Below are 139,547 nucleotides of genomic sequence, written 5' to 3' on the forward strand. Positions count from 1 at the left end.
AGATTGGAAAATTGGCATGACTTGCTAAAGCTGGTCATATGTCCGCTCCTATGACTTAGGAATGCTGTCCTAGGTATGTGCCCAAGAGAAATGAGTGTGTATGTCCATCAAAAGACATGTACACAGAATTATTCTTAATAGCCCCAAATAGAAAACTACCCAAATGCCCATCAACACTGGAATGGATGAAGTGTGGTCTATTCATACAATGGAAGAGAATACAGCAATGAGGATGGACAAAATACTGACTAGGTAACGATGTGGATCCATCTCACAGACATCGTGCTGAACAAAAGAAGCTGGATACAGAAACGTATGAACGCACCTATATGAAGCCCCTAACCAGACAAAACTACCCCCCGTTGTTAGAAGTCAGGAGAGTGGTTACCCCTGGGGTGGGGGGTTGGACCTGAGGGGAGCTTCTGGGATTGTTCGCGTTCTCTTTCTTGACCTGGGTGCTGGTTACATGGGTGTGTCTAGTTTGTAAAAAGTAAATGAGCTTTGTAAACTTACTGTAAATACTTTTCTGTATGTACATTCTAATTCAATGGTTTAAGAAAAGAAGGCGTGGCCAGTGTGGCTGGAGCCCAATCAGGGAGGGGGAAGGTAGTATTGTTGCTGTCAGAAAGGGGGCAAGGGCATGGCTTTTAGCATTTGGTCTAAGTGCAGCCTCTTTTTTGACCGGAATGGAGGTTTCTTGAGAGCCTGAGAGCTTGACGAGGGGCAGAGTTGGGGGATTGGAAGGGCAGTGATGGTAGGGGATGGCACCCACACCAGTAACGCCACCACCATTTCCCAAGCACATACTGTGCCAATCCCTGCTCTAAGTGAACAGACACCTGAACACCTGCCCTCATGGAGTGTACACGGTGGGGGTCAGTGAGGGGACGTGTTCTCTGGGCCATTGGTGAGGTATGGCTGCAACCGGCTGAGGTTTATTACAGGGGGTATTACCCCAATACGCTCAGATACTTAGTGGCTGGGATAACATGCCCCTTTCACTCCCATAGTCCCAGTAACCGCAGGCTGGAGGAAGGAGAGTGCTCCCTTTACACACTAGGATTCTTTGCTTTGGGGCCTATCCTCGAGTTGGGAGGCTGGCCCGAGAAGGAAGCACTCAGGGAGTGACACTGCTCACTTCCAGGAAGGTTCACATGGACACGGCGCCTGCCTCAGTCACATATAAGAAGACTCAGGAGCCAGGGGTAGGGGCATCACCTCTGGTGGTGGGCCCATCAGGGAGACGGCAGAGATGCCAGGGGCAGGAAGGGGAGCCCAGGCAGCCAGACTTACCAGGGATCTAGGAGAGGCTCCCTGGAAAAAAGCAAAGACAGCCAGAGCCAGCAAGTTCCTACTCCATCTGCCAGATCCAGATCCAGATGCAGAGACAGAGACAGAGACAGACAGAACGTGAAAGAGCGCCTGATGCAAGGAGACAGCCTATTCCCAGAGAGAAGTGAGGGGGGTGTGGGGAGCGACTTCTGGCTTGAGACAAGACACAGAGAGACAGAGAGGAGGGGGGCGGAGGACACACATGCACACACACAGAGGTATGCACCTTGAGTTAGAGACCACCCAGATTTGGGGCAGAAGGGAAGAGAGAGGCATCCAGACTCACCAAGACACAGACAGAGACAGAAACCTCAAAGTGAGAGAAACAGAGAAGGAGCGAGGGGGACAAACACCCACCCTCAGCAGTAGAAAAGCCCTGCTCTGACCCACCACCCTCAAACCCTGGTCGCCCTGGCCCCTCTGCCAACATAGGAGGTCCCAGTGTGGCAGCTTCTCCCTGAAGACAGCTGCCATCAATTTCTTCCTACATGCTACACCCCCATCCAGAGGAGCCACCACGCAAGAAGCCCAAGCTGCTCCGCTGGAGAGAGGTGCCGCGTGGAAGACTGAAGGGCCAGACAAGTGAGTGAAGAAGGCTTCTCGGACTCCAAGCCCAGCTGAGCCTTCAGATGATTCCAGCCCCAGCTACCATCTGACTGCAAGCACCCAAGACCCCAAGAAGAACCACCTAGGCAAGCCTAGTCAACCATAGGACCAGGAAAGATAATGCCACATTGCTGTTTTAAGCCACTAGGTTTTAGGGTGTTTGTTCCACAGCAATAATCAGAAGACCCAGAAAAGGCTGAGTGGCCCTTTAAAGGCCTGACACCCCCCGACTCCCACATCTCCCTCACAACAAAAGCAACACCAGCCAGATTTTCAGTCTCTTTAATTAGGTGCTCTGAGGAGAGGGCAGAATGGCAGGCAGGGGGTGGAGAAGGTGGTGCTTCTTGAGCCCCACTAGGCAACCAGTCAGTCCTCATCCTCCGGCAGCTCAATCTTGCTGGGGTCAAAGCAGTTGGATTCCATGAGGGGGAGGCCATTGGCCTCTCGGTATTTCACAAGCCTCTCAGCTTCCCGGCGGGCCCACTCGCGCATCCTGGAGGCAGCAGCGTGGGGGCGGACGTGAGGGTGCCTCACTGGACACCAATCCCCATCTTAATTCCCCATCTCCCAACAGTGCAGGAACACGATTCCTGGCAGAGTCCCCTTCAATCTCTACCCCTGCCTCTGCTCCCACCCACCCCACTCTCTTGGATACCCCATGCACCTGTAGTCGGGCAGATAAGCCACAAAGGTGCTTCCAAGGACCAAGACGATGGAGAAGCCAAAGAAGAAGACAACTCGCATGTTCCAGAGGTCCACAGCAGGGTCCTTGTCATAACCGTGGGAGTCTGGGTTCTGTGGCAAGGAGAAGAAGAGATCAATGAGGGCTTCCTGCTGCTCCACAAAGCCTTACGCTGGCCCTGCATAAGCGGGTCTCCAGTCTCACCACAGACCAATCTCCCCTCCCTCCCTAAATTCTTCTCTTTCTAGTCTTAGGACTTGTCAAGCCCTTCCCACCACAGAGCCTTTGCACTTGCTGTTTCCTCTGCCTGGAAAGCCTTTCCCCCACGGCTGGATCTGTCTCCTTGATCAAAGTCTCAGCTTCATCATCACTTCCTTTAGGAGGTATTCCCACTCTAGTGACCTTGTTTAGTAATCTGAACTATAGGAAACTGCCATTTTTGTAGGTCAAAAATGGTTGAATATAGGGGCCTGCCTGGTGGCGCAGCCATTAAATTAAATTCACACATTCTGCTTCGGTGGCCCCGGGTTCGGTGGTTTGGGTCCTGGGTGTGGACATGGCATCGCTTGGCAAGCCATGCTGTGGCAGACGTCGCACATATAAACTAGAGGAATATGGGCACAGATGTTAGCTCAGGGCCAGTCTTCCCCAGCAAAAAGAGGACGACTGGCAGCAGTTAGCTCAGGGCTAATCTTCCTCAAGAAAAAAAAAGTTGAATATTGGCAATTTCCTATGATTCAACTAATAAAATAATCCCCTACTCCCAAGTCACTCTCCACCCACTTATCCTGCTTAATTTAACTTCCTTTCTAGCATTTATTAGTTTACCAAAGAAGCATTCCCCCAGATCCTCTGTATCACATTAACCTTATATCATCAATTACATATTCTATATTACTGTTTTCAAATATTTCACATTATTTCCTGTGTTCTCCACTATCATGTAAGCTATGAGAGCAAGGGCTTTACCTGATTTCCACACTGTTGAACCCCTAGGGCCCCGAACTGCGCCTAGCATATACAGGCCCTCCATATGCATGTACAGAATGAATGAACAAATGAATGAGCATCCTGTATATCCAAGCTTCTCCGCCTGAGGTTAGTACTAATGAAGTAGCTATGATGTGCCAGGCCTTTCACATCCACAAACTTCACAATATCCCAGCGAGGTGGAAAGTGACAATAATAATTAACGCCTTCCAGGGGCTGGCCCCGTGGCCGAGTGGTTAAGTTCACGCGCTCCGCTGCAGGCGGCCCAGTGTTTCGTTGGTTCGAATCCTGGGCACGGACATGGCACTGCTCATCAAACCACGCTGAGGCAGCATCCCACATGCCACAACTAGAAGGACCCACAACGAAGAATATACAACTATGTACTGGGGGGCTTTGGGGAGAAAAAGGAAAAAAATAAAATGTTTAAAAAAATAAAATAAAATAAAATAATTAACGCCTTCCAATGCTGAGTACTTACTAAGTGCCAGCTGCTGTTCTGAGCATTTTGACTTATTTCATCACATGAGGTGGTGTGATATTTTAGTTTTTAGAAGGTGTCCTAACATTTTCCCCATTTTACAAAGAAACTGAGGCATCAAGGGTTTAAGCTACTTGCCCAAGACACATAGGTGAGTAACTGTCAGTGCCTGTTTTCCAACCTAGGCATTCTAATTTCAGAGGGTCTGCTATCAACACAGCACAGCAGACCTGGTTCCGCCACATATTCAGTTATGTGAGCTTGGGCGAGTCACTTACCATCTTTACGCTTCAGTTTTCTCATCTGTAGAATGGGTATACTAGTAGTACCTACTTCGAAATAGGGTTGTTTTGAGAACTAGGTGAGTTAATGTATGTAAAGTGTTTAGAACACGGGCACTGAGCAAGTGCCATATTATCGTCGTTACACTGTATTGCCTCTAACGTGTTTTGAGCACTGCCCACTTCAAGTTTGACATCTGTCTGCAAAATAAGGCCAATCTCGCCTCTGGCCCTGAACCGAAGATTATCAGGGGACAAAAGAGAAAAAGAAGCTAGGCAAAATTCCCAAGTCTTCGAGAACTTCGCCAGCTGCGCAAACCTCAGCCACCTAAGAACGTCCTCTACGGCGCCCCGTCCGCCGGTCGCCGATTGACCCTTCCCGCGTCCTGTTTCCCCTCCCTCTCACCTTCTCATAGAGGTTTTCGTCCTCGGTATCTGGGTCTTCCTGCCAGCGTGTAGTCGGTTCTGGCCCCCGCTTCCCCACCACAGCGGACGGGGCGATCACAGCCCGGGAGGAGCTGGATTCCCAGCGAACACGGGCAGCCGGGATCCCTCGCGTCGCCGCTGCTGCCAAAAGGCGGCGAGTGCACAAACCTAACAGCCCGGCCGCCATGACAGATTGTTCTGCAGGCTCTCAGGGGCGGGGACGGAAATGCGACTCTGCGCAGCTGCACTTGGCCCGAGCGCGATAATTGTCGCTCCGCCCCCGCCGCGCTAAATATGTCCCGAGTCTGGATTTCGTTTTCGAATGAGTTAGGCGCCAAGCAGCCCTCTTTCCCTCCCTGTCATGGCCTCGTGGGAACAACCATTTTCTTATCTTCTCAGGCAGGCTGTGGACATTACTGACAGAAGTCCGCTCAATTCCTCCCTGGGAAGACAGCGGTGAGATTTGGGCGGATTCAGCTCCCAGCCAATCGCACAGATTTCCCTTGCCCACTGGGGAAAGGGGCGGAGCTTCCGCTTGTCTTTCATCTTCGAAGGAAGCCAAGCTTCTAAAAAGCGGGCCTCGCTGGATTGGCCAATAGCTGCTCCCTTTCTCGACTTGCGGGCGTTCGCACGGGGAGTGGAGAGGTGGCAGACGCTTGCCAATCAGAGCAGGCGAGGGCTGGCCGACAGGGGACGGCGACCAATAGACGAGGCCGGCCAGAGCGCGCTCCCTTAGTAGGTGGATGGTGGTCGGAGCGCCGGCTCCCTTCTTGTCGCCGCCATTTTGTGCTGGGGATCGCGGCCGGCGGGGAGTAGGCGGCAGTGGGTTTCCCGGGGAGGGTAGCGCTCTTGGCGCTTCTCCCCTCCCCGCTCCTTTGCCCTCCTGCCTCCAGCCTTGGACTTGGCTGTTGCCCGGAGCAGCTCCGGCTGAGCTGGGAGAGTTGGAGGAGGTGGCAGCGGGCCGAGGTGATGTCTGGGAGCCCTCCCTTGACAGCCCGGGCCGAGAAGGTGAGCGTCGACGCTGGTCGTGGGGGCGGAGGTAAGGGGCCGGGGGCGGCGGAGTGTCGAGGAGGTGCGAGGGCAAACTGCGGGCCCAGGCCTGGGCTACGCGCGGAACCGAGGGATGCGTGCACTGTCTGAGCCCGGGAGGGGGTGTCTTTTTTTCCCCCCTTTTGAGAGCAGAAGCGCGTGCGCGATCGGGACACAGGAAGGGTGCACGCGGGTTGGGGGAAGGGAGGGACGGATGAGAGTGGGCTACTGTGGCTTACTGTGTCTGCGACATCGAACTTTATCCGTGGGGAAGCGGGTGTCTGCGACTTTGCTGTTTATCCATAGGGGAGGGGGTGTGCTGTCTGCTTTGTGTGACTTTGGTACTTATCTACCCGTGGGAAAGTGTTTTGCGGCTCTGGTCCTTATTCTCGGTGGGAGGGAGAGGGAGAACGTCGGTATGACTCTAGTCTTTATCCTTGGCGCGTGTCTATAACTCTGGTCCTTATCCATAGGGAGGAGTCCTTAACCATAGGGAGTCTTTTGGCGACTGGCCCTAACCCATTTACTGGGTGGAGAGGGAGTGCAAGGAATGTGTATTTGACTTACTGCCTCTTCTTTTTGGCAGTTCGTATCTGTGACTGACGCTCATCCCTTGAAAGGGGGTCTCAGTGTGTGATTTTGGCCCGGATTTATTGTGGGTTCCTGTCTGTGATTTGGGGACGTAGTTATTTCGGCCTCGTGTCTGTGACTTTGGTTCCTATCTGTTGTGGATACCAGTGTGTGACACTGGCCGCTTTGCCAGAGTCTACTGAAGGGTTTGTATCTGGCTTTTCTCCGCTGGGGTTGTGATTCTAACTCTCTCCATCCGGGAGCAGGTAACTCTGGTTCCCTGTGGCTTGAAGATGAGGAAAAAATTTGTGTGTGTATACTGTACATGAAGGAAAGGCGTGGTGGCAATCTAGTGTTGGGCAGGTGCTGTTACGGCCCGGCTGTGCCTGATTCTTTTTCAGAGGGTGGGGCCTGAAGATTCTGGGATACTTCGAGATGACCCCTGGCCGGATCACATGGTTCTTGAGACTTCCTAGTTCTCACAGCAGCCCTGAGGGCTGGGTGAGGTGACTGTCCTTCCATCCCAGCAGAATAGCACAGTGGTTTGGGACAGCTTCCGCAAGGACTCCTTTTTGCCTCTGAATAACTTGAGCTTAGAGCTCTGCGGGGAGAGCCGTCTTGGGACCTGGCTGCACCTAAGAGACAGGGCTCAGGGCTGAGCCAGTTGCCTTGTGAGGGTCAAAGCTGTGTTGGCCAGGAGCCCAGGGAGGCGGCAGCTGTCTCGTTGCCACATTAGCCCCTTCACCGCCTAAGCCTTTTGTGGTCTCCTGTCATCTTTTTTTTTTTTAAGATTTTTATTTTTCCTTTTTCTCCCCAAAGCCCACTGGTACATAGTTGTATATATTAGTTGTGGGTCCTTCTAGTTGTGGCATGTGGGACGCTGCCTCAGCATGGCCTGATGAGCGGTGCCATGTCCGCGCCCAGGATCCAAACCAGAGAAACACTGGGCCGCCGAAGCGGAGCGCTCAAACTTAACCACTCGGCCACGGGGCTGGCCCCTCTCCTGCCGTCTTGTAGGGGACAGCCAGCATCTTGTTGGGAGGATGAAATGGCACCTGAGGGCCCATCGAAGGAGCCTGGTGGGTGCCTGAGACTCCCGTCGTGAAGTCTTGCCTCCATGCCTAACATGCCTGATCTCAGACAAGTCATTTAGCACCGAGAGTGCCCCTGGGCAGGTAGCTTGGGGCTTGAACTTGTCTACCAGTCTCAGATGGCAAAGCCGTGGTCGCCGAATGGGTGGCACCATGAGGTCTGTTCCCTGTCTGCTGAAGGCCTTGCTATTTCTAGGCCACTGAGCTCTGGCCTCACGTTTGTGGGGAAAGGAAGGAGCAGGCCAAGTAGGGGCTGCCTTCCTGCTCTGGTCCACAGGAGCACGAGGAGTTGGAAAGCAACATCCCTGAGCTAAGGGACAGCAGAGAGGCTTGACAATGAGGGTTTCTCAAGGAGGCCCTCTCTGCCCCGACTGCCTTGACCCCTTTCTTTCTTCCGTTCTCCCTAGAGTCCTTGCAGGAGACATCACCCAGGCTGGCAGATCATGGTGGCAGCAGCAGGGGCGGCTGGGAAGTGAAACGGAGCCAGCGGCTGAGGAGGGGTCCCAGCAGTCCCCGCAGGCCCTATCAGGACATGGAGTATGAAAGACGGTGAGTTACCCACTCCCATCACCACCAAGCAGCCTCAGCTTGTCCCCATGTGAGAATCGATCCAGGAGGGTGCTAGGAGGGAGTTTCCAGGCAGAGGTAACAACGCAGCAGATGACTGATTTCTTTTCAGCAGGCATTTGTTTGGCGTCTCTTGTGAACCAGGACCTGTGCTAGGCTCTGGGAGTGCAGTAGGCAATGAGACAGATAAGACTGCAGCCTTGTTACTCAGGGTCTCACAAGGGAGACTACACAGTTTCCAGGTGATTACAAAACAGCTTGACTGGTGGCATGCTCGGTTGTGAGGATGGGAAAGGATCAAGAGAAAGGAAGGAATGGAGGCTAATACCCAGGTTTCCAGTTTGGGTGACCCAAATAGGTGGGTGGTGCCATTCACCAAGGTGTGGACAGCCACTGCAGAAGGACAGGCAGAGGTGGAGGGCAGATGGGTGGTGGGTTGCAAGCGCCTGTGGATCCTCAGGGGAGAGGTGTGGGCTGTAGTTTTGGTTTGAGGGGTAGATGAGAGTGGTGCCTTCAGAGTCAGGAATTTGTCCCAGACAAACGTGGGGCAAGCCGGGTCAGACAGCAGGAGACTTCAGGGATGGGGTGGGCTGAAGTTGGCACGATACTTCTCTCGGAAGGGACGCTCTCGTACAGTTAGTTTTAAACTCGGGTATGAACAAGAAACAGTTGGGACACTTGGTAAAATACAGAGATCCTGAGCCATACCCTTACCACCATCCTACTGGATCACCCCGGTTGATTCCAATGCAGTTGATCTATTGCTGATGTTTTAAGATTGCAAAGGAAGGCAGACCTAACTCGCCCAGAAAGCCTCTATTGAAAGTCAGTAGATTTACAAAAAGGGATGAAATAATTTTTTTACTGTCTTACAAAGGGTTTCTTCTACTGCCACCCCTTTTAAAAAATAGAGAATTATAGTATTTTGTTTTCTGAAAAGTGAGCCCAAATTTGAGATGTGGCCATCATCTAGTGTTATTCAGTCTTGACTTTCTTGAAAAACGTCTTTTGAAAGGCATTCAGTTTTGGGTGGTATTCACTGGAGGTGCTCTGTGGCAGTTTCTGAGTTTGAGTAGGTGACATACTTGCTTCAGGCTTTATTTAGCAAATAAAGCTACTGGCTTTCTTTTGGCTTTTAAAGGACCTCAAGTGCAGAAATTTGACTTAACCTTACTTTTCCAGTTCAAGGTAGGTGTCTGTCATAGGTCGGTACAAGGCCTTCTCTTGCCATATTTATTTTTTCCTTTTTATTCCCAATTCCCATAGCTGTAGGCAGCTGCTCTGTCATGTTTGAAATGTATCCTTCTAAAATATGTAGTGTTGTTTTGAGTGTCTGTGTCTTCAGTTTACACAAATGGCAGAGTGCTATAGTCTTCATTCTGTTTCCTAAACTTTGTATTACTCAGCGCTGCATTTTTAAGATCTGTCTATATTGCCGTGTGTATATTAGTGCTTTGCTTCTAATTGGCCCCAAAGACACCGTGGGGTGTGCCTACTGCCTTTTACTTAATGATTCCCCCACGGTTGGATACCTGTTCTTAATTTTGATGTGCTAAAATTCATCACTTTTTTGTCTTATGATCTGTGCTTTCAGAATCTTCTCCATTCCTACCTCTGGATCACAAAGATTGTTTTCACTCTATAGTTTTACCTTTTGCATTGAGGTCTTTAAATCCATCTAGAGTCTGCTTTTGAATATGGTGTAAGGTGGGTTCTGGTTTTATTTTCCTCCATATAGTAGGCAGTTTTCCCAGTACCACCTCCTAAATAGTCCATTCTTTCTTTGTTGACTTGTGGTACCTCATCTCATTTCAAGTTCCCTCTTGTACATGAATCTGTCTTGAGTGATCTGATTTGTTTCCTTGGTCCGTTTGCTCATTCTTATGCCAGAATCTTACTGTTTTTATTATTGTGGCTTTATAGAGTGTCTTAATAGCGCCCACTTTCCTCTTATTTTTCAAAGTCAGTTTAGCCATTTGTGGAGCTTCATATAAAAAGTGTATCAAGTCCCTCAAAAACATTCCAGAGTTTTGATTGAGAGTGCATTGAATTTATATATTAATTTGGGGAGAATTGTCATCTTTGTAAGTAACCATCTCATTCAAGACCTCTAAACTAACTAACTTAAATTTCATTTGAGAGACATAAAAATCTGAATAACTGAAAATACAGGTCTTGCATATTGTTCATTAAAGTAATTCCTAAGTATTTCAGTAGTTTTCATTGACAGCTTATTTTCTTTAATGTCAGTGATGCTGGGTGCACAAATTTAAGATTCATTTTGGCAGGTTGTAGCAGAAAATCCAAAGAATAGTAGCTGAAACAATATAGTTTATTTTCTTTCCCATAAAGGACATCTGCAGATAGGTAGTCAGTCCAGGCCTGATAGGCAGCCCCGTCTGCTTAGCCATCAAGTATGACGTGTGCTGTAGGCTTTTAGAATGTAGCCTTTAATAAATCAAGGAAATTCTCTGATCTTAGTTTGCTAAGATTGCTCAGAAATGAGTATTGAACTTCATAATTACATGCATTTTTCCTCCTTTTATCCACTAATTTCATAAATTGCATTAAATTACATCCTTGGCATTCTTAAGATATACCCTCCTCGATCATGGTATGTATGTGTATAACGTATTTTGAAAAAATTTCAGATTTACAGAAAAGTTACAAGTACAATGAACTCCCATATATTCTCTACCAAGAGCCACTAATTGTAAATATTTTGCCACATTTGCTTTATCTACCTACGTGCGTGCCCCTCCTTCCCTCAGTCCCCCTCCCCTCCCTTCCTCCCTCCTCCTCCCCGCTCCTTCCACCTCTCCCTTTCCTTCTCCCTGTGTCCTTTCCTCTCCCCCTTCCTCTCCCCCTTCCTCTCCCCCTTCTTCCCCTCCCCCTGCCCCTTCCCCCTCTGTATACATAACATTTTTTGTGTGTGAATCATTTGAGTTAGTGGCAGACATGACCCTTAAGTACTATAGCATGTGTGTCCTAAGAACAAGGACTTTCTCTTCCATAACCGTGGTACACTTACTAATATCAGGAAATTTAACATTGATACAATACTTTTGTCTTATATAAAATCCATATTCAGATGTCATCAGTTATCCCAATAATGTCCTTTATAGCTATTTTTCTGTAATCCAGGATCCAATCCAAGATCGTGTGTTGCATTGAGCTATTTTGTATTTTTAGTCTCCTTTAGTCTAGAACAGTTATTCGGTCTTTCTGTGTCTTTTATGACCTTGATATGTTTTAAGAGTACAGGTCAGTTGCTTTGTAGGTGTTTCTCAATTGGGGTTTCTCTAATGTTTACTCATGAATTTTTGGCTGAAAATTTATTTTAGTAATGTTATATATATTTTTAAAACACGTTGATTAGATGATTAGATATTGTATTATTTAGGATATTTGCATCTGTGTTCATTAGTGAGGTGGCCCTCTTAGTGTCCTTTTCTAGTATTTATCTGGCATTGAATCAAGGTAGCCTCATGACATGAATTGGGCAGCTTTTGGTGTTTCTCTCTTTATTGGAGAAAGTTGGATAGGAGTGATCTGTCCCTTGGAAGCTCGGTAAAACTCACCTTTAAAAGGGCCTGGGTTTTTTATTATCACTTTGTCTACTGCTTCTGCCAATTTTGGCATTTTATGTTTTCCAGAAATCTCATTTTGTGGAGGTCCTCATATATGATACTTCTGTCCAGCTTCCTAGAAATGTATTATAAACGGGGTCTGCCTTTGGAAAGTGTTTAGTCAAAGTGCTCTGTGGCCACTGGACCTGAATCATTCCCTCCTGAGTTTAGACAGCAAGAGTTCCATAGCCAAATGTATTTGGTTTAGATGTGAATGTCAGAGTTCAGGATTTCATTGGACCATTGATTCAAACCTGTTCAGTTCTTAAATTCGGATGACTAGAGTTCAAATAGTGAGGGATACCTATAGTAAATAAACATGAAAAAACTTGTTTGTATCATAAACCTTAAAAATACTCATACCACTCATACCAGCCACTTCTTGTCAAGGCATTTATCATAAAGAAACAGGTTGGGTTCCAAGCTGAGCTCACGAGGACAGGGACTTCATTTTGTTCACAGCGGTGTCCCCAGCACCTAGAATGATGCCCGACACATAGCAAATGTTACATTAATATTTGCTGAATGAAGAAATGAATGAACAAACAACTATGAAACATTGGAAACCAACCCAAATGTCTGGAAACATTTATTTTCCCCATTAATTATCTTTTAGCTTTATGGTGTTTTTCCAATATTTTATTATGAAGTTTCAAGCATATAGCAAAGTTAAAAGAATTTTATAGTAAACACCTCTGTACTGTACCCATCCACTGAATTCTGCCGTTAACATTTTAGCATACTTACTTTATCACATTTATTTATTTATGGGCTTTTTTTACACTTTAGATATTTTAAAATTTTTATGAAGCCAGATTTATCAGGGGTTTTTTTTGTAATGACTTCTGGGTTTTGTCTTGCTTAGAAAGACCTTCCCCATTTTTGAGGTGATTGATTTTTTTTCTTATGTTTTCTTTCTGATATTTTTATGGTTTCTATTCAGAGATTTAAATTTTTGATCCATCTAGAGTTTACTTGGTGTAAGAAGTGAGGTCAGTAAACAACTTTATTCTCTTAAAGATCAACAAACTTTTTCTGTAAAGGATAGTAAATATTTTTGGCATTGCAGATCATATGGTCTCTGTCACAACTGCTCAGCTGAAAGCAGCCACAGACAATATGGAAATGAATGGGTATAGCTGTGTTAAAGAAAACTTTATTTAGGTGACTAGATTTGGCCCACTGGCTGTAGATTACTGATCCCTGGGCTAGACAGTTATCATCACTAGTATTTATAACTAATCCATTTTCCCCCATTCATTTGAAATGCAACCTTTGGCTTATTCTAAATTTCCCCATGTGTTTGTGTGTACTATGGACTCTATTTGGTTTACTGATCTTTCCATTCGTGTTTTGATTGTTCCACCTTTATAATATGTTTTAATATTCAGTAGGGCTCCTCCCCCCCTCCCATTAGTCTTTTCTTTTTAATAGAATTTTCCTGATTCTTCTAGGTCATTTCTTGTCCTTTGCTGTTATAAACAGTGCTGCATTGAATAATGTCTTGTTTGTATGCAAGTATATCAGTACATTAAATTCCCAGGAGAAGAATGGGGGTCAGAGGATATATAGGTTTTTCGTTTTGCCAGCTCTTGCCAGATTTCCCTGCAGAGGGCTTGTTCCATGGTCACTCCTACCAGCAATGTGAGAGTGACTATTTCCCATACAGCCTTGCCAACAGTTTATCAAACATTTGCACTTTTGCAGATATGTTGAGTTAAAAATGTTCTATCCCAAATCTTCCTTATAGAGGAATTCAAAATAACATACGTAGATACTCCCCACTCCAGGAGGTACAGCTTTGTTCCCTTCCTCTTGAGTGTGGGCTGGTCTTAGTGACTTGCTTCTAAAGAATAGAATGTAGGGGGCTGGCCCCGTGGCCGAGTGGTTAAGTTCGTGCGCTCCGCTCCAGGCGGCCCAGTGTTTCGTTGGTTCGAATCCTGGGCGCGGACATGGCACTGCTCATCAAACCACGCTGAGGCGGCGTCCCACATGCCACAACTAGAAGGACCCACAACGAAGAATATACAACTGTGTACCGGGAGGACTTTGGGGAGAAAAAGGAAAAAAATAAAATCTTTAAAAAAAAAAAAAAGAATAGAATGTAGAAAGGGAAAAGGAGAAACTTTACAGCAGAGAAACCTGGCAGACCCCACCACAACCAGATGATCAAGGTCCACATCACCAGTGATGTCACATTGATATCATGTGTCCCCTGATACAATGCAATCAGAAGGGCAGCTCACCTCTATTGTATTCTTCTCCCAAGAAAACGATAACCTCAACTCTAATCACAAGAACACATCAGACAGATCCAAGTTGAGGTACATTCTACAAAAGATCTGACCAGTGCTCTTCAAAACTGTCAGGGTCATTAAAAAACAAGGCAAGACAGAAACTTACAGGCCACAGGAGACTAAGGGGAACGTGATGACTACATGCAATGTGGTATCCTGGATTTGATCCTGGAACAAAAAAAGCATAGCAGTGGAAAAACTGGTGAAATCCTAATAAAGTCTATAGTTAACTTCTTAGTTTTGACAAATTTACCATGGTTCTCTTAACGTTAGAGGAAACTGGGTGAAGGGTGTACAAGAATTCTGTTGTTTGAACTTTTCCATAAATCTAAAATTATTAAGGAAGTTTTACTTCATCAAGATTAGAAATTTTTGTACATCAAAGGACACTATTCAAGAGAGTGAAAAGACAACCCCCAGAATGGGAGAACGTGTTTGCAAATCATATATCTGATAAGGGATTAACACCCAGAATCTATAAAGAACTCCTACAACAGCAACAGAAAAACCCAATTCAAAATTGGGCAAAATGCAGGTTCAGATCCCGGGTGTGGACCTATGCACCGCTCATCAAGCCATGCTGCAGCGGCATTCCACATGCAAAATAGAGGAGGATTGGCACGGATATTAGCTCAGGGACAGCCTTCCTCAAGCAAAAAGAGATTGGCGTCTGTTGCCAATCTTCCTCACCAAACAAAATGAAAATGGGCAGAAAACTTGAATAGACATTTCTCTAGAGAAGATATACAAATGGCTAATAAGCACATGAAAAGATGCAAAATAACAAGTGTTGGTGAGGATGTGGAGAAATTGGAACCTTTGTGCTTTGCTGGTAGGAATGTAAAATGGTGTAGCCGCTGTGGAACACAGTTTGGCTGTTCCTCAAAAAATTAGATATACAATTACCATATGATCCAGCAATTCCACTCCTGGATATATACCCAAAAGAATTGAAAGCAGGGACTCAAACAGATACTTATACACTGGTGTTCATAGCAGCGTTATTCACAATACCCAGAACAACCAGTAGGTGGAAACAACCCAGGTGTCCATCAACAGATGAATGGATTACCAAAATATGGTATATACCATACATATGTACATACTCAGCCGTAAAAAGGAATGAAATTCTGATACATTCTTCAACATGAATGAACCTTAAAAACATTATGCTAAATGAAATAAGCCAGACATAAAGGGATAAATATTATATGATTCCACTTATATGAGGTACCTAGAACGGGCGAATTCATAGAGACAGAAAGTAGAATAGAGGTTGCAGGGGCAGGGAGGAGTTATTATTTAATGAGTATGGAGTTTCTGTTTGGGAGGATGAAAAGATTTTGGAAATAGATAGTGGTGATGGTTATACAACGTTGTGAATGTATTTTGTGGTGCTGAATTGTACACTTAAACATGGTAAAGGGGCCAGCCCGGTGGCTCAGCCATTAAGTGCACACGTTCCACTTCAGCGGCCCAGAGTTCACCGGTTCAGATCCCGGGTGCAGACATGGCACCGCTTTGCAAGCCATGCTGTGGTAGGCATCCCACATATAAAGTTGAGGAAGATGGGCACAGATGTTAGCTCAGGGCCAGTCTTCCTCAGCAAAAAGAGGAGGATTGGCAGCAGATATTAGCTCAGGGCCAATCTTCCTCAAAAAAAAAAAAAAAAAAAAAGGTTAAAATGGTAAATTTGTTATTTTGCCACAATAAAAATGATTTTAAAAATATACAAAAGTGAATTTTAAATGCTTATTTAAAAGTGGTCTATCCAGTGTAGTTTTCATTTTCATCTTTCATTATGAGTGAGAGAGAACATCTTGTCAAATATAAATCATTTGTATTTCTTTTCTGTGAATTCTCTTCCTCTCCCCATATTTTTTCCCAGTTCATCCTGACTTGGCTTATGGTGGTCTTTGTTTTTTTCAAAGCAGAAGTGTTTTGTTTTTATATAGTCAGATTTAATCATCTTTTCTTCTGTGGCTTCTAGATTTGGGTCATAGTTTTCTCCATTTCAAGATTATCAAGAAATTATCTTGCATTTTCTTCTACTTTGATGGTTTCATTTCTTCCATTTAAATCTTTGACCCATTTCAAATATATCCTGGTTTGTATGTGTGAAGTATAGTCATAAGATCTTGCACATATCTAGTTGTTTAACCTTTTTTTTCCACAATTTTTTTTCCTCCCCAAAGCCCCAGTGCATAGTTGTATATTCTAGTTATAAGTACCTTCTAGTTCTTCTGTGTGAGCCGCCACCACAGCATGGCTACCGGCAGACGAGTGGTTTGGTTCTGTACCCAGGAACCGAACCTGGCCCACTGAAGCAGAGCATGCCAAACTTTCACCAACTAGGGCATCAGGGCTGGCTTGGTATTTAACCTTTTTAATGCGGTTACACTTGGCATCTTCCTGTTTTCTAAACAGTGGGTCTCTGAATACAGGGAGGGTATTTATTTTTGTATATTAATTTTATCCCCAGCACCCTTACTGATTTATTATTTGTAATCATTTTTCAGTTGATTCTCTTAGGCTTTGCAGGCATATTCTCATATCATTTACAAATAATGGTAGTTATACCTTCTGCTTTCCAGCTTTTAACTTGTTTTCTTCCTTCCCTTGTTTAATTGTTTTAGCTAGTATTTTAGAATAACTTAATAATGATTTCAATAATGGACATTCTGGTGTCATTCCTGACCAGCATTGGGATCCTGTTAGAAGTAGTCTACTGTGGTATCTGTTTTTTCTTGTTTTAAGTAACATGTATTGGTTGCTTTTAGAGTACTTTTTGAATTATTATTTTATCAAAAAAATCATTTTTGGTTACCTACTGAGTACTATACACTAAGGTAAGCTTTGGGGATAGGGCAGTGAGCCCTATCCCTCACTCATTCCCCAGAAGTCACCGTCTATTGATTTTTTAAATCATCAAAGAAATGCATGTTAAATCAACTTCGAGATAATTATTTTACAGTTATTGCAACAGGAGTAATTTTAACACAACAGCTGCCAGTGCTAGCAAGGTGACCGTGAAACAGAGGGGCAGGGTGGCACAGTGTGCGATGAAGTGGAGGGAGAGAGGTCGGCAGGGACCTCACCCCACAGGACCCTGGAGACCTTATAGGACCTTGGTGAGCATTTCAGTGTTTCATCTTGAGAATAAGAGGGAGCTGTTGAGGGGAGCAATATGATTGGGCTCGATTGGCTTTGCTTTGTAGAACACTCACTCACATTTGGAGTGTAGAGAATGACTTGGGGAGGCCTGGGTGGAGGTGAGGACACCAGTTAGGACGCCACACTGAGGGCCCGTTAAAGGAAGACAAGCTTGGACTGGAGAGAGGGGGAAGGAAGGAGAGAAGTGGGATCCAGCTCGCCCCGCAGGGTCAGGATCTAGGGATCCCTGTTGGGGAGTGGGGCTGAAGGTCTAGAGGGAGTGAGTGAGAGGGGGTCACTCACCTTTCAGAAAGGACTACCCTCTAATCCCTCCCCATCCTTCTTCCCCCAGAGGTGGTCGTGGAGACAGGACTGGCCGCTATGGAGCCACCGACCGTTCGCAGGATGATGGTGGGGAGAACCGCAGCCGAGACCATGACTACCGGGACATGGACTACCGCTCGTATCCCCGCGAGTACGGCAGCCAGGAGGGCAAGCACGACTATGACGACTCGTCTGAGGAGCAGAGTGCAGAGGTGAGGGCCGGGCCTGGGTGGGCAGGCTCCTGCAGGGCCTCTGTCTGGCTGCAGCACCGTGAGCAGGTACCTCTCAGCTCCCATGCCTTCGGACTGTGCTCCATGGCTTTGCCTCGCCTGGAGGGTCTGTCCCACTCCCCTCTCTGAGGGCTCCTCTCCCCAGTTGGGTCTCCAGACTTCCACATGCTTGACTCTATATTTCGGAGGGCCCCTGGCCACCACCTCTCTCCCTTCTTCCCTGGTGTTCAGTTTGGGTCCATGGTTTACTGCAAGCCCTAGACTGCCTGCTCCCAGACACTTTGGGGCCCTTGAAGAGCCTCTTACATGGGACCCGGCGTCTGGAGTTGGGAGGGCAACTGGGAAACTGGATATCACCAAGCAGAGCAGCTCTAGGAGGCCAGCGGTGAGCATTCCTAGTGGTGGCAGAGCCCCTTGACAGAAGGGAAATACCCCCTTGGGCCTCTTCTTGGAGCTCAGGGGTAGCCAGTTTCATGTTGGGGAGTTAGCCCTAGCCTGAAGGGGGAGGCATGATGCTCACCAGCAGGGACCCTCCATCTGAGGGGAAGAAGCAGCTTTGCCTTGGGGAGCCCCACTTTGAGGGGGCGGTCAGGGCCATGGTCCAAGCAAGCAGATTTCCTATCCCATAGGGTGGGAAACATACTCTTGCAAACCTAGCCCTGGGTGGCTATGCAAAGACCCCTGTGGTGGGCAGCCAAGCTTCCCCAGTGGCAGGTGTGAGCTGTGCCTGGATGTTGGCAGGGCACTAGGTGGGCTCTGGGTGAACCTGTTGAGAAGAATGGGAGTGGAGCACTGAGTTATCTGGCCCCCCTGAGGGTGGAAGGGTGTGGACCCAGGCCCAGCCTGCGTAGTCCTGGAATGATGGGTTGGGCAATCCCCAAGAACCCAACGACCACACTCTGTTAGGAGGGAGCCTAGTGGTGATAGAGGACTGGCCAGGCAGAGGATCAGGGACTGTGGCCCTCACACCTTTGCCAGCCCCTGCTGACTGGCTCTGGCCCAGATCTTAAGCTATTCTTATACCCACAACTTGTTGCAAGGCCCAGGCCCAGGTGATGTGTGGCCTTCTGTGGTACAAGGAACAATTGTGCATGTACTAGCTGACCTGGCGAGGGAGGAGCAGGGACAAACGGAGGGCAGGGTTTAGTGTGCCAACCCCAGACCATCTCTTCCCAAGGAGGTTTAAGCGGTGTCTGGTCACCTGTCTGTAGGAGTTCCTCCTCCACACCAGTACTGCCACTGGCCTTTCCCCACTCCCCAACAAGGCAGCCCCCAAAAGTGTCCCGGGGAGAATTTCAAACCCCAAAAGGGTTGCAGTCCAGGGCCTACCCACCCTGCCTGCCCCGAGCCTTTAGCCGGAGCCCGCCCACCCCTGGCTTTCAGAGCCTGCCTGCCTCAGAGAGCCAGCGGCCAGCCCCTAGGCCCACCCCAGACTGACTGCCCGCCTGGTGTCTCTCATCTCATTCTGTCGGCCAGGATTCCTACGAGGCCTCCCCGGGCTCCGAGACTCAGCGTAGGCGGCGGCGGCGGCACAGGCACAGCCCCACCGGCCCGCCAGGCTTCCCCCGAGACGGCGACTATCGGGACCAGGACTATCGGACCGAGCAAGGGGAGGAGGAGGAGGAGGATGAGGAGGAGGAGGAGGAGGAGAAGGCCAGTAACATCGTCATGCTGAGGATGCTGCCACAGGCAGCCACTGAGGATGACGTACGTGCCCCCCGTGGCCCCGGGCAGGCAGCAGAGCAGGAGGCCAGGCTGGGTCTCCTCCAGGGCCCTCAACTTCTCCCTCACCCCTGACCTCTGTACCTTTCATCCCTTCTCCCCACCGGCTCCTGTACCCCAGCACTGATCCGTCCTCTGGGCAGGCCCCGTCATCTCCTGATCTGGAAGGGAGAAGTGTGGGATAGACTGGCTTGGCCAAGGGGCTGCGGTGGTGGGTGTGGGAGGGAACAGAGCATTCCTCCTGCACATTCCACTGGTCATCCATCCATTCTGCGTATGTTGATTGAGGGCCAGATACTCACTAGGCCCGGTGCCAGGTATTGCTGGTGGCAGAGATGATGCAGGGGCCCTGCAGCCCTGGGAGTAAGGATGGTCCCTGTGGGCTTTTCTGAGTTTTTATTCTCATTCCCCACTGCCTGCCCTCTTTTGTCAGAAGCATCAGATCTCCCTGCTGGCCTGGCCCCAGGGCCTTGAGTTCTTCTCTGACTTCCTTCACTGCTGCTGTCAGCTCCCCACCCTGTTTTCCTTTATGACTTTCCCTTCCATGTTCATCCCTTTTCTCCTGTTTCCTTCTCATACGGACTTCCCTAATGAGCACCAGTGAAACCCCAGAGGGCTGCTAGAATAGTCTTCTCACCAGCCTCCCTGATTCTCCTCCTTCTCCCTGCCCCCCATGAAGTCTCTGCTTAGCAATCCTCTCAAATCTGCTGGCTGCCCATTTTGTCCCAAAGAAAAGCCCACCTGTGTATTTGAGAGCTTCTCAAGTCTGGCCCACTGCCCTGTTCAGGGTTAGTCGGTGGCTGAGTGCTGCTGTTTATTGAGGATTTATCACAGGGTGGGCCACACGCCAGGTCTGATTTAATCCTCACAGCTACCCTGCGGGGAAGGTACTCTTTGTATTTCCACCTGTGGATGAGGAAGCCAGACCCCCAGCAGTGAAGTGGCTTGCCCCAGGTCCCATGGCCAATGAGTGACAGAGAGGAGTTGGGGTCTGAACTTGGGAAGCTGGACCCCAGAACTCAGGTTCTTGCTGTTTCCTGAGCCCTCCCTGGTATTTACAGTCCTGATAAGCTCCTCTGTGCGTCTTTCTTTTCCATCCATGTGTGTGTGCGCACGTGTATGTATGTGAGTGTATTTAATCTTCTTTCTGTTCTTTAACCTGATGAGGAAACTGAGGCCCAGAGGCATTAAGACTGCTGCCCGAGAATGCCTGGCACAGGCTCCCAGTCTTCTGCAAGAGGTGCCACTGGCCTAGAGACCCTGCCTCACCTGGTCCAAATCCCAAATTATCTCTGCAGCTTCCCTCTGGCTTACTTCATCCAGGAAGCTTTCCAAACCCTGTGACCACTCCTTGTCTCCACCCAAAGTTACTGCTCCACTCGGTCTAGGGCACGTGGCTGGGGTTTGACTAGTCCTTCCCAGTTTGATATTTGTGTCATGGGTCTCTTTGGAGCAAGCTGGAGGGCAGAACCTTGGCGAAGGGCCAGAATCACATCCTAGCTTTCCTCACTTTGTGGCCGCACCAAGCGTGTTGTCAGGCCACCCCTGCCCACCGTTCTCGAGCTGCTGGCTCGCTTCCTCTATTGTTCTCTGCCCCTGAGGGTTATCGTGCTGCCATGCTTCACCTTGCCCCATGCCCCTTTCTTCATTTGACTCACTCTGCGAGTCTGGGACGGAAAGCTAAGACTGGGGACTGGGCGTGAGTCTGGGGCTGCGGTCACTCGGGGAAGAGCCCTGAGAGAGGGAGAGGAGATAACGTGTGCACATCACCCATGACCCCTCAAGGTGCTGGAAGCCTCCAGCCAGACTCAGATACCCAGCAGTCCACCTTGTGCTGAGCCCGCCCCAATCTGTATCTCCCCGTACAGATCCGTGGCCAGCTGCAGTCCCACGGCGTCCAAGCACGGGAGGTCCGGCTGATGAGGAACAAATCCTCAGGTGAGCTTTTGTTCCCAGTGCCCTCCCCTTCCACTGGCCAGCCTCAGCCTCCGAGTCTCCCTCCTGCCTCTGCCTTCTCCCTCACCCTCCCTACCCTGCCTTCCTGCCACAGCTGGGAATGGGCAGCTTGGGGGTACCCTCTTTTCTTCTCTCCCCCTCATCCCACTCTCCTCACAGCTCCGGCCAACAGCCTCTTGCACGGGGCTGTCTGGGAGGGGGTGCAGCTCTGAGCAGAGCTGAGTGCTACCCGGGGGCAGGGCCAGGGCCAGGCTCCAGGGAACCTCCTCTTTGGGACTCTGAGTATCTGAGATGGTAACCTCGCCCAGTATATTCCTTTCCCTCTTCTTTCTTCTCCTTCCCCTGGCCCTTGCTCTCCCCCATATTTTTCTGGTAACAGCCTCTGACCAGAAAGGAGGTCTGACATGGCCCCACCCATGTGTCCCAAGAGGGAAGGCAGGGGATGGCTCTTCTCCAAGAGCACATCCCAAGGAGCAGCCAGGATTTCTGGCCTCACTTGTTCCCTCCCTCCCTCTTGTAGGCTGCTTGGAGCTGGCCTGAGGTTAGCAGGGTGGTGGGGGGGAGTTGTCTCTGCAGGACCTCTGGCCCAGGTCCCGAAGGCAGGCACAGTGGGGCCTCACTCTGCCTGGGCTTCTCTCTCCATCTCTCAGTCTCTCTCCTCCCCACACCTCCATCTCTTTCTCTCTCCCTCCCTCCCTCTCTCTCTCTGTCTCTCTCTCTAATTATACCATTCCATTCTCCTGTACATCTTAACAGTTGTTCTTTTGGAGATCAAGCATGCTCCCCGAAGCCCTGCCACGTCTAAGCCCTCCCTGTGTGTGCACCTCCAAAGGAGGAGCTGCTCTCCTACGGCCACAAGCCCTGGATCCCTTTTCCAACCCTAGCCAGGCCTGGGGTCTCTCTTGGTAGCACATAGGTCTTTCTCTGCTTCACCCCAGCCAAACCACACGCTGACAGGATTCTGGTCTTTCTCTCCCCAAGGTGATGTCCCAGGTGCAGCCCCCTCTGTGGCCCTGGGCACTTCTTCCAGGCACCCACTGATTCTTTACTCTGAGGTCTGCCTGGCCAATCCTGGCCCCCGTTCTCCTGCTCATTGGGAGGACCTGGACTGTGGGTGGCTGTAATCTTCCCAGCTTGGCCCTGAGGTGGCTCCCTGGTGAGGCCCACCTCCCCTGCACTGTGGTGAGGCTGAGGTGACATTAGGTCCCTAACTCCTCCTGGTTTCTGATGGGCTGGAGCCCTAGCCTCACCGAGCTGCCTGGCCAAGCTTCTCTTTTGCTCCTTTGATTAAACACATGTTACAGGGCCCCTCCTGGGCGCCCCTGGCCTTGTACTTGGCCCTGCCCTTCGGTTATTTATTCTGGCCTATGTGGAGCCAGCAGTCTGCCCATCTGCCCTCCTTCCTTCTCTGGAGACAGGCTTCTACTTGTACCCTTTCCCTCCCAGCTCCTTCTCTCCGTCTCTGTCACCACAGGCTGGCCAGGCAGGTTTGCCTGAGCCCCATCTCTCTCTCTTCCCAGCTGGTGCGTGTGTATCTCCACCCCCTCCCCCCAGCCCACCTCTCTCCAGCTGTTTTCCTCCCTCCCCCTTCCCTCTTTCCTGCCATCTACCTTGCCTCCCACCCCCTGGTCTTTCTCTCTCTGATTGCTTCTCTCTCTCCCTTTCTTCCTTTCTCCTCTCTCCCCTTCCCTCTCTGCCCCTGGTCCTCTCCCCTCGGGTCCCGCCCCCGGGAACGCCGTGTGTCCAAAGCTGTTGACTAACCCACTGCGTCTGTATCTGAATGCTGTCTCCAGGTCAGAGCCGGGGCTTCGCCTTCGTCGAGTTTAGTCACTTGCAGGACGCTACACGATGGATGGAAGCCAATCAGGTTGCTTTGCCGCACTTGAACCCCCCCCCAAACAAATACTACTTTGTAATCGAGCGCTCCCCATCGCCTGATTCTTATGGACACAGTTCCCTGCCCTGTGGCCCTGTGTCCCACCCCCCCCCCGCCCCCTTTTTCTCCCCCTTCCTGATCCTCACTATCTCCTCTTCCCATCTCTCGCTACCCACTGGGCTTCCCATCAAGAATCCACACTCACCACTGGCCCCTCCCACCGCCAGGCACTAGCTCTGCCCCTCCACCTCTCCCGGCTGAGCTTTTAGAGAAAGGCTGCCAGGGGGGTCTTTCCACCAAGGTTCCCACTCCCTGGGGGACTGCCCTGCTCTGGGGTTAGGCAGAGCCAGGACTTCATTCTCCTCTCAGGCACCACTGGAAATCCAGCCACCGGGAAACTTAGCTGTTGGCACACTAACTAGCAAGTCCCGTTTTGCCAGCTCTCTCCCCGCATGTGAGTTTGGCCCTTTGATTTCCACATGAGAGGCCAGCACTGCTCTGTTGATCTAAAGTACCAGTCAAATGTGATAGTTTCGTTCACTGGGACTCACTTCAGTTGCCCCACCCCTCCCACTGCACCTACCCCCACAGGAGTCACTGCTAGCCCCTGCTCTCCTAGGGGCAGGCCTGCCTTCTCAGCAAGGAGCTGTGCCCTTGGGAAGGGAAGGGAGCCTGCTCCCCCAACCTGGCACAGGCTCCCAACCCAGCAGCTTTGGGACCTTCAGAGACCCAAGGATCTGCTCTGTTGGCCCACCCAGAGCCCAGCTCACTGGTGTGGAACACTGAAGGAAAGCCTCGGGAGGAAGGGGCGGATGTGGTGGAACGGGCTCAGCAGGGGCGGCCCTGGGGCCATCTCTGCCAGTCCGTAGGCTAGTGCCTGGGCCCAGGACCCAGCCAGCCACAGGAAGACAGCCTCACAGCAGGAACTTCCATCTTTTAAATATGGCTCTTTCTTTTTCCCCTTCTCCAGCACTAGCGCGTGTGTGCGCTTTCTCTCTCTTTCTCTCCCCTCCTCACCCTCCCCTCCCCGTCCCCCATCATCCCAAGTGTAGCCTGTGTAGTCCTGGCCCTGGGTGTGGCCTGGCAGTGTCAGGGCCGAATGGGGGGTTTTCCCCACTGTCCGGCAAGCGTTGGTCAGCCGAGCACTGTGTGCCTGGTGGCGTGTGTTCATGTGTGCGTGCCAGGAAAGGCAGCAAACAGCTGCGCCCAAGGGCTGTGGCGCTTTCCCTCCCTCCTTCCCTTCCTTCTTCCCTCGTCCGTTCTCCGACCTCCCTCCGTTCCCTGTCCCTCATCCATCCAGCTGAAGGGCTCGCTCACTCTCTTCTCCTGTGCTGAAACGGTGCGTGGGGCACTGCTGCCTGGGCCTCACTGTGCTCTGCTTTTTCCCGCAGCATTCCCTCAACATCCTGGGCCAGAAGGTGTCCATGCACTACAGCGACCCCAAGCCCAAGATCAATGAGGACTGGCTGTGTAATAAGGTACAGGGGTGGTGGGCAGTGGTTGCCATGGATAGAGACAGCAGCAGCAGTGGTGGCAACGTCTCTGTCTCCCTGGAGTCTCTGAGGTGGCATGGGCATTGAGGAGTGGCTCAGCTCAGGTAGCCACTGTTCCTTGCCACGCCCCCACCACCAGTGTGGACTGAGCTTTCACTCAGCACCAGGCTCTGCCCTCATGAAGCACAATCTTGCCTGAAGTCCCAGTAGACTTTCAACAAATACTTATGTAAATGACTGACTGGTGACAGTGTAGACATAACGTGGTGTGTGAAATGTAGACTTCAGAGCTAAACTGGCTGAAATTAGTCTCTTCCAGATCTGCCTTGATTTTGACCAGGGGACTTAACCTCTCTTTGCCCCACTTTCCCCATCTCCAAAGTGTGAACAGTAATGCCACCTCTCCCCACAGGTGGTTGGGAGGATTAAAATGTGGCGACGAGAGGGTAACCCTTGAGACAACACCTGGCCCAAAGTTAGCACCATTTAATGTCAGCTGTTATCCTGAAGGAAAGTGCAGGACAACCTGAGAGCCTGTGTCAGGTGACCCAACCTTGAAGGCCACTCTGACAAAGCCATGTCCACCTGAGGCTGAGGGTACAAGCTATAGGGTTTGCAGTCATATTCTGTAAGAGGAAGCTGAGGTTCAGAGAGGTGAAACCATAGGTTGGCCTTGAGCTGTGACCTGCTCCTAATCACAGTGGTCATGGCTGCCACCATGGGTTCAGGTCTCCCCTGGGGCCAGCCTCACAAGCAGCCCCGAGGCAGCCTTGTGACTCCATAGCTCCACCTGCCACAGCTGGCTGGCAGTCCTGAGACCTAAGAGGAGGACTGAGAGCTTGTGGAGGCCCCAACCCTCTTCCCAAGAAGGACGCTGCCTAGTAAGGGGCATGGTGCCTGTTTGTTAAAAATAACAATAATGTCAGAAGGCGGGTGTAGAACATCTCTGGGAAGATAGGGACAAAGTGACAGTGGAACTCTATCCCTCCTATGTTTTCAGATGCTCCTTGAAACCAAGGAATTCTCTTCTTTCCCCTCCCTTATCCCCCACGTCTTCTTGCTCACCAGGTCCTATCACTTCCATCACAGAAGTACCCTCCCTTCCCATTCCCACTGCCCAGGCCAGTCTTTCTCCCTCCCTCTCACCTGTAACATTCCTCAAAACCACCTCTGACCACGTCCCTCCTTCTCCACTTAAAACCCCCACAACTCTGAGCTTAAGCATGACGATCCTCCATAATCTAGCATCACCTTCCCTCTCCAGCCTCGGCCTTTGCCTTTCTCCTCATCCTCCTATTCCAGCTAGGAAAATCTCTTGTTCCCTCTGCTAGCAATCGCTTCCCAGCATAAGCAAACCAAACCAAACTTCTGGGCCTCCCAGATCAAACATCCCTGCTGACTGTCCCCACGCGAGTGAGCCGCATCCCTCTTGGTCTGTTCCTCTCCCTGAGCCCCCGTTGGTGCCTGTCCCCACAGACTAACCTGTCCTCTGGGCTGCATCTGCTACCTGCTGTTAGGCTGTGAGGCCAGAGGCCACATCCTAGGCGTGCGGGGCAGAGCTGGCACAGGAGCAGTGCTCAGTACCTGACCGTGGGACAGAGATAGAAATGTGGTGGCAGCTGGGGTCTCTGGAGGCTGGACTATCCGAGGCAAATTTCTCAAGAGCGGCAGGATCTGACCCAGTCCTCAAGATAAAGGAGGGGTGGGAGTCTGGCAAGAGAGGGGCTACTGGCTTTTAGGGGTGGAAATGTTGAAGATTTCTGAACAAGGAAGCAAGTTTTGGGAAGAGGAACCTACTAAAAAGACGTGATTGGGGGGCAGTCCTCGGAGTTAGTACTTCAGAGGAGGCGGCAGTTGTAACAGGTGAGGGAGTTGTTGATTCCTGAGTTGAGGGGGTGGCACTGAGGACAAATTTGAGACTGTGTAAAGGAAAGATTCACAGGACGGAGAATGACAGCCAGAGCCCTAGAGCCCCTTACCACCCCTGACCCTGGAACCTTCCTTCCCGGGGTGTTTCGGGGTTCCCTGGGGGATCTCTGGATCCAAGTTTGGAGGGCGCACTGGAAAGCCCCACCCCCTCTGATGGCCTGGCCTGTGCCTCACAGTGTGGTGTCCAGAACTTCAAACGCCGCGAGAAGTGCTTCAAATGTGGTGTGCCCAAGTCAGGTGAGGCCCTACTACCCCCCTCTCCTTGGGACATTGATCACTATGGGGAGAAGGGTCAGGGGCCAGTGCTCTGGGAGGAGGGTGACCAGCCTTGGAGCCTCCCCTTTTGTCACCAGCCTATCTTTGCCACCCCTGACAGAGGCAGAGCAGAAGCTGCCCCTGGGTGCAAGGCTGGATCAGCAGACGCTGCCACTGGGTGGACGGGAGCTAAGCCAGGGCCTGCTTCCCCTGCCACAGCCCTACCAGGCCCAGGGAGTGCTGGCCTCCCAAGCCCTGTCACAGGGCTCGGAGCCAAGTTCAGAGAACGCCAATGACAGTGAGTCACTTGTTCCTTCCTCCTTCGTCCCTGCCCTAGGGTGTCTGGGCTGGTCTCTCCGAGGCCAGAGAGTTGGTGATGATCAGGACCTAGTCCTTCCAGGGGTCTCCACCTGGTGGGGGGACAAACGTAATACAAGGAGAGTAGGGGAGGAGCATTGCCCCACTCGACTTTGGGGGTGTATTGGGAAGGTTCTCGGCAGGTGAGCAACCAAGCTGGGACTTGGACTGGCAAGCAGAGTTTATCCAGGAGGAAGAGGCAAGAGGAAGCAGCAGGTGCAAAGATGTGGAGGCCAGAGGAGAGGGAGCAATGGGGGACCACCAGAGGGTAGGGCTGGAGCAGAATATCTCCTAATGCTGGGCCCCTTCCTGCAGCCATCATTTTGCGCAACCTGAACCCCCACAGCACCATGGACTCCATCCTGGGGGCCCTGGCACCCTACGCGGTGCTGTCCTCCTCTAATGTGCGCGTCATCAAGGACAAGCAGACCCAACTGAACCGTGGCTTCGCCTTCATCCAGCTCTCCACCATCGTGGTGAGGGCGGCACAGGGGGGGGCCGGGCAGCCAGGGTCCCGGCCCCCAGGGTGGGGAGGAGGGACCCTGACTCTAGCTCCCCTCCGCGGCCCCAAGCCTGGAAATGGGGCAATGGAGCCGGGGGCCTCCCCGGGCCTGACCCTTCTGCCCCTGCCTCCCCTCCTCCCCCAGGAGGCAGCCCAGCTTCTGCAGATCCTGCAGGCTCTGCACCCGCCGCTCACCATCGACGGCAAGACCATCAACGTTGAGTTTGCCAAGGGTTCTAAGAGGTCAGGGCCCCACCTGTGTCCCTTCCCAGCTTGCCCCCCAGCTTGGGGCCTCCCATCTCACTCCCAGTCTCTGACATCCTCCCCAGGGACATGGCCTCCAACGAAGGCAGTCGCATCAATGCTGCCTCTGTGGCCAGCACTGCCATTGCCGCGGCCCAGTGGGCCATCTCACAGGTACTCAAAGACTCCCCATTACCCCAGCATCCCGATACCTGGGCTGCCTCGACCCTCCTGCGCCCGCTCTGCCAACAGGAGGGCCGGCTTGCAGTTTTGGCTCTCTGTGGAACCAAACCCTCTCTCACTGGCTACTGTAGGCTTTGAGGGCCTCGCTGCAGCTCCCTTCCCACTTACCTCCTCCCAGGCTTTCATTTTCAATACTGTTGTGACTGCTTTTCTCTTCTGTTTTGTAATTATTTTGTCATCCTGAATTATTACAACTTCTTTAATAGAAAGGAATTTGTAAATAGCTGAAAGAAAATTGGGAGTTGAGAATAAAGGAGGGGAGGATGATATCTTCTTGGTCTGACGCCCAGCACACGTACCTCACAGCACACACACCGTCAGCCCTTGGAGCATTTGGGCGAGCGTCTTGGTTCCCGGTCTTGTTTTTGCTGCTGCCCTGCTATGCTGTGGGTGGCTCTCGTGTTTCACTTGTCTGAGGGCTGCATGCTTTCTGTCAGCAGACAGACACTAGCATCACCTGTGGACAGATGCTTCTTAGCGCAGGGTCTTCTCCCCCCACACTCCCTCCTCTGCTAATGAGTCCCTCCCACCTGCCCCTTAGGCCTCCCAGGGTGGGGAGGGTGCCTGGGCCACCCCCGAGGAGCCACCGGTCGACTACAGCTACTACCAACAGGATGAGGGCTATGGCAGCACCCAGGGCACAGAGTCCTCCCTCTATGCCCATGGCTACCTCAAGGGCGCCAAGGGCCCCGGTATTACTGGAACCAAAGGGGACCCAGCTGGAACAGGTGAGCCCCAGCATCTTTCCCTGAGTCCATTGTGGGGGCCGGCAGGCATAGGGTCCTGGGCTTTGCCATTCACAGGCTTTCTCCTCCCTCCCTGTCTCTCGTTACAGGTCCTGAGGCCTCCCTGGAGCCTGGGGCAGACTCTGTGTCACTGCAGGCTTTCTCCCGTGCTCAGCCTGGTGCCGCTCCTGGCATCTACCAGCAGTCAGCAGCCGAGGCAAGTGGCAGCCAGGGTGCTGCTGCCAACAGCCAGGTAAGGGAGCTCAAGGGGGATCCTGGGGGGGACAGGTGGAGGGATCCTAGGGGGGCACAGGGAGCAGTGACAGACACTGAGCCCTGTTCCCCTGTTTGGCCCTGTGACCAGTCATACACCATCATGTCACCCGCTGTGCTCAAATCTGAGCTCCAGAGCCCCACCCATCCCAGCTCTGCTCTGCCACCGGCCACCAGCCCCACTGCCCAGGAGTCCTACAGCCAGTACCGTGAGTAGCCACAGCCTGTGGGTGGGGGTTGGGGAGTTCCTTAACAAAGCAGAGATGAGTGTGACCCCCTCTTCTCACCCCTCAGCTGTTCCTGATGTCTCCACCTACCAGTACGATGAGACATCCGGCTACTACTATGACCCCCAGACCGGTCTCTACTATGACCCCAACTCCCAGGTGATAGGGCGGCCCAGGGAATGGGGAGAGAGGGGGGTCCAGCAGTTCCTCTTTTCGAGGTCTTCCCTCATGCCCCCTCCTTCCTACCCCTCCCCCAGTATTACTACAACGCTCAGAGCCAGCAATACCTGTATTGGGATGGGGAAAGACGAACCTATGTTCCTGCCCTGGAGCAGTCAGCCGATGGGCATAAGGAGACGGGGGCACCCTCGAAGGAGGGCAAAGAGAAGAAGGAGAAGCACAAGACCAAGACAGCCCAACAGGTGAAGACTGGAGTCCAGCAGTCACTGGCAGGCTGTTCAGTGTCTCGCAATGAATGCATTTCTGTCATCTGTTATCCTCCACTGCTAAGGGAGGGGGGTTGCAGGGATGAATACGTAGGCAGTAATTGTGCTCAAGAGAGACCAGGCTCCTGGTCCAGCTCTGCCCTTTGCTGCATGACTTTGAGCCAGGGCAGTCTCCTCAGTATGTGGCAAGGCTACCCACCTCCCTGAGGTGGCCAGTGCCATCCAAGGTGAGCCCTGTCAGCTTTCCTGTCCCCTAGTGGGAACCTTCACGCTGCTGGTGGGAGTATGGGCTGGTACAGACATGCCTGAAGCCAGGCTAGCCCTGTGTGTGGAAGCGAACAGGCATGCATACTCCTTTGGGCCCTGAACCCCACTCATGTGCGTCTGTGTCTATATGTGTGTATGTCCCAGAGAACTGCTTACAGGCCCCTCGGGGGGCAGCAGGAAAACAGCTATCGCAGTGTTTAAGAGCAGTGGGCAGTTGGAGGGAACCTCAGTGTCTGTCTGTGGAGGAAGAGTTTTTGACAGTCTGGGTGTAGCACTTAGAAACAAGAACTAAGTGTTCCCTTGGCAACCTGGTAAATTCTAAAAATGGTCTTGTGCCTGGGGGGAAAGCAGAATATGGAATGTGGTGTAGTATCAGGCATGTAAATTAAAATTATGCACAGAGAAAGCCATCATGTGCATTTTAGAATGATGAAGTGAAAATACACAGCGAACATAATAGTGTGAGTGCGTGTCAGCAGGATGGGGGCAAAGCCAGAAGGGGGCTTGATGAGGAGCACTGATGACAGAGAAATGGGAACTGTCACTGCTGCCTCTCACCCTTTGCTTGAGGCTGCAGGGCACGGAGGGGCAGGCTGCTTCAGGGGCAGTGGATGGAGTTGGTGGCCCCAGCAGTTGGAGGGTTCCTGAGAACCTCACCCCAACCCTGGCCCCTAGATTGCCAAGGACATGGAACGCTGGGCCCGCAGCCTCAACAAGCAAAAAGAAAACTTCAAAAACAGCTTCCAGCCCATCAGCTCCCTGCGAGACGATGAAAGGCGAGAGTCCGCCACCGCAGATGCCGGCTACGCCATCCTGGAGAAGAAGGTGTGTTGTGGCCACCCATCCACACCCCCCCAATTCTTGTCATCCCTCCAGTCCCTCCGTGGAGTCCCTGAATTTCTCTGTCTTTCCACCCCAGGGAGCACTAGCTGAGAGACAGCACACCAGCATGGACCTCCCGAAACTGGCCAGTGATGACCGCCCAGTGAGTGCCCAGGGCAGAAAAGGGGGCAGGGGGCTGTGATCTAGCCAAGCCTTACCTCCCGCACTCACCATCATTTCTACAGAGCCCACCCCGGGGCCTGGTGGCAGCCTACAGTGGGGAGAGCGACAGTGAGGAGGAGCAGGAACGTGGGGGTCCTGAGCGAGAGGAGAAGCTCACTGACTGGCAGAAGCTGGCCTGTCTGCTCTGCCGGCGCCAGTTCCCCAGCAAGGAGGCACTCATCCGGCACCAGCAGCTCTCCGGGCTTCACAAGGTGACTGAGGGAGGCTTGGCAGGGAACCCTGGCCCACCGCAGCCCAGCCCAGCCAGCCAGGCACTTCACTCCTCGTCCTGTCCCCCTTGCAGCAAAACCTTGAGATTCACCGGCGAGCCCACCTGTCAGAAAACGAGCTGGAAGCACTTGAGAAGAATGACATGGAGGTGAGGTGTGACCCACTCCCGGGCTCCCATCCCTTGTGTCTCTTGCCAAGTCCCTGTCCCCTCAGGCAGCTGGCACTCAAGTTTCTCAGCTGGGTACAACCTGGCTGCCATCAGCCATCTCACGTCCTGTTCTTGCAAGGTTTCTTCCCACTTCCCCTACACTGACTACTTGCGCCCATGATGGACCTCAGATTGTTAGCCAGATCCAGCTCCCCATAGGGCCCCCTCCCCTGTGCCCATGTTTCCTGTAAATAGTAACCAGCTCCCCCATTCTCACACACACAAACTTTCAGCAAATGAAGTACCGGGACCGTGCAGCTGAACGCAGAGAGAAGTATGGCATCCCTGAGCCGCCAGAGCCCAAGAGGAGGAAGTATGGTGGCATGTCTGCGGCCTCCGTGTGAGTTCCCAGGGCCAGGTGAGGGGGCCCAGGGCTGGCAGGCTGGTCACTCATGCTGTACCACTGCCCCCTGCAGGGACTTTGAGCAGCCCACACGGGATGGGCTGGGCAGTGACAACATTGGCAGTCGCATGCTCCAGGCCATGGGCTGGAAAGAGGGCAGCGGCCTGGGCCGCAAGAAGCAGGGCATTGTGACACCCATTGAAGTGAGTCTCCCATGATCCCTTCCCCATTCTCCAGTCCTCCCCACTTAGCCCTGCCTCGCCCCCATCACCTGGCTTACCTGACAGAGCCTGCCTCCGTTATACAGGCCCAGACACGGGTGCGGGGCTCTGGCTTGGGTGCCCGAGGGAGCTCCTATGGGGTCACCTCCACTGAGTCCTACAAGGAGACACTGCACAAGACAATGGTGACCCGCTTCAACGAGGCCCAGTGAGCAGCTGCGAGAGCTACTTCTATATATGTGGGGTGTCCAGCCCGGGACTGGGGAGGATGAAGTGTTGGGTGATCTGAGCGGAGCCCTGCACCTGTCTACCAGCCCAGTCCCCAGCCAGAGAAGCCCTGACCAAGTCAGACTTTGAGTTGGTGACTTTAGTTGGAGAACTGGGCTGGGATCATGTTCTTCTTTTTGTAATAAAAGCTCAAAAGCCCACAGCTTGCATATCTCTCTCTCATGTTCCCTCATAGTTTGTGGCCCACAGACAGAGGAAAATAAACACAGATGGACAAGGGGCCTCGTCAGGCCTAGGTGGGTAGCAGTGATGGCATTCACAGTGTCTAGTGCATCTAGCTACCACTTTAGTCGGGGGGCGGGGGGAGGCGGTGCAGAATATAGGATTCTGGCCTGTACCCCAGCCCACAAGATCCTGGTCACAGCCCCTCACCATTGTCAGGTCCAGCAGGTCATGTTGCACCACCAGGGCACTATCAGGCTTAAAGTCCCCCTGGGTCAGAGCCAGGACTGGGAACCCCCCATCCGTGGTGTCGCCACCCCACAGCTGCACTTGCTCTACAATCATAAAGCTAAACAGTGCTTGGCCCTCCCTGGGTCTCGGGACCATGCCCGAGGGCATCTCCAAGTGGACAACAATGAGCACTCTGGTGCCAGTAGGCCCTGTCCCCTAAACAGGCTGATGACCCCAGAGGAGTGGAGATAGAGAAGCTCAGCCTGCCAATCCCAGGTCCCAGGGCTGCCCCACCAGGACCACTTGGGTCCACCCTCGTCCCCTTCCTCTCCACAGAGAGTTAGCACAGTGCCCCACCCCTCCAGTCACTGCCAGCCAATCTGCACCCTGTGATTCCCAAGTCTGTGTGTACTGAGCACAGGTGTGAGTGCTGGGGCTGCCCTCTCCAGGGCTGCGAACTGCCCCTCCCCTAAACAGACAGGCATACCTCGCTTCATTGCACTTCAATTTATTATGCTTTGCAGATAATGTGTTTTTTACAAGACCCCCTGCCAGCAAAAAGATTATGATTCATTGAAGGCTCAGATGATGGTTAGCATGTTTTGGCAGTAAAGTGCTTTTTATTTAAGGTATATACATTGGTTTTTTAGACATAATGCTATTGCACACTTAAAGGACTACAGTATAGTATAAACATAACTTTTATATATACTGGGAAACCAAAAAATTTGTGACTCGCTTTGTTATGGTGGTTTGGAACCAAACCCATAATATCTCTGAGGTATGCCTGTACATGCTTGTGAGACAAGAAGGTGGAAGGGAGGTGGCGTAGGAAGAGCAGTTGTCCCAAAGCCCCTCCCCCACTTACTGGTATGCATTGTCACATCACCCTGTACCGGTTGTAGGAGGTGGGGTTAGAAAGAAGGGGGCCTCTAGAGGTGGAATGGTGCCAATCTGGGGTAGGGGTGTTGCCCAGTGAGAGAGGGAGGGGATGCAGGAGAGGGGAGAGGGAGAGGAAATAGGAATAGAAAGAGACCACCTGGAAGAGCCTCAGTGTCAGGATGGGTGGCATTTAGTCTGGAGGCACTCCCATGTTCCCTTCCTTCTTCCCATCCCCCAGAGCACGGCTCCCAGAATCCCACAAGGAACCCTCATACTGGCTGGCAGTAGTAAATGGTACAGCCATTGTGGAAAACTGTTTGGCTGTTTTGTATAAAGCTTACACTTACCCTATAACCCAGCAATTCCATTATTAGATATTTGCCCCAAATAATTGCAAATGTGTCTGCCAAAAGACGCGTTATATGTATACTAATAGCAGCTGTATTCATAACAGCCAAAAACTGGCAACAACCGAAATATTCAAGAGAATGGATAAATTATGGTAGATTTATACAATGGAATACAGCTCAGCAATATAAAGGAACAAAATACTGATACGAACATTAACATGAACGAATCTCACAAACATGTTGAGTGACAAAAGTCAGACAAAAAAGAGTACATACTGTATGATTCCATTTACGTGAAGTTCTCCATCAGGCGGAACACATTTAGTAGTCAGAGTGGGGTGGAGGTGGGGAGGGTGTTATTCACTGGAAAGGGTTGCAAGGTAGCTTTCTGGAATAATGAAAAGGTTCTGTATCCTGGCTGGTCACACGTGTATACTTAACTAAAAATTCAACAAGCTGTATAACTAAAATCGGAGCATTTTATCATATGTAAATTAGACAAGAAATTGGGAAAAGACCACCAGAGCAAACCTCCATAAGAAGGAAGGAAATAAGAGAAGAACAGAAAGAGATGCAATAGGGAGGAAAACAACAGGTTAATAAAACCAAAAGCAGAATCTTTGAAACAAAAATTAAGAGGAAAGACAGACCTCTGGCAAGACTGATCAATTAAAGAAGACAGTAGATGCAAACCAAATACAAAATTAAATTTGTAGTTTAATTTTGTAGTAAATCTGTAGTACAGATGTCACAGAGCTTTTAAAAATAATGAAAGTATATCTGAAAGTCTAAATGAAATGAATACATCCCTAGAAGGATATAAAATGTGGAAACTTCCATGAAGAAACCGCTTACTTGAACAGAGCAAAAAGTAATAAAGAAATTGAAATGGTAGTCAAAAGCTTCCCTCTCCCCACCAAAAAAAGGATCCAGATGGTTTTTATAGGTTTGATCTACCAAACTCCCAAAGAACAGTTAATTGCTTTTTTTTTTTTTTTGAGGAAGATTAGCCCTGAGCTAACTACTGCCAATCTCCCTCTTTTTGCTGAGGAAGACTGGCCCTGAGCTAACATCCATGCCCATCCTCCTCCACGTTGTATGTGGGACGCCTACCACAGCATGTCTATTTTATGAGACTAGCATAATCTCCATCCCCAAAACAGATGAGACAATACAAGAAGAGAAAATTTCAAGCCCATTTCACGTATACCTGAAGATGTAAAAATCCGTAATAAAATCTTAGCTAAATGAAGCCAATAGTATATTTAGCAAATATGTTTTGATCGAATAGAGTTTATCCCAGGAGGGCAAAATTGGGTCAACAACAGAAAAGCGAGTATGTATGTAGTTCTCCACTAACAGACCAAAAGTAAACAATCGTCTCAATCACAGAAAAAGCGTTTGATAAGGTTCAAGAATCTGTGAATCTATACTTATATACTTATAATGGATAAAAGAATAAATAAATGGAGGAGGAAAGAAATATCTTCCTTAGAGTAGAATGTCAGCTAATTACAGAACAGTGATGGAACTATGGGTGCTAAAACTAGTGGTTACACTTTGATGAGAAACAGGATATTTACATAGATTCAAAGTATCTCTCCATGAAATACATTAGTTAATTCCTAAGGGAACAACATTATCTTTCCTGTGGAGAAACCTGGCAGCCCCCATCTTAATGAATGGAACAAAGTGAACATTATCCACATTAAAATCATGAGCCATCTGATAGGATGAAATGAGGAGACAGCATATCCAAGATGCAGAAGCTGAATCTAACCATGAGGAAACATCAGACAACGCCGAACTGAGGGACATTCTACAAAATTCCAGGCTTGTAATCTTCCAAAGGTCATAAAAATCATAAAGGTCAAGGGAAGACTGAAGAACTGTTCCAGAGTGAAGGAGACATGCCATTTGAATGTTCAAATGTCACCTCCTTAATGAGTCCTGCCCTGGCTACCCCATTTAGAATTCCAAACCCTCCCCTGCCACACTCCTATGACCCCTTCTGAGCATTACTTTTCTCCATAACGCTTCTCACCTTCTAATGTACCATGTGTTTTCTTCCTTTCCCATATTGTCTGTCTCCTTCACTAGAATGAAAGCTCCACGAGGGAAGGGACTTTGGTGTGCCTTGCTCACCTGTGTCCTAAATGCCTAGAACTGAGTTTGGCAGGTACCAGACCTTGGAAGCACGAATAAATACACCACAACTGTTCAAATCACTCTCATCCTCAAGACTCCATTTTTTAAAAAGGCTAATATATAAAAAGTTCCTTAAAATCCATAAGAAGTACAATAACCCAATAGATAATGGATAAGGGACACACACAAAATTCCTAGAAAACAGACTGTAAATACCTTTCAAAAAAATTTTTTTTCTTGAGGAAGATTAGCCCTGAGCTAACATCTGCTGCCAGTCCTCCTCTTTTTGCTGAGGAAGCCTGGCCCTGAGCTAACATCCGTGCCCATCTTCCCCTACTTTATACGTGGGACGCCTGCCACAGCATGGCTTGCCAAGCGGTGCCATGTCCGCACCCGGGATCCAAACCAGCAAACTCCAGGCCGCCAAAGCGGAACGTGCAAACTTAACTGCTCCACCACCGGGCTGGCCCCTGTAAATACCTTTAAATCTATGAAAAGATACCCAACCTCACTCCTAATAAGAGAAACGCAAATTATAATTACATGGGATTGGCAAACAACCTAAATTCTGACAATCCACTCAGTGAGGCTGTGAACCAGCAGGCACTCTCATACATGGCTGGAAGCAATGTAAAATGCTACAACTCTCGCCCCAGCCTCCCCCTCTCCCTCTGTTTTTTCTGCTTCCCTATTTCCACAGGCTTTTGCTCAAGCTGTTCCCTCCAACTGGAATGCCCTTCCCTCTCGGGAAAGTCCAAATGCAGCCTCAATTAGTCCCACTGATCCATTTGAAGGCAATCAATTCTTCAGAGAAGAACTCGGCCACACCTATGGCTTCAGTTGTCACCTCCGATGGTCCCCAAATCTGTACCTCCAGCCCAGACCACCCCCTGAATTTCAGACCCGGTCCCCGACTGTTCACTCAACTGACACATACCAGACCTTGGATGTCTAACAGGCATCTCAAATGTAATACATCCCAAACCAAGCTCCTGATCTTGCCCTACACCTGCTCCTCATGAAATACTTCCCATGTCAGTGGATGACAACTCCATCCTTCCAGCTGCTCAGGCTGCTTCCAGTCAGCCAGGACTCCTCTCTATTTTTCATGCCCCATGTCTGATCTCTTGGCAAATCCTGGCCTTTACCTTCAAAATCAATCCAGAGTCCAAGCCCCCTCACCACTTCCATTTTCACCGCCTGAGCCTTATCCTCTCATCATTTCCTGGACTCTTGCAGTGGCCTTCCCACTCGTTTTTCTGCTTCCCCCTTTCCCCTTACAGTTTGTTCTCTCCACACAGAGCAGCTAGATTGTTTATTCTAAAACATAATTTATATAATGTGACTCCCCTGCTTTTACGGCCCCCCACAGATCTTAGAATAAAAACCAAACATTTCAGTCTGACTTACAATGCCCTACTTGACAGCCTCAGATCTCATCTCCCAACGATCTCTTCCTCACTCCCCTCCAGCACAGGCTTCCGTGCTCTTCCTCAAACCTGCCAAGAACTTCCAACCTTAAGACTTTGCAACTGACGTTCCCTCCTCCGTCCGGAATGCTTTCCCTCATGTCCACACATGGCTCGCTTCCTCACTTTTCGCATGCCCCCTCCTCAGAGAGGCATTCCCTGACGACTGTACATGGGGTATCAGGGGAGGTCTCTCTGAGATGAGGCAAAGGATACAGAAGAAGGAAAAGAAAAATCTGAGGGAAGAGTGTCTTGCCTACTGCAAGGACAGTCTCCTTGCTGTGTTCTTTGCTATGCTCCCAGTGCCCTGCACTTAGTAGGCACTCAATAATCTTTTTCAAATGAACAAATTTGGAGGTTGTTGACAGGATATGAGATACAGAATTTGGGATAAGGTGGCAAAGGCATATTTGTGTTAAACACCGTTGCTCAAACATCACCTGCTCAGCAAGACCTTCCTTGACCACACTATCTAAAAGTGCAACCTGTCCCCACAGATTTGCCCTTACCTTGTTCTAGTTTTCTCCATAGCATTTGGCGGTTATCACATATATACAACACATATTTACATATATATTGAATCATATATTCACATATGAATACAGAATGTACACAATGTATTTAATATAAGACATTTATTACATACAGATGTAAATTATTTACATATTGACACTAGCTATCATGTAAACTATATAATATTTATATGTACATTTTATTTTATATAATTTATACTATATAGTCATATGTATCTATTATAATGCATATGTATATGTGAAACTATAATTTTTAGTTATTTGTTGTATTTATGGTCTGCCTCTGTCGCTAGAATGTCAGCTCCGTGAGGGCAAGGAAGAATCCCTAGCACCTGGCCCACAGCTTGAGCTCCATAAATGTCAAATGAATGAACCCCTTTGGCCCTCTAAGCCTCAGCCTTCCCATCTGTAGGATGGGTGTGCTTTTCCATCTGGAGGTAGTCCCATGTTCCGCTCCCTTTTCCCATCCTCCCCGAGCTCAGTTCCCGGAATTCTACAGCCCAGGTTTACATTTTCCCATACCCTGGGCGCTGATGCCCACCACGTGCACCAGGCACAGGCTGGACAGGACTACCACCCCCAGCATGCCTCGCGCGTTTGGGAAGTACCACAACCCGTAGGGGTGTCTGGGACTGACAAGGGCGCCGACGGCGCTGGAGTAGGGGCGGGCGCCCCTCTAGCTAAGCATCTGTGGTACATCCCAAACCGGGGGCCCTCCAAGGCCCCGCGCTTCCGAGCTCCGCGCAAACTCTGGCTCTTCTTGTACGACGGAGGTGGTTTTCTCTTCCGTTGCCCCGTGGCTTCGGCTCATCTCCAGCAGGAAGGCGAGGCTTCCGCCCGGCGCAGGGGGTGAGCTGGAGTACGGTGCCCCCAAACCCCTGGACAGCATTTGAGGGAGGGGGCTCACTTTCGGGGATCCCCAAATAACCATATTTGGAGGCTCTGGGCCTGGGGTGGCATTTAGGGGTGGCTATTTTTGAGGGTGCCCTTAGGAAGTGGCGTTAGGGGACGCTGGGGTGAGAGTTGGGAATCTGTTTTAGGAGATACCTCAGAGGCAGCGTTTATATATCCCTCGGAGGCAGAGTTTATACCCCTAGGAGACAGGGTTTAGGGGGATGTTTGGGGAGACCGTTAGGGTCCGTGTATGAGTACTTTGTCCATGGGGCAGGATTTGGGATGCTCCCTAAGGGGAGAAGCGAAGTTAGAGGTTCCTGAAGTCGAGGCGGAATTTTGAGAGCGCTTGGTTCACATAGGTCCTGGTGACGATAGGAACCTTCAGGACCGACGTGGCAATGTGAAGACATCTGTGGCCTTTGTGACCTCTGGTTAATGACGAGGCCCCCTCGCGCTCCGGCACTCAGAGCGGGGAGACCAGACACGTCTGGGCCCACACGTTTCTAGGGCTGTGGAAGGGACGCCGGAGCCCAATGTGCAAGGCTCGTCCCTAGGGGACAGGGTGCCGCCGGGCCCTCTTTGGCCTCGGCTTTATTCGTTATTCATGAGGAGGTGGGGCTGTTGGGGAAGCCCGTTTTTGCTTCTTTCGCACCTGGTCCGCTGGAAGTGTCGGCTTGTGAATTATTCACGAGGGGGCGGATCAGCATGCTGAAAGGGTGTGCTGAAAGGGCATTCTGCAGTCTGCCAGGCAAACTAGAGCTCACTGATTAATCGCAAAGGTGAGTAGCGCCCCGAGTTTTCTGTGGCTTTTCTAGGGGTGTTGTGCATAATTCATGAGGGGTGTAGCTTTTATGGCTTCATCTGCATGATCCGCTGTTAGCCTTTCCCTATAGGTTCCAGGCTTTAAGCCTTGCGTCTAGCGAGGGGTTGAGGCCTCGTATTGTTCATTCCTTATGGCCCAGTAATCCCAGATTAACAATAAAGGCTCTAGATTCAAATCCCATTGATCCTTGCCAGCTGTGTGATCTTTGGCAAATCCTGCTGTGAGCCTGAAAAATGGGTATGGGCATAATGATGATCAGATTAGTTTACACTCATTTAGCACTTTATTAACCCATTTAATCTGCACAACACTCCTAGGAGGGAGGTTATTATTATCCCATTTTATAGATGAGGAAACTGGGACACGGGGAAGGCTAAGTAATTTGCCTAAGGCTACTCACAGTCGGTGAGTGGCTGAGCCGGGATTCAAACCCAGTCAGTCTAGTTCCAGAGTTTGCAGTCTTAATCAAATGTCATAATGCCCCCCCAAATTTAATGGTACTGCTACTAATGTTAGTCATATGGCAGTATGTGCCAGGTGCTGTTCTAAGTCCTTTCTACATATTTACTCATTTAAACTCCATCACAAGGTAAGTACTAATGTTCTCAACTTATGGCTGGGGAAACAGTGGCCCAGAGAAGTGAAGTGTCTGGCCCCCGGTCACACAGCTAGTCATCCGTGGATAGAAATGATTTTTGTGAGGGGTTAAGAACTCTTTAAGGCGATCACCTTTGAGCTGAGACTTGAAGGAAAAGAAGAAACCCATTTCCTGCTCTGCATTCCTGAGATCAGTGGCACAATGAATGTGAAGGACACACTACAGGAGCCACCACTTAGTGGTGCTAGCAGTCTACCAATGTGATCTATTATTATTTGACAGAAATGTATTGGGTGCTTATGGTGTGCCTTTGGCTTTGGTATACAAGTGTATCTCTGGTGACCTGGTAGTCTATCCTACCTATTTAATGGACATTGGTGGCCTTGGCATTCTGTTTTCCAGTGTCCTTCTAGGAGGGTGTTTCAAGGCATTACTTTTAAAATAATGCCCCAAGTTGGGGGTTTCTCTAGTGGCTGGGTATACCCTCACCCACAACTAATTTTATATTAATGTAAATATATATTTACATATTACCTTTATATTAATATATAATACTTAAAAAATTTAACAGTGCCCTGTGCCAGCACTGCTCTGAGATCATTCCATAATTCACATTCTCTGAGTTTCATAATAACACATTTTGCCTTTATGAGGTAGGTGAGTTCAATTACTACACCCATTTTACAGTTGTGGAAACTGAGTCACCTGCCAAAGGCATGTAGTGAGTCTGGATTTGGTTGGACCAAGGCAGCCTTGATTCATGTGCAGTTAGTCAGGGGTGGGAAAGAGGCCGCTACACTTCCCCTGGGTTTCCCCTGTGGCTCTGCAGCATCGTCTTTCATTTTTCATGAACAGGAAGGCGTGGCCATGTTGCCTTGGCTGGAGTACCATAATCCCTACTTGCTGGGCAGGGCTGCCTTGAGTGTTTCTGTCCATCCAGCCTCATGCATAATTCATATTAACTGGATGGGACCTTGCTTGACCTCTCTGAGTTTCCAGGTTGAGCTGCTGCAGCAGCGTTATTCACCATTCATGAGCCGGGGCAGTGTTTTTTCTCCGTAGTAGCCTTATTTCCCTGCTTACAGGGTGTGAGACGCAGCAATAGGCGGACCTATCCCTTTTGTTCCAGCCCACCGAACCTCATGCATTATTCATAATAAGATGTGGCCTTGGTCTCCGTGGCTTCCGGGCTGCTGCAAGATTATTCATTATTTATGAGCAGTTGGGCGTGGTTTTCATGTTTTAACCTTGGCTTTCTGGTGGCGGGGTGTTAGTCAAGCAACCACCCGGCCTCATGCATAATTCATTGTCAGGAAGTGTGGCCTTGATGGCCTTTCTTGGTTTCCCTGGCAGCAACAGTGTATTCGTTATTCACGGTCCGTGGGGCGTGGCCTTACGTTGTTTTATCTGTTTTCCTCGTTGCTGCCGTAGTAGCCACCAGGTGGAGCTATTCCTCTTTGAATGAGTCACAGACAGGCAGAGACCATTATACATGATTCATGAATGGGCGCGGCCTGCCTGCATCCGGGTTTCTGGGGGTGGGGACCAAGGTTTTGTTCCGGCCTCGGGCTCAGCGGCCGCCATCTTGTGTCGGCGGCGGAGGTGAAGGAGGTGGCAGGGACGAGCGCACCCACTAAGGCCGGGGGAGGAGAAGGCGGCGGAGGCGGCGGCGGCGATTCTAGGCAGCCCAGGCGGCGGGGAGGAGGAGGAGGAGAAGGAGGAGGGTGGCGGCCGGGCTTGGCTTCGGCTCCTAGAGGAGTTGGCGGCGGCGCGACCCGGGGAACCGGCATTGGTAACAAATGGCCCTTCTCAACGCCTTGGCCAGGGCAGGGGTTTCGGGAAGTATTGGAGGGTCCTGGGCTGGCGCTGGGCCAGGCTGATGCCGGAGCGGGCTGTGGTGACTCGGACTAGGGGATCGGCAGCAGGGGGTTGGGGGTAGGGGACGCAGGTCTTGGGGCGGGGCCGACACTTCCCATCTGGGACCAGCTCAGTCCCTCTGAAATCTGACCTTGGGGTCAGACACCCCCCCCCCACCAGGGTCTGCTTTCAGAGACTCAGGTCCAACATCCCTAGTCAGGGACCTGACCTCGTCCTGAACCTTGTGTTGCAGATCAGAACTCCCCCCGAACGCGGTAGAGACTTGCGGGATCCACATTTCTGGTCAAAGCCCCCCACCAGTGTATGCCATTAAAGACCTTTCTCAGAATCTCTCTCCAGCCATCCCTAGTTCCTCAGTATTTGTCCTCGTAGCTTCTAAGAAGGGCCAGACCCCTGGGAGGGTCCATACGGTCTTCATTTCTGAGAGTCTTCTCTAGCATCTTTTTTCACGCGCACTGCACATGCACACACCATCTGCCTTCAGAGCTTCCAAGGGGACTAGACCCTGTGAAGGGCTATTTGGGCCTGGCCTCCTTGTCAGAGACCCCTCTGAGGTCTCCCAGCCCCACCCTGGTCCTAGCATCTTCCATCAGAAATGCCTCTGGGCCCAGCATTTCTATTCAGAGGTACTTCTCAGCATTTACCTTTAGAGACTCCTTTAATTCCTAGAATCTGTCTGTAGAGACTTCCTCTGCTTTAAGGGAATGCCCGCTTTTTCATGGTTCTAGTGTTCTCTTCAGAGACTACCATTTGCAGGCCTCAGCATCTCCTCCATCAGATGCCCCTAACCCCCAGTATCTTCCCTCAGAGCCTCCCAGGGGACCAGACAGCAGGGAGGAACTGTTTGGACACATAATTCTCCATCAGAGATTCCCCGGCCAGTATCTGCCTTTGCAGATTCTGTTGGCTCCTAGCCCCCTCCATCAGAGAGACTGGCCTCTCAAACCCCACCCTTCACTCAGTCTCTGCCTTCAAAACCCAGCCATGGCTCCAGCTCCTCTCACAGATCCCTTAACCTTGCGTCAGGCCTCAGAATCTGCCCTCAGAGCCTTTCAAGGTCCCCAGCATCTTCAGTCAGAGGCTCTCAGCTTCTGTTTTCAGCTTTGTAGGACTCCAGCATCATCGTTAGATGTCCCCTCTCCAAACAGGTCCAGTTGTTCCCCATCAGAGTAGAAAACTCCCTTTTTAGCATCTACTCTCAGATCCTCCATGGGATCCCACATAATGGGTTAGAGAAACCCAACCCCACTTGGGGATCTAGCCAGTATCTGCTTACTCAACTTTTCAGGGCCAGAACTGTCTGGGCTCAGCCTCCCCTTTCCACTCCCTCAGAGCAGGTGCGGTACTTAGCATGTACCAATCAGAGGTCAACACAGGGCCTTTGTGCTCCAATAGAAGTCCCTCCACAAACCCACCTTGGGCCTCAGCATCCACCCTCATAGCCTCCTGGGACTCTGGCATCAGTATCAGAGACACCTCTCCCCCTGCAAGTCCCTATTATTTTTGGTCAAAGATTTCTCTCTGCCACCAACGTCTGCCCCCAGAAACCCTCAGGGCCCCAGCATTCTCCTGATGGAGAACACCCCTTCTCCCCAACCCCAGCATCTTCCTGCAGCCTCCTTGGTCCCCAGAACCCCCCACGCATTCTCTGTGCAGCTTCCATGGGGCCCAGCAACTGCCCTCCCACCTCCTTGCAGCCCCTGGGGGCCTCCAGTGTACTTTCCTGGCCCTTCCCTAAGAAATCCTTTTCCAAAGACCCAGATTTGAGTCTTAACAACTTTGCCCACCCCCCAGGGCTTCTAACATCCCCTTTCCCATCTTCCTCTGAGCCTCCATGGGCTCAGGCAACTGACTCCTGACTGCTCTCTTTTATGTTCCCAGGGACTTCTCGGTTATTCCCTCCCAGGAGGCTTGACAGGCCCCAGCATCCTGTGCCCTAGCTTCTCCATCCTGATAACCTGGCCCTGTGCTGCCCCCCTTTCAAACCTGCTGCAGGACTCCTACCTCAAACCTTCTTCTCTGGTTTGGGTGGTAGAGAATGCTCAGGGTTCAAAATCACCAGTTTGGAGACCCAGGCAAGTTCTGAAACTCTTTAAGCCCCACCCAGTTCAGCTTTGCTGAACAGTTGTTAGTATACGCATCCTAATTGGGGCCTGAGCATATGTTGAAGGAGAAAGGGGATCGATTTTGTGCTGGGAGTGGGAGATCTTTAGCTCCCCTCTGGAGTTTCTGTCCTAGACCCCTTCTGCTTGCCTTGAGACTGGCCTGTTCCAGATCTCTCCAGTTGAAATCCACTTTTGAACGATCAGCCAAAACCTGTTTAGACCCTTGCTGCCAGCACTAGGGGTCCAGAGGTAAAAGGTCCAGATAGAAAAGATCCTTTTGGCCCTGGATCATCTCTGATTTAGGGAGGAGGGAGATGGTGTGTCTCAAACAAGCAAACCACTGACAAGGCAAGGAGATAACTAATGGAGGCCACTGCAGGTGTCAGGGAGGAGCTGATTTACCAACTCAGGTTGCTGGGTTCTGACCACAGACCTTGACTTTTTTAACCTTCCCAGCAGCCCCTTGAGGATAGTCCATTTGTTCCTGCTTTTGGAGAAAACGAGACCCCCAGATCAGACAAGTCAGTAAATGGAAAAATCTGATTTGCCTTTGTCTCCCTACCAACTCACCAAGCCTCCTCCTAACTAGGTTGGTTCTTAGCATTGCCAGCAATTCAGGGGCCCTTGCCAGCTTCCTGCCTCCTGGGTCCTCCTCCCTCACCCCTCATCCCTTAGCCCTGTGAATTGGGTCCTGAGCTGAGTCCTGACTCTATTCTCCCAGGAGGCAGTTGCCAAACGGTCCCGCACCAGCTGCGTGATTCTGGGCAAGTGATTGGAGTTCTCTGAGCCTTTGTTTTCATTTGTGTTGTGGGCATAAGGTTATCTGGTTCGTGGGCATTGTTAGAATTAGACAAAGCCCTTTACCCTGTGATTGACAAGCAGTAAGCTCTTGGTAGACGGTAGGGAGCTCCTGTCATCTTGCTTAGTGCTGGAGTGTGACAGGTGCCAAGATGGAATCTTAGGTACAGTGGGGATTCTCAGTGTGATTGGGTGTCAGAAAAGGCTTGGGGGAGAACAGAGGCTGAGAGGAGCGTTGGGGGCGGGGGGAAATGACTTAGGGTCCTGGAGTCTCCAGCGTCTGGATCTGGTCACCCCAGCCCCAGATTTGACTTCCACAGCAGGCTGTGTTGTTCTGTCTTTGGGACCTGGTGTGTGACCCTCAGCAAGTTAACTTGACCTCGTGAGCTCAGGTTTTCCCATTTGTCTGGCAAGGCGGCTCAGCCCTGCCTTGCGGGGTCAGGACCATTGAGGGGATGAAATGTGATCACACCGGGTGGCAGCCTGGGCTTCGAGCTCAGCAGATCCTGGTCTGGACCCAGCTTGGCCACACTCTGTTTGTGGGAAAACCTCGGTCAAGTCATCAAACGTCCCTGAATGAGTTTTTTTCCTTCAGTGTCAATAGGAGGATGTTTTAGATAGTAGTCCAAACCCTATGGGGGTTCCTTGAGGACAAAGTGAGGCAGGGCTCATAAAGGACAGTCTGATTGTCTGGCACAGAGAGGACTCTTAATAAATATTCATTTCTTATTGTTGTTAACCTGTTCAAGGGACTACACATGCAAACATGTCTTGGGAAGCGCGTGTTTTCTCTCTCCCTGTGACCTCCTTTGTTGGCCTGGGTGTTTTCTCTCCCAGTGCTGGGGGCATGGGGTGGGCTTTGTAAAACTCTCCTCCGTGAGCCCCTCTGTGGACTGGCCTCTTGGCAGGGTATCTCCTGCTGTAATGCCACCCTGACAGATGTCCAAGCCGTGTTTCCCTCCTGCACCCCTGTTGCTGGGGTCAGGGGAGAAGAGAAGCTGCTTGTTCCGTCCCTGCCCTGTTCCAGGCTCTGTGGTCTGTGTTCTGTCTCATCACTTCAACAACCCTGTGAGGTAGATAAGTGGTATTGTCACCCCTATGTTAGGGGTGAGGGAACTGAGCCCATGGGGGTTAAATGATATCTGTCAAGGAGTGGCAGGGTCTGACCTGAATCTCCATCCCTCCTCTGACTTGCCCGCAAGTACGTTCTTGTCATTCCTTTCACCCCACAGGATTGGAATGTCTCTCTCATTATGCTGGGCTGGGGAGAAAGGCGAATAGCCTAGTGGTCAGCAGCATGGATCGCAAGCCAGACAACCTGGGTTCAGATCTTAGCTCTGCCAGCTGTGTGACCCTGGGCAAGTCACCTCAACTCTCTGTTCCTGTCTCCTCTCCTATAAAATGGGGATGCTAGCCTTTAAGTCTTCCCTTCCCCCACAGTTTCCACTAACCAACAGAAACACTTGCCTACGTGCCTCATACTCACCTCTGACCCTCCTTTTTCCCTCCAGATGTCCAGCTCGCCGCTGTCCAAGAAACGTCGCGTGTCCGGGCCTGATCCAAAGCCGGGTTCTAACTGTTCCCCTGCTCACTCCGTGTTGTCCGAAGTGCCCTCGGTGCCAACCAACGTGAGTGTCTTCTTCCTGGAGATTGGCAGGCAGGGTGGCGGGGGTGGTGGGTGGGAAAGTCTTCTGTATCACTGGCTGTCTGTCCACACCCTACTCCTGCAGATCTCCCTGAACCTGTTCTTCCCCTCCATCCCTAGGGAATGGCGAAGAACGGCAGTGAAGCAGACATAGATGAGGGCCTTTACTCCCGGCAGCTGTAAGTAGGGCCGGGGTCGGGCTGAGAGGTGGGAGTGGGGCACTGAGAGGATAGGGTCATGAAGGCCAGGCCCTGACTCGGAACGCCCCCTTAACCTGGCAGGTACGTGTTGGGCCACGAAGCAATGAAGCGGCTCCAGACATCCAGCGTACTGGTATCAGGCCTTCGGGGCCTGGGCGTGGAAATTGCCAAGAACATCATCCTTGGTGGGGTCAAGGCTGTCACCCTACATGACCAGGGCACTGCCCAGTGGGCTGACCTCTCCTCCCAGGTACCTCTTCCTAGCCCCCTTCTCCCCTGCCAATCCACCAGCCCACCTGGGCTCTGAAGCCACTTCACTTCTTCTCCCACTCCCGTTTGCAGTTTTACCTGCGGGAGGAGGACATCGGTAAAAACCGGGCTGAGGTCTCACAGCCCCGCCTTGCTGAGCTCAACAGCTACGTGCCTGTCAGCGCCTATACCGGGCCCCTCGTCGAGGACTTCCTTAGTGGCTTCCAGGTACCTTAGGCACTGCCCAGCCTCCTGCCAAATTCTCTCAGGGCCCATGTCTGAATTGTTCATTTATTTGATATGTGATGGCTTGGCCAGTGCTCCAGTTTCACGCTGGGGATGCAGGCAAAATTTAGACCCTGGACCTGCCTTTTCAGGGGGTAAGATGTGAACAGACAGTGCTGCATAGTGGTTATGAATTCTACTCATATGACCCCAGGCAGGTCACTTAATCTCCTGAGCCTTACTTTTTCCTGTTTGTAGACTTGGGAATGGTAGTAATACCCACTTTGTAGAGTTTTTGTGAGGGCTAAACTCTCAGAATAGCAGCTAGCACCTTATAGGGGCCATCTGGTTGTTTGTTAAACAAAAACTCTGGGCCAGAAAGCGGAGCTGTGGGAGCTGAGGTTCTCCCCTGGGGTGTCCCGGCCAGCCAAGGCACTGCCACTGGACCCTGATGAAGGAGTAGGTGCCCACCCTAGTGGGAGAGGGTGGGCATTCAGGCAGAGAGCAAAGTCCCAAGGATCATGGCTGGGCAGGCATCATCTTGAGAATTGGAAGTAAGTGGGTGTGGTAGGAGTGAGCTCAGACTTTGGCTGGGGACAGAGTTTTACTTCTTCTCTGCCTCCCAAGGCATGGCAGGGTTGTAGGCAGGCAGCAGTGGGTGTTAGCAAATAAATGAGTCAGCTGTTCTCCAAACTCTGTCCTCCCAGCTGCCTCGTTACCTTGCATGTCTGTCTTGGTCTAGGGATTCACATTTCACCCTGCTGAGCGTCACCCTTGCTGAATCTGATACTTTGTATCAGAGTCTATACTTTGTGTTTGTGAAAGAGAGCTGGACCAGCAAAGCCTTAAGGATTCCCTGAGCCCTGGCACCAGCCTTCCTCCATTATTCTCTCCCTTCACCTGAATGCCAGGCCCTCACCCTGAGCCTCCACCTCTCCACAGGTGGTGGTCCTCACCAACACCCCGCTGGAGGACCAGCTGCGGGTGGGTGAGTTCTGTCATAGCCGTGGCATCAAGCTGGTGGTGGCAGACACGAGGGGCCTATTTGGGTGAGTGCCCCCACCATTTTCCCCTTACCCCTGCCAGGCCCTGGCCAAGACCCCTAAGCTCTCACTGTCCTCAGCCCGCCTCGGCCCCCCGGGTTTTGGATTCTGTGTGTTCACCTCTCCCCGTGTGGCATGAGCACCGTCTGATTCCCAGTAGTGATGGGCTGAATTTGCTCAACAAGTATTCGCTGTATCTTGAGGGACACATGGGGTCCCTGTGTGCATGGGACTTGGGCATCAGCCCTGTTGCCTCCCTCTACAGGCAGCTCTTCTGTGACTTTGGAGAGGAAATGATCCTCACAGATTCCAATGGGGAGCAGCCACTCAGTGCTATGGTTTCTATGGTCACCAAGGTGAGGAGACCAGCCTCAGGGGTCCTGGCAGGCACATGGGCAGCAGCAGGCCTTCTTGTCTGCTTCTGATGCCCTGAGCCTGCCTCTGAGGCTCACTCCTCCTTTAACCAGGACAGCCCCGGTGTGGTTACCTGCCTGGATGAGGCTCGACATGGGTTTGAGAGTGGCGACTTTGTCTCCTTTTCAGAAGTACAGGGCATGATTGAACTCAACGGAAGTCAGCCCATGGAGATCAAAGTCCTGGGTGAGCTAGGGCCATGGGTGAATCAGAGGGGAGATAGGAGGTATGTCCCTGGGCTCTGGCCAGGGAATTGAAAGGAGGAGACATGTGCCTGGGTTCTGAAGTGAGGGAAGACACATCCTGGGTGTCTGAGATGAACCAGAGACAGTCCTCTGAGGTCCATCCAGAGCTAGTGGGCATGGGGGAGAGATGCTAGCTCGTGTTCGAGCTGTTTCTAGGAGAATAGGTCCCTGGTGTCTGTGCTGAAGGGGAAGAGGTCTCTGGTGTTAGAACCAAGCAGATCAGAGAATCCATTCATGTCAGAGCTGATTTGGACAGAGAACAGAGACAGTCTTCCAGTGTAGATTGGGTCCAAGGACACAGTGTCTCATGGGCTCTGAACTGGTTCTTGGGCAGAGGGGAGATGGTTTCTGATGTTCAAGTGAAACTTGGGGTGGAGAGGAGATGGCGTCTGATGTCTGAGCTGGGTCAGGCATGGATTTTTCCTTATCTTGCGGGTGTTGTGGGTTTTAGGGAGGATGGGTAGCCTGACAGCTTTCCCATTTCTCCTAGGTCCTTACACCTTTAGCATTTGTGACACCTCCAACTTCTCCGACTACATCCGTGGAGGCATTGTCAGTCAGGTCAAAGTACCTAAGAAGATCAGCTTTGTGAGTGTGGGAGTAGGGGGCTGTGAGGGGTGGTTCTGGGCATCTCCAGGTTCTCCATTCCTCTCTTCTGGTTCTGATATCCTTCCCCCCACAGAAATCATTGCTGGCTTCACTGGCAGAGCCGGACTTTGTGATGACAGATTTCGCCAAGTATTCCCGCCCTGCCCAGCTGCACATTGGCTTCCAGGCCCTACACCAGTTCTGTGCTCAGCACGGTCGGCCCCCTCGGCCTCGCAATGAGGTGAGTGGCTGGGTGAGCTAGCCAGGGCACGTGACCTTGGCACTGAGGCCCACCATGCCTCTGCCTGTCCACCCTGTCTCTCCCTCTCCCTCCTTTCTCCGCCCCCACCCCCCCTTCCCACAGTGGTCTGACAGGTGTGCTCTTGGTTCCTTCTGCCCCGCCAGGAGGATGCAGCAGAGCTGGTGACCCTAGCACAGGCTGTGAATGCTCGAGCCCTGCCAGCAGTGCAGCAGGACAACCTGGATGAAGACCTCATCCGGAAGCTGGCATACGTGGCTGCAGGGGATCTGGCGCCCATAAACGCCTTCATTGGGGGCCTGGCTGCCCAGGAGGTCATGAAGGTCAGCATGGGTGGAGAAGGACAGGGTTGGGAGTAGGCCAGGCACCTCCCTGACTCCATCACTTGCTGTCCATCTGTGTCAGGCCCCAGTTAACCACTGACTACTTCCCCTCTCCTTCCCAATCCCCAGGCCTGCTCTGGGAAGTTCATGCCCATCATGCAGTGGCTATACTTTGATGCCCTGGAGTGTCTCCCTGAGGACAAAGAGGCTCTCACAGAGGACAAGTGCCTGCCGGTATGTGAGTGGAACCCATGAGGAAAGTGTCCTGGGGGCGTTTTGGGCAAGGCCCCTCTCTGACTCTCCTTTCCTTCCTTTGCATTCCTCAGCGCCAGAATCGTTATGATGGGCAGGTGGCTGTATTTGGCTCAGACCTGCAGGAAAAGTTGGGCAAACAGAAATACTTCCTGGTGAGTGATCCCCTTGGACACCTTCTGCCTTCATCTCCCCTGGCCTCTCGCCACTTCTTCTGGGGTCTCCTTCTGCCTCCCAGGAGGGTCTTTTGATTTTTATACTTCTATTGCATGGCTTTCACCATGTTCTTCATCTTGAGGGAAAGCCTGATGTGTGCTGTTTATCTCTCTCTGGTGCGTCTTCCCTCTGATGACTGTAGGTTATTGCTTACAGCCCTGGGACTTCAGGATGTGATACTAGATCCTCTGCCCTTCTCTAGCTGTCTTCAGGGGGAGGGAGAAGTGATAGGTGGCTTCATGCCAACTTGGTGTCACCCTGGCCAGCTTCTGTCTCTTCTTGGCTGCCTCCTAGGTGGGTGCAGGGGCCATTGGCTGTGAACTCCTCAAGAACTTTGCCATGATTGGGCTGGGCTGCAGAGAGGGTGGAGAAATCGTTGTCACAGACATGGACACCATTGAGAAGTCAAATCTGAACCGACAGTTTCTGTTCCGGCCCTGGGACGTCACGGTGAGTAGGGTGTGGGAAGGGGATGGGGCTTTGCCATCTCACTTTCCTCCTGAAGTTTGTTCCCATTCTTTCTGGAAAGGAGGCTTTCCGCCTTTTTCTTTCCTTCAGCTTCTCTGTTAGTTGTTCAACAAACATTTGTTGATTACCTTTCTATTGAATCTATCACTTTTTGTCTCCTTTTTTGTTTTTGTTTTTGTTTTTCCTTGACCTCTTGTTAGTGCTAATTGGGACAGTATGTTGAGGGTTCCCCAAACCACCCCCAAGTTTGATGATTCACCAGGAGGACTCTCAGTCTCAGCATATAGTCGTACTCACGGCTATGATTTCGCAGCAAAAGGATGCAGAGCACAGTCAGCAGAGGGAAAAGGCACATGGGACGGAGTCCAGGGAGACCGGGCCCGAGCTCCCAAGGGCCCTCTCCCAGTGGAGTCACATAGGACGCGCTCAACTCCCCCAGTAGCCAGTAGCAACAACACATGGGAAATGTTGCCAACCAGGGAAGCTTGTTAGAGACTCAGGGCCCAGGGTTTTTACTGAGGGCTGGTCATGTAGGAACCCTCCACTGGGTGTGTCCCCAAATTCCAGAGTCCCAGAAAGAAAGCAGGAGTTTAGCATAAATCACATGGTTTGCATAAGCCGTCTAGGCACCGTGAGCCACCCCTTATCAGGTAAGGAATGGTGAGTACCTTCCTGAAAATCCAGGTTCCTAGACGCCAGCCAAGGGCCAAGCTTACAAGCAGGCCTCTCCTAGGAGAGCACTTTAAGCCTGCTAGGTTCACTCCTCTGCACAGAGGGAAGCTGGGTTATATAGGGATCGAACTGGTAAGCCTTCTGGAGGGGACAGTGTCATTTTTGCCTGCCCAGGAGCTGTTCCCCTTTCATTCATTCATTTATTCACCAGGTAGTTATTGAGGTAGGTACTGTTCTAGGTACTTGGGGTACACCAAGGAAATAAAGATACTAGTAGGGGAGGAGAAACAGTAGACAATAAACACAATACGATAGTGAAGTGAATAGTTAATGTTGATGGTAAGTGTTGTGCAAAAGAAACAAACAAAACGGGGGCAATCAGGCTCACCTGGGAGACTGGTGGCAGTTTTGAAGACAGTGGTTAAGGAAGGGCTCATTTCTGTGGACTTGGAGGGTGTGAGGGAATAGAGCCCCCTCTTCTGGGGAGGAGTGCTCCAGGCCAAGATCCAGGGCTGGGAGGAGATGAGCTGGAGAAAATAGGGCCCAACGCATTTTACCCTCAGTGGAGGTGGGAGCCTGGGGAGGGCTCTGAGCAGACAAGGGCATGACCTGACTTGGGCTTTGAAAGGATCCTGCTTGTCTGTGTGCTAGGATGCTGTTTTGTTTGGGGGAACGTACCCCAGCCCTGGGTGCTGAAAGAACAATAGATGTCGGTTAGGCAAAGGAACAGATGGCTGGCCTGTTGTCTCCAGTCTCTGTGTGTCCACTGCTGCCCTTTCCACTGAGCACCTGCCACGTCCATGACAGCCCTAGCCATGTGGCACTGTCATGGACTGTCTCCTGCTAAACCAGGGAGCCTTCTGAACTCAGGGCCTGGTTCTTCCCAGCATTAGATAAGTCAGCCTTCAGGAGGGCAGCTCTGTAGAGGTTTGAATGCACAAATAACTGAGCTCTGTTCCCCTATCCCCCGCATTGCCCCCCTAGAAGTTGAAGTCTGACACGGCCGCAGCAGCTGTGCGCCAGATGAATCCACACATCCAGGTGACAAGCCACCAGAACCGTGTGGGCCCTGACACGGAGCGTATCTATGATGACGATTTCTTCCAAAACCTGGATGGTGTGGCCAATGCCCTGGACAACGTGGATGCCCGTGAGTTTGGAGGCGGATGAGGAGGTCAAGGGCAAAGTTGTGTGTGCATGCACATGTGTCAGGGGTGCCTATCTTCCCGTCCTCTCCTGATGTTCCATTCCCACACTCATGCTGTCCCCTCCGCTACAGGCATGTACATGGATCGCCGCTGTGTGTACTACCGTAAGCCACTGCTGGAGTCAGGCACACTGGGCACCAAGGGCAACGTGCAGGTGGTGATCCCCTTCCTAACAGAGTCATACAACTCTAGCCAGGACCCACCTGAGAAGTCCATCCCCATCTGCACGCTGAAGAACTTCCCCAACGCCATCGAGCACACCCTGCAGGTGATCAGCTTCACGGGGAGAGGGAAGGAGCAGGCACCCTGCCTCTGGGCCACCAGGCCCCTGGCCTTCAGGTGTGGCAGGCTAAGCCCGAGATATGCTTTTTCTCCAAACCTTCCTCCCTCACTTCCTATCCAGCAGCCTAGACTTTCAGAATGATTCATTCTTTTTTTTTCACTTTCCTCTTCAAAAATTTTCAACATACAGACAAGTGTAAAGAATAGTATGGTGAACACTCACATTGCCACTCCTCAACTAATTTTAACAATTGTTAACGTTCTGCCACATTTTCTCCTTAGATTCACGAATTTTTTTCCTTTGTGCTGAAGTATGTCACGGACATCCCAACACTTCCCTCCCTAATACGTCAGTATACTTCTGCTGTGAAGGAGGGTAACAGGGTCTCTCAATCTTGCCACTGTTGACATTGGGGCTGGATATCTGTTTATCCTTGAGGGGACGTCTTGTGTACTGTAGGATGTTTAGGCAGCATCCCTGGCTTCTACCCACTAGATGCCAATGGCACGCCCCTGCAGTTGTACTAAAAATGTCTCCAGACATTGCCAAATGTCCCCCCTGGGGGCAGAATCGCTCACTCCCAAGTGAGAACTGCCGCTGTCTAATCAAGCACTACTTTTGTGCTGAACAAAATTAACGGTAATTTCTTACCGTCTCTTCTAGTTATTTATTTGTCTCTAATAGTCCATATTCATGTTTCCCCACCTGTAGCTCAAAATGGGTTTGACAACTCGTTTTCTGGGACAATTCTGTCTGTATGGTGCATATACGTACAGAATGCAGAACACTGCACGAATCACCTGGCTGAGTTTTTACAAAGTGAACACACCTTGGTAACAGGCACTGGGGCCACGAACTGGAGCCTAAGGACAAGCTTAGGGTAACCACTGTGCTGTCAGAGTGGTTCTTAGTGCGATCTTTTGGGAGCAAACCATTCAGGATGCTTAGGAGTATGGGGGTGGGAATAAAGCAGTTCGCTCTGTCACTGTCCCTTCTGACCCTGCAGTTCTAGAGTGGATGTGTTTGTATTTGTGCCCCTGCCACAGTCTCACTAGGCCATGTGTGACCTGGGGCTTCGCCTCTCCATGCCTCTGATTCCTCCTCTGAAATGGGGGTGACAGTAGTATCTGCCTCACAGGGCTCCTGTAAGGCATTTAGCATTTGCTGTGTATCTGGGGTTGTTGTAAATAAACTTTAAATACATACATACATAATCATTCCTTCATGCAACACTTTCAGGTAGGTATTATGTTACAGCTTGTGTCTTAGAAAGGAGGATGCAGAGGTAAGTGTTACCACATGTTCCAGAAGTCACAAAACTAGATACTATGTGGCAGAGCTGGGATTTGAACCTAAATCTCTTAACATCTCTACCCTCCAGCCCCCCTCGCCAGTGGCTGCATTTACTGTCCTAGGAATTCTCAGAGGGCAGAGCCTCTGTCTTGTTTGCAGCTGAGTTCCTAGGGCCTCTAGAGGGATCATTTTTGTTTTGGGTCTGAATTTCTTTTTTGTGTGTGGTAAAACATATATAACTGAATTTTTTCTTTTTTATTGAGGCTTAACATGTCTCGAGTAGGATACACAGGTCTTAAGAATAAATTTTTTCACACATTTACTAGTATAACCGCTGCCCAGATCAAGTTCATTGGTTTTTAAATTGAGGTGCCAGGGGTGGGGGAGTAGGGAAGGTTGGGAGCAGTGGTTGGGGGCTTCCCTTTTCCCAAAGCAGCTGTGTTCCCCGTTTAATTTATTCACTGATGGTCTTTTTAATGCCTCCAGAAACCCATTTTGTCAGCCACTGCCCCATGTAATCCATTTGCTCTGTCTGTAGTGGGCTCGGGATGAGTTTGAAGGCCTCTTCAAGCAGCCAGCAGAAAACGTCAACCAGTACCTCACGTAAGTAACCAGATGCTCCCTCACCCCATCCCTTGCCCGCCAGCCAGAGCATGCTTTCCTCACCACTGGAACAGCACCAGGCACACTTGGCACAGGAGTCAGTGAATGCTTGAACCTCCTACCATTGCGGGTCAGGACTAGTTTTCCATAGAGAAAGTGGGGTTGCCCTGGAGCCCACTCCTGGGGCTGCTGTGTGATCCTGCCCCTTTAACCCCTCTAATTCCTGACAGAGACCCCAAGTTTGTGGAGCGGACCCTGCGGCTGGCAGGCACCCAACCCCTGGAGGTGCTGGAGGCCGTGCAGCGCAGCCTGGTGCTGCAGCGGCCACAGACCTGGGCCGACTGTGTGACCTGGGCCTGCCACCACTGGCACACCCAATACTCGAACAACATCCGGCAGCTGCTGCACAACTTTCCTCCCGACCAGGTAACACCCACTTGCCAGGTCCATTTGCTGGAGTGCATTTTCCCGAAACAGCAGCCTGCTGTGGGCTCTGTGTGTGGCTCCTCGCGGTCGTTAGTCCGGCCGTGGCAGGTGCCTTGAGGCATGGGGATCTCAGAAGAGTGATTAAGCCTGACCTGTTCTGTCCATCATTTTTCTTTGAGTGAGAGACTTCTCATTTCTGTTCTCCTTACTTGCGGTGTGGATTGAGTCAGACCTGACTTCCAGAGCTGTAGGGATTATATGGGAGGAATTTTGGAGTTCAGAGCACAGGAATCAGTGTGGGTTCAAATCCCAGCTCCATTTGTACTTGGACAAGTCACATAACTTCTCTGCACCTCAGTTTCCTCATCTGTGAAGTAGAGATAGTAGTAATCTACCTCATGGGGGGTTTTGTGAGGATTTATTGGTGTCTACTTATATTAAGCTAGTACAGTGCCTGGCAATCCATAAGAGTTTGTTAAATGGCTGTGTGTCTCGCACAAAGTGAGTGCCCAGGAATTGTAGTTGTTTTCTTAGCAAGTGCCCTGGTCAGCCTGGTGTCGGAACTTCTGTCCACAGGACCCTACGGTCTGGGTCTTTCATGATTGGCTCCAGCTCCCTGCACGTGCCCAGCCATGATAGTCAGGGCACATGCAGGGCCAAGATGAGGAGTTAGGTTGGTTAGAGAGGCCTCCACTCTCAAGTCCTGCTCCTCAGAAGTCTCTCTACTCCTTTAGCTCACAAGCTCGGGAGCTCCATTCTGGTCTGGGCCCAAACGCTGTCCGCACCCGCTCACCTTTGATGTCAACAATGTAAGTCTCCTCCCTGGGGTCTCCTAGGGTCTGCTGGAGGGTGGGTGGGTGGGAAAGAGGCCGAGACTCCCCAGGTGAGGGCTGATGTGCTCACCCTTCTGGGCCCTGCCTTCTCCCAGCCCCTGCACCTGGACTACGTCATGGCTGCTGCCAACCTGTTTGCCCAGGCCTATGGGCTGATGGGCTCTCGGGACCGAGCTGCTGTGGCCACACTCCTACAGTCTGTGCAGGTCCCCGAGTTCACTCCCAAGTCTGGCGTCAAGATTCACGTCTCTGACCAGGAGCTGCAGAGCGCCAATGCCTCTGTTGGTAAGGGTGTTTGGCCAGTCAGCCAGAAGTCACCACCCCCACTTGTCCCCTGCCCAGTCCAGCCTCCCTACCAGTCCTCTGCCCCAGGCTCTGCTCTGTGACCCCAGGCCTGGAGCTTCCCCACACCTTCCTCTGAGCCTCCCTTCTTCTGAAATGAAGAGGATCGGTTGAGGCAAATTCTCTCCCTCCTTCCCTCTCCTTACCACTCTCTGGTCCTCAGGAGAAATAGCTGTTTGTTCCTCCTGCTCTGTGTGTATTTGCCCTGGAAAGAACAACTTTTCTCTGTTTTTTCTTTGATCTGTTTATCTGGGGAGTGTGAGCTCCACCGGTGGTCTCTCTCCTTTGATATCTGCCCCCTTCTTCCCACCCCTGTGTTCCTTTGTACGCGTCTTCACCCTAGTATTGCCCTCCATATATCTTGCCTCAACTCTCTCTGAACACTCCCTCCCCATCTCCCTCTCCATATCTCCCCCCTCAGCGCTCCATCTCTTTCCCCTAGCTCATGCGGTATATCAGGGCTAAAGGGCCAAATGGTAATTCTTTTAGGCTTTGAGGCCATGTAGTGTCTGCAGCTAATCGCCTCTGCAGGTGAAGCACATAAGCAACCATACACAACATGTAAATGAATAGATGTGGCTATTTTCTGATAAAATTTTACTTTTAAAGTAGGTGGCAGGCTGAATTTAGCTCATGGGGCCATAGTTTGCTGACCCCTGGTCTGGGTATTTATCCACCTATGTTCCTTTCCGCATCTCTCTCCCTCCATAGATAATGTATCTCTAGCTATGTACCTCCCCCTGCATTTACCTTCCATGTCTCTCCCCCATGTCTTCCTCTCCGTATGTCTTCTCCCATGTCCCCTGTCATCTCCCCATCTGCCTTCCCAAATATCTACCCCCTCCTCTTCCTCTCTTTATATTCCTTGCACGTCTCCCTTCATTTCATCCATGTTTCCTCCACTTTTTTCCTCGTGTATGTGTACAGTGTATACAACTGTATGTAACAACGTATCTATAATGTATATAAAATCTTCTCCTACCTGTCTCACCCTTTGTATAGGCCCCATCTTCCTCTTTTCATATATTCTTTCTCTTTCTCCATCTTTTCTCTGTATCCACATCTACATATTTCCTCCCAACTTCCCCTCCTTATATGTCTTTTTCGTCCTTCCTTCTCCCGTGTATGTTCCTCCATGTGTCCTCACCTCTTTCTACATCATTCTCCCCAAGATCTACAGCTCTCCCATCTTGATTTCTCCATCTCCACTTGCTCCTAATGTCTTCGTTTCAGTTCCTTTGTGTCTCTAGAGACATCTCTCTTGCTATACTTTCTGTTGTCTTCAGGTTTGTACTCTGTCGTCCTGCTCTGCCTCTCCCCCTTGCCCCTCCTCTCTCCCAGGATGTCTTTCCTTTTCAAATCCTTTATCTACCTGAATACCTTTTACCCCACCCTGGGCTCCTGCTTCCACCTCAGAACCTAGCCGGGGGTCTCATGGGCTGGTGGTGTCCCTCTCTTCCTGCAGATGACAGCCGTCTAGAGGAGCTCAAGGCCACACTGCCCAGTCCAGAAAAGCTCCGTGGGTTCAAGATGTACCCCATCGACTTTGAGAAGGTGCTGGGTGGGGGCCCTGGGCAGGCAGGGGGGTGGGCTAAGCGTGGACGGGCTGGACAGAACAGGTCCCCGGGGCTCTGGAGGCAGCCCCAGGCCTTTGTGGGGACTAGATCATGGGCCTGCCATGTGGTCCTGAACTAATAGATGTTCCGGCCATGCCTTTGTGATCTGAGAGTGCCCAGCAGGTAATCACAGTGGAGGAAACTTGTGTCCCCAGAGGCCAGGGAGCCTCTTCCTCCTCGGATCCTCTCTTCATTGTCTCCCTACTCTCCCCCTTTGACCCCCTACTCAGGATGATGACAGCAACTTCCATATGGATTTCATTGTGGCTGCATCCAATCTCCGGGCAGAGAACTATGACATTCCCCCTGCAGACCGGCACAAGGTGAGGGGAATCTAGACCTGATGTTCCACCCCTCCCAGGCTGGCGTTCCCCATGTTCCATCCCTTCTGTAGACTCTGAGCCTCTTCCACCTTAACTACCACCTTCCTTGATTCCTTCCTGCCTCACAGAGCAAGCTGATTGCAGGGAAGATAATCCCAGCCATTGCCACGACCACAGCAGCTGTGGTTGGTCTTGTGTGTCTGGAGCTCTACAAGGTGGTGCAGGGGCACCGACAGCTTGACTCCTACAAGAATGGTTTCCTCAACTTGGCCCTGCCCTTCTTTGGCTTCTCTGAACCCCTTGCCGCACCCCGTCACCAGGTGAGGCCTGCATCAGGCGGTGGGTTTGTGGGTAGGGTGCTTTTTCGTGGAGCTGGCTCTAGTTTGCTGCATAGCCTGTTACCAGGTGAGTGTTTCTGTCAATGTGTACCTACTCCTTTTGTGCACCCCTTGTTCGTTTATTCATTCACCATATTTTTCAAGTACATTCTATGTACTAAGCACTGGTCTGATTCTGTCTGTGGAAGCCCTCAGAAAAGATGGGATATTTGAATTGTGCCCTAGGACATTATTAATAACTACACAGTAATAGCAGCCAACATTTATTGGGTGCTTACTATGCTAAGTGCTTTTACTTGCTTCGTTCATTCACTCACTCAAATATTTATTGAGCACCTGCTGTGTGCCAGGTACTCTTATAGGTGCTAAGGTTGTATTTGTGAAATAGATTATATAAATAAAATGATAAATGATTTTGGAACCCAAAAAAGCAGGATAAGGAGGACTTGAGAGTACCAGGTGGCGAGCGGATGGGTTTGGGATTTTAAATGTGGGATGGTCAGGAAAGGCCTTGCTGAAAAGATGCCATTTGAGTCCAGACTTGGAGGAGGTGAGGAGACAGATCGTGCAGGCTTCTGGAGGGGAGGCATTCCAGGCAGAAGGACCAGTCTCCATAAGGGCACTGTTGTAGGAGAGTGCCTGGCATGTTTGAGGAAGTATACATCATTAGAGGAGAGTGAGTGAGAGGATGAGAGGGTAGGAGATGAAGAGAAGAGAATAGGATTTCTATGATGTAGGGCCTTGTTGATCATCTTAAGGGTTTCAGTGCTTACTCAGGGTGAGACAGAAGCTACAAGAGTGAGTTTTGGACAAAAGAGGCTTGCGATCTGACTTAGCCCATCTGCATGAGTGGAGGGGGGAGGCTGATGGAGCTAGCCCCTCAGGTGGCCCCCATCCCACTGGCCTGCTCTTTGTCCCGCAGTACTATAACCAAGAGTGGACGTTGTGGGATCGCTTTGAGGTACAGGGGCTGCAGCCTAATGGTGAAGAGATGACCCTCAAACAGTTCCTTGACTTCTTCAAGGTGAGGCCCCTTCCTCACTCCCACCCCACCTGGGGGCGGAGTGTGCAGGTGACTCGCTGGCCTGTCCACCCCTGTGACACTGCTATCCCCCTTCGCTCCTCTTCCAGACAGAGCATAAATTGGAGATCACCATGCTGTCCCAGGGTGTGTCTATGCTCTACTCCTTCTTCATGCCAGCCGCCAAGCTCAAGGAACGGTTGGACCAGCCGTGAGTTGGGTGGTGGGGAGCCCCAGCTTGCAGCTATCCCACTCCTGTTCACTGCCCTTCACCTCCTCAGCCCCCATCTACCTGCCCTTCCTCTCTCTTGCTTTTTGCCTTCCTGACCCTCTGCTCCCCTGCCTCCAGGATGACAGAGATCGTAAGCCGTGTGTCGAAGCGAAAGCTGGGCCGCCATGTGCGGGCGCTGGTGCTTGAGCTGTGCTGCAACGACGAGAGCGGCGAGGATGTTGAGGTCCCCTATGTACGATACACCATTCGCTGACCCCCACCCACTCCTGTAGACTGGCCCCAGCCCACCCACCTCCAGACCCCTTCCAGCCCAGGGCTCCCATTTGGCCTCTGGCAGTGGCCCAGCTAGCCAAGCCTGGTGTTCCCTCCTCATCCCCTACGTAAATCCCTCTGGCCGCTGCTTTCTACCTTGTTTGGAGCCTGAATCCTAATAAAGAATTATTAACCCAGACGTGGCATGCCCTCCTGGTTCCAGGGAAGGAAGGGACTTCCTGGAGCTTTCTGGTTCTGGTGCTAACCTGAAGGGCTCAGCCTCACCCCGGCTGCCAGGTTCCTAGGCAGAGAAAATGCGGGAATTGCCACCTCTTCCTCCTACCCTCCCTGCTTAGGAAGAACCGGAGGCACAAGTGAGGCCGTAGAGAGCAGGTACCTGGGGCTGTGTAACTTACTTTCTTGGAACTGAATTCAAGTTCCACCTTCTCCAGCTCCAGCTCCTCACTCCCTGCCATATTGATTTTGAGAGGTAGTAAAGAGGAGTGTTTGAGCCAGCCCTTTAACTTCTCTACCCTTGTACCCTCTCTGTGAAGAGGAAAGTTACAGTGACCAGTCAGTCAGGGCTTGGCCAACGTGGTTTATGTTCTTGGAGCAGATCCCTTCCCACCCGGCTTGAGGTACTCAGCCCCCTGGACAAGCCTTTATCATCATGGTTCCCAGTGCCAGGAATGCCTGTGGTGCCCTTAGTTCAACTTCCCTGCTGCAGGGGCGCCTAAACGGCTCTGCCGGACTGAGGAATGCCAGTGCCTGTGCATACTTTGCACTTTTCATGAAAAGTTTGGCTGAGAACATCTGTAGAGGAAAAGCCCCTTTCCCACCCCCACCCTGCCCCTCTCAGGCCTGGTCTGCCTGTCCTGAGGCCTCCTACCTTTAAAGAGCCAGCTGTGGGGGCTGTGGTTGGTGATTGGTTAGAGCAGGCAGTAGCAGGAGGCTCAGCACAGGCCCCACCAGGACTGCAGAGCTGCCCATGCTCTGTCGTTGGTCTTGGCTGAGCGCTCCAGACACTTGAAAGCACCAGTCTGACTGGCCACCTGGTGCCTGAGAATGCCACTCATACCTCTCCCTGCCTCAGCCAGACTCCAGCTTCTCTCTCCTGCTTAGAAACAGACGCCTCGTTCCTTCACTCCAACCTGGGTATTGGGAACAGCACAGCCTGTCCCTGAACCTGGCCTGACACCCATCACCGCCTTTCCCCGCATCTCCTGCCTCCTGGGCCAGCACCAGACCCCAGGCACAGTGTTTGCTCTTGCCCACCTCCCTCTCATGACTTTTTTTCTTGGCCTACTCTGTCTGGGTGACCTCATCGTATCCTTTTGGTTCCCCAGCAGGACATTGGGACTGAAGTGCTTTACCTCTGGCATCTATTTGGTGGTGATGCCAGCTGTCTGGATCAAGTGGAATGGTTTTCCCACCACAGGCACTTTTTCCATTATTGCTGTTCTAGAGTACTCCAAGTGCTCCCACTTCTGGCCACTGTTTCCACCGTTAACAGCATCTGAGGCTTGCACACTATGTTCCTCTGCCCCTTTCTCCAGTGTCCCAGCTCCCTCATGGGTACTCTAGACACCTTGTTCACTGTGTCTTCCCCATTACAGCTCCTGATTCTCCAGACACTTCTGTCCCTTTCTTCACTACCACAGTTTCCGGATCCCCTTGCCACCTTATTCGCACCTGACATCCTTCATCAAGAATCCAAGAAACCTGGTTGCATCTTAGTTCCCTCACACACGCTGCCTTACTTTCTGTCATACTTGTCTACCATTGTAACACCAGCAAGATAGGAGACCAGGGCTCAGGGGGCAGGGGGCTGAGCCCCCTGCATCAGCATGCATAAAGGACAGGGGGGGACAAGGTTGTCTTCTCTTGTCTGCCTGGAGCTATTTGCCATCAGGCATTCAACATTCGTTGAGTGCTTAGTGCGAGGCACTATTCTAGGCATTGGAGACAGCGATGGATAAAAAAGATACCTGTCATTTTGGGGGGCGGGGGCTTATGTTCTGCTAAAGTGAGACCCAGGATAGACAGTAAACACAATAAATTCTGTTAGAAGTTGATCAGTGCTATTTGAAAGGTCTGTGGAACCACATCTGGGGATGTGGAATGATAGGGGTGCAGGTAGGCATTTTAAAATAGAGTAGTCAGGGAAGGCTTCACGAAGAAGGTGACCTTGAAGCAAAGACTTGGAAGAAGTGAGGGGATGACGCATGTGGATATCAGGGGTAAGAGCATTCCAGGCAAAGGGAACAGCAAGTGCAAACTCCCTGAGGCTGGACTATGCCTGCTTTATTCAGGAATAGCTAGGAGACTAGTATGACTGGAGCAGAGTGAGAGGAAGAAGGGTAGGAGATGAGATCAGAGAAATGATGGACCTGATTGTCTAGCCTGCAGTGGACTTTTGTCTTTGTCAAATATTTCTCTTCCCATCATCCTCCGGTAAATCCACACTAGTATGAATCTTACTGAAAACTCTGACCGGTGTGACCAAGGCTGCTATAAAGGTAAGCCCAGAAGAGGCGAGGAAGCTGGCTTTAGACTGGGGTGCAGCGTAAAGATGCCCCAGAAGGCTGCCGCCATTTGAGCTGGGCTTGATGTAGTTTTCCAGGCAGAGAGGGGTCAGGGATTAGGTCTGCCTGGCAGTGTTGACACATAACAGGCACCCAATAAGTAAAATAGAAAACCGCAGGGCCGGGGGAGCCACGGGCGGGGCTCTGGCAGGCAAGAAGAGGTAGCCGAGAGGCTGCAGGAAAACCCAATTCAGGGTGCTTACGCAAACGCTCGCGTGAGGCAGAGACCCCGTTCAACCCAAAGTCCCAAGCATGCGCAGTAATGCACTCGCCCCTTTAAAGGTCCACCTTTCCTCTCTTCTCAGCCTAGGCTCCGCCCCGCGAAACTCGCTGGGGGGAGGTGGGCGGGGTTAAAGGCGGGACGAAACGTGATTGAACGTTCTTTTGACCAATCATGTTGCGGGATAGTCAGCCTATAGTGAGAGAGGAGCCCAGAACAAAAAGAAGGGCCCGCCTCCTCCCAACGAGGAAAACCCGGCAGAGGCGTGGTAGGGGGGGGCAGTGAAATCACGCCTCTTCGGCCCAGCCACGCCCTTTATTCTTGCTCTGCCTCACCCAGGGAACAAATCCGATTGGCTGGGCGACAACCTCAAAGGGCGGAGCCGCACACGTTCACAGCGGGAACCAGCTAGCGGTTGGGGGCGGGAGGCAGCTGGGCGGGGTTAGATTCTGTCCTATCTGAGGTGGTAAAGGCCAATGATTCTCTGGGCCACCTCTCCTAGAAAAGTCATCTTCTCGCGAACCTTTAAAATCCCTGCCTCCCGAGACACCTCAAGAGACTGAGACTGCCTGCCTCATCTGTGTTTTCCTCCTTGCAAAAGTCCCGTTTGCCACCATGGGGATGTACCAAGTGAGACCGAGTAGGGGGAGCAAGTGGTGACTGGCACGCCGGTTACTGGCTGTTGCCCACTTCGGCGCTAGCAAACTTCTAGCAAGATCGAAACTGAGTACTAAATAACCTCTACAATTCCCCCTGGCGCCGTTCCAGGGCCAGCGCCACATTCCCGGGTGTGCGCGCAATGGCCGCGCCCCCTCCCGCTGCGGACGGGTCTTTTGGTACATGCAGTCCGAGGTGAGTCCCCTCCTTCCCACTTCACCCTGTCCAGCGCGTGCGTGCGCATGCGCGGAGCGCGACGCGCGCGGCGGTTGGGCCGTTGGCTGGTCGGCCCTGGGATCCGCCGCGTCTCCGGGAGCAGTCGGCTCTGAGCCGCGAGCCGCCGTGAGCTCTCGCATTCGAGCCGGCGCCAGCGAGCCCGGGGGCATCGCCCGCAGCGGCCAAGCTCATGGCCGGCTGAGCGGGACGCCGCCTCCGCCTCAGCCACCGCCGCCGCCGCCGCCTCCTCCTCCTCAGCCGGCGGCGGCCCGGGCCCAGCAGCCATGGCCGAAGACTACTGGGACGGGCGCCTGCGGCGAACAGGAGGAGAAGGAGGTCGCGCGGCCTCAACCCAGGCCGCCGCCCCAGGCGCCGCCGCGCCGGCCCCGCGGCGCTGAGGTTGCTCGCGCGCCCCCGCCGGTGAGCGCGTCCCCGAGACGTGGGGTGGGGGCTGCCCTTCCTCCTACAGAACCAGCCCAGACCCCGGGCGGTGCCCAGGGGTCTGGGCTGCACCGCTGGCATGTGCCCCCTCCCCCAGCGAATTTCCCAGAATGCACTGGGCCGGGGGGGGGTCATTCGGGGCCTCCCTGACCTTGGCCCCGCCCTGGGCCCGGTCCGGGAGCTAGGGATGGGAAGTACTGTGGGAGCTAATGGGGAGCAGGGTGATCGAAGGACCAGAGGGAGTGGAAATGGGTGGCACAGTGGTAAAAGATTCGAGGTTTGCTAATGGTGGCTTGAGCTCTGGAGGAGTCGGAGCATGTGGTAATAAGTCTTACCGCTGTGTAAGGTTTCAGGCCCAGTGTGTGCTAAGGGGGGTGGCGGGGGCAGTGCACGGCGTTGGAGGGACCCGAGGGAGAGGATGTCAGAGGAGTGCTAAGATATGCAAATAGGGTTATAGCTCTAGAGAGGCCCTGTGTGTGTGAATGGGGGATAAGTGGTAGAGGTACCAGAAGGTGTGCTAATAGGATCAGGGCTCTGAGGCCCCGTGTGTGGTAATGAGAGTCAGGATGGTGTTAATACTGTGTGTTTGTCCATGAGGGACTGCAGTGTGTGAGGGTCCAGAGTGTGTTCGTGAAGGGTGGGATAGTGGAAGAACTGGAGTGTTGAGAATGTGCTAATGGGGGTCATAGCTGTAGAGGGTAGGTGCATTTGGTAATAAAGGTCTGGGTAGCATGAGGCCCAGTATATGCTAATGAGGACAGTGGTGGAAGACCTGAGCCTGTGCTGCTGGGTATCAGAGTTGTGGATATATTGGGGGCTGGGGTGGTGGGAGGGAAGTGTCTTAGCACTGGAAGAGATTCAGTGTATTAAGGATCATGATGGTATGAGATCAGTGAGTGTGTATGTGTCCCCATGAGGACAGAGGATGTGAGATTCTGGAATGCACTAAGAAGGGGCAGGATGATATATGAAGTTCTAGTGACTGCTAATGTGGGATTGGAGCCATAGAGGCGCTTAAATGTATGCCAGTGGGAGGAGAGTCAGAGCACTTTGAGGTCTGGAATATGCTAATGAGCGTCAGAACATTGTGAAGCTGGTGTGTGCTTGTGTCCATGGGGGACTGGGGTGTGTTGAGGTTCCAGGGAGTGCTAATGGAGGGTAGAGCTGTGGAGGGAATCTAGTGTGCAATAAGGAGGGTCAGGACTGGGAAGAGATCCAAGTGTGAACCTTCGGGGGTTATAGCTGTGGAGGAGTTGAAGCAAAGAGAAATGAAAGACAGGGATGTATGAAGGTCTAGGTGTGCTAAGGTGGATTAGAGACATGGAGGGCTGAAGTGTGTACTAACAGGGGTCCTGGCTGAATGAAGACCTGTGTGCGCTAACGAGGGTCAGGCCATCATAGAACAGTGTGTTTATGTGTCCCCGGGAAATAGGGCTGAGTAAGGGTTCAGAGTGTGCTAATGGGAAGGCACTGTGTGAGGCCCAGCATGTGATAATAGGGATCAGGGTGAAGTGAAGGTCCAGCTGTGCTGATGGGAGGTGGTGTTGAGGAAGGCGGGAATAGGATAGTGAGGGGACCAGAATACATGTCATAGCTGTGGAGGGGTCTGAGTGTAGGCAAAAAACAGGTCAGGGATCTGCAAGGTTCACTTTGTGTTAATGGCATTCAGGGTAGTGTGAACGTCCAGTGACTGCTAATGTAGGTCAGTTGTAGAGGGTCCCAAGTGCATGTTAATAGGGGTCAGAATCCTGTAGGAGGAACAGTGTGTTGATGGGGGTGAGTGCTGTGGAGAAGCTAACAGGCAGCTGGGCCTGGGAGGTGTCCAGGAAGAGTGGTAAGAGTTAACTTAGAGGAGCGAGTGTATGCTACCGCAGTTCAGTGCTCTGCTGGGCTTTGCGTGCTGATGGGGGTTAGAGATAAATAGGGAAATTGCAGGTGTTGATAGGAGTTCAAACGCAGAGAGGCCTTCTTGAGGGCCCAGTGTGTACTGAAAGAAGCAGGACACTGTGATATCTAGTGTGTGCTTTATGGGGTCAGGATGGTGTGTTCCTTTGGGAGTTAGTAGAGTGTGATGACTGTGTCCTCAGTGGTCAGTGTGAGGTGGTGAGTGTCCTTGGGTTTGAGAGTATTCTGAGGGGTTATGTGTCCTCGGGGGTCAGGAAGGATGTGTGCCCTTTTTTGAGTGGAGTTGTATATCCAGTCTCTTGCTCCCTCTTTCACTATTCTGAAATCCAAAAAGGTCGGAAAACTGAAATGATATTTAAAAGTTTTACTGCCTATTAATGTTCAAGTGTCTCTGTTCACAGGGGCCACCCAGGGTCCCCCTGGGGGTGGTGAATGATACAGATTTTGTACTCCATCTTCCTAAAAGCCCAAAAAAACTGAACTCTGGAACATGTCCAGCCCTTGGGGTTTCCAGTTAGAGGTCGTGGACCCATGGCTCCTTATGACACCCTCCTCATCCTCCAGCCAGCCCTACTTACAGTGTCCCCCACCCCGATCCCCCATTCCCTGCCACAACAGGCAAAGCAACTGGGCATCCGTGCCATATGGACACAAGACAGTCTTTGGGGGCTGGCCATGTTTCACCTTCCTCAGCCTCAGGTCCAGTGTCCAGCCTCCTGGGTCAGGATTTTGTTGTTCTTGTCACCCTGGGTTCTCTAGATGGACCTCATCCTCTTTACTGAGGTCCTGCTAGGCTGTCCCCCTACTCCTCCTGGGGGTGGTAAGGTCAGGCAGGGAGTGTGGGGACGTCTAGGGTAAGCACCTGATTTCAAGGTAACAGATGAGCTACTTCTCTCCTCGAATCCAGCCCCAGCCTCATCCTCGACCTCCTATCTAGCTCCACTTCCCTTGGGCCCAGGGCCATCTTAGGCCCTGCTGTGAGTCCAGATGGTTCCTGGGCCAGGTCTTTCCCCCTCCTTGCTGGCCCAGAGCCCAGGAGGAAGCAGAAGAAGGCCGGCCTAAGCCTTTTGGTGGCCCCGTTCCCTCTAGCAGCCCCATCTAGGTCATCTTCCTGCTGATGCCAGTGTCCCTGGGCTACCTTGTCTGGGGTTGTTCATGAGTAGCAGGGACTCACCCTGCTCACCCTGGTAGAAGTTAGTCCTAGGCCCTCAGCCCCCTGATTCATTAATTTCTGCCATAAGCACTTTTTGAGCATCTACTCTGTGTCAGTCACTGTTCCAGGTCCTCAGGATATAGCCGTGACCTAAACAGAAATCTACCTTGGCGGAGCTGATCATCTAGTTATGGCGGTGAAGAGACAGACAGTAAAGAATAAAGAAACCAATAAGTAGACGGTGTCATTTCTGAGGAGGTGATGAGAGCTGGGGTATAATTGGCAAGGTCAGGGAGCTCAAGATTGTTGAGATTTTAAATAGGGTTATTTGTGGAGGGTTATCCATAGAAAAGGTGATCTTTGAGCAGTGGGCTGAAGGGGGTGAGGGACTAAGCTATTTTGAAACCTGGGGGAAGGGTATTCCAAGAACCCAGAACAGCCAGTGCAAAGGCCCTGAGGTGGGACTGCTGGGTGTGGTTGCAGAACAGCAACTAGCAATGATTGAAGGGGAGGTGAGGCCAGAGGGGTGATGGGGTGAATAGGGTAAGACCTTGTGGGCCGCATTGAGAACTGGGACATTTATTTGGGGTGATAAGGGAGATGTACATTCTCAAGTAGAGGAGAAATGTGACCTGGCTTGTAAAAATCTGGGTGGGACCCTATGGGTCCCCACCTGACTGAACCTTTCCAGCAGCCTTCAGGACAGCTGGTGTGCACTGAGATCCCCCCACAACCCCACCCAGTGGTTGGGCCTGAGCAAGACCCCCCTCTCCCTGCACCCCTCACCTGGGTAGACCAGTGGAGTAGTCCACTAGTCACCGTGACGATGGTTACTGGGAGAGGGGGGAGAGTCCTTGTGGCTGCAGAGGGAGCCTTCTGCCTTGGCAGTTGGGTGTGATGTGGGGCTGGTGCCAGCGGAACATGCCATTCTGTGGGCATGCCCAGGGCCATGTCAGTGGTCCCGCGGTCCTGGGCGAGCCCCTCGCCCCACCTATGGCTGGATCCATCACTGCCGCTGCACCCAAGAATGCCTGCTGTGGAGCCCTCTGCTCCCACAGTGAGGCTGCCCCTATAGAGGCCAACACTCCACCAGTTGGGCCCTTGACATCAGCCAGCCACCCAAGCCTCAGTACCCAGGTGGGCTACTTAGGAGGAGGGTCCCCAAGGGCTGGCCATAGGACAAGTGTCCTCATCCATGCCAGGTTTCCAGGAATCCTGAGTGGTTCCAGGGCTCCACAGTGGTTGGGTGGGCACTGACACAAGTTCATGTAAATGCCCCTTACTAAGTTGTCATGAGTTTTAGGGGGCCTGTGGTGGTCAGGCAAATGCTAACATGGGACCCATTCCCATCCATACTCCCTGCTCAGGTCGCCATGGATCGGATGAAGAAGATCAAACGGCAGCTGTCAATGACACTCCGAGGGGGCCGAGGTGTAGATAAGACCAATGGTGCCCCTGAACAGATAGGCCTGGATGAGAGTGGTGGTGGTGGCGGCAGTGACCTTGGAGAGGCCCCCACACGTGTCGCTCCTGGGGAACCTCGCTCTGGACGGGGCCCACTCAGCTCTGCACCTGGTGGGTCCACTGACCCCTCCCACCCCCAGACTGGTCTCCAGAAGATGCCTTCCCAGCTCAGTTCCTCTTAGACTTGTGTTATTTTCATCTTCATTTCTCCATTTTCTCCCCCTTCCTTGCTATCTTCTCTCAATACCGTCTCTCTATCTGTCCATCTGTGCCCCTTTCCTTGGCTTTGTGCCCAGGCCTCAGGAGGAGGAAGGGGGCCTTGCCTGCCACAGCAGCCCCAAGCCTCCCTTTGCCCTTCTCCTGTGCTCTGCGATGGCCCTCTCAGGTCTCCTGGCGCCTGCCTGCCCTAGGTCTGCCTTCCCAGGGCCTTTGGCTACCTCTACTGCTGCCTGGCCCCTCGCTCTAGGCCAGCCACAGTCTCAGCTCACCCCTGGAACAGGCTGCTCCACTAGGTGACTTTTGCGCCCCCCCGCTCCCCCCCATTCAACCTGTCCTGACCTGTCTGAACCTCCCTGGGCCTTGCCACCCTCTCCCTGAGGGACTCCAGGCTGCTCCAGGGGCTGTGTGCACACGTGTGTGTGATGAGGGAATGCATTACATGGGGGAGGGGGTGTCCTGGAGCTCCTGACCCTGCCTGGCCTGCCCTCCCCTTGTCCCCACTACCAGAGATTGTACACGAGGACTTGAAGATGGGGTCTGACGGGGAAAGTGACCAGGCTTCAGCCACGTCCTCGGATGAGGTGCAGTCGCCAGTGAGGGTGCGCATGCGCAACCATCCCCCACGCAAGATCTCCACTGAGGTGCTTAACCCCCTGTCTGGATGGCGGCGGGGCTGGAAAAGAGGGTTGGACCTGGCAAGGCGGAGCTCATGGTCCTGTTTCTCTCCCATCTTGCCTGCTAGGACATCAACAAGCGCCTATCACTACCAGCCGACATCCGGCTGCCCGAGGGCTACCTTGAGAAGCTAACCCTCAATAGCCCCATCTTCGACAAGCCCCTCAGCCGCCGCCTCCGCCGTGTCAGCCTGGTTAGCATTTGCTATTCCTGTCCTCTACTCTTCCCCGTGCCCCCCCCCCCAGTCCCCTCCCCTGAGCCTGCTTCAACCGGCCTCCTTTACCCACAGTCTGAGATTGGCTTTGGGAAACTGGAGACCTACATCAAGCTGGACAAGCTGGGCGAGGTGAGGGACAGCTACGAGGCCCGTGGTGGGGACGGGGGTCAGGGGGAACTCCCTAGAACTCAGGAGCCTCAAGCTCCTCTCCTGTTCCTCTTCCTCACACCCCAGGGTACCTATGCCACCGTCTACAAAGGCAAAAGCAAGCTCACAGACAACCTTGTGGCACTCAAAGAGATCAGACTGGAACACGAAGAGGGGGCACCCTGCACCGCCATCCGGGAAGGTACAGACATCCGGGAAGATCTGTCCCAAGCTTCACAGGCTCTCCCCATGGCACACACACATAGACGCCCCATAGTGGGAACTGAGACGGAGGGTTCTGAGACTTCCCTCTTGACACTGAGCTTCATGAAAGTGCCCATCACTCACGTATCTAGGTAATAATCAGAGAAACCAGGAATCCGTTCCTGTTTGGAGAAGAGGCAGATGAACTGGAAAGTGGGGTGCTTGCCTTGGTTCTGAGAGCACCCCTGAAAGTGCTCACCAGTTTATGTGACACGACCATTTCTAGGTAGAATATCACATGGGATGAATTTGAATTGCATGGAAATTGAGTGTGCAAACTCAGTTTCACACGAAGCTGCAGGCTTGTGTACTGAGGGTTGGAGCAAGGCCTTTTTCCAGAAACCAAAAACAAGTTGTGACAATCTAGTGTCACATAAACCTGGGGCTGCAGTCCCAGGTTCTTGCTCTGTACTCTTCTCTGAGCCTTACTTGTCACATCTGGAACATGGGGACGCACCTTCCTGGCATCAAGTGGGTTAGAGCCGGTGGCTGTGAGTCACCACCCCAAACTGCACTGGGAACAAAGGAAACCCTGGGCTCATCCCTGTCTGGTCCTCGTCCGCACCTCTATCCTGAAGGTGGGGCCTTGACTCTTCCCCTGTCCCACCCCCATACTTCCTGCAGTGTCCCTACTCAAGGACCTCAAACATGCCAACATCGTCACGCTACACGACATTATCCACACGGAGAAGTCCCTCACCCTTGTCTTTGAGTACCTGGTAAGGTTGAGTGGCAGTGGGTCCTGGTGGGAGGTGAGGGGATGGCCAGGAACCGTAGGATGTGACCCTCTTTTCTCTACCTGCTCTTCTTTCCTTAGGACAAGGACCTGAAGCAGTACCTGGATGACTGTGGGAACGTCATCAACATGCACAACGTGAAAGTGGGTGTGGGGCAGGAAGCAGGGGCACAAGGGGGCCCCCACTCACCCACTCCACCCCACACATCTCCCAGAAACGGACTTTTCCCGTTTGGCTCTTTTGCTGGGAGCCCTTGGAGGGCATTGGGACCCTGCCCTCTTTTGTGAGACAAGGCTCTGGGCTCAGTGTCTATGTTTGGGAGGGGGAGCAGTGCCTGCTGGGGCTCAGGCTGCTGGATACTCTTTGACCTCTGCCTGCGTTCCTGGGTCCCCAGCTGTTCCTGTTCCAGCTGCTCCGTGGCCTGGCCTACTGCCACCGGCAGAAGGTGCTACACCGAGACCTCAAGCCCCAGAACCTGCTCATCAATGAGAGAGGAGAGCTCAAGTTGGCTGACTTTGGTACCCCTGGTCTCCTTCTTCCTAGTGATCCCCCAGCCTTATTTTCCCACCCTCCTCCTTCCCCATGACCAGCTAGTCTCAGTCCCCTTCAGCCTCTCCAAGGCTTTGCTTAGGACACCTTCAGTCCCAACTGCACTCTTCCCCCAGACTGCCCAGGACTTCCTCAATTCCAGCTGCCCCTTCTTTCCACCTACCAGGCCTGGCCCGGGCCAAGTCAATTCCAACAAAGACCTACTCCAACGAGGTGGTGACACTGTGGTACCGGCCCCCTGACATCCTGCTTGGGTCCACAGACTACTCCACCCAGATTGACATGTGGTAAGGACAGGTGGAAGTGTGGCAGGGGCCATGCGGTAAAGGGGGTGGCTCAGTCACAGCAGCCAACCAGCCAACTGCCTCCCTCTTCACTGTGCCCTCCCTGCCCAGGGGTGTGGGCTGCATCTTCTATGAGATGGCCACGGGCCGGCCCCTCTTCCCGGGCTCCACAGTTGAGGAACAGCTGCACTTCATCTTCCGCATCTTGGGTGAGGAAGCACGAGCTTTAGGAGCTGTGGGGACATGCAGGGAGGTCCTGTGAGATGCTTAGGGTAACTTCTCTTCCCTACCAGGAACCCCAACTGAGGAGACATGGCCAGGCATCCTGTCCAACGAAGAGTTCAAGACATACAACTACCCCAAGTACCGAGCCGAGGCCCTTTTGAGCCATGCACCCCGGTGAGGCTGGTGGGTAGGTGGGTGTTAGGGGCCAGAGAGCCCAAACTCAGTTTAAAGCAGGTCCCTTTGTTCTTGCGGTAGACTTGACAGCGATGGGGCTGACCTCCTCACCAAGTTGCTGCAGGTGAGGCCACCTTCCTGGGCCAGCCTTGGGGGCTGGGGGATTCCAGGTGTAGGGAAACGGGGAGTTCCAGGGGTAGGGTCTGGAGTGGGGAGGATGAGAGGCCTGCTCATTGGAGGTGTCAGTATTCCACAACCCCCACCCAAACCCCCCACTCAGTTTGAAGGTCGCAATCGGATCTCCGCAGAGGACGCCATGAAACATCCATTCTTCCTCAGTCTAGGGGAGCGGATCCACAAACTTCCTGACAGTGAGTGGAACTGGGAATGACTGTGGGGAACAGGACAGCTGCAGACAGCTTGGGCAGGTTGTGTAGGTCTCTGGCTACGCCACCTCTAAGACAGTAAACCCTTGTTCACACATGTGATGTGTTGTGTTCATTGCAAAAAAGTTATTTAGTTTTCAGTTCCTTTTACTTTTCATAGAAATTTTCAAACACATAAAAATAGATGTAACATCAGTTTACCTTTTTTTGAAGTAAATATTTCCTTGTAAAATGCATACTGAGAAATGCACAGATCATAAGTATACAGCACAATGAATTTTCACAAACTAAACACAGCCATGTAACAGCATCCAGGTCAAGAACCAGGACAGGAGAAGCTCCCTCAAAGTGCCCTGTTATTTTCCTTCACTTAGTCCTGGCCCCTCCCCAAGGGTCACTGCTAGTTGGACTTCTCACTGCATAGATATTCCAACAGGTCATCAACTTGTGGCCAATCTGGTTTTATCTGAATTCTCTCTGATTATTTTGAATAAAATCCCAGACATATCATTCATCTATAAATAATTTCAGCATGTGTCTCTAAAATATTTTTTAACATAACAATATTACTATCACACTTAAAAAAATTGGCCCACTTCTCATATCTCCCCACTGGATTAATCTAAATCAAATCCCAGATACCATCCATCACCTAGACTTAACAGGTGATAATTGCAGTACCGTCATCACACTTGACAAAATTAATAATGATTTCTTAGTGTCACATAATAGTCCATATTCCACTTTTCCTAGTGTAGCTGGTTTGTATGTGGGATTATTTAACAGATGAAAGTCAAGCCTCTCAAAAGAAAAGGCAAATTTTTCTAATTCCCCCAATGGGGCCATATGGGAGGTGGTCCTACATGGCCCCATGGGTCATTCCCCACTTCTGTCTCTCCTCCACCCACAGCTACTTCCATATTTGCACTAAAGGAGATCCAGCTACAAAAGGAGGCCAACCTTCGGTCTTCGTCAATGCCTGACTCAGGTAGGTGTGACCCTCACCCTCTTCCCTGCCCTTTCCACCTACCTGCTTGCCCACCAACAGCCATCCGCTCTGCTCTCCCCCCGCAGGCAGGCCAGCTTTCCGTGTGGTGGACACCGAGTTCTAAGCTGAGTTCTAAGCCACAGACCGAGGCCCCAGCAGGCAGCAGCTGGAGGGATGCCACACCCCTCACAGGGCAGCCCCCAACTGCATCCTCCCTGCTTGCTGCCTGCCTACCTGCCTGACTCATGCTCGCCTGCCCACATGTCCCCTGCTGCCTGTCTGAACACCCGACCATTGGCCTGTCAACCCATCCATTGACCTGTCTGCTGGGTGCTAACAAAGCTCTCATCGCTCCTTCGCCTGGTCTCTGTCTGTCTGTCTGTCTGTCTCTCTCTCTGTCTCGGTAGTTGCCGCCGGACAGCATGGCCGTGCCAGCCTCCCACACTGAGGCCAGGCCTATACCCCTCCCCATCAAACCCTCCCCCAGGACCACTACCCCATGGCCAGCCAAGGGTCCGGAGCTAGCCCAGGCTGGGGATCTCGAGTCAGACAAGATGTGGCGATGCCTTGGGTCTGAGGCTTCCCCTGCCTGCTTTCCTGCCTGCCCCACCTGCCTCATGTTGTGTGGGCCTTTTTTTTGTTTGTTTCCTTCATTGTTGTTTTTTTAATTATTTTAAATGAGGTTTTCATTTTTTAAATGCAATATCTCTGTAAACAGACTGGCTGGGCCCCACCCCCTGTGTGTGGCCCTCCCACAGTATTTTGTGCAATGAAGCCCCACTCCTAGCCTTTCTAAGGCAGGGACACAGCCCCTATTCGGAACCCTGACCATCACCAGACCCTGGGGTCAGCTAAGGGAAAGCATGCCTCGACCAGTCGCCTTCCTACCCCCGCCTGCCATCCCCAGCCGCAGGGGGAACTGGGGACTACCGGAGACTCTCTGGGAGATGGGCGAGGTGGGGTGGCCCCACTCTTTCCCTCCTGCAGTCCCATAGCTGGGGCCTTCTTCTCAGGGTCTCCCTAGCTCAGCCCTCCTGCCCCCATCCCACTTGGTGCTGTTGAGTAGCGGCCCTGCCAGGAACTGACCAACTCAGCGAGAAGCCGTAGTGTGTATATGTGCACAAGCAGGGACAAAGGGGAGCACAGGGGGTTGTGCCCAGGCATTACTCTCTAACCCCTGGGGAGGGTGAGGCAGGGCAGGGACAGTCTCTGGGGTCAGTCCCAGATGGGTGGTTACCTCCCCTTCCTCCACTCTAAACCCTGGGGCCCTCAAATGGGGTGGGAGGGCAGGGGTGGGGGCCCTCCTAGTGGGGTTTGGGGGGTTGGGTTCCTGAATGCACCATAATCGCTGTATGAAATATTAAAAAGTCTAAAGTGAAAAACCTGATTGCAAATCCCTGCAAGGGTGGGGGTGGGCTCCACCCAGGGTGAGTACTGGGACCTTGGAGAATTCATACCTGGTCCCCATTGTCTAGGAGAGCACTGGGGGTGGGCCAGGGACACATCATGACTATGAAAAAGGCATCTGAGGGGTTCTACATGGAACAGTGGAACATCAAGTTGAAGCAGATAGGGCAGGCTGAATAGAGAATGGGCTAAGAAGCAGAGAGAGGAGTTACATTTACCCAAGAACATGAGGAAGCCAGATAGAGGGTAGAGACAGGTGAGTGTAGAGAGGTTGTTTGAAAAACACTTGGAAGGCCCAATAAAACAAGGAGGTGGGGAAATGAGGCAGAGAGGCCCAGTATGACCACCACATGTCTGATCAGGACACCATAAGGCAGGCCAGCTGAAGAGGGAATATGATAGGAGGGTAGATTTCGGATCATTAGGTAGGTAGGGGAATCCTTCAATACATGGATCAAATTCAGGAATGGGGCCATCGATGGAACAGGAAGTTTGGATTATTGGTGTCTAGGAAGTAATGGGAACTATGGGCATGGGTGAGATGACCCTGGGAAGGATGCAGTGGTTTGTGAGGGCCCAGAGGTTAAATGGCATAACCTGGGACTTGGCCTCAGGTGTGAGGATAGCTGAGGCTTTAGGGTCTAGCATCATAGTAATAAAGACAATCTTTGCCTTACAGAGGTTAACTGAAAATAGAGGTAAATTATAAGATGGGTGTGGGGGGTGGTATTCTGGACACTCCAAGCCCAGGGACCTGTGTACATGGGCCTAGAGGCATGGAAAGGCAAGGTGTGTTCTTGCCTGTGGGAATGGACAAGTGACAGTGAAGGAAGTCACTGAAACAGGTCCAGAATTATGAGCCTGTCTTGGAAAATTTGTGGGATGGTCAGGTAGGGACAGTCAATAGGCAGGTAAATGCAGGGAGCCAGAGAGGGAAATATTAAAGTTACCACCAACAGGCAGGGCTGGGAATCCTAGCAGAGAAAAGGATGGCATAGCATAATGCAGGTGTTCTCAACTGGAGATAATCCCCACCACCACCACCAGGGGACGTTTGGCAATGTCTAGAGACACTTGGTTGTCCAAACTGAGCGGTTCTACTGCTATCTGGTGGGTAGAGGCCGGGATGCAGTTCAACATCCTACAGTGTTTCCCACAACAGAAATACCAAGTGTCTAGGTTGAGAAACCCTGGCCTAGTACAACAGTTCTCAAACTTTTGGCCTTCGAATCCCTGTATATTCTTAAAAATTGAGGACTTCCAAAGAGTTTTTGTTCACATTATGTAGCCCCTGGAAAATTCCACCGCACATGCAAGAGAGAATAGCAATGAAAAAGTACTGTGAAAAACTAGTTTTGACTTTGTAAACCCCTTTAGAGGGTCTCCTGAGCCGGCAGAAAGCCTAGGACCACGGTTTGAGAATCCCTGGCCTGGTGTTTAAGGTCACAGCTCTAGAACTGGAATTCCTGAGTTTGAAACATAGTTCGGCCACTTAGTAGCTGGGGCAAAGTGAATCAATGTTTCTGGTCCTCTGTTTGCCTCATTGTTGCCCATGGACAGTGATATTATCTGCTGCCTAAGGCTACTATTTACGTGCAGTAAAGCACTTAAAGAGGGCCTACTATTATTAGTTATTGCTGTAACTCCAACAAATACACAGGGCCTGGGGCTAACTTGCCTTCAACACGTTTGTCGAGAGAATAAACCTGGTTCAGGCAGGGAAGCGGCCCACAGGGCTGGGAGGCGCTTTAGAGGTGGTGACCTCTTTTGCGTTGGGTTTTGATGGATGAGAAGGGTAATGCAATGAAGGAAAGGCATTCTGGTCAGGCTAAGAAAGGGTAGGGGCCCCCAGCAGAGCATGGGTCTGAGAAGACTCAGAACTTTGTATCCCTGAGCACTCCCCAATATGTCCTCGTCCACCTCGGGGACCGCTCCCTCCACCTCACACACAACCGTCTGCCCGGACTCAACATGGCGTGAGAATCCCACAAGGCACCTTTGTCTTTCTCACTTCCCAACTGGAGGTTTTACCCTGCCTATTGGTCGCAGAGATCACCGCCCACAGCCCGATGCCCGCCTAGCCCTTCGGCGCGTCCGAGCGTAGGGTCCATTTCCAAGATGGCAGTAGCCCCCCGGCCGTTTGGGGGGCTCTGTTTCCGTTTCCGGGACCTGAATCCGGAAGTGGCCGTTGAGGGGCCTCTTCCTATCTTCAGCTGCTGCGGCTGTGAGAGGAGGGTGAACGGCCATGGCGGCAGTCGCAGCAGATCCGGCGGCTGTGGATGCGGCCGAGGACCGAGAGCCACAGCGCAAAGCCGTGCCGGGCCTGGAGAGCCAGCGGCGCCAGATCAAGAGCAGCGAGAGTGGGCGAGAGCGTCCCCTGCGGGCCGGCGAAAGCTGGTGAGGCAGGACAGCGAGCGGAGCCTCGGCTGAGGGGACGGTGGGGGCGTTGGCGCCGGGGTGGCCGTGGTCCGCAGGAGAATCGCCGTGGGGGCGGGGGAACTGGCCTGTGGGACTGAGGACGAGAGGGGCGGGGACGTGCTCAGGAGTGGATCGCCTCATCTGGGAAAGAGGCGGGGCTTGCGTGGCGGAGCTGACGCCTGAGAAAGAGATGGGGTTTGTTGTGGAGAGGCGGAGGCAGGGCCTGAGAAGAAACGGCCCCGGGGGTGGGGCCAGGCCTGTGTGGTGCAACTGGAAACCTGGGAAGGAGGCGGTCTCTGCAACAGAGGCCGGGGGCGCCGCCCCTGAGAACGAGGCTTGGCGGTGACGTCAGGCGGAGAGCGGGCTCCGAGCCTTACGGCTGTGGGCGGGGACAGGGAGCTGGCCCCTGGGAACGAGGCTTGTGACGTGGGCCGAGGGGCGTGTCCTGGGGCCAAGGGAAGACTGCAGAGGGGAGGCGGCGCCTGTGAAGCAGAAAATGGCGCCTGCGAATGAGCAAAGTTTGTGACGCGGCGAGGTTTTTGCCTCTGGCCGAGGCCTTCTTCCCTGGACGGGAGAAAGTGCAGGTGATTGGCACGGGAGGGGCCTTCGATGTTACGTTTGTTTTCTGTTTTGGTACCGTTTCGTTTTGTAATCAGGAAAAACTAGCAATTTAAAAAGATGTCAATGCGTATCTTAATAACTCGGCTTGTTTTACTGATTTCTTTGCTAACCAGTGCTTGAAATGAACTGTTTCTGGGTTCATTTTATTTCTCGCCAAGTTGCATCTCGTTTTTTAGATTGTGAAATTCGTAAGACCTAAAAAGATTATAGAAAACGTTTATGTAGTCCAGATTGATGGACATTCCATAAAAATAAACGGCCTTTGCTCTTCAAAAATTTCAAGGTCGTGAAAGACAAAGGATGAAGAACTGTTCCAGATTGAAGGAATTAATAGGATTTAAGGAATCATAACTAAATGCAACGTGTGATCCTAGATTGGATCCCGGAGCAGAAAAAGTTAATTACTTAAAAATCAGGTTTTTCTTCTCAAAATTAATTTTCTCTTTTTTACTGTAAAAGATATTAATGAGAAAATTGGTAAAATTTGACCGAGGTCTGTAGATTAGACATCAGTACTGCTAATTTCTTTTGATTGTGGTTATGAAAGAGAATATCTTTGTTTTTAGGAAATACGTGCGGAAATATTTAGGAATAAAGAACCATCATGTAAACAGCTTACTCTTCAAATACTTGAACAAATAGCATATATAAAAATGTGTTTAAAGAAACAGTGATCGAGCAAATGGGTTAAATGTTAAATTTGGGGAGTTTTGATAAAAGGCATATGGGAATTTGTTGTATTATTTTTGCAGTTTTTCTGAGTCTATTTCAAAGTAAAAAAATTAAAGAATAATAAAACAAAAATTTGTGAATTCACTGCCCAGGTTAAGATTCAGACCGTTGCCTTAGGAAATCTTTCTGTGCCCTCCCAGATGAAAATCCCCTCCCTGCGCCGCAGGAAACTGTGATCCTGAATTTTTAATTTCGTTAACGTTTTTCCGCCACTGTGTGCATCCCTAAATATTATTTGTGGTCTAAGCATTCATTTTGTGGAGGATATATATGGATGCCTACCGTGTGCCCTTCGCATCCTAATCAGGTGGTACATGGTATCCACGTGATGTCAATGGTGACGTTAGCCTTCATGTCTTCTTAGTGAAGGTGGTATCTGCCCGGTTTCTCCACTGTGGAGGTACCTGTTTCTGCACACAGTAATTCTTTTCAAAACATAATTTATGTCCATCCATTCCTCAGAACGTTTTAACAGCTTCCCATTTCCTGCAGTGTTAGTGCTAAAATTCTTAAAGTGACTTGTGAGTCTGGTCCCCGGCTGTGATTTCTTCTCAGATCCCTCTGGTTACCCTCCCCCACACTCGCTCCATCCGGCCATATTGGAGTCTTGCTGTTCCTCAAATGCCGCGAGCATGCTCTCACCTGAGGGCCTTTGGAAGTGAGGGTTGCACATTTTACAGAGTTCTTTAATCATGGTACTAGTGAAACATATATTCTTGTTACTGGAGAGACAAGTTGAGATTCCCCAATCGGGAATATGAAACCAAGCTTTTTTTTTTTTTTTTTTTTTTTTTTACTATTACGCTATAGCTCTCCAGCAAGGAAAAGCCTCAGTCCATCCTGAGAATAAACAACAATAACCAGAACGTTTTTATAGCCGATGTGGAGATGTTCAGAAGGGCCTGGGAGCTTTGGTGCCTGCCCTGTCCTACCTTTACAGCCTTGTCATAACAATACCCTTGAAAATTACACCACCCATCCCAGGTTTCCTTTTGGGATGTTGAAAATGTTTTGGAACTAGATAGAGATTGTGGTTGCACAACGTTGTGAATGTACTAAATGCCACTGAATTGTTCACTTTTAAAATGGTTAAATTTATGTTATGTCAATGAAAAAAATTATGTTCTGTCAATAAAAGAAAATTACCCCATCAGTGTTGGTTCAGTGTTGAAGCCAGTTTCTCTCTGCTATTGTGGGTAATATCCTGAAGCATTTTTGCTTCACTCCATTTTTTTGAATGCTTATCTGTTTAAGTAAGAGCAAAGCATCTCAAGATTCTTTAATTTGTTGTCCATTTTGTAGGGGGTTTCCCGCAGTGGTCAGGAACTTTGTGTTTAGAAAGCATTTCGAAGTCATGGACAACCCTCAAATCATATACCTAGTATTAGGATTTGCGCCTTCTATCTTTTGTCAGTTGGCAGATCTCAATGAGGGTAATTAAGTAACTTGGCCATCTAAACTGATTTAAATTCTAGGAGAAGCTTATATTTTAAGAGTAAATTCAAATCTACGATAGCATAGCCTCCTTAGCAAATTTTAGTTTTTCTTTTTGAGGATGAACCAGCTATAGACAATTAAATAAGGCACAGCAGAGGGAGTTTCTAGATGGTCTGTGCAGAGTGTGGATAGTTCCCTAACAGAGGTAAGCAAGCAAGGGGTTCTTTGTTCAGGTAAAGGAAGGCAGGTGGCTGGGCTCCGTATTCCAGCAATGAGTAGTGATGTGTGAAGGGAAAGCAACGTTTCCGTGAAGGTTAAGGGCTAGCCTAGAAGCGTTGAGGGTTTTCTGCCCAGGGAGAAATCTGCAGCGTGGGAACCATTACGTTTAGTGAAGACCCTAGAACTAAGTCAACTGAAATTTTCACTTTTGTTTGGTGATCGCTTGCTCTAGCTCTTACACCAGGTAGGTATACCTTGGCTACTGGATCTAATGAAAGACTGAAATGAACAGTAGGCCTTTGATAATTCCCATGTAATTGAGTCCATACCCCTACTGCTTGTTCAGACTTTTCATGAACCAGAAGGGAAAAAGGGTTTGTGAATCTGGAATCCTAGTGGGGAATATTCTGGAAGACAGTTACTGTACCAGTTTTTGTTGCTTGAACATGAGTATGCTCTTTAGCTTGAAAAGTAGTCAGTTATTGAAAAATATTTATATTAGCATACCTAATTATATATAATTCACTATAATTAACCTAGGAAGATAAACTTTTTGATTTGTCTTTTTTTAAAAAATGGTAAGTTTGACAAATGGAAGAGCTTTCATAAAAATTTTAAGTAAATTAAAATTTGGAGACTTTTAGATAAACCTAATTATGCCTATTGTCATTCATAGAGCAAAGGGACAAATCTTGGTATTATTTCCCAGAGATAGTTTTGGCATAAAAGAACATTTTAACAGTGTCATTATTCTGAATCTGGGAAAAACAAATCAAAAATAGTTGTTAGAAGAGACGAGATAAGAGTTGAAGTGAAGGCAAGAGATATTTATAATCAGCTTTGTAAAAACACGGTGATAAACAGATTATTAGGAGCTTAACTTTTTTAAACAAGGAATCTCTTAAAAAATGAGTTAAGATTTTTTTTTAATGAATTAAGAGGATGTCAAAAGGCACCAAGAGTTAATAATTGGGTGATCAAAAAGGAACTTCTAATCTGGGCATAAATTAATGTGGTCATTTTACAGAAAAAGACCCAAATTCTAATTTTCCTCCTTTGGTACATTATTCATGTGACAATTTACAGTAAAGGATTTATAAATATGCTTTCGTATGTATGTATTTAGGCTTATACAGGTATATAAATAATAAATTTAGTGGAACAGTGTTACTGTATATTACATTTAGCATCTCAATAAACTAACAACCTTTTAATAAACAAGGATATCATATCTCTTATATCCATATTTCTATTTCTCTGTAATTATTGTACCTAGTATAATTAACCAATAATGTAAATTATTGTTATCTTAACCAGTTTTCTTCTCCGCAGACACACGATAAAACTAGAGAGCAGAAAATATTGTTTAATAGCTTTTTTCAGAAGCAGGTATTTCTTATCATTTTAACAAATTTGAGGAAGCACAAATAAACGTAAGTGCCTTTAGCAAGATCAATTGTATTTCTATACACTAGCAAGAAGAAATTAGAAAATTAAATTTTAAAAGATGCCATTTACAATAGCATCCAAAAAAATTGAATACTTAAGAGTAAGTATAACAATGTGGGTGCTTCTTGTTCAGACGATGACAGCTCTCATGACTGCCACCTGAGCTGACAGATTATGTGACATCTCGATTTTAGAGATGTTAAAGAAATCTTTAATGTCTTTGAAGAAATATGGTAGTAATATTTTGTGAAAATTTGTGTAAAATTTCAGTCTTATATGAAGCCTTTAGAAATTCAGGTTGTAGCCAGGTCCCGAGGTTTTGTTTATTGCTATAAAGAGTGATTTTAATGTTAATTTTCCTTAAAAATTTGCTTCTAAAAAAAAAGTCGGCCAGTGCCTCCCTTTTCATTGAAGGTTCCATTAATGAGAAATTAGCTTTACTGAATAAATTAACCTCAGACTGTTGGTCAATGGAAATGGAGGCAATTTTAAAGCCTTGAAGGTGGGGGTGAAGGTGCATGTGGTGGAGGGTAGGGTCAGTGATGGGAGGTCTGTGGCGTGATCTGCCAGGGCAGGGAGAGTGTCCCCAGCATGAGTAAAGTGCAGGGTCTGTGGCGGGGTCAGTGCAGCCACAAAACCCCACAGAAATGTTTGCCTATTCAGGTGACTTGTGACTATTCAAGGTTTTTCTGTCCTTCCATCCCCCCACCTCTCTGATCCTTTTACAAACAAAGGCAAGTTGCCATTTTAAAGAATCCCATTTATAGGGTTAAATTGCTGGGAAACTAACCAATACAATGTTACATATTTTTCATCAATTTTGTAACTTTTTAAAAAGTGTCTTTTTGAAGCTGTTAAGTATTTGGGATAGCCTTTTAGGTGTCAGAAACCCCATAGCAGGGCAGGTTTGCATGTGTGAGTGTGGGATGGGGATTGTGTGTCTGTGTCTGTGTGTACATGAGCTTTTGTGTCCAAGCCCTGGGATCGGAACCAGGACAGCTGATAGGCATTTAGCACTTAGTATATGTCAAGTGTTTTCCAGACGTCAGAATTTCTCATGACGTTTTACAAAGGCAGATTTCAGCAGACCTAAATGTTTATCCTAGTAGTGCATATAAAAGTTTCTACTTTAAAAGAGAGCTGGTCGAGCTGAATGCTTAAAAATGATTCAAATGCTCAATTTTATGTTATGTGGTTTTTATCATCATTTTGTTTTTAAAAAGAGCTAGCTAGTCACCATAGGCTCAGAAGTTTATTATAAAGCCAGAATAAATCCTAAATAGGAAAATGGTAGAAAATGGCAATACGCAGTCTTTGAAAGAAAGCATTATGATTCTTTTAGCATTTTGAATTCTTTTCAGTGTCTGAGATTTTCAGAATTTAATAATTATTTCTTAGCTGAAGATTTTTGCCTCCATTTATACATCCTTTACAAACACTGCACACTTAATGAAAGGCTAAAGCTTTATAGTATTAGCTGCAATAACAGATATTTTGAGCCTAAGTATTGTTTATTCTATAATAAATCCTCATGTTTCCTGGCACTATGGGTGTGGGGTTTTTGTTTGGCTTTTTTTGCTATTATTGAGCACATTTTCTGTTTTTAATCAAATCTCTTTTAGTATCCTAAGAAGTTAGGTAATTTATCCAAATCTGAATCTCACTGAATACATTTTGCTTCTAATTTATTTTTATATGATGCTGAAACTTTTTTTTAATGTTGCATTCTGGGAGGAATTTCTTTTTTTATTGAAATGTAATTGCCATATAACATTGTATTAGTTTTAGGTGTATATGAAACTTGACACCTCGACTTACAATGTGTTGATACTTTTCATCTAATGACCATGGGAAGTGGTCCCACTAACCCTCAGATAACCATGCGACACCCCTGTTACCTGTCTGGTCCAGGTTCCTCGTGGAACAGCACTGGTACCAACAGTGGGAATTGTACGTGCAGGGAGGAGACCAGGACTCCAGCACCTTCCCTGGCTGCATCAACAATGCTAAACTCTTTGAAGGTACCAGGCCTCTGCCTCCTCACATCAGCCTAGCCCTCAAGTTCTTGTCCCCTCTGTCCCGACAAATGATCATAAGCCCCTTCTCTGTGCTAGGTCATTGGTGAGATGGCCAGAGTGACTCATCACTTTCCCTCCCTGATTCTTCCTCTGCCACCTCCCCCCGCCCCCCGCAGACCAGGTAAACTGGCGCCTCAAGAAGGGACTGGTGGAAGGTGAGGATTATGTGCTGCTCCCAGAGGCTGCTTGGCATTACCTGGTCAGCTGGTATGGTCTAGAGCATGGCCAGCCGCCAATTGAGCGCAAGGTATATTGGGTGGGGAGGGTGCTGGGGAGTGGGGTAGGAGGAGGGCCTTGTGGGCCCAGGATGGGTCGAGACCCACGTGTATATCTGTCTCTATGTACGCTGTGTATATACACCTGTGTTTACGCTCCTCTCTCCTCATAGGTCATTATACAGGTGTCTTGGTCTGTCCGCATGTGTGTGCTCCCCTTACAGATCCTTGTACATGTGTCTGTACACCATGTGTGTTCACTCCTCTGATCTCAGGTGGTTGTGCCTTCATCTTTGTGTATATGCTGTGTGGGTACACCTGCGTATGCGCCCTTCCAGGTCGTGGAGCTGCTCAGTATCCAGGAGGTCGAGGTGTACCCAGTAGAACTGCTGCTTGTCCAGCACAGTGATATGGACACACCTTGCACTGCTCAATTCAGCCACACAGATTCTGTTGGTGAGTCTAAGGGTCACAGAATGAGTTGGCGTCCCAGCCACGGTCACAGCGAGGTGACCTAAGAATGCACGAGGTTAGGCTATGGTAGACTGAGAAGGCACTGGTCAGACTGGAGGACCAAGAAGGTCTTGGTCAAGCTGGGCAGAGGCCCTGAGGGGGTCCCGTAGAGTCCCTAGGGTATGTGAGCTGCATTCCAGTGGCTTAGCTGGTGTGGCAGAGGATATTTGCTGGAGGTCTCAAGTCCTGAGTGCAGATCAGTCATTTCGAGATTGATCAGGGACACAAGGTGTTGACCAAGAGTGCACGGTCTATGGGGATGAGTCAGGGGTCTGATGCTAACATGTCAGTCATTCAGGGTCCCAGGAAAACCTTGAATGTGCTCCATCACCCTGCACAGACCTAGTTTTGCGTACCGCTCGAGAGCAGTTTCTGGTGAGCCCCCAGGAAGAGACACGACTGTGGGTCAAGAACGCAGAGGGCTCTTTTGAGAGGTTGTGCAACACACGTGTCACAGTGCTCGACGCCGCCCTCAAGACTGGGCAGGTGAGGTGGCGGGGGGGGGGGAGCTTTTCTGCTCACTGGCTGTGCTCAGTGTGGGGAAAGTGAGGGCTCAGCACCCAGGGGACCTCCATAAAGGCCTTTCCTGCTTTTCTTTCTCTTCTTCCAACCCAGCTGGTTGTCATGGAGACCCGAAACAAGGATGGCACTTGGCCCAGCGCACAGCCGCATACCACGTAAGCTGTTAGGGAGTCTGGTCCAGAGTGGGGTCCCACAGTCGGCACAGCCACTGAGCCCGCGAGCACATTTCACCCGCATATAGTAGGCCCTCAGCTGATCGAGTTTCTCATCCACCCCAGGAAAAGTGCATCAGAGGATGAGAACTTCCAGGGCCAGCCAGGCATCTGTGGTCTCACCAACCTGGGCAACACGTGCTTCATGAACTCGGCCCTGCAGGTTGGGCCATTAGGGCTATGTGTGGCACAGCCATAGGGATGGGCTTCAAGTGATGGGGATTGGGTACAGAGCTGGGGGGTTCTGCAGGGCATGGGGTCAGGTTGGAAGCTAGGGCCCCACAAGTCTGACTTGACACTCCCCCGGTCCTTCCTGAAACGTCTGTACTTTCTCCTCCGCTTGCCTCCTGCTTTCCCTTTTCTTCTGTCCTTTGTCACCACATTCTTCCTTCTCCTGAAATGCTGCTGTACTCTCTCCCCCATCCTGCTGCTCCTTCTCCCTTTCTTCCCCCTTCTTCCTCATTTCCTTTTCTCTGTCCTCACCTTGGTTGCCCTTCCTCCTCTTCTCTGTCTCATTCACCTGCCCCTACAGTGCCTCAGCAATGTGCCACAGCTCACTGAGTACTTCCTCAAAAACCGCTACCTGGAGGAGCTCAACTTCTGCAACCCACTGGGCATGAAGGGTGAGATTGCAGAGGCCTATGCAGACCTGGTGAAGCAGGCGTGGTCTGGCCACCACCGCTCCATCGTGCCCCATGTGTTCAAGGTGTGACTCAGCCCTGGGCTGCCCCCTACCCTGTCCCTGACTTCTCTTGACTCTCCTAACTCCCTCTTGCTCTCACGGCCCTGCCCATCTTCTCAGACCAAGGTCGGCCACTTTGCGTCCCAGTTTCTGGGCTACCAGCAGCATGACTCACAGGAACTGCTGTCGTTCCTCCTGGATGGGCTGCATGAGGACCTCAATCGTGTCAAAAAGAAGGAATATGTGGAGCTATGCGATGCGGCTGGGCGACCAGATCAGGTAGGTGCTCCTGAAAGACCTCTTTCCTGAGAGCCCCTTTAAAGTCACTCGGGCCTCTGCCTCAGGGATTACCTGACCTCAACTGCAACCTCAGTCCCAGCCTTGGCTCCAATACCACATCTGCCCCTACACCCAACCCAGAGTGAACCCCCACCCGGTCTCCCCAGAACAAACCCCAACCCTGCGTGAACCCAGATTCCAGATAGCCGCAGCTATGACTCTATCTCTGGACTTTACCAGTGGCCACAACCTTAACTTTAACCCCGTGTGCATCCACTCTGAACCATGGTTTCTCCCTGCCCTGGGCAAGCCCTGCCACCCACCATGACACTGTCAACAGGAGGTCGCTCAGGAGGCCTGGCAGAACCACAAACGGCGGAACGATTCTGTGATCGTGGACACTTTTCATGGCCTCTTCAAGTCCACGCTGGTATGCCCTGATTGTGGTAACGTGTCTGTGACCTTTGACCCCTTCTGCTACCTCAGCGTCCCACTGCCTGTCAGCCACAAGAGGGTCATGGAGGTCTTCTTTGTCTCCATGGACCCCCGCCGCAAGCCAGAGCAGGTATGAGGGGAATGGGGATGTGAGGACGGAATGAGGGACGTGTAGTCAGAGTTTATTTGACTATTCTGCCATACCTCAAGGTTTGCTACGCTAACTCACCACACACCCTTCTGCTCTTTTGTGCATACTGTTTCTCCCTCAGCACCGGCTAGTGGTCCCCAAGAAAGGCAAGATCTCGGATCTCTGTGTGGCTCTGGCCAAACACACTGGTGTCTCGCCAGAAAGGGTGAGGCTCTGCAGATGGAGGGAGGATGGGATTTAGGGGCAGGGAGGCAGAAGGGCCTAGGAAGACCTTGCAGACTGACCAGCCCCCTCTCGGCATCCCGTTCCCAGATGATGGTGGCTGATGTCTTCAGTCACCGCTTTTATAAGATCTACCAGCTGGAAGAGTCTCTGAGCAGCATCTTGGATCGAGATGATATCTTCATGTGAGTGAGGGGACCAGGGGAGATGGGGCTTCCTCAGGAACCTCCTCCACGTAACCACCTTCCCTCTCCCCTTCTCGGCCTGGCTGACAGGGCGCCTGCCCTGCACAGGGCTTCAGCCGTGTGCCTTAGGAGGGCAGGGGCCTTGGGGCTGACAGTGGGGCGCGGCAACAGATCCTCGTACAGGGCATCCTTGTGGGTTTGTTTTCTTGTCATGTGAGGGAGGCTCCTGTTTCTTCTTTATTTTATTCAGCACTTACTGAGCACTTTCTGTGTACTAGACGCTGACCTGCACTCCTTACTCATTGCCGTCCTCAAAAACTAAAAGTGGTCTTTGAAATAGGGAACACTAAGGCACTTTCTGAGCATAAGCATTCAGAACAAATTTTAAATCTTTAGGTAACTAGAATAGAAAGTGCTTCATGAGTAGAAAAGATCTTTGTAAACCAAACAGTGTTTTCCAAAAAGAAAATGGTTTTAAATCCTTTTGTTACTAAAACTTTTTAGCCCCCTCAGCACTCCGATAACACCAAAGTGCTTTATGAAACCTCACATAAACAAAGTGCTGTGTAAATCATTGAACACTTTACAAAGCACAAAACACTAGGTGACTTAGGTGACTCTTCAGACCCTTTTAAAAATATTTTCAGGCTGTGAGGGGTGAGTGGATGGAGCAACTACGGCAGAGTTCCCGAGTCCCCCTTGGGTGTTCTGATCAGGCGTGACCTCGTGTCCACTCCCCACAGATATGAGGTGTCGGGCAGGTCTGCTATCGGTGAGAACTCCAGAGAGGATGTTGTCCTTCCTATCTACCTGCGGGAGCGCACCCCAGCCCGGGACTACAACAACTCCTACTATGGCCTGATGCTCTTTGGGCACCCGCTCCTGGTGTCTGTGCCCCGGGACCGGCTCTCCTGGGATGCCCTATATCACATCCTCCTGTACCGCCTCTCGTGAGTCTGTCCTTTCGGGGGCAGGGCGGAGATGGGGTTGAACTTAGACTTGGGTGTCTGGTTGCTTAGTTGCCACCTCCCTTCCATGTCCACAAGACAGCTCAAACGTCACGTGGCCAGAGAGGAGCTTGTAGGTTTTTTTTTTCTTTCTCTAAACCTCTGGCTTCGCTGCTGCTTCTCCTAGGTGTTGGGGAAACAGAGGTGAACAAAACAGACAAAATATGGGCAACTTCATCTTGTACTTAACTGTGTCCTCCTCAGAGAGACTTGGTGATTTGTGTTTTTACCGATAGATTTTCACGGTGCTTAAAATCCGGAGTCCTTACCGAGGCAAATAGGGCAGTGCGCTCTCTGGCTTGACGTCTCCCTCCTGGTGCACTTACAAGTCTGCTCCCTGGAGGCCTTTCCTGACTGGAATTTACGGCTGACGTGCGTCTGTGTACCAGGGGCTTATCATACTTAAGATTGGCGCTCCTTAATTATGGTACACAAGGTCCTACGTTGTCAGGCCATCTCTTCATGCGTTTCTGTGTCATCTCCTGAGACCTTCAGGGCTCGTCGTTAACAACTGTGTCTGTGTGGGTTTACCAGTGGCTTCCCATCATAAGCACAGTAGAATCCCGGGCTCTGTCCCTCCCTCCTCTTGTGCCCCTCCTCAAGAGTCCTGTGCTGTCTCCACAGACGCTATGTGACCAGACCTAGCTCAGATGACGAGGATGATGGGGATGAGAAAGGTGAGGAAGAGGAAGGATGAGAGTCTGTATAAGCAGTCACATGGCCTGAGGGAGGGTCAGAGGGTCTGGGGTAGGTCTGACCCACCCAGGTCCACCACAGCTCAGCCCCCTGGGGCTCACACAGACCCGTCTCTGACATCTTCCCCTGTCTTCGCAGACCTGGAGGATAAGGACAACATCCCCAAGCCTGGACACGTGGCTGGGGGCAGCTCCCAAGACCCTGGGCCCGAGCAGGCTGGGCCCAGCTCTGGAGTTGCAGGCGGGAGCCGGGCCCCCGTGGACAACTCCGCTGGACCATCTCACTGGCCCCAGAGGGCACGGCGCAAGCACCTGTTTACCCTGCAGACAGTGAATTCCAACGGGACCAGCGACCGCTCGACTTTCAACGAGGATACCCATGGTGTCTCCTTCAGCTGTGAGCCAGGGTTGGGGAGGCGGGAGGGGGGTTTCCTTGGCAGCAGGGCCCATGACCACCTCCCCTCGCCCCCAGCCCAGCCGTACATTGCCATCGACTGGGAACCAGAGATGAAGAAGCGTTACTATGACGAGGTGGAGGCTGAGGTAAACGAGATCCCAGGGATGGGGGGCACTTTTCAGCTTTCGCCCGTTTAGCTCTTCACACATCCCTTCCCGAACTCCTCCAAGCCGTGACCACAGAGCTCCCAGGGCCTCAGATTCCTAACTTCAAAGTCCATGCTCTCAACCACTTGGTGTGTCTCTTCCCCCACTCCCTTTGATCCACCTGTCCTCATATCTGGCTGTCCCCTACCCCGACCTAGGGTTATGTGAAGCATGACTGCGTTGGGTATGTGCTAAAGAAGGCTCCGGTGCGGCTGCAGGAGTGCATTGAGCTCTTCACCACTGTTGAAACCCTGGAGAAGGAAAACCCCTGGTGAGGGACCAGAATGGGGCCTCTAGGGGTGTAGTTGAGTGGGACCACCCATCCAGATCCCTGTTACCTCTAAATACACCCACACTCATTCAGATCCTTCCTGCCACTGGCCACCGGCGTTCCAAGCCTATTGCCACCTCAGAGCCTTTGCCTAGGCTATTCCTTCTCCCTGGAGCGCACTTCCTCCAGTTACCTACAGGACAGAACTCCATGTTGCTCAGGTCTCCCATCAAATGTCACCTTATCAGAGAGACCTTCTCTTACTGGCCTGTTAAAAGCCACCCCTCCCCCAGCCATCACCTCTCCATTCCCTCTTTACTCCTTAGCTGAGCATTACTTTCTAACTCAGTGACACCACTGGATGTCATGTCCTAGGTCCTCTTTTGCGTCATCATTCGTCTTCTCTGTTAGAGTAAACCCCTTGAGGGTGAAGACTTTTCAGTTCACTGTGTCTCTTCTCACTGATCATAATGGTGTGGGGTGTGCAGTAGATGCTCAATAGATCCTTTCAGAATAAGCAAATAAAATAGGAAGAGAGAGCCAAAAAGATAAAGCCAGTCTCAAAAATAAGAGCAGCGTCTCCATGGAGCAGAAGGGGAGAAGAAATAACAAGTAGTGCCCGAGGACTCAGCAATAGGCAGGCAGTAAATACTTGATGAGCGTGTGAATGACAGTGAATCAAACTGGAAGAGAGAAAACTAGAGGGCTAGAGGCAGGCTCTAAAATAAGATTAGCATCTCATGAACCACAAACCAAAAGTACAGAGTAGTGCAGAAGCTGATACAAAAGACAATCGGTAAGTCCTTGGTGAATGAATGACAGGATTTTCCTATGTGAAGAGAGCAAACTAGAGTAACAGGAGGTAGAAGTAAGAGCAGTGTCTGTGGACCCGGCGTGGCCGGGGAAGGCGGCACAGTGCAGAGCATACGGTAGGCGCTCAGAAAGTGTGTAGTGACTCAAGCTCTGTCTGTAGGTACTGCCCCTCCTGCAAGCAGCACCAGCTGGCCACCAAGAAGCTGGACCTCTGGATGCTGCCTGAGACACTCATCATCCACCTGAAGCGCTTCTCCTACACCAAGTTCTCCCGCGAGAAGCTGGACACCCTTGTGGAGTTTCCGATCCGGTCTGGGGCAGGAGGAGGATGGCTGGGCGGGAAGCAGGGAGTGGGGAGGGGTGCGCCAGTGTTAACCTTCTCCCCACCCACAGAGACCTGGATTTCTCTGAGTTTGTCATCAAGCCGCAGAACGAGTCGGCCCCAGAGCTGTACAAATATGATCTCATCGCCGTTTCCAACCACTATGGGGGCCTGCGTGATGGACACTGTATGTGCCAGGCTGTGGCAGGGGCATGCCCCAGGGGCTCAGGCTATCTAGTGGGTGACTGGATACGGGAGTCAGTGGCGAGGTCATCAGGGTGGGAGGAGTGAGAGAGTGAACTTGGACACCTCTCGGGGCCAGGAGGGTGAGTAAGGACAGCTCCCCCTTTCTTACAGACACGACGTTTGCCTGCAACAAGGACAGTGGCCAGTGGCACTACTTTGATGACAGCAGCGTCTCGCCTGTGACTGAGAATCAGATTGAGGTATGACTTCCGTCCTCCCTTCTCCCCTTCCCCTGGCCGCCCCCCCCCCCCCAATTCACACTGAGCCCTGTCCTCTCCCCACAGTCCAAGGCAGCCTATGTCCTCTTCTACCAACGTCAGGACGTGGCGCGTCGCCTGCAACCCCAGCCTGCCTCATCTGACCCCCCAGCATCCCTGGGCTCCAGTTCCCCACCCAACTCTGAGTTCATGGATGTAAACTGACAGGCCCTGGCTCCGCCACAGGGAAGGACGCCATCTCTGCTCTCTTCTACCCCGTATCCATCCCCATCCTCTTACCTCTGTTAGGTTCCCCGTGCCAGGCATCACAGGCTTAGTTGTGGCTACTGTTCTCCTGTGCCGCTATATTGCTCTCTCCCAGAGAAGACGACGTCGTGTCTCCTCCCAGCAGTGTGTTCCCCGCCTGTGTTTGCCCCTTAGAGCTTTCACCTTCCCTTCTCTTCTCTATTTATGGTTGTCCCTGTCCCTCCGTCCTCATCTTGGGGTGTTCTGAGCCGGGTGTGGTGGGTGCACCTGAACACAGAGTGTATTTTCTTATCAAGACCTGTACCTTCCACTCTGTATATATAAAGTGCCAGTGTGTTCCTCGATCGTGTGGGGTGTGTTTTCACGTACTAAGCACCAGTTTTATGCCTGCCTGTGTGCTTATTGAATGCTAAGTGTGTGATGGATGCTGCTCTGAGTGCTTATTGAGCGCCACCTGTTTGTCAAGTGCCATTATAAGGATTTTTGAAGCACCATCTGTGCGCCAGACTCAATTCCCAGCACCAACTGTCTGCCCACTGTTTTCCAAGGCATTTCACACACATTGATTCATAATCCTCACAACAGTCTCATGTAGGAGTTGTCGTCTCCAGTTTCAGTTGGGGAAACTGAGGTACAGAGGTCAAGTAATTGCTCAAGTTCTGTCAGAAGGTCAGCACACCTCATCACTTACACTGGTGTTGGTCTCAGGAGGGGGCGTTTGACCTCTCTGGACCCCAGACGGAAGTCTTTCTGTGGACATGACCTGCCCTATAGCTGATGTGGAAAAAGTGCCCCTGGAACAGATAGACATCCATGTGGGCAAATCTCTAATTTCTGGACGTAAAGATGCTGAGCAGACCACTTCACAGGCCCCTAGTAGTGTCCTCCGGGGAGAACTGCTGCAGAGATGGTACACTTGGCCCAAACCAGCCAACCTGACAGCACAAATGTGCTGTGTCTGTGTTGCCCTTCTACTTAGCTGCCTCCTCCGCATCCCACCATGACCCTAGCTCCCCCACGGGGCAGGGTCCCTCCAGCTTCATCCCAGAGAAGAGCAAGATGGAGCCCCTACCACAGAATGGCTACAGTAGAGTGCATCTGAGTATAAGATGCCTTTTAAGCACTGAACATCCCCCACCTGACCCCTTCCATGGGCACCAACTATCGCCTCTGAGAAGCAGGGCTCCTGGGGGAGCAGCTGTGGGGTGGAGTAGACTGGACAAATGGGTGGTGTCTGGACATAAACAAGCCTCCCAACTTTTCACACTATGGGAGGGAACCCTGATCTGTGACAGTTGAGGGACCGTTGTCACAGTAAGGGCCTCAACAGTCCCCCAGCCTGCTGCCTTTGCACCGGACCTGGTGAGACCCCCTCTGAGGGTCACTCAGGCCCAGCCTTACCACCCACAAACCTCCCAGTCGCACCAGTGATGGGCAAGAATCAAGGTAGTTGGTGTGAGGAACTCAGCTCAAACTTGACTTAAGCAAAAATAACCGAAATACTAGTTTCCGTTATGACTGGATGCAGGAACTCAAAAGCTGTTGTTTAATCCTCATGAAGACCATGTGATTTAAGCACTATCACTCCCTTTTGCAGGTGAGGAAGCAGGCAGCAAGAGCTGGTTCAGAATAGGCTTTAAGTACAGGAAGACCTCATTACCTATGGCTGATCAGTCCTGGACAGAGCCTTCCAAAAGTGAATCCATGTAAAGTACGGCGATATTGTGATTTGTAAGAAACAGGTATTTGGTCATTCAGATGACCAAAATGTACTTATATATATGTAATTTTCATCTGTAGTTCCTGGCTCACAGCTCCCAAAACCCTTGGAATTTCCTGAGTGATAAGAGCAATGGGAACATCTGTCATAATATTTGGTCTTCTGTTCCTCACTTCCTAAAAATGTTTCAGGGCCATTTAGACCCCATGCAAGGGTGGGGGATGGTTGCCAGGAGAACCAGCCATGTGAGCAGAGGATTGGAACTTTCAGTCCTACCCCCTGATTTCTGGGGAGGGAAGTGGGGCTTGGCGTTGAGTCAATTGCCAGTGGCCATTAGTGACTTAGTCAGTTATGACTATGTAATGAAGCCTCCTTAAAAAACCAAAAGGACAGCTCCTTGCCCTTTTCAGAGAGCTTCCACGTGCCACGAGCTCTACAAAGACAGAAGCTCCTTTGTTTGGGACCTCATGCTATGTATCTCTTCATCTAGCTGTTGATTCTCAGCCTTTGTAATAAATTGGTAGTCTAGTGAGTAAACGGGTTTTCTTGAGTTCTAGCAAATTAATCAAACCCGAGGAGGGGGTCATGGGAACCTCTGATTCATGGCCAGTCTGTCAGAAATACAGATAATAACCTGGGCTTGCAATTGGCATCCTGAGGGGGTGGTCGTTGGAACCTCCAGTTTGTAGCTGGTGGGTCAGAAGCATAAGTAACAACCTGGGCTTGAGACTGGCGTCTGTAGTGGAGGGTGATCTTGTAGGACTGAGCCCTTTACCTGTGGAATCTGGTTCTGTCTCTGGCTAGATAGTGTCAGAATTGAGTTGAATTCTTGGACACCCTGTTGGGGGTCTGAGAACTGCTTGTTGGTGTCGAGAAGCCTCCAGGTACACAGGTTGGAATTGCGTCCGGGAACCCTTTGCAAGTAACTCCTCCCCACACACACAAATGAAGTAACTTCCCTGATTTAATCAAAGACATCTTGAAAAGACAGCATACGTAAGAATCAGGAAAAATAACAGAGAACAGTTACACAGAGACTCCTTATATTAAAATTCTCAGACATTGGGGCCAAGTCCGTGGCCCAGTGGTTAAGTTCGCACGCTCTGCTTCAGCAGCCCAGGGTTTCGCTGGTTCCAATCCTGGGCGTGGACATGGCACCACTCATCAGGCCACGCTGAGGTGGCGTCCCACATGCCACAACTAGAAGGAGCCACAACTAAAATATGCAACTATGTACTGCGGGGATTTGGGGAGAAAAAGCAGACAAAAAAAGTTCTCAAACATCAATGTAAAACATTTATGCTCACTCTGATCATGGAAATAAAAATGATTACAAGTGAACAAGAAATTTAAAACTTTCAAAAATGAAAATGGGATGAAAAGGAACCAGTTAGAAGTGATAGGCCTGGAATAGATAACGAAATTTAAGAAGTCAATGACTGAGTTTAACACCACATTAGACATAGCTGAGGAGGGAATTTGTGAATTGGATATGAGTTAAAGTGTACTGAAGAATGCATCTTCTGGAAGATTTTAAGTTAGACTAATACTATATGTTGATAAATTAAGAGTATCAAACTAAAGAATTGAAAAGGTACAAATTTCAAACAACTAGAAGGAGAGAAATAGAGTGACGAATAATCAATCCAGAAGGCAGGAAGAAAGGAATGCTGAACAGAGTGGATGGATAGAGAGCTCACACACAATCATTTGCAAATAATGTCTCCTTTGGCTCCTTGGTTCAAGGGAGAGAACTGGAAACTGGGCTGCCGGTCGGTGACTGCCACTGTGCCAGGGAGGGGGTGGAGTGAGGGCGAGGAAGAATGCCTCAAAACTTTCCTACAACTTGAAGATGGCTTTTTCTTCTCCCCTCCCCCCTGGGGACCAAAGCTTTATTTCAAAATAATTTTTCCCTGCTTTATTGAGGTGTAATTGACAAAATTGTAATATATTTAAAGTGTAGAACATGATGACTTGATATATGTATACATTGTGAAATTATTACCACAATCAGCTTAACTAACACATCCATCACTTCACATAGTTACATTGTTTTGTTTTGTCTTGTTTTTGGTGAGAACACTTACAATTTACTTTCTTAGTAAATTTTAAGTATACAATACTGTACCTTAACCATAGTCACCATGTTACACATTAGATCCTCAGACCTTGTTCATCCTCTAACTGGAAGTCTGTGCCCTTTTACCAACCTCTCCCCATTTCCCCCACCCCCCAGCCCTTGGTAACCACCATTCTACTCTATTTCTCTGAGTTTGGCTTTTTTAGATTCCACATGTAAATGAGATCACACAATATTTGTCTTTCTCTTTCTGACTTATTTCACTCAGCATAATGCCCTCAAGGGCCATCACGTTGTTGCGAATGGCAGGCTTTCATATTTCTCGCAGCTGAAGCACATTCCTTTGTGTGCATATACCACATCTGCTCCATCCGTCCATCCGTTGTCAGACTCTTAGGTTGTTTCCGTGTCTCAGCTGTTGTGAAGAACGCCGCAGCGATGGTGGGAGTGCAGACGTCTCTGCAGTAGAGCGAGTTGATTCCCTTTGGATGCATACCCAGAAGCGGGGCTGCTGAATCGTGTGGTGGCTCTAGTTTTAGGTTTCTGACGACCCTCCATACTGTTTTCCATAGTTTCTGCACCAGATTACATTCTTACCAACAGTGCCCAAGAGTTCACTTTCAGGCCAAGGATTTTGAGAAATAGAGGTTCTCCACTCTCTCATCTTCTGGAAGATGGCATTTTTTTTCATTGGACGCTTGCTCCATTGCTGTAAAGCTCTGACTGTTTTCTAGAGCTCTTACACAGTTGGTTCTGACAATTCTGCTTGGGTTTTTTTGATGTTTCTGTTGGGGAATGAGAGCTTAGAGCTTCTAGTCTGCAATTTCACTGATGTCACTCCCCTTGTGCATTACGTTTTAAGTGTGTTTCTTTTTTTTTTAGACTGGCACCTGAGCTAACAACTGTTGCCAATCTTTTTTTTTCTGCTTTTTCTCCCCAAATTCCACCAGTACATAGTTGTATATTTTAGTTGTGGGTCCTAGTTGTGGCGTATAGGATGCCGCCTCAGCATGGCCTGATGAGTGGTGCCATGTCTGCACCCAGAATCCGAACCGGTGAAACCCTGGGCCGCCGAAGCAGAGCAGGTGAACTTAACCACTCTGCCATGGGAACGGCCCCTTCAGTGTGTTTCTTAACACACTTAGGTAACGTGTAGTTGCATCTTTTTATATAATCGAATCTGATGATATCTGTTTTAATTGGGGTGCCTAGATCATTTAGTGGACGTGATTATTGATCTATTTAAGTTTGAATCTTTCATCTAGCTATTTGTTTGCTCTTTGTTCTATGCCCCCTTTTCCTTCTTTTTCTGCTTTATTTTGGATTAACTATTTTTTTATGATTCCACTTTATCTCTTTTGTTGGCTTATTAGCTATAACTTTTGGTTTTATTTACCTCTTTAGGGTTTATAGTATACGCCTTTAACTTATCAAAGTCTACCTTCAAGCGACGTATACCACTTCACATATAGTATAAGCAGTTTAGTGTGCTTCCATTTCTCCCTGTTCAGCCTTTATGCTGTTGTTATTGTACATTTGACTTTTATATATTTTATAACCCCAAAATATGTTATTTTTCTTTAAACAATTACTTTTTTAAATAATAGGAAAAAGAATCATGCATGTTTACCCATGTAGTTACCACTTCCAGTGCTCTTCATTCCTTTGCGTAGGTCCTGATTTCCATCTGGGATCATTTGCCTTCTGCCTGAAGGACTTCCTTTAACATTCCTCGTGGTACGCATTCTCTCAGTTTTTGTATGTCTGAGAAAGTCTTTATGTCACCTTATGTTTTGAAAGATTTTCGTGAGTATAGAATTGTAGGTTGACAGTGTCTTTCTATTTCTTTTAATACTTTAAAGATGTTACTTCGCTGTCTTCTTGCTTGCATTGTTTCCAGTGAGAAATCTGCTGTCATGCTGTCTTTGTGCCTGTGTATGGAACATGTCCTTTTCCCCTCTGGCTGCTTTGGTGATTTTCTCTTTAGCGCTGGTTTTGAGCAATTTGATTATGATATGCCTTGGTGTAATTCTCTTCATGTTTCTTGTGCTTGGACTTCTTTGAATTTCTTGAATTTATGGGTTTCTAGTGTTAATCAAATTTGGAAAACTTTTGGCCAGTATTTCTTCAAATTTTTTCTGAAGTTCTCCTCTCTTTTTTCCTTCATGACTCCACTCACTCATATGTTAGGCTGCTTGAAGTTGTCCCACAGCTCCCTGATGCTCCTTTTTTTTTGGATTCTTTTTTCTCTATATCTCTCATTTTCACTAGTTTCTATTGCTGTGCCTTCAAATTGACTAATATTTTCTTCTGCAATGTCTAATGTGCTGTTAATCCCATCTAGTGTATTTTTCAACCAAAACATTGCAGCTGTTCAATTTGGGTCTTTTTTATATCTTCAATGTCTCTACTTAACTTTTTGAACATTTGACATACAGTCATACTAATAACTGTGTTAATGTTCTTCTCTGCTAATTCTGACACCACTGAGAGTTCTAATTGGTTTTGGTTGATTATTCTCCTCATTGTGGGTCATGTTTCCCTGCAAAGGCATTTCTGGTGATCTTTGGTTGGATCCCAGACATTGTGAATTTTACTTTGCTGGTTCCTGGATATTTTTGTATTCCTGTAAATCTCCTGGAGCTTTGTTCTGGGATGCATCTAATTTTCTTAGAAACAGTTTGATCCTGTCAGCTTTTGCTTTTCTGGTTTGTTAAGCAGTTCCAAAGAAGTGTTTATCCTAGGGTTAATTATTCCCCACTACTGAGGCAAGAACTTCCTGAGTTCTCTACTGAATGACCTGTGAATTATGAATGTTTCCAGTCTTGCTGGTTGGATGGGCCACTGTCCCCCACCTTGTGTGAATGCCAGGCATTATTCCCTATAATCCTTTTGGATGGCTCTTTTCCTAGCCTTGGGCAGTTTCCTCATATGCGTGCACTGATTGATACTCTGCTGAAAGCTTGAGGAGAACCCTCTGCACATCTCCAGAGTCCTCTCTGTAGCTCTCTCCTCTTTGGTACTCTGTCCTATGGACTCTAGCCATCCTGCTCTCCATGGACTCTCAGCTCACTCTCCTCAAGTTGAGGGCTCTGCCAGGGTCTGCCTGGGTTCCTCTCCCTGAGCTGTGGCCTGGACAATCCCTGTAGGCAGTAAGCTTGGGAATTCGTAGGGCTCACCTCATGTGCTTCCTGCCTCTCAGGTATCACTGTCCTCCGTTTCCCTCATGTCCTTTATTTTGAAAACCTTTGTTTCATGTATTTTGTCTGATTCTATTGTTTTAGACAGGAAGGTAAGTCTTGTCCCTATTGGCCCATCTTGGCTAGGAGCAGAAGTGCTTTCCCTCAACTCTGTAAAATTTACTTAGCTGTTTTTTTTCTCACTTCTTGAGTTGGAGGTTTAGCTCATTAATTATTCCAACTTTTTGTCTTGATATGTTTGTAACCTTAGATACTAAAAAACAGAAATATGGATCGTAAAAACCCCATGTACATAGATTTATTACTTTCAGCACTATTGGATTCTTTAAAATTCTTTAAGTAAAAAGTAATAGATTTGTGAAATGCTTTCAGTTTTTTTTAATTTATTTTCTATTGAGGTGACGTTAGTTTATAACATTATATAAATTTCCAGTGTACATCATTATATTTCAATTTTTGTATAGACTACATTGTGTTCACCACCCAAAGTCTAGTTTCCATGGGTCACTGTATACATGTGCCCTTTTACCCCTTTTGTCCTCCCCCTACCCCCCTTCCCCTCTGGTAACCACCAATCTATTCTCTATGTCTATGTTTCTGTTTGTTCTTGTTGTTGTTTTTATCTTCCACGTCCGAGTGAAATCGTGTGGTGTTTGTCTTTCTCCATCTGACTTATTTCACTTAGCATAATACCCTCAAGGTACATCCATATTGTTGCAAATGGCAAGATTTCATCTTTTTTATGGCTGAGTAGTATTCCATTGTGTATATATGCCACATCTTCTTTATCCATTCATCCATTGATGGGCACTTGGGTTCCTTCCAAATCTTGGTTATTGTGAATAATGCTGCAAAGAACATAGGGGTGCATATATCTTTTTGAATTCGCGTTTTCATGTTCTTTGGATAAATACTGAGAAGTGGAATAGCTGATAGTTCTATTTTTTTTCCCTTTTTCTCCCCAAAGCCCTCCGGTACATAGTTGTATATTCTTCATTGTGGGTCCTTCTAGTTGTGGCATGTGGGACACTGCCTCAGTGTGGTTTGATGAGCAGTGCCATGTTCACGCCCAGGATTCGAACCAGCGAAACACTGGGCCGCCTGCAGCGGAGCGTGCGAACTTAACCACTCGGCCACGGGGCCAGCCCCTGATAGTTGTATTTTTAATTTTTTGAGGAATCTCCGTACTGTGTTCTATAGTGGCTACACCAGTTTGCACTCCCACCAGCAGTGTATGAGAGTTCCGTTTTCTCCACATCCTCTGCAGCACTTATTTCTGTCTTGTTAATTATAGCCATTCTAATTGGTGTGAGATGATATCTCATTGTGGTTTTGATTTGCATTTCCCTAATAATTAGTGATATCGAACATCTTTTCATGTGCCTGTTGGCCGTCTGTATATCTTGTTTGGAAAAATGTTCAGACACAATGCCAATTTTTTAATTGGGTTGTTTGTTTTTTTTGTTGTTGAGTTTTATGAGTTCTTTATATATTATGGATATTGACACCTTATCAGATATATGATTTACAAATATCTCCTTCCAATCAGTAGGTTATCTTTTCATTTTGTTGATGGTTTCCTTTGCTGTCCAGAAGCTTTTTAGTTGGATGTAGTCCCATGTGTTTACTTTTTCTTTTGTTTTCCTTGCTTGAGGAGACATATTCAAAAAGATAGTGCTAAGACCGATGTCTTACAGTTTTTTTGTGCCATCATAGCCCTCATCTTGAAAAAAGTTTCCTTAACAACTGGACAAAAATGAATATAAACATGAGTATCTATATATTTTAAAAACATTATAGCTTTAAAAAATTGTACATTCTTTCAGTGTAGTAAGGAGATAGGAGGAAGAGCAATCTGGAAGTTAAAAAGAAATATAGAAGGCAGAAGAAAGCAAAGAGAAGGGGGAACAGGAAAGTAGGAAAACTGAGTAGCACATGGACAAGTTTACAGAGATGGCATGTCACCCTCACTGTTTCTGGATCTTCAGTTACAGTTCCCATAGAATGCAATGCATGGCTGCTCCTGGTCCACTTGCATTCACCAGCCACTCCATTGAGCTGGTCACTGCCTGTGCTAGCTACTCTATAAAATGGTAAAAACGATATGTAAAAACACTATAGAAGAAAACTTAATTGTGAAAATAGCTTTTGGTATTGTGAAGAATTAATGGTATCTGAAACCAGGGTTGTAAGGGACCATCTTTTTTTTTTTTTTTTGCATGGAAAGATTCACCCTGAGCTACCATCTATTGCCAATCTTCCTCCTTTTTTTCCCTCCCCAAAGCCTCAGTGCATGGTTGTATATCCTCGTTGTAAGTCCTTCTAGTCTTGTGAGCTGCTGCCACAGCATGGCAACTGACAGACAGGTGGTGCAGTTCTGCACCCAGGAACCGAACCTGGGCCACTGAAGCAGTGAGTGCCGACCTTTAAGCATTAGGCCATCATGGAAGATCCCTGCCCTAAGCTCTAGAATCTTATTTCTTTCCATTCTAGAACCTAACAAAATCTTGGTTTTGGCTTGCTCCCGCAGTTACACTCGCTGAGGGGCTTCTCTCTCTTTCCCTCCCTCCCTCAGTCGGTAGGCTTTCCTGTGCCAGTTGAAAATGGGGCAGGAGTGGAGAGGATCTTTCCTCTTTCCCAAAGGAGACTGTGCTGAAAGCAGCAGATTTTGTGTCCATTTGGCAACACTACTGCGTCCTCCTAAGCGCCTGTCCCTGTCTCCAGCTTTCAGCTGACCCTTTCTTTTTGTGACGTATGAGTAGAGCTCTGAGTTTTAGTGAAGGTAAAATATGTGTTTTAAAATAAAATCTGTTTTGAATCTATCCTGGGAAGAAAAATACTTTAATAATTATTAAAAACTGTGTACTGCTGTACTGTCATAGAAACAATAATATATATGGGACTTCAGAAATCACAAAAAGTTTCCAGATACATTCTCCTTTGCCCTCTGTGATGACACTGGAATGTGGTGTTATCGTTGCCATGTTGCCGATCCTGGAGCTGCTACTGAGGAGGTTAGGCATTTTGCCCTTGCCCAAGGTCGTGTAGCAAATAAGTAATATCTTTTAGCCAGGTCTTCTCTCTCTAAAGTCCCACTCTTTCTCCTACTCTTTTCCCTCTAAAATGTGCCAAAAAGCAATTTTATTTGTTTAAAGATAAAGTACTTTTCAGTCCTCCTAATGAATTTGATCATGTGTAAGCTTTAAAAGAAATAAGGAAATGAATTCCTATCATTTGAAGGAGTGAGCCATGTTGGTAGGGCCAACTCTTTGCAGATCAGTAAATTATCTTAGGTCATCTCATTCCTTAGCTTTACCTCTTTGCCTCCCTGCCATGGGAGGATAATGATGTCCTAGTTTGTGAAGGGCTCTCCAGTATAGGATGGGCAAGGGAGGGATGTCTCAGGTTCATCAGGATTGCTACTTTCTTAGTGTTTCTGGGTGTGAGATTTGAAAGTAAACTGTTTAACAAAGCTGGCTTTCTATAGGAATTTTTTTTCCCCAAATTTCAGCCATTTGTGGTAGCTCTTTGTTTGTTTTAATCCAGAATCAAAAAAGAGGAGGTGGCTGTAGTGTTGCCCAAGCAGAGACTGAACATGACCTGCTTTGACTGCTACAATGTAATTCACCCATGTCTCCATCCCCATCTTTGGCGTGTTCTGAAGACTCTCATAATGGAATGGCACAGGGCTGCTTCTCCATCTTTACAGGACACAGAGGTACCGGAAGCTACCCATGGTACTGTTGTGTTCAGGTGAAATAATTTTATTTACAAGAAAACAAGTGAAAGAAGAGTATTTTGTGTTTTTGGAGAATGAAAAGAGTTTATAGTAATCATAGCCCAAAGCTTACATCCTTTCTGATGTTAAAACTCAGAAGAAAACTCCAACAGAAATTGTTTTGTTGGAGATAGGCCAGGGACCCGCCCGACAGCTAGATACATCAAAGAGGCTACTTTTATTGGGTTTATTGAACTATAATAGATGACAAGGAAATGTATTAAGTGCATGTATTACTTGTCATTGACTACATCTGAAGCCCTAAATCTCTGAGCACCGAGGTCTGAGCATGCTGGGAAAGTGAGTGCTGAGCCCACAGCTGGTGTGTGTTCTCCTGAGACCTTTATTTTATTTTTTAATCGTATTTATTTTTTTCCAGTTTTATTGAGATATAATTGACATATAACATTGTATTAGTTTTAGGCGTACAATATGATGACTTGATATATGTACATATTGCAGAATGATCACCACGATAAGTTCGGTTAACACCCATCACCTCACATACCAAGATCTTTTGGAAGGAAGAACAGATATCTTGAATTTCTTATTGGAATGCTGGGCTGTTTCTTATTTTTCCCAGGTATCCTTCTCACACCCCTCCTTATCCCCTCCTCCCCTTTTCCTCCAATAGCTTCCTAAAATAGAATTTGTGGAAAACCTATTTTGTTTTTTAAGTTGCAGTTTTATGAGCCAGCACCTTATGTGATAGTATTCCCAAGAAATCAGGAGTTATATGTCTATTTTGGAAGTACAATTTTAAAACTGCAGCAGTCACTTATTAATTTCACTGAAAGTATAACATCAAAAAAGTGATGTTTGCACTTTTAAAGCATTATTAGATGACAAAATCCGAGATAAGGGAATAATTCACATTCCAGAGCTTGGTAATGTCCTCAAAATGGTGTTATGTATGATAGGCATCATTCTCCCAAAGGGAGTTGAAGGGTGCCTCCTTCATCTGAAGTTAGCACTTTCCAGGGGGTTCTTCCATGCCATCCTACTCTAGGGAGAAGGAACACACTCAGGGGCTAGTCGGAAGCCTGCTCCTAACTCCCATCTGGAGCATTGACCTCATTTTCTACATCTGCAAGCATAGTGTGTTGGATGATGCTCTGAGCACAGAGCTCTTGCTGCTCTGAGTTTCCATGGTTCCAAGAGCACAAATGAAATAACAACATAACCTAAATTTTGTAGGAACATATTGCTTGACTGTGTTTAGCCTGTTTGTGTGTGTGTGTGTGTGTGTGTTAGTATCTAGGAAGAATATAATTATGGTGGCTGCATTCCCAAGCAATGAGAAACAATAAAACTGGAAACAATATGGCTGACTGTCTCTATGGTAACCTTCATTAACTATGTGTATGCACATTTTAGTCATTTTGGTAATTCATATTTTAAAATGTAAATGATTGTGTTCATGATCATGCATTTGTGACCATCAGTTACTTGTGACTGCAGTGATTATGGGCCATTGTTTCTGTCTGGAATCATAAGAGCTGTGGAAGAGGTGGGTGGAGGAGACACAGGGAGAGAGATGACTCATTTTAACCTCTTCTGGAACAAACAAGTGATTACTTCAGAAAAAGATGATTTCACTATCTCCTCCCCTGCCCCCAAACACCTTTCCCGGTGATGTGTAAGTGCCTTTCTGCACTGACTTTGTCCTTCAACTGCTGCTGGCAGGCTGGAGCTTCTTTTCAAGTGCTGTGTAGACATGAGAGCACTTTGCATTTAAGTGAGTCTGGGGGAATCTTTTTGGCAGAGATGCTCAGTTGACTTATGCTTGTTGGGGACAGCTCTTTGAGGTCCTCATTTGCTAAAGTTTCATTGTGAGAATTTAAGAACTGCTACAGAGCATTTTCATTAGCTTCGTTAAACTAGATGGTTGAACAAGCTGTAACGTTGCAAACCTGAGGCTTCTCAAGGTCATAACTAAGATAGTTATATCTTTGGGCCATGACGTCTTCAAGGCACATGCGGTTGACAAATCACTTCTCTCCATGGCCTTCTAATAGTTTTCATCGTAGTGTTAGAAATGTTCCAATATTCCCTGAGGAATTGGCAGACTTCACTGTCATCTCCCTTGTGAGCTGTGAAAATGCATATCATAAGAAGGACCCACAGAAGGCAGGAGTCCCTCTGTGATCCATCTTGGCCCGGGGAAGCATGAGTTTATTTTGTTTGTATGTTGTTGAGGACCAGGGGTTGAGCTGACAGTTGAGTGGCCTGAACTGTTGTCACAAAAGATGGTGCTTTCTTAGAAGTTCTTTTCTTATAACACCTGAACAACCATGTAGAAAATGCTAATTAGCTGCTCTCCAAAAATATTTTGAAAAAATGATGCTTTGAGTTTGAATGCCCCATTGCAGATTTCTTCTCATCAAGAAACCCTAGGCTTTTCCATGTTAAACCTCCCATATTTCCCAAAGCAGGACAACCAGTCTTATCAGTCTCAAAAGGCTAGCAGAGCTTTGCCTCACAGACAGAGAGCTATGGCTGCTAAAGTGTGCCAAAGCAATTATAACATATTCAAAACTCTTCCTTATGGCTTGAGGCTTCCAGCAAACATCTTTGCTGTCTGCCTGCTTTTTCTGTCGCTCCTGAAATTCTGACACCATGCCCATGGTCAAAGCCACTCCTAGGGCTATTCGAATTTGCTCCCTGCTTTTCTCATTCCCTTTCTGTTTTTCATGCTGCTGTCAAACTCAGCTTCCTATTCACAGTAATTCTCTTAGTGAGAATCAATAGGAGGTTTTGATCAAGACGTATAACCCATTTTTTCTTCTTGTTCTGACGTATTTTTCCTTGTCCGTGTTACTGTACTTAGACCCAGAGAAGTAACATTTTCTTCTGCATTTGTAAAAATTTCTACTTTTACCCCCAAAGATATTTCATCACAGTTAGCTGTTTTAACAGATACCATGGAACATGTACCATGCGTTCCTTTCCTTGGTCCTTGAAAATAATATCGAGCGTTTGTTCTGCTATATGGTTATTCCTAACCACTTCTTTGGAAGTACAGGGCAATGACCTACTCTTTTAAAGGCCATAATGATTTTTAAAAATGTAAGACTTACTTTTTATCACTCAAAAAGTCGTAAAGCATCCAACGAAGATTGTGAAATGGCTAGGGAACACTTTGCGATACAGAGAGGTTATCTTTGTTTCTTAGCAAAGTTATAAAACATGGACACCTGCAGCTCAACAGGATTGTGACATTCTTTCTTGTGAAATGAAGTTTAAATTATATTCAGATTTAGTGTTAATTTTTTTGTATTCAAATTCTTTGAAAAATTAATAATCCAAGTGTGGTATGAAGGATATCATCTTATTCATCAGATTAATGGGCTGCCAGATCCCAATATTCCCCACTTTACCAAATACAAGAGCTTTCTGTAGAATTTGCTAGACCAACACAGGCCTTTCTTCTGAGGAGCAGTGATAAAATTATCTAAATATGCGAATTGCAGCGTTTCTGTTTTCTTCAAGTAAAAAGTTAAAAGATGATTTGAAGGATTTTGTGAGCATCCTTTTTGTTTCTTAAAGAAAGGGGCATCGTCAGTCCTAACTCCATGCTTGAGATTTTGGACAAGTCACCTCACAGTCGGTATCTCCATTTCCTGACCTGTAGGACGGGTACGATAATCTGCACCCATTTGATGTAGGCTGTCCCATTTGATGTCGGCCTAACTAATCTCCAAATACCCTTTTCACTGTCAGATGTCTGTGATCTGTGTTCTTAGTTACACAGATGAACTAATTTTCTTTCATTGGGATTTGTTCCTAGGAAAATTACAGTTATGGTTTCCTGTCTTCCCTTTTAGAATCTCTTAAGTAACGCCCCACATCCAAGTTTCCAATGGGCTCCCAAAGGCTAACATGCTGCAGAGTTCTGCGCTTCTCACAGGTGGCCATGCGTCAGGGCAATGTGACTCTGGCAGCTGACGTGGGCAATTGTAAGATAAGGTGATGTTGGGAAGATGTTTCATCAAAATGCCAAAGTGTGAGAAAGCCTATCCTGCCTCGCATTTCAGCACATTTATGTCACTCGGGCCAGCAGTTCTTAAGCAGCAGTGTGGTGGCAGCTGCTAGGCTGGCTTGTCACATGTCCACAGATTCAGCCAGAAAAGAGACAGTGAGCCCAAATGCATTCAGACAGTTTGTTACTTACAGAGACAGCAAAAGTATGACTAGTATGGTGTCAGCTCCCACGTCCCTAGTCCCATAGGATGACACTGAACCAGAGGGGCCAGATGGCAGGCAGCACAGGTGGTGGGTCACTCTGTCAGTGAAGAGCCAGCTCTCAACCACAGCCAAGCAGTTTGTAGACTTACACAGGAGCTGCAGCTGTACCCTAAGTGTGGTCAAGGTGGGAAGTCCCAGCCACACCAGAGCCCAAGAGGCAGATGGGAAACTGCCTCATGGTGGCTCCTCACCAGGCTGCTTATCTTGCCATGTCTCAGTGGAAATTGCAGGACTTCTGCTAAGACTCATGTCAGACTTCAGCCAAGCCTTTCCCAATGTGGCCTCGGTAGAGATGTGCAAGGACACCATGGTGCCATGGCAGAGCTGTTCCCCTACAACTACACAGCCTGACCTCTCATGTATCCATCTAAGAAGTCTTTCTAGAAGCACAGGCCACCCCATCAGATGCCCCAAGTGATTTTACTGATAAAGGCTTAGACAAAATCCTTTCTACTTGTCTTAGGTCACATTGGATGGGAATGACCATACCTGCGATTCCCAGTAGAATGATCAGACCCACCTGGAGGACAGACCACAGCCAGGCTCCTGGTCTTGAGCCAGGCCACCTAAATATGTCATGAATCCAGGTGCAGCAAGAGGTATTGGCAACTGCACATGCCCTGCCTTGGTGGCCAGCAGGAAGTCCAGGGTAATGGGCTTGTCCATCCCCAGTCATGCTAGAGAGGTTAGACTGGGTTGTCTGTGGCAGGCAAGTATAAACCTAACGTCCGTGTTAGAAGTGGTACCCTATTGGGGCACAAACTGCAGCAGGAGTGGAATCAGTTATTACATTTATTACAACAGGAATAAACCCGTTTTCTGTCCCTTGTGGTAGATGAACTTTTTGAGCGGAGTTGAGCCGTTCCCGCAAAGAAGCTGAAGTGTTTCTGAAGAGAGCCGTTAGGCTACCCCAGCCAGCACAGCCCCCGCCTGCTCAGGGGGAACTGGATTCTGCTAATAGCTTTGTAGCGACCTCAGCAGCAGTATTTTGTTGACTTGGGGGCTAGGACAAGGTTACCACAGCATTCTGAGATGACGAGACAGGTCAGGTGTCCTGCAGGCAAGGGCCAAGAGAGCCTAATGGTTCCCCCCATGACAAACCCCTGGGTCTAAGGTATTCCTTCCCCACCAGCCCAGGTTGTCACCCTCCTTTCTCAGCCACGTGATGGGTATGCCCGGTCTCTGAAGCATCCACATCTCCTAATCTCCCTCATATCTGTCCCACACCATGTGTCTAGTTTCATGCTGAGGTGGCCCAGTGGTTTCTTCTTTGCATACCTTGTGCCCTCCTAGACCATCTCCCACCCCCAGACAGGTGCACCACTCCGGGAACAACTTAGAAGTCATCACCTCATACCTATGATCATTGTCATCTGTCTCCACAATCCTCCAGACCAGCCGCCTAACTGGGTGGGAAGAGAAACTCCAGGTTAGTGTCTCCTGCCTCCCATCTCTTGGCCAGTCACCAAGTCCAGTCCCTGGCTTCCTGCAGGTCGGCATGGAAGGGGAAAAGGTAGAGCGAAAAGTCTTCTTGCGTGGTTGGCTTGGAGTCTGTTACAGCCAGTCGGGACCTCTTCCCCTCCCCACCGCAATTTCATAATTAAACATTTCCTCCGAATGGGAGGTTCACTTGTGAAGAATCGCCACATCTAGAACCCATACTTACTGCCTGTTTTAAATGTGTGCTCCACTAGGAGCTGAGCCCTGGTGGCCCACTTATCTTTTATTTTAGTTTTTTCCTTCACAAGTCCATTTTATTTTATTTATTTTTATTCTAGGGGGAGGAAGATTCGCCCTGAGCTAACATCCATTGCCAGTCCTGCTCTTTTTTGCTTGAGGAAGATTAGCTCTGAGCTAACATCTGCACCAGTCTTCCTCTACTTTTTTTCTTTTTAGGAAGATTGGCCCTGAGCTAACATCCGTGCCCATCTTCCTCTACTTTATATGTGGGATGCCTGCCACAGCATGGCTTGCCAAGCGGTGCATAGGTCTGTGCCTGGGATCCAAACTGGTGAACCCCAGGCCTCCGAAGCAGAACGCAAAAACTTAGCTGCGCCACAGGGCTGACCCCAGTGGTCCTCTACTTTGTATGTGGGATGCTTCCATGGCATGGCTGATGAGTGGAGTAGGTCTGCACCCGGGATCCGAATCCGTGAACCCAGACCGCTGAAGCAGAGCATGGGGAACCGTAACCACTTGGCCATGGGGCTGGTCCCCCATTTTTGTTTTTAGTGGCATTCACACTTGGAGGTGATACAGGACATGAAATGTTTAGTTCCCTGCCCGGGACTTTTTGCTAAAAGACAGCACCATTTGGTGGTGATGGGATGTGTATAAGAAATCCAAAACGTAGCACAATCCATCTAGAAATCCTTGGATAGTATGTTTCTACCTGCTGTGCAGACAGGTGTCAGTGCCATGCCCTGAAAAGGTGCCTACTGTAGTCAGTGCCCGCCAACCTCAAGAGGCAGAGAGGGAAGGGGCCTACAGGGTCTATTGTCAGGACTGGCCAGGTCCAGGCTCCTGAAGTATGTACCCTGAAGCTTTCTTTGTCACCCAACCGTGTAACTGGCAGTCTCAGCACATTTGCCAGGTTTCCCTGGCTTCGTCTGCTGGACTCACTAGGCCTTGTTCTGGGGCCCAGTCCTGAATTGTAGCCAGGTTACCATACCCTGTGTGGCACTGTGTCCAGGTGCCAGATCCTTACCCGGGTAGCGCAAGGCTAACTAGCTGGTTGATCCGTTGATGTGCATCCTGAAAAGGTCCTGTTCCAAGGGCGTTGGTCCACATGGACCACAAACAGGGGTGTGGGTCTTGTGCAATCTGCTCCATGATGTTTGTCCCCATGGAGGCTGACACTCCATCATCCAGTCACCTTGCTGCCAGGCTACTCTCCATGAGTCCAGGGTAAGTTCCACAGTCTGCAACTCTGTCCATTGAGCACAATTCCCTTCTCCATGCAAAGTTTTTATTTTTAACTCTTAATTTTGAAATAATAATAAATTAACAGGAAGTTGCCAAAAAAGTAATAGAGATTCCGTGTATCTTTCACCCAGCTTTTGTATAACTATAGAATATCAAAATGAGGAAATTGACATTGGTACAATCCACCAACTTTATTCAGTTGGTGTGTGTGTGTGTGTGTGTGTGTGTGTGTGTGGTGCTGTGCAATTCTATCACATGTGTAGGTTCAGGTAACAACCACTGTAGTCAAGACACAGAGGGGCTGGCCCCGTGGCTGAGTGGTTAAGTTCGCGCGCTCTGCTTCAGCGGCCCAGGGTTTCGCCAGCTCAGATCCTGGGCCCGGACATGGCACCGCTCATTAGGCCATGCTGAGGCAGCATCCCACATGCCACAACTAGGAAGACCCACAACTAAAATATACAAACTATGTACTGCGGGGATTTGGGGAGAAAAAGCAGAAAAAAAAAAAGAAGGTTGGTAACAGTTGTTAGCTCAGGTGCCAATCTTAAAAAAAAAAAAAAGACACAGAACTGTTCCATCAGCACAAAGAGCCCTGTGCTCTGCCTTTATAGTCCCCCTCCCCCATCCCTGTCCCCTTGGCAACCCCCTTGGCAACAGCTAATCCGCTCTCCATCTCTATAATTGTGTTATTTCAAGAATTTTACATAAATGGAATCATACAATATGAAACCTTTTGAGACTGGCTTTTTTCACTGAGCATAATTCCTTTGAGATCCAACTAAATTGTTGCATTTATCAGTGGTTCATTCCTTTTTATCGCTGAGTGTATTCCATCATATGGATGTACGTTTACCATTTGTTTGTTTAACCATTCACTCACTGAAGGATCTCTGAGCTAATTCCAGGTTTTGGCTATTATGAATAAAGCTGCTAAGGGTTTTTTGTGTGAACGCAAGTTTTCATTTCTCCAGGATAAATGCCCAGGAGTGCGATGCTGAGTCATATGGTAGTTACATGTTCAGTTTTTTTTTGTTGTGTTTTTAAAATTTTTCTAAAGTTTTTTTTAATCTTTTAATTTTTTCGAGGAAAATTAGCCCTGAGCTAACATCTGCTGCCAATCCTCCTCTTTTTGCTGAGGAAGACTGGCCCTGAGCTAACATCTGTGCCCATCTTCCTCTGCTTTATATGTGGGACGCCTGCCACAGCCTGGTCCGCCGAGGGGTGCCATGTCTGCACCTGGGATCCGAACTGGCGAATCCCGGGCCACTGAAGCAGAACATGCGCACTTAACCGCTGCGCCACCCACTGGGCTGGCCCCACACGTTCAGTTTTATAAGAAACTGACAAACTATTTTCCAGAGTAGTGGGACCCTTTTAAATTCTCACTAGCAATATATAGGTGATCCGGTTTCTCTGCATCCTCTCCGATATTTAGTGTTGTCGCTATTTTTTATTTCAGCCATTTTGATGGGTGTGTAGGGATATCTCCTTGTGGTTTTCACTTGCACTTCCCTGATGGCTAATGAATTTGAACATTATGATTTGCCCTCTCTATATCCTCTTTGGTGAAATGCCTCTTCTTGTCTTTTGCTCGTTTTCTAATTGGATTGTTTGCTTTTTGCTGTTGAGTTTTGAGAGTTCTTTATATATTTTAGATCCAGGTCCATTGTTGAACACCTGTCTTGCAAATATTTTCTCCCAGTCTGTGGCTTGTCTTTTCAGTCTCTTACCAGAGCCTCTCCCAGAGCAAACATTTTTAGTTTTGCTGAAGCCCAGTTAGTCACTTTTCCCTTTTATGCATTGTGTTTTTGGTGTCGTATATGAGAACTCTCGAACCAGCCCTGATGGCCCAGCAGTTAAGTTTGAGGCTCTCATCATTTCGGCAGCCTGGGTTCAGTTCTCAGGTGTGGAACCACACCACTCATCTGTTGGTAGCCATGCTGTGGTGGCAGCTCACACAGAAGAACTAGGAGTTACAACAAGGATATACAACTATGTCCTGGGGCTTTGAGAAGGAAACAAAAAAGAGGAAGATTGGCAACAGATGTTAGCTCAGGGCGAATCTTTCCCAACAACAACAACAAAAAGAGCTCTTCATTTAGCCTGATGTCTTGAAGATTTTCTCCTGTTTTCTTTTAAAAATTTTAAAGTTTTACAGTTTACATTGAAGTCCGTGATCCATTTCGAGTTAATTTTGTATAAGGTGTGAGATTTGGTCCGGGTTCATGTTTTTTGCCCATGGATATCCTCTGGCTCCAGCACCAGTTGTTGAGAAGGCTGTCCTTCCCTTGCATTGCTTTCACTCCCTTGACAAAAATCAGTTGAGCTATTTGTGTGGGTCTGTGTCTCAGTCCTCTATTCTGTTCCATTGATGGGTGTGTCTATCTCTCTGCCAATGCCGCACTCTCTTGGTTCCTGTAGCTGCAGAATAAGCCTTAATATCAGATAGAGTGGTTCCTCTTGCTTTTTTTCTTTTTTTTCCCCAAAATTGTTTGAGATATTTTAGTTTTTGCTTTTACATATTAATTTTAGAAAAAGTTTATCAATATCTATGAAAAACTTGGTTGGTACTTTCTTTCCTTTTTTTTTTAAGATTTTATTTTTTTCCTTTTTCTCCCCAAAGCCCCCTGGTACATAGTTGTATATTCTTTGTTGTGGGTCCTTCTAGTTGTGGCATGTGGGACGCTGCCTCAGCGTGGCTTGATGAGCAGTGCCATGTCTGCGCCCAGGATTCGAACCAATGAAACACTGGGCCGCCTGCAGTGGAGCGTGCGAACTTAACCACTCAGCCACGGGGCAAGCCCAATGGTATTTTCATAGTAATTACATTAACCCTACAGATCAGTTTGGGGAGAATTGACATTTTTTACTATGTTGAGTCTTCCAATCCATAACATGATATATCCATTTATTTACATCTTCTCTGATTTCCTTCATCACTATTTTGTAATTTTTAGCATACAGACCCTGTACATGTTTTGTTAACTGTATACCTAAGCATTTTGTTTTCTTTGGAGCAATTGTATATGGTATTGTGTTTTTACCTTTGATGAGTATAGTTAGTATATAGAAATGCTGTTGTTAGTTTGTGTGTGTTTCAATAAAACTTTATTTACAAAAAGAGACAGTGGTGCATATTTGGTCACAGGCCATAGTTTGCTGGCCTCTACTCTGAGAACACAAAAACAACTTAAAGCAGATATACTGAATTTCTTCTCTAAGGCAGGTTTCCATTATTACTAAATAAACAACAAAAGAAGAAACAATCGATTGTCTTTTCCATTAAAAAAGATTTCTAATATATAATTTTCATTGGTGATATTATAGTTACTTTTAGGCCACAGGCACTTAGGGTACTGCACATCTCCATGGCTAAGCCATATAAATTCTGAATCCCTTTATATTTCTCCTAATCACATGAAAATAATCTCTTTGATACTTTTTCCCCCTAGATGAAATGTTTAGACAGAAGATCACTCATGGCCAGAGATGTGAGTAGCTTGTCTGTCTTTGTTACTGTGGTATTGTGATAAGAAATCTGTATTTGGTCTTCACCCCCGGTTCGTGGCACAGAGCTCCTAAAACCCTTGTAAATCCCTAAGTGATAAGAGCTCTAGGAGCATCTTTTGTTCTGATGAGGTGACTCTAGGTGGGCCTGGATGGCTCTTGGGTGGGGGCTGGTCACCAGGAAGACCAAGCCATGATTAGAAGCTTGGAGTTTTCAGCCCTACCCTCCACTCTCCAGAGGCTGGAAATGGAGTTGGTAATCATCATGCCTACGTGAAGAAGCCTTCATAAAACTCCCAATAGCACAGGATTTGGGGGGTGGGGGGGTGGTGTCCAGGTGAGTGGACACATTCGCATACTGAGAGGGTGACAGATCCCAGCTCCATGGAGACAGAAGCTCCTGTTCTGGGGACCCTCCCAGACCACGCCCTATGTATCTCTTCATCTGGCTCTTCATCTGTATCCTTTAGCACATCCTTTAATAAACTGGTGAATGTAAGTGTTTACCAGTTTAAACATAAATGTTCCCCTGAGTTCTGTGAGCCACTCCAGCAAAGAATTGAATCCAAGAGGAAAGAGTTCCTGGGAACCTCCAATTTGTAGGCAGGTCAGAGAGAAGTTGTGGGTAACCTGAGGACCTACTACTTGTGGATGGCGTCTGAAGTGTGTGTGGAAGGGCAGTCTTGTGGGACTGAGCCCTTTACCTGTGGGATCTGACACTATCTGCAGGTAGATAGTGTTAGAATTGAGTTGAAATGTAGGACAGTCAGCTGGCGTCGCAGAGAATTGTTTAGTGGAGGAAAAACCACACGTTTGGTGACCAGACAAGTCAGAAGTGAAATGTTCTATGCGAAAGTAAAGGAGAAACATAGGAAGAGAACTGGGTTTCTCCTTAGCACAGTTCCACCTAGCAGGTTTGTGGCCAAGTCCTTCTGTGTCTTCATGTGTGTCAGTCCTGACATTCACCTTCTTCCCCTCTTACTAGGCTGCCTCTTGCCTGCTCCTTTGGCTAGGGAGAAAAGGTTTCCTGGGTCTTTTCTTGTCTGTGCTACTTAGTGTTTTGGGGTTGTTGGTTTCTTCAGCACCTCGTCTTGGATATATTAGAAAAAAAAATCCAACAACAACAACAAAAACCGCCAGGGAACTTACTGCCATTTCATTCCTCGAGTCTTGAGGCCCTGGCCAGTCTGCTGTCTTTTCTCCACCTTTCAGACCTTCTGAGTCTTGTTTATATATAATAATATCCAGGGTTTTTAGTTGTACTTAGTGGTAGAAATAGGAGAAGCATATCCACTCCATCTTCTCTAGGAACCAGAAGTCTGCCTATTAGAGTTTGTCAAATGCTGGTTTTTTTTGCAGCAATTGATTTGATCCTATGATTTTTCTTCTGTTGATAGGGTGGGTTCCGTTGATTGACCTCTGAATATTGAACCAGCCTTTCACACCTGGAATAAATGCCACTTCATTGTGGTGTATAATTCTTTTTAAATGTTGCTGGATTTGATTTACTAATATTTTGTTGAATTTCTGTGGCTAAATTCATGAGAGATATCAGTCTGTAGTTTTCTTTTTCTTTTTATGCTTTTTTTCCCCAGTTTTGGTAGCAAAGTAAAACTGGCCTCCTAAAAGGAGTTGGGAAATGTTCTCCTCTCATATCCAGAAGAGATTCTACAAAATTGGTACTCATTTCTCTTTAAATGTTTGGTAGAATTCTCTAGTGAAAACATGTGAGCCTGGAGATTTCGTTTTTGAGGGCTAAATAACAAATTCAATCTCTTAAATGGTTATAGAACTATTTAGATGAGTTTGGTAGTTTGTGGTTTTGGATTATTTGGTCCATTTCTTCTAAGTTCTTGAATTTATGAGCATAAAGTTGTTTGTAGTGTTATCTTATTATCTTTTTAATAGCTGCAGGGTCTGTAGAGATATCGTTTCATTCCTGATATTGATGATTTGTATCTTCTCTCTTTTTATCTTTCTCAGTCTTACTAGTGGTTTTTCAATTTTATTGTTTCTCTGTTTTCAATTTTATTAATTTTTGCTCTTATCTTTATTATTTCCTTCCTTCTGTTTGCTTTTGATCTGTTTTGCTCTTTTTTTCTAGTTTCTTGAGGTAGGAACTTAGATTATTGATTTGAGAACTTTCCTCTTTTCTAATGTAAGCACCTAGTGGTATAAATTTCCCTCTCAGCATTGCTTTAGAACACTGCACAAATTTTGATATGTTGCATTTTCTCTGTTCTTTCAGTTCTATATATTTGTAAAATTTCCTTTTGACTTCCGTTTTGACCCATGGGTTATTGAGAAGCATGTTTTAAGTAAGTGTTTTAGAGATTTTCCTGTTGTGTTTGTGTTATTGATTTCGAGTTTGATTCCCTATGGTCAGAGAATGTATGCTGTATGATTTCACTTCTTCTAAGTTCGTTGAGTTTTGCTTTATGGCTCAGGTAATGGTCCATCTTGGTGAATATTCCATGGGCACTTGAAAAGAATGTCTGTTCTGTTGTTGTTGGGTTGAATGCTCCGTAAGTACCAATTAGTTCTTCTTTTTCATTGCTGAATTTCTCTCCAGTAGTTCTATTAATTGTTGATATGGGTGTTGATGTCATCAGTTATAATTGTGGATTGATCTGTTTTTCCTTTCAGCCTAATTGGTTTTTGCGTCATGTATTTTGGAACTATTTTGTTTAGTGCATACACATTTAAGATTGCTATGTCTTCTTGGTTGATTGATTCTTTTTATCTTATGTAATGTCCCTCTTTGTCCCTATAAGCTTATTTGCTCTGAAGTCTACTTTTTAAAAATGTATGTTTGGGGCCAGCCCCGTGACTGAGTGGTTAAGTTCGCGAGCTCCTCTGCAGTGGCCCAGGGTTTCACCGGTTCGGATCCTGGGCGAGAACATGGCACTGCTCGTCAGGCCACCCTGAGGTGGTGTCCCACATGCCACGACTAGAAGGACCCACAACTAAAAATACACAGCTATGTACCAGGGAGATTTAGGAGAAAAAGGAAAAATTAAAAAAGAAATTTATGTTTGCACTGCATATCTTCTTCCTTCCTTTTACTTTCAACCTACTGATGTCATTATATCCGAAGTGAGATTTTTGTAGACAGCATACAGTTGGGTTGTATTTTCTATCTACTCTGCCAATTTCTGTCTTTTAATTGGTATATTTGGACTATTTACATTTAAAAAGTCATTAGTGAGATATGTTTGGACTTATGTCTGCCATTTTATTATTCATTTTCTATTTGTTCACTGTGATTCTCATTCTCTGTTTTTCTCCTCTTGCCTTTATTTGGGTACATGAGCAGTTTTTAGAATTCCATTTTGATTTATTTATATAATTTTTGAGTATATTGCTTTGTGTGGTTTTCTTAGTGGTTGCTCTAGGTGTTACAACGTGCAGATATAACTTATCACAGTCCACTGATAGCAATGTTTTACCACTTTGATTGAAGTGGAGAAAACTTAGTTCCCTTTAAGTCCCTTTACCTTTCTGACTTTTAAAATATAATTGTCCTAAGTGTATCCTCTACATACACTGAGCACCATATTAGATGTTGTTATAATTTTTGCTTCAATCATCAAATATAGTTTAAAAAGCTCATGAGGAGAAGGATATTTACTCCAATTTTAATTCATTCAGTTGTTCTTTTTTCCTTTCTAAAGCTCAAGCCTTCATCTGTTATTATTTTATTTCTGTTTGGAGAACTTCTTTTAATCATTCTTTAAGGGTAAATCTGCTAGCAACAAATTGTTGTAGTTTTCCTTCATCTGAGAATGTCTTTATTTCCCTTTCCCTGAAGGATAATTTTGCCCAATATAGAATTCCCAATTGACAGTTCTTTTCTTTCCGTACTTGAAAAATGTTGCGCTGTTTCCTTTTAATCTCCATGATTTCAGATGGGAAATCCACTGTTATTCTAATCAGTTTTCCCTTATACATAATCTGCCATTTTCCACTAGCTGCTTTTAAGGTTTTTTCCTTTATTTTGAGTTTTCAGAAGTGCAATTATGATATGTTGGTATGGATGTCTTTTGTTTTATCCTACTGGGGTTTTTCTCAGCCTCTTGAATCTGTAGTTTTATCTTTTGCCAAATTTGAGGAAACCATTATTTCTTCAAATACTTTTTCATCACCACTCTCTTTCTCCTCTACTTTTGGTAGTCCAACGATATGAATCTTAGCTCTTTGTTATTGTCCTATAGGTCCCTGAGACCCTGTTCATCTTTTTTTTTTCAGTGTATTTTCTCTTTGTTCTTCAGATTGAGTAATTTCTATTGTACTACCTTTAAGATCACTTCTCCTCTGTCAAATTCATTCTGCCATTGATCCTTTTGCCTGAGTTTTAAATTTCATCTATATTTTTCAGTTCTATCATTTCCATTTGGTTCTTTTTTTATACCTTATATTTGATGAGAATTTCTTTTTTTTTTTAAGATTTTATTTTTTCCTTTTTCTCCCCAAAGTCCCACGGTACATAGTTGTATATTCTTCATTGTGGGTCCTTCTAGTTGTGGCATGTGGGACGCCGCCTCAGCATGGTTTGATGAGCAGTGCCATGTCCGCGCCCAGGATTCGAACTAACGAAACACTGGGCCGCCTGCAGTGGAGTGCGCGAACTTAACCACTTGACCACGGGGCCGGCCCCTGATGGGAATTTCTATTTCTTCATTTGTTTTAAATTTATTTGTAACTCCTCGTTGAATCATTTTCATGATAACTACTTTAAAATCCCTGTCAAATAATTCCAACATCTGATTAATCTTGCTATTGGCTTCTGTTGATTGTGTTTTCATTCACATTGTGATTTTTCTGGTTTTCGGTAGGACTTCTGATTCTATAGTGTATCCCAGACGTTTTGTCTATTATGTTAGGAGACTCAAGATCTTATTTAAGTCTTCTCTTTTAGCAGTCAGTCATCCTATTTAGGTTTAGCATGCGGGTTCTGACTTTGGGGTTGTGATTCCAATGGCAATTTAGTTTTCAGAGACTTTGCAATGTCATTCTGGTCTGCTTCATTTGCCTGGTGCCACTGGAGCACCATCTCAGTTTTTGGTGGTGCTGGGGACGGATATTGCTTTCCTGGTCCTGTCTGGTGCCTGTGAATGTGGGATGGAAGATGTGGGATTGGGAGATAGGAGCACTGTTTTCGGTTTCTCAGTGCCTCCTGCTCCATCTGTGCTGATGCTGCCCTCAGAGGTGCTGGGCCCTCCCCTGGGTCTGTGTGCTCCATGCAAAGTTTGAAACAATTTGGTTTTTGGTGGTTGCGCTGCTGAAAGTGACCCAAGGTGCCCCATCAGACTTTAACTTAGCTGATCCGTCTGTGAATCATGCGAAGTCTCCTCAGGAATCTTGATGTACCAAAGCAAGCACCATGTGCAAAACCGCAGGGAGAACTGTGGCCTAGTGGCAACTTCTTTCTGCCATAGGCTCCCGTCTGCATTCCTGTCAATCACTGACACTTGTATTTCAAAAGGCTCATTAGACCTGACTGAACTAAGTGGGCTGGCGATCTGTTGGATTTTTTTAAGCACTTTCTTCTTGATTGGGCTTTTGTTTAATACAGCGATCAGCCACCCCTCCCCCATCTTGTGTTATTTTAGTGACACCGCATGACTGGGCTGGGAAAGCCAGGCGGGCTCCTGGTTGTGTCTTATCCCACTGCTATGGTTTTTTTTTTTTTAATTTATTTTTTTAAAGATTGGCTCCTGGGGCCGACCCCGTGGCCGAGTGGTTAAGTTCGCACTCTCCGCTGTGGTGGCCCAGGGTTTCACCGGTTCATATCGTGAGCGCGACATGGCACCACTTGTCAGGCCACGTTGAGGCGGCGTCCCACATGTCACAACTAGAAGGACCCACAACTAAAATATGCAACTATGTACCGGAGGCATTTTGGGGGAAAAAGCAGAAGAAAAAAAAAAAAGATTGGCAGCAATTAGAGATGGAGAGCGGATTAGCGGTTGCCAAGGGGGTTGCCAAGGGGTCAGGGATGGGGGAGGGGGACTATAAAGGCAGAGCACGGGGCTCTTTGTGCTGATGGAACAGTTCTGTGTCTTTTTTTTTTTTTTAAAGATTGGCACCTGAGCTAACAACTGTTGCCAATCTTTTTTGTTTTTCCTGCTTTATCTCCCCCAGTCCCCCCCCCACCCCGTACATAGTTGTATATCTTAGTTGCGGGTCCTTCTAGTTGTGGCATGTGGGACACCGCCTCAGCATGGCCTAATGAGTGGTGCCATGTCCACGCTCAGGATCCAAACTAGTGAAACCCTGGACCGCCACAGCAGAGCGCGCAAACTTAACCACTCGGCCACGGGGCCAGCCCCTGCTATGGTTTTAATTGTGGCATTTCTCCACTGGAAGCATCCCATACAATCAGAAGAAGTGTCATGCTTACTTGAAATATCTATTATTCCCATAATTTTAGCAGCATCTGTTACAACCACTTGGGTGTATGTCCATCAAGTAAAACATGACACAGTTTGAACAAATATCATCTGTGGTGAGCCACCACTGATAACCTGAAAGGGTGTCACAGGTCTGATGTCAATCTATTAGGAGCAGGTGGGGCCGATGCCGAGTGTAATGGGGACTCTTGAATCATGAGACTTTGCCAGAATTTACAAGCCTGGCCTGCAGTGATGGTTTCTGTATCAGAAGCATAGAGTCCTCTACTTCGTAACAGACAGTAAGTTTTTCCCCTTGGCTTCCAGAAGGATCGAGCATTGTAAATCCACCCGCGTAAATCCAGGAAACTTTACCTGGCAAGCAGGACTCTGGCTTCTGTTGGAGTTGATCAGCTACCACTGCTGGTGGAGGTAAGATGACACCACAGTCAGGGCTGCTGAGATGAAGGCTTTTGACTTACCAACCAACAGGACATTATCTATATAGTGAAAGCTTTGGACAGCAGAGGGTAGAAATACTTGCACTAAATCTTGCCTCTGGTGACAAATTTTGTGTGGGAGGAGTTTTCCCCATAAGTGTTTTTACATGTAGCAGCGCCCTGAAAAGAAAAGGAGCATGTACTGCCAGATTCCAGGGGGTCTTCTCGTATCCCCTGATTTGGCCTTTATGGCCCCTATGTCTTTTCTCCAAAAAGGCATAGTGACTTTCCTGGCCCTGCGTTGGGTGCCAGTTTGTCAAGTGGCCAAAGCAGCAGGGCAGTTAACTTAGCTTGTCACATTTCCATAGATTCAGCTGGCAAGGAGACAGTGAACCATAAGGATTTATTATTTACACAGACAGTGAAAACAAGGGCAGTTTTGTATCACTCCCCATATGCCTAGTCCCACAGGATGACACTGAACCAGAGAGGCCAGATGAGAGAAAACACACGTGGTGGGTCATTCTGTCATTGAGAACGCTCCTCTGAGCTATGGCCCAGCAGTTTTATAGACCTATGCAGAAGCCTGCAGCGTTACCCCAAGGGAGGGCATCAAAGCACAAAGTCCCATCCCTCACCTGAACCAGCGGGCTGATGAGAAAATGCTTTGTGGGAGCCTCCGGCAAGAGAGCAAGGATTCTGGGAGCTGCGGAGGGGGATGAGAAATGGCCTGTGACAGCTTCTCATAAGACTGCCATTTTCCGGGGGAAGATCACGGGGTGTTCTGCCAGGACTCGGGTGACTGCGGTCAAGCCCTGACTACGTGACCTATGTGAAGAAAAGCAAAGAGGCCAGGGCGCCACATTGGGGCCGTTGGCCTACAATTTATACATAACCACGCAGGCCTTGTAGCTTAGAATCTTAATTAGCATTTTGTAGGAAATGAGAGTCTAGGTGTGCATGACTAGTGAATGGAGAATTTTAAGTGGTACCATTAGCTGTAAACTTATTAAGTCAGGTTAATATGGCTCAAATAGAAAATACTTTGTTAAAAGCATTGGAACATGAAAATAAATCTTTTCTTATTATTCATGTGCCGTGGTTATGACTTTGGAATTCCTCTAATAAAAATGTAGAAGCAAATAGTTGAAATCAGAATTAAAAGCTAAATAAGGGCCACATTTCCCTCGAGTATGATGATAAGAGGATAGGTGTAAGGCAAAGTCTTCTTGCTTATGGGTAGAATAATCTTATACATTTAGATGGAAAGGTCCTTTGCATTCTGACATTTATCCTTTGTATAGTTGCTGTGTATTCGTAGTCACTTTTTGTAAGCCTCAAGTGGTGTAAATAAAATAGCTTTTGGTTGCCAGAGACTTATATTTAAATCACTATTACTAACTAAACATCTAAATTTCTTGTAACACATGGTTACCTGGTTTTTTCCCCCTATCTTTTTCTATGCAGGGTAAATTCAGGCTCTTTTCCTCAGGTTTTAAATTAAACTGGATTAAAATAAACCTTTGTACTGCTGGTAATATTTTCATGAAGTGAAATTTTCTAATAAAGATACATTAAAAAGCAGAGGAAAGGTAAAAGAAAAAAGGAGGGAAAAAGATGTTTCGTTTCTTTATATTTTGGGGAGGAATACGCTAATTTTTTAGACTTTACTGTTTCTGAAAAATGTTAGGATAACTAATCTCCAAGAATCTTAACCTTTGTAGTTTCCAATGATTGAAATCACCATTGAAAAAGTTACAAGATTCAGGAAGGAAAATCATACTTCTTTATTGAAATTTTCATTCCCAGCTCACAGAGTTTCCTGTAAAAATTCTTGTCCAATGCTGGAGACCTTTCTAGAGATAATATCATGCGTGGTGTGCATTCATTATAGACATTTTTCTTTTGGCTGTAAGAAGCTATTAATATATCCTTCCAAAACATTTTTTTAAATAGCACTTTGCACATGTAATGGAATCATGGGAATTATATAAAGAAACAGTAACGATACTTTGTTTAACTTAATAACTTTAAACTTTATGTATAAAACTACAGGAGATACAGTGTTATATGTCCAATATATTTCAATTAAAAAAAACTAGAGGGGAAATGGTGAGAGGTGAATGGGAGTGGGCACTTGTTTGGGGTCTGGCCCATTTTGGAGGCAACAGGGGGTACACTGCACTCCACCACTGTCGGCCCTGACACCCCCCAGCCTCGGCTCTCACTGACGTGCCTGGAGAAGCTGGAATCCTCTTAGCATTGAATCCATGAGCTCTTCCTCCTGCTGCCCAGGGAAGATGTTGCTCAAAGCCCTTCCCGTCTGAGTCAGCCAGGATACTATTTGTGTTTGGAGGGCCATCAGATATGCAGACTATGATGTTTGGGATCAAAGTAGTCAAATATTTAAGAGTAAGATATGATTTCAGCCAAATAGTGTTTCAAAGAACCATGTATATGAAAGTTTCAGTTAAGGGAGGGGGGTGGGGAATCATACCCTTTATGTGCATTTGCATGCATATAATGCATGTTAATCTCTCATACTGTGATATAAAGCCCAAAATAGAAGCGGGTTCCCACTCTTGAGACCTGCCTTAGGTACAGGAGTCTATGATGGTTTTAGGGATAATGAACACTCTTCCTAAGGAAAGCCTGTAATGAAAAACGGAGCCCATCTAAACTTGCAGAATCAGAATGATTTGAATAGGGTCAATTTTTACCTCCAGCTTTTACACTAACACAATGTTGTTCAAGTGTCATCTCTAACCATGACTTCCCCTGATGTTTCAGAAAGAGTTGCTTATTGCCAATAATTAGAGAAATGTAATAAATGCCTTTACAAATAGATTTACAAGTATGTTTAACAATGCCAAGTGTTGACGAGAAGACAGAGCGATGGGAACTCTTGTACACTGCTGGTGAGAGTATGAACTGGTCCAGCAATCCTGGACAACTGCGGCATTATCCACTACATGTTAACATATGCATGCCCATGACCCAGCTATTCCCTCCTAGGCATATACCCAGCAGAAATGCATTCATATACGCACTAAAAGTCATGTAGATGAATGTTCACATCCATGTCCTTTGTAAAAGTAAGAACCTGGAAACAACGAAAATGTCTATCAACAGTAGAGTGGATCAACTGTGGTATTTCCACACAATAAAATACTAGACAGCAGCTAAAAGAATAAACTACACATATGTACAACGACATGGATGAATCTCATGACGTGATGTTGAGTGAAAGAAGTCAGACACCAAACAGTACATCCTTTGTGATTCCAATTATGAAAGTTCAAGAACAGACAAAACAAATGTATGGTGTAACAGGTTGGGGGAGTGGTTACTCTAAGGGGCTGGGAGGATAATGCTTGGGAGGGCACACAAGGGGTGCCTGGGGTGCTGGTAAGCTTCTATTTCTTGATCTGGGTGTTGTTACACGGGTATGTGTTCTCTTTGGAATAATCCAGTCAGCTGTACACTCAGGATTTGTGCATTTCTCTGATAAAAGCTTTAACAAAAGGTTTTAAAGATCAATTGAAAGAATAAAATATTAAGAGGGAAAATGTCATGGAAAAAATATGCTTTATTATAGATAATCTAACCAGACACAAGCTCTGACTAGTCCTTCTAGGTGTCCTTTCCAATGCTCTTTCTTTTGCCTTTAGCCTTTGTCCTCAGCCATCGTTTCTTCTCACTCCACGTGCTCTTTGTTAATCTCACCATTCCCATGCCTTCAGTTGGCCTGTTAATGCACAGCGCTCCCCTTTTGCTGTTCCATACTTTTCTCTCCTAAGCTCTAAACAAGCACTTCAGAAAGGATTCTTTGGAACATGAGTTCCCCAGGATACTCTATGGGAAGAAAAACAGGTCCATGGTCAAATAATTTTGAAAAATGCCCTTACTCTTGGAAATTCACAATGTTAATTTGCATGTCATTAGCATAGTAAAGGCTCCATACCTGTTTAACTTTGTGTAACCAAATTTTTCCCCTAACTTCTTTTACTTGGAATCCCCTTCTCCCCCACCCAGCCTTCATTTTTCCTTTAATGTTTGCTAATGCCCGAGAGAACTATCATTTTTTGACAATTGCTTTTGGGAATTGCTGTTCTTAAAGCCTTCTTCCAACTATCTGATGGATGCCTCTATCTGGATGTCATGTAGATACATCAAACTCATCTTGCTCAAAACAGATCTCATACTATTCCTATAACCTTTAGTTCCTATGTGTAATCAGTCATCAAATCCCAGGGATTCTGTTCTTCAAATCTGCCTCAACCCCCCCCCCCCCGCCCTCCCCCGTCCTCACTATTTTTACTTCAGGACATTTTTACATTTTTCATCTAGACTATTGTAGTAGTATCCTAAATGTCTCTCTTACCCCATTTTCTCTTTCCTTAAAGCTACACCCCACAGTGCCACCAGACCGATCATCCACAAATATACGTGACTATATTATTCCCACCAGTTAAAACTGAGGATTATTTCTCCATTTGCCTCAATGAAAAGCTTGAATTCCTTAGCAGGGTCTACAGGGTGCTCTGGGATGGGCCCTTGCCCAGCTCTAAGCCTCTCGTGCCTACCTTCTCTTCCCTTGCGCCGTGTACAGATCGCAGAAGGCAGCAAGTCATTTCTGCCCTCCACTCCCTCTGCCTAGAATGTCTTTATCTTCCGTGTAGATTAGTAGAGCCAGACCTGGGTTCAAATTCTAGCTTTACACCTGACTAGCTATGTGACCTTTAGCACTATGGGCCAGATTTTCCTCATCTGTAAATTGGGGATCATCATAGGCTCAGTGCTTAGCAAAAAACAAACAAAAAACAAAAAAACTATACTTCATACATTTTTAAAAACAGAGCTGTGACAACTTAGTATTTTAAGACTCGATTTTTTTAATTTTTTAATTTATTTTTTAATTTATTTTATTTATGTTTTAGTGTTAAGGTTTTTTATGTTAGGTTTGGAAATAATCTGTGTGTGATATTTTAAGTACTTATAATGTTTAAATGAGTATATTGGAAGACAACATGCTGTATTAAGACTTTTGTAAGAGACTTACGAAGGTAAGTTTGTAGCTAATTATAAAACATTTGAAAGAATTTCAAACCTGTTGCACTACATTTATGAGTTTAGTTTTATTCGTTTTACAAGAATGCCTGAAGTAGTCAGGATTTTTCTTTTTAGTCAGTTAATTTTTTTTTTATTTCGATCTTCTTAAATTTATTGAGACTTGTTTTGTGGCCTAATATGTGATCAATCCTGGAGAATGTTCCATGGGCATTTGAAAAGAATGTATATTCTGTGGTTTTTGGATGGAATGTTCTGTATATATCTACTAAGTAGGACTTGATTTTTTAGTAGTAATTTTGAAGGATCTTTGTGTGTGTGTGTGTGTGCAGGGAAGGATTCGTCCTGAGCTAACATCTGTTGCCAATCTTCCTCTTTTTCTTTGTTCTCCTGAAAGCCCCAGTGCATGGTCATCTATCCTAGTTGTAAGTCCTTCTAGTTCTTCTATGTGAGCCACCACCACAGCATGGCTGCTGATGGATGGGTGGTGTGGTTCCGCAACTGGGAAGTGAACCTGGGACACCAAAGTGGTGAGAGCCCCGAAGTTTAACCACTAGATGATCAGGGCTGGCCCTGAAGGATCTTTATTCAAGTTTGCATAGAAAGCCAGTATCATTTTACCTTTCAAAGTTGCTATTTTTTTTCCCAGCTATATTGAGATATGTGACATATAACATTGTGTAAGTTTAAGATGCACAATGTGTTGATCTGATACATTTATAAATTGCAGAATGATGACCACCATAGCATTAGCTGTCACCTCCATCCCATCACATGATGACCATGTCTTTGTTGTGGTGAGAACATTTAGGGTCTTCTCTCTAGGCAACAGTCAAGTATAGGATACAGTATCATTGGCTAGAATCACCGTGCTATACCTTGGATCCCAAGAGCTTGTTCATCTTCTAATTGGAAGTTTGTGCCCTTTGACCAGTATCACCCCATTTCCCCAAACCCTAGTCCCTGGAAACCACCACTTTACTCTCTATTTCTCTGAGTTCAACTTATTTAGATTCCACACATAAGTGAGATCATACAGTATTTATCTTTCTCTGTAAGACCCAATGTTTTGAACAGAGCCTTTATTTGAACTTTGAATCTAGCCTTCAACCAGAAGTCACACACCTCAAGCCAGGCTCCCCCATAATACTGCTGGAGAGAACTGGCAGCCCCCATCCCAGTGAGCTTCACACTTTGCAAAGAGGCCCAGGCCTTACAGGGGCCTCGGGGTGTGATGATGACTGCAGAGATGTGTTGTGCGTACGCGTCTGATTCCTGACGTCTGATTCCCTGTCACCTCTGACATCCTCCCCTTCCAGTCTTCTCTCTCCCCCTCGTCACGGCCCTCAAGCCATGCTGGCCTTCTTGCCACGTTTCCCTAGTGCTCAGGGGCATCCAATGATTTCCCACCTCAAGCCTTTGTGTTTGCCTTTCCCTCTGCTTGGTACACTCTTCCTCTGGTTGCCCATGTGGCTTGCTGCTCCCTCATGCTCTGTTCAAAGGTCGCCTTTGCAGAGAGGCCTTCCTTGCTCTCTTCACCACTAAAATATAAGCTTTATGTGGGCAGGGTTCTTTTTTTTTTTTTTTTTTTGGGAAAGAGTGGCCCTGAGCTAACACCTGTTGCCAATCTTCCTCTTTGTTTTTTTTCTCCCCAAAGCCCCAGTGCATGGTTGTATATTCTAGTTCTAAGTCCTAGTTCTTTTATGTGAGCTGCCGCTTCAGCTTGGCAACTGGCAGATGAGTGGTGTGGTTCCACTACCGGGAACCAAACCTAGGCTGCCAAAGTGGTGAGAGTGCGGAACTTTAACCACTAGCCCGTCAGGGCTGGCTCAGGGTTTTTTTTTTTTTTAATTGAGTTCATAATAGTTTACGTCATTGTGAAATTTCAGTTGGACACTATTTGTTGACTGTCACCACATAGGTGCTCTCCTTCAGCCCCTGTGCCCACCCCCTAACCCCCTTCCCCTGGTAACCACTGAACTGTTCTCTTTGTCCATATGTTTGTTTATATTCCACATATGAGTGAAATCATCTGGCGTTTGTCTTTCTCAGTCTGGCTTATTTTGCTTAGCGTAATTCTGGCTCAGGGATTTTTGTCTGTTCCTTTTCACTATTGTATCATCAGTGCCTAGCACACAATAAATAAATAAATAAAGTATTCGAGGAGGGCATGGAATTTGTCTTCTCTGGGCATTAGCAGAATCTCGAGTGGTTCGAGATGGGTCACTAGCCTGGAGTTAATTTCTTGCTGCTGAAGACAATGTCAAGTCCTCCCCCACTGTGCCCCCAGTGGGTGTCCACAGTTTTATGGATGACAAATATCAGTGGGCAAGTGTCAGGGACTCCAAAATCATGATCCCCACCTCCCCAGACTCGAGTTCCTGCCTCAAGGTGTTTGTGAAGGTCCGGGTGGTGGCGGTGAATGCTGGCCATTCATGCAGAGGCCCACCCATTCTTTCCTAGATGGGAAATGAGAGGTGTGTGGTCATGTCTAAGAGCTAAAACTCATGTCCCCCAGAGCCTGGCATGTGAACCACAGCCAGAGCAGGTTGGCGAGGTCATGGACCCGCTGGTCCTGCAGGAGCAAGGCAGGATACTTAGGAGGCTGTAGAGGAGGGAGGAGGGGGGAAGGGTAGTGTCTGAAGGCGAAGGGGGCAGTCAGAGGGAGAGAGCCTGAGGGTATTTGTGTCCTGACTCCTCTGTCCCTTGTATTGTTTTCCCTTCCCCCTCAGCTGGCCCCCAGCTGCCTTCCCCACACCCAACTCTGTCCCGGAGTTACTGTGTCTCTCCCTTTAGTGTGCACAATCTGTCTGCGCAGGCCGAGGAGACTACTACCCACCTCTCCTACACCGTGCGCTGCAGGGTCTTCCTGAGTCTGACACATGGACACCAGGACAGGGCACATGAGCTTGGAAGTCTTGAGACAAAGCTACTGAGCAGTGGGCAAGGGGCCAAGGGGAGAGGGTCAGAATAAACTCTTCAGTGTCATGCCATCCTGCTCTCCACCTCAGAATGGGGCCAGCTGGCCACACAGAGGCTGGGCATGAGACTGATTTTTCCCGCTCAAGACAAGGGTGGGTCTGAGTGGAGTCAGGTGGTCTTGGTGTGTGGGCACCTAGTCAGTTGAGGGGCGCAAGCTTAGGTTTGGTGATGAGTTTGGGGACTGACGTTACACCTACGCCTGGGATTTAGGGGCTTGTTTGGAACAAAGCACCTTAAATCCCGAGGCAGGAATTTAGCTATGGTGAAACTCCTAGCAACAAGCCAGCCCCATAGCGACAGGGAAGGCACTGGCAATGCAGGCCTGGCACCTCCCCTTAGAAAGTTTGGCAAGTCTCACTGAGGTCTGGAGACCACGCTCAGAGATGGAATGCTTGGCTGAGAATGGGTGTCATGGAGCCTGGGGCTCAAACCCAGGCCTTGCAGGATGGGGTGAGGAAGGTCGGATTTAAGCACAGAGCCTTTGGGGGAGGGGGCGTTCACGCACATTTGGGGTGGGCGTGGCTAGAGGGAACCGCCTCTCTGGAGGGCTGACACATCATCCAAGATTGCTGTGCCCAAGAAGAGGCTGCAGTGTGGGTGTCGCCAGCTTGCGTGAGGTTTAGGGACGAAGGATGTTGAACCATGAATAGCAGAGCTATGGGGACTGCTATGTTGGCTTAAAGCTGCCGTCAACAACCATCATTTCTCAGTGAGCGTTCTAGAAGATTGTCAGCTTCCTAGATGGGGCCTATGGGGATTAGGATTGTTGTGCTAGGTTTAAGAACGTGGTTAATTTAATGAAGTCACAATGTCAGACCATACTTTTAGAGGGAAGAGCTTTTATACCAATATGAGAAACCGAGAAGCTGTAAATTTAGAGATATACATATTTGCCTATATAAAAACGTCAGTATTTATTTAGTAAGTCAAAAAAATACAATGGAAAAAGTCAACAAGGGGAAAGTTAGATTGAAAATGAAGTGTCTTAAACACATATGCCTTATAAATGTTTAATGCTTATAATAAGCCTACAAATGAAGTGCAGAAAGACACAGATCCCATTAGGAAAAAGTGAAAAGCATATGGATAGTCAGTTTACGCCAGAGTCTAAGTAATGACACCGTCCCTCCTCAGCGCTTGACATGTGTCAGTTTACTTAGTCTTCAAAAGAACAATGTCAGATAGTTGCTACTATTATCCCCACTTCACAGGAGAGGAAACTGAGGCCCACTGTTATGCCACACACTTTCACTGTGAGAGTGAGGGCAAAATAGTATAAAATTAACATATCTCCTCAGCAAAAACTGGCAGGAATGATAGCAGCCTCTGGGGGACGAACAGGGGTGTGGGGCCCGGACGCTTGCTGGCAGAGACGGGAATTTTAACCCCAGTTTACAAAGGCAAAAACACACCTTTCAACTCAGCAATCCCTGGAATATGTGCAAGGAAGTTTGTTGCAGGATGAGTACATTTTGGAAGATCCACACCATGGAACGTTGTGCAACGTTTAAAAGGAATGAGTTAGAGCTTTACCAGTTAACCTGAAGAAAATTTCAAGATGTGAGAAAAGCAACCTGCAGAGAAAGGTATACACGCGATCTCATCTTCACAAAACAAGCAAAAACAAACAAGGAAACGACAACCCAAACCAGGTCTGATATTTACTGGCTGTGTGTCCTTGAGAAGTTTACTTAGCTTCTCTGTTTATCAACACCACAGGGATAATAGCAGTGTGGGGTTTTTGTGAGGTATAGTATACATACAGGAAGTCTTTGTGCTTGCTTTGTAGTAAATGTTCATATTATACATGTCAGAAGTAGATTAGAGAAAGGAATGAAAGGACACACCAGGATGCAGAAACTAGTTCCCAAAGGGAAGGAGGAAAGATTAAAAAAAGAGCTTTAAAATAAACAGGAGTGAAAAAAATCAGCAAAATAGTATAAATATTATGACCCAATTTGATAGACTGGTGTGTGTGTGTGTGTGTGTGCATTGTGTTTATTGTATAGTGGTGGGATTTCAGGTGATTAATAATTTTTTCCCTTATGTATTTGAATTTCTTAACCTCAGCATTAATCTTCTCATTTGTTCTATTGTAAAATGTGCTATATCTACAGAAGACCGTATCAGACATTAATGAACGTTGTAAAGAAGGAAAAGAAAGTGAACGACCACGTCCTTACCACCCAGGTTAAAAAATCAGGGAATTGCCAGGGTCTTAGAAGCGCCACTCCCGTTGGTCCCAGAGCTCTTCGCTCCCCCAGAGGGGGAGCCTCAGGAGCTGTTGCCAACCTGGTCTCCAAACTCGCTGTACCATTTTGTGTCTCCTCCAGCAAGTGTGAGCGATTCAGCTGCCCCACATCGTCACCAAGACTCGGCATGGTCTGTCTTTTTAATTTCAGCCGTTCTGGTAGGTGTGTGGTGGTGTCTCATTGTGGTTTAATTTTGTCTTTTTCTCATGACTGATGATGTTGAACACCTTTTCACAGGTTTACTGACAGTTTGGAAATCCTCTTTTGTGAAGTAACCGGTGAGGACTTTCTACCAATTTTTCTATTGGGTTGTCTTATCTTATTGATTTCTAGTTCTTTAGCTATCCTTGATATGAGCCCTTTGTCTATCTATCCATATCTATGTTTTAATATAGTCTCCCAGTTGTGACTTGCCTTTGCACTCTTTTTTTTAATTGAAGTATAATTGACATATAATATTACAGTAGTTTCAGGTGTACAATATAGTTATTTGATATCACTATACATTACGAAATGATGACCACAATATGTCTAGTTACCATCTGTCACCATACAAAGTTATTACAATGTTATTGACTATATTCCCTATGCTGTCTATTACATCCCCATGATATTTATTTTGTGACTGGAAGTTTGTACTTCTTAATCCCCTTCACCTATTTTGTCCATCCCCCTGCCCTCTGGCAACCACCAGTTTGTTCTCTGTATCTATTAGTCTGTTTCTCTTGTGTCTTATTTGTTCATTTGTTTTGTTTATTAGATTCCACTTATAAGTGAAATCATATGCTATTTGTCTGTCTTTGTCTGACTTATTTCACTTAGCATAATGCCCTCTCAGTCCATCCATGTTGTTGCAAGTGGCAAGATTTCATTCTTTTTTATGGCTGAGTAATATTCCATTATATATATACATACATGTATACATATACCACATCTTCACTATCCATTCCTCTACCATCGGACATTTAGGTTGCTTCCATATCTTGGCTATTGCAAATAATGCTGCAGTGAAGATAGTGGTGCATATATCTTTTCAAAGTAGCGTTTTCATGTTCTTTGGATAAATGCCCAGAAGTGGAATAGCTGGATCATACGGTCGTTCTATTTTTAATTTTTTGAGGAATCTCCATACTGTTTTCCATAGTGGCTGCACCAATTTACATTCCCACCAACAGTGTGTGAGGGTTCCCTTTTCTCCATATCCTCCCCAACACTTATCTTTTGTCTTTTTGATAATAGCCATTCTGACAGATGTGAGGCCTTTGCACTGTTTAAGTGGTGTCTTTTGATGCAAGAAAGTTCTTAATTTAATTTAGCCAAACTTATCAATATTTTCTTTTATGGTTAATTTGTGTGTGAGTCTGTGTGTGTGTGTGTGTGTGTGTTCTTATTTCAGGAATCTTCATCTATTCCAAAGTCATGAAGATATTCTCTCATGTTATCTTCTAAAAACACTATTTTATTGGCCTTTTGTAGTTAGATCTGTAAGCCACCTGTAATTGATCATTGTGTGTGATGAGAAATGAGGGTCCCCTTGAATATTATTCCATATAGATTTTTTTTTTTTTTTTAAAGATTTTATTTTTTTCCTTTTTCTCCCCAACGCCCCCTGGTACATAGTTGTGTATTCTTTGTTGTGGGTTCTTCTAGTTGTGGCATATGGGACGCTGCCTCAGCGTGGTCTGATGAGCAGTGCCATGTCCGCGCCCAGGATTCGAACCAACGAAACACTGGGCCGCCTGCAGCGGAGCGCGCGAACTTAACCGCTCGGCCACGGGGCCAGCCCCTCCATATAGATATTTTAGTGAAATGTTTTCCCTGCAGCACAAAGCCTTTGGTGTTGCTTGTGCAGCCTTGGGCGCGCACACAGTCGCCTGGCACGGCAGTGGCTTCGGCTTCGCCAGGGCTCTCTTAGACTCTTTCCTTGACCTCTCTGTTAAACTGTCTTCCTCATGTGGTATTCCGGCTAGCCCATTAGGCTCCACTAATTACCAACTGGTTGCTCTATTGTTTTCCACAATGCCCTGGAGCATAAATTGCTCTGCAGCCTGATCCAGCTAAGCTCAGGCAGGAAGAGTTCTTGAAGGCCAATCTCTTGGGGTTTGTTTCTGACCCCAGGAGGGCTCTTCTTAGCTGTCTCTTTCCCTGGTTCTCTCTGGTGAGATAGCTGGCCTGTGCTTTAGCTTGTTGCTCTTAATTAAGAGGAGCTGTGTCGTAGAGAATTTAACCTTGCTCAAAGAGAGGTCTGGCCTTTGCCCTTGGCTCCTGGGAGGCAGTCTCTAAGCCCTTGGAATGTCCTGCCTTATAAGAGTGTCTTTGTGTAACTGGTGTGATTTAGGGTGGGGGCTTGGGGTCATGCGATATTGAAATCAGCTCAAACTCTGGAAGGGCTAGAGACCAAGGCCAGCCATGTAGGTGGCCAAGCATGATCACGCCGCATTAAAAACTCTGGACACCAAGGCTCAGGTCAGCTTCCTTGGTTGGCAACATTTTGTGTGTATTATCACACGTTGTTGCTGGGAAGAGTAGTGCTGTCCGTGGTTCCACTGGGAGAGGACAACTGAAGGCTCTGCCCTTGGAACTTTCCTGGACTCTGCCCCCCGTGTCTCTTCCTTTGGCTGATTTTAATCTGTATCCTTTCACTGTAATAAGCTTCATCGTGAGTATAACAGCTTTCACTGAGTTCTGTGAGTCCTTCTAGTGAATTCTGGGGCCTGAGGGTGGTCTTGGGCACCCGTGAACTCTGTGGTTGGTGTCAGAAGTGAAGGCAGTCTTGTGGACTAGTCCCTAACTTCACAGGAACTGTTGTTTTCAGGAGCATCCTCAGGCCTGAACTTCCCCACGCTTTATTTCAAACAAGATCAGTTCACTGGGGGAGCTCTATTTTCTTATGGATCTCTCTTCCCCTGGCCAAAGTCTCTAAGCCACTAATCTGGATGCTGAGTGGGGTGGTAGCATCTGGTCTTCTTGGCTTGCCTCTCCTGGCTTGGGACATCTGACCTATGAATAGGCACAAAAGTAGTTTGGGGGCCCTGGTGTTCTTTGCATGCCACACTTAGGGTAGAGCCTCTGTCCTACACAGGAGGTGCGCAGAGGAGGGGAGCCCCTGACCTCTTGGCTGCATGCACCAGAGATTTAGCCTTTCCACCTTGGAGTTGGAGGGAATGAGAAAGGCTGGTGACCTGCCCTTCCTGGTCAAGGGAGGGAGCCCTGTTTTCTTGGCCACACCTGCCCAGAGTGGGGCTTCCATCTAGCCGAGCTGGTGGCGGGGGTGGGGCAGAGGAAGAGGATGGATCTTGGCTTGAATGCCACAAACTCTCACTGTTCTTACCCATTTTTACTAGATTGTCTTGAATAAATATTTCTTGATTTTCTGTGTGCCCTTAGGACAATTTCCAGAGACTTTAACTGGTTGCTTTCTTTAAAAATTAGTTTTCACCAGCTTTGTTAGTTTTGTTGGGGAGTGGGTTCATGGAGCATCTCATCCTACCATCCTGAAAGAGGAACTCTCCACCATATAGCTGTTTAGTTGACCCAGTTCTACCAATTGAAAGGCTATTATTAACTATAGTTAAGAATACTGTATTGGGGCCAGCCCCGTGGCTGAGTGGTTAAGTTCACACGCTCCGCTGAGGCAGCCCAGGGTTTTGCTGGTTCGGATCCTGGGCGCGGACATGGCACTGTTCATTAAGCCATGCTGAGGCGGCATCCCACATGCCACAACTAGAAGGACCCACAACTGAAAATATACAACTATGTACTGGGGGGCTTTGGGAAAAAAAGGAAAAATAAAATCTTGAGGGGCTGGCCTGCTGGTACAGCAGTTAAGTGTGCATGTTCTGCTTCAGCGGCCCGGGTTTCGCCAGTTCAGATCCCGGGTGCAGACATGGCACCGCTTGGCAAGCCATGCTGTGGTAGGCATCCCACATATAAAGTAGGGGAAGATGGGCATGAATGTTAGCTCAGGGCCAGGCTTCCTCAGCAAAAAGAGGACGGTTGGCAGTAGTTAGCTCAGGGCTAATCTTCCTCAATAAAAATTTTTTTAAAAAGAGTAACTACTGACAAATGTAGCAACGTGGATAAATCTTACAGATACAATGTTCAAAGAAGCCCAACCACAAGATACACCCTGTATGATTCCATTTTATGAGGTTCGAAACCAGGCAGTGGCTCACTTCTGGGGGGATAGGTATTGACTGCAAAGAGGTATGAGGGAGCTTTCTGGGGTTGTTACCGAAACTGAAGTGGGTTTGCCTCCTGGCGAGTTAAATCAGACTCTCCACCAGAAGCTGCTGTCTCACAAAGTAAAGTATATTTGCGGTAAATAGGAGACCATGAGGAATCATTTCCAGAGTCATTGCATCCCCGAACAAAGGGAAGCAGGGACGTTTATTTCGGATGGGGATGAATATTCAAAAGGGAGAGGGTATTGGCTTGCGCAGGCTCAGATGGAAAACAAGCTTCCACGTACACTGCAGGCTACAGTGATGAGGCCTAAGCTCCAGAGAGATCTTAGCATTAAACTAAGGCAAAGGTCACAGGCAAAGCTCCCTGGTGAGGCTTGGTCTGGTTCAGGGAGGTTGGTGACTGCATCTCCTTAACATAATGAAAAAAAAAACAATTTGGAAAAACAGTTAAATGCTTCCAGCCTTGAGTTCCTCAGGGCAATTAGTCCGTGACAGGGTGGCTAAAAACGTCCTATATCTTGTTCTGGGTGCTGGTTACATAGGTGAATACGTTTGTCAAATCCCATCGGGATAAGGATTTATGCGCTTTACTATATGTTTTATTGATATAAAGTTTACTTTGAAAATGTCATTTAAATATGTCCTTCCAGTCACTGTGCATTTTTCTTTACCCTTTAAAGGAAAAATGAGGCCTAAGGGGACCTCTCTCATGGCCCTCACCTCACATGATCAGGAGAAAGTTGACGGGTGTGGGGGAGGGGAAGTAAGCTAATCCCTTTTCCCCAGGCAGTTTGAGGACTGGGAGAAATCAGCCCCTAAAGTAGGAATTAACTCAGGAGGTGGAGGGCAGAGCGAGCAGGAGGAGGACAGCACTCCTCCTTGGGAAAGCGGAAGTACAGAGCGTGGGACAGGCACCGGCCGTTCTGAGTGTGGCACAATAAGTGGACGCAGGACATGAGAGGGAAGGTGTTCACAGAGGGAGAAGCTGGGTCCAGGGGTGCAGCAAGACTCAGTGGGCTCAAGGGCTGCAGATAATGAGGATAACGAGGACAGGAATGTGTGTGTGTGTGCATGTGTGTGCGTGTGTGTGTGTGTGTGTGTGTGTGTAGACAGGGAGAAAGATATGGGGGAAGAGAGAGAGAGATGACAGAAACGTACAGATAGATGGGGGAGAGAGATGGGGGGCGGAGAGACAGAAGAGATAAAGAGCAGATAAACAAGGAGAGTTATAGACAGAGATCGAATGACAGAGAGAGAGAGAGAGGCAGGCCAATAGAGACAGAGACTGAGAAAGACAAAGACCAAGAGACACAGAGGTAGAGACGATGGGGATATCCGGAAGAGAGGTGCTTTGGGAGGCCACATGGACTAGGGCATGGCTAGCCCTCCCTCTTCTTTCCTGCCAAGACCCCACTGATGTGTCTCACTCACAAGGCAGAGAAACAAGTTGGTCCATCCCTGGAGAGGCCATGTGAGGAGCAGGCAGGATAAAGGAGAGAACAAAACCCTGGGAGACGCGACCCCTAGGGGAAAACAGTTATCGCGAACCCCTGATGACACAGGAAGAATATCACCTATGCAGGCTGGGAAGCGAAGAGTGCAGGCAAAGCCAGCCCACTAACACATTTTTTTTTTTTTAAAGCTTGGCATCTGAGCTACCATCTGTTGCCAATCTTTTTTTTTTTTTTTCCTTCTTCTCCTCCTCAAAGCCCCCCAGTACATAGGTGTATATTCTAGTTGTAGGTCTTTCTGGTTGTACCATGTGGGACACTGCCTCAGCATGGCCTGACAAGTGGTGCCATGTCTGCGCCCAGGATCCGAACTGGCGAAACTCTGGGCCACCAAAGTGGAGCGCGTGAACTTAACCACTCGGCCACGAGGCCAGCCCCTAACTCCTCATTTTTATAGCCAAGGTAGAACGATATCATTCACAGCTGACAAACCAAGTAATAAAGAGATCAGACTGTCTAGGCGGACAAAGGTAAATACCAAGAGAGTAAAGACTAGTATAGGATTAACCGAAAGCGCAGCGGGGAGCAGAAGGGGAAGATTCCTGTCATTACTAACTGAAACAAGTCAACCAATGTGGTCTGCAAGGTAGAAGATTAACTTTATTGTGCAACACCAGGGTCATCAAGGCACCACAAAAGACTCCCCAAAGCCTCCAACCCCCCGAAATTACTTGAACAAAGTCGTCAAAGAAATCACTTACCAGGTATTAAGAGGCATAAAACAAAAGAAGCGTTAAAAACAGAAAATGTAATATACACTTCATTGATTCATTGATTCAGCAAACATTTGCTGAACACGACTGTGTGCTAGGTCTCTCAGTGAATAGAAAAAAGAAAGGTCCTTGCCCTCTTGGGTGAGACAGATGAGAAACCATCGAGATCGGAGCTAAGTGTCCACTATGTTAGAAGGTAGTTCCGATGCACACTCAAGTTTGAGAACCACTGCTATGTAACTGCAATGGAACAAGAGCGCCTTACTGTCCCAGGCGCCAACACAGATGACCATCACAGATGTGATGTTGACCAGAAGGAGCCAGAAGCACTGTATGATTCTATTCATGTAAAGTAAATAGACAAGGAAAACTAATCTGTCCTGTAAAAAGTCAAATCATTGACTATCTCTGGGAAGCTAGTAACTGGAAAGGGTAGGAGGGGACTTCTGAGGGGGTCGGTCATGTTCTGTTTCTTGATCTAGTGCTGGTGACGTAGATGTGCTCACTTTGTGAAAATGTGTTAAGGTATGTGCTTATGATTTGTGCACTTGCCTGTATGTATGATATACTTCAAAAGAGTTTTAAAAATTAAGGGGCCGGCCCCGTGGCCGAGTGGTTAAGTTCACGCGCTCCGCTGAGGCGGCCCAGGGTTTCGCTGGTTTGGATCCTGGGCACGGACATGGCACTGTTCATTAAGCCATGCTGAGGTGGTGTCTCACAGGCCACAGCTAGAAGGACCCTAAAATTATAGAGAAGGACTGTAAAATTATACAGCTGTGTACCGAGGGGCTTTGGGGAGAAAAAGGGAAAAAAACAATTAAGTTCCTGAGGCCGCCCCCATGGCCGAGTGGTTAAGTTCACGTGCTCTGCTTCTGTGGCCCAGGGTTTCACTGGTTCGGATCCTGGGCACGGACCTAGTACCACTCCTCAAGCCATGCTGAGGCAGCAGCCCACATGCCACAACTAGAAGCACCTACAACTAGAATATACAACTATGTACTGGAGGGCTATGGGGAGAAGAAGGAAAAATAAAATCTAAAAAAAAAAATTAAGTTCCTTTTGGAACCAGCCCAGTGGCATAATGGTTAAGTTCACCTGCTCCACTTTGGTGGCCCAGGCTTTGTGGGTTCGGATCCAAGCATCGGTCATCAAGCCATGCTGTAGCAGCATCCCACATACAAAATAGAGGAAGATTGGCGCAGACATTAGCTCAGGGCTAATCTTCCTCAGCAAAAAGAGGAAGATTGGCAATGGATATTAGCTGAGGGCCAATCTTTGTCATACACACACACAAAATGAAGTTCCTTTCAACGAATGACTTAAGTGTATGTCCACACACGTTGTGAACCCGCAATCCTGGCTCAGTTGTACCCTCTGCAGGAGCACCCTTCTGTGTCCTCTTTGTCAGGTTCATTCTTCCTCACTGTTCACCTTTCTGCTCCACCATTATTACCTGTCACATCTCTTCAAATATTGAGAATCCGTTTCTCCTGGTATTTATATTGTTTATGCTGTCCTCAGGGTAGGGGGATGAAATTTGAGATAGGGGGGCTAATGAAGGCCTCATTGAAGCACAGACTTACAGGTGAGGCAGTGAGCTGCACAGATATATGAGTAACAGAGTTCCAGACAGAGTGAACAGCCAGTGCAGAGATCCTGAGGTGGGAATGAACCTAGTGTTCAGCAACAGCAAGAAGGTCAATGTGGCTGGAGTGGAGTGAGTGAGAGGGAGAGGGGTAGGAGATAAGGGTAGAGAGATGAAGGGACCAGATCCTTCAGGGTCTTGCGTGCCACAGAGAGAACTTGAGTTTTACTCTGGGTGTGAGGCGAGGCCAGGAAGGTTTTGAGCAGATGACGGATG

The 139,547-nt window shown here is 48.4% G+C and overlaps 5 protein-coding genes across 74 annotated transcripts; 4 read left to right on the forward strand and 1 right to left on the reverse strand.

Annotated features, from left to right (window-relative positions):
- Positions 1-2,204: 2,204 nt before the first annotated feature.
- Positions 2,205-5,132, reverse strand: NDUFB11 (NADH:ubiquinone oxidoreductase subunit B11). The gene is made up of 3 exons (XM_001491458.4): positions 4,779-5,132; positions 2,603-2,733; positions 2,205-2,431 (listed from the first exon to the last, which is right to left on the reverse strand). The coding sequence occupies exons 1-3, from the start codon at positions 4,983-4,985 to the stop codon at positions 2,305-2,307; spliced, it is 465 nt and encodes a 154-aa protein (XP_001491508.1). The 5' UTR covers positions 4,986-5,132; the 3' UTR covers positions 2,205-2,304.
- Positions 5,133-5,541: 409 nt separating this feature from the next.
- RBM10 (RNA binding motif protein 10) lies at positions 5,542-32,677 on the forward strand. 14 transcript variants are annotated; one of them, XM_023634146.2, is made up of 24 exons: positions 5,542-5,806; positions 7,896-8,037; positions 17,487-17,670; positions 19,165-19,395; positions 21,279-21,348; positions 23,160-23,233; positions 24,634-24,720; positions 26,841-26,901; positions 27,041-27,217; positions 27,592-27,752; positions 27,924-28,021; positions 28,108-28,195; positions 28,806-28,992; positions 29,100-29,242; positions 29,354-29,471; positions 29,557-29,648; positions 29,747-29,911; positions 30,878-31,027; positions 31,122-31,187; positions 31,270-31,458; positions 31,551-31,625; positions 31,919-32,025; positions 32,102-32,231; positions 32,336-32,677. In XM_023634146.2, the coding sequence occupies exons 1-24, from the start codon at positions 5,542-5,544 to the stop codon at positions 32,459-32,461; spliced, it is 3,186 nt and encodes a 1,061-aa protein (XP_023489914.2). In that variant the 3' UTR covers positions 32,462-32,677. The 14 variants fall into 14 exon arrangements, with proteins under 14 accessions (XP_023489914.2, XP_023489916.2, XP_023489915.2 ...); XM_023634148.2 differs by having other exon boundaries at positions 28,878-28,992; XM_023634147.2 differs by having other exon boundaries at positions 27,592-27,749.
- Positions 32,678-38,926: 6,249 nt separating this feature from the next.
- On the forward strand, positions 38,927-61,174 carry UBA1 (ubiquitin like modifier activating enzyme 1). Of its 8 annotated transcripts, none has more exons than XM_070258558.1 (27): positions 38,995-39,161; positions 39,566-39,985; positions 46,920-47,036; positions 47,174-47,232; positions 47,335-47,503; positions 47,596-47,730; positions 48,670-48,776; positions 49,036-49,126; positions 49,238-49,370; positions 49,920-50,017; positions 50,112-50,258; positions 50,423-50,599; positions 50,729-50,833; positions 50,926-51,006; positions 51,362-51,517; positions 53,192-53,357; positions 53,487-53,683; positions 55,530-55,594; positions 55,825-56,020; positions 56,755-56,829; positions 56,949-57,138; positions 58,661-58,749; positions 59,042-59,134; positions 59,263-59,454; positions 60,395-60,496; positions 60,604-60,704; positions 60,843-61,174. In XM_070258558.1, exons 3-27 carry the CDS (start codon positions 46,920-46,922, stop codon positions 60,976-60,978), a joined length of 3,177 nt encoding a protein of 1,058 aa, XP_070114659.1. In that variant the 5' UTR covers positions 38,995-39,161; positions 39,566-39,985; the 3' UTR covers positions 60,979-61,174. The 8 variants fall into 8 exon arrangements, with proteins under 8 accessions (XP_070114658.1, XP_070114663.1, XP_070114659.1 ...); XM_070258559.1 differs by lacking the exons at positions 38,995-39,161; positions 39,566-39,985 and adding exons at positions 42,177-42,419; positions 46,641-46,766; XM_070258557.1 differs by lacking the exon at positions 39,566-39,985 and having other exon boundaries at positions 38,927-39,161.
- A 2,808-nt stretch (positions 61,175-63,982) lies between these two features.
- On the forward strand, positions 63,983-75,865 carry CDK16 (cyclin dependent kinase 16). Of its 28 annotated transcripts, none has more exons than XM_070258618.1 (17): positions 63,983-64,634; positions 68,271-68,412; positions 69,522-69,729; positions 70,345-70,478; positions 70,580-70,705; positions 70,802-70,858; positions 70,964-71,078; positions 71,765-71,859; positions 71,958-72,020; positions 72,272-72,395; positions 72,593-72,713; positions 72,822-72,919; positions 73,004-73,109; positions 73,170-73,233; positions 73,390-73,480; positions 74,406-74,483; positions 74,570-75,865. In XM_070258618.1, exons 3-17 carry the CDS (start codon positions 69,528-69,530, stop codon positions 74,605-74,607), a joined length of 1,512 nt encoding a protein of 503 aa, XP_070114719.1. In that variant the 5' UTR covers positions 63,983-64,634; positions 68,271-68,412; positions 69,522-69,527; the 3' UTR covers positions 74,608-75,865. The 28 variants fall into 28 exon arrangements, with proteins under 28 accessions (XP_070114719.1, XP_070114713.1, XP_070114727.1 ...); XM_070258612.1 differs by having other exon boundaries at positions 74,891-75,865; XM_070258626.1 differs by having other exon boundaries at positions 73,191-73,233.
- A 2,072-nt stretch (positions 75,866-77,937) lies between these two features.
- On the forward strand, positions 77,938-93,025 carry USP11 (ubiquitin specific peptidase 11). Of its 23 annotated transcripts, none has more exons than XM_070258582.1 (21): positions 77,938-78,287; positions 84,678-84,787; positions 84,881-85,091; positions 85,398-85,515; positions 85,913-86,058; positions 86,188-86,249; positions 86,373-86,469; positions 86,839-87,012; positions 87,109-87,267; positions 87,608-87,832; positions 87,975-88,058; positions 88,166-88,260; positions 89,004-89,210; positions 89,892-89,944; positions 90,102-90,359; positions 90,435-90,505; positions 90,724-90,836; positions 91,810-91,959; positions 92,043-92,158; positions 92,329-92,417; positions 92,502-93,025. In XM_070258582.1, the coding sequence occupies exons 4-21, from the start codon at positions 85,470-85,472 to the stop codon at positions 92,637-92,639; spliced, it is 2,283 nt and encodes a 760-aa protein (XP_070114683.1). In that variant the 5' UTR covers positions 77,938-78,287; positions 84,678-84,787; positions 84,881-85,091; positions 85,398-85,469; the 3' UTR covers positions 92,640-93,025. The 23 variants fall into 23 exon arrangements, with proteins under 23 accessions (XP_070114683.1, XP_070114672.1, XP_014584315.2 ...); XM_070258571.1 differs by having other exon boundaries at positions 84,961-85,091; XM_014728829.3 differs by having other exon boundaries at positions 84,961-85,091; positions 90,102-90,344.
- Positions 93,026-139,547: the final 46,522 nt, after the last annotated feature.

The sequence above is a fragment of the Equus caballus genome, chromosome X (assembly GCF_041296265.1).
Source record: "Equus caballus isolate H_3958 breed thoroughbred chromosome X, TB-T2T, whole genome shotgun sequence".
NCBI lineage: Eukaryota > Metazoa > Chordata > Mammalia > Perissodactyla > Equidae > Equus > Equus caballus.

Bases quoted from the DNA above. Each gene is read 5' to 3' on its own strand.
- NDUFB11 (XM_001491458.4), bottom strand. From the start codon at position 4,985: ATGGCGGCCGGGCTGTTAGGTTTGTGCACTCGCCGCCTTTTGGCAGCA. The intron at 2,734-4,778 runs GTGAGAGGGAGG...TCCTTGCCACAG, and splicing joins ACGAAAACCTCTATGAGAAG to AACCCAGACTCCCACGGTTA. The intron at 2,432-2,602 runs GTGCATGGGGTA...TGCTGCCTCCAG, and splicing joins GCTTATCTGCCCGACTACAG to GATGCGCGAGTGGGCCCGCC.
- RBM10 (XM_023634146.2), top strand. From the start codon at position 5,542: ATGGTGGTCGGAGCGCCGGCTCCCTTCTTGTCGCCGCCATTTTGTGCT. The intron at 17,671-19,164 runs GTGAGGGCCGGG...TCTGTCGGCCAG, and splicing joins CTGAGGAGCAGAGTGCAGAG to GATTCCTACGAGGCCTCCCC. The intron at 28,993-29,099 runs GTGAGCCCCAGC...CTCTCGTTACAG, and splicing joins AGGGGACCCAGCTGGAACAG to GTCCTGAGGCCTCCCTGGAG.
- UBA1 (XM_070258557.1), top strand. From the start codon at position 46,920: ATGTCCAGCTCGCCGCTGTCCAAGAAACGTCGCGTGTCCGGGCCTGAT. The intron at 47,233-47,334 runs GTAAGTAGGGCC...TTAACCTGGCAG, and splicing joins GGCCTTTACTCCCGGCAGCT to GTACGTGTTGGGCCACGAAG. The intron at 57,139-58,660 runs GTAAGGGTGTTT...CTCTTCCTGCAG, and splicing joins GAGCGCCAATGCCTCTGTTG to ATGACAGCCGTCTAGAGGAG.
- CDK16 (XM_023634167.2), top strand. From the start codon at position 69,052: ATGTGGGGCTGGTGCCAGCGGAACATGCCATTCTGTGGGCATGCCCAG. The intron at 70,706-70,801 runs GTTAGCATTTGC...CTTTACCCACAG, and splicing joins GCCTCCGCCGTGTCAGCCTG to TCTGAGATTGGCTTTGGGAA. The intron at 72,714-72,821 runs GTAAGGACAGGT...CTCCCTGCCCAG, and splicing joins TCCACCCAGATTGACATGTG to GGGTGTGGGCTGCATCTTCT.
- USP11 (XM_070258564.1), top strand. From the start codon at position 78,136: ATGGCGGCAGTCGCAGCAGATCCGGCGGCTGTGGATGCGGCCGAGGAC. The intron at 85,092-85,334 runs GTATATTGGGTG...CTCTGATCTCAG, and splicing joins AGCCGCCAATTGAGCGCAAG to GTGGTTGTGCCTTCATCTTT. The intron at 86,059-86,187 runs GTGAGGTGGCGG...CTTCCAACCCAG, and splicing joins CCGCCCTCAAGACTGGGCAG to CTGGTTGTCATGGAGACCCG.